The sequence below is a fragment of the Halichoerus grypus genome, chromosome 6 (genome assembly GCF_964656455.1).
Source record: "Halichoerus grypus chromosome 6, mHalGry1.hap1.1, whole genome shotgun sequence".
NCBI classification, from domain to species: Eukaryota; Metazoa; Chordata; class Mammalia; order Carnivora; family Phocidae; genus Halichoerus; species Halichoerus grypus.
Genome location: NC_135717.1, coordinates 61,508,016 through 61,652,194, shown reverse-complemented (window position 1 = coordinate 61,652,194; position 144,179 = coordinate 61,508,016). Strand labels below are relative to the sequence as shown.

Sequence of the window (144,179 nt, the reverse complement as noted above, 5' to 3'; positions counted from 1 at the left end):
GTCTCATTTCATATGACCTGAGCTGGCCCAGGGAGCTTTGGGTTGGCCTGTGATCTCCTGCACCATCTTGTCTCTATCCCCAGACTACGCTGATTTGTTTTTGTCTATTAAAATGTGAAGGCTTTCTTTGCCTTCTGTGCTCCTTTGAGTCCTTGGCTTTCTGAGCTTAATTTAAATTTGTTTCTATGTTCTTCAAGGGAGTTGGCCAGCATCTGACTCTCTAGAATGATCCAGAGAGCTGAATTCTGATTCAGAGTGATTTCCCCATTAGTCCCTCCTTTTACTCCCTTTCCTTTTCATGAGCCTTTCTGTTTATCTATATACATTACAGTTTCCACTGTGGGTTTTTGTTGTTGTTGTTGTTGTTGTTGTTGTAGCTTTACAAAGTACTCAAGCCCGTCCTTAAAACCCAAACATTGCCCTCCTGGGGCAGAGGAATATTTCAGCACGGAGGGAGGTCTAGATTTTCCTCCCGTTGCATTTTAATTTCACTGGGCCAACTGAACAAGGCTTTCATAAGAAACATCACTGCGCCTTTGAGCACCTTCAGCAACTCCTTCAAAATCATGGTGGCAAATCTCTGAACATATTTCCCAGTGATGGTGAATCTCCTCTCTCCAGATGGCTCACCACAACAAGCTAATCCCACTTCATGTTACTGGTAATTGAATTCTCCCCAGAGAAGGAAACTGTATGAGATCCATGAACATTTGATGTATGGATATTTCTAAACAGCCTGACTTGGAAAAGATTAAAACAGCCTTGTATTCCCAATCCCTCAGACCTCCTCACCGGCAGGACCCAGATTTTAATCTGCTCCAGGTGGCGAAAATCAGGAAGGCTTAGAGCTCTCAGCATTTTCAATTAATGCCAAGTGTAATCATAGTTGGCAGGGTGCAGGGTGTTCTGGCACATTCAAGGGATGGGCATAGAACCTCTCTGCCAAGTCCTCAGAGTACTATCTTTTGGATTGCACTTTTCATAATCAAAAGCTCCTGTGATTACTGAGCTACAGGCAATGGGTAATCCCCTACACTTAAAAAATCAGAACCATGGGGAAGAAAAAAACAAACTAAGAACAAATTATTCCACAGAGCCCTGGGTTTCTCAACCTCAGAAGCTTTGTGCGAAGGCTTTCTTTACGGACCTTTGCCATGCAGACAGCTGAGTCTGATTGAGTTGCGTTATGTCTGAGTGGGAGAGCGGTTGTCTGCCGCTCTGCATCAATGTGTGTATCTGTTTTAATTTTGCTCGTGAGCTCAGAGACGTCTGGATTTGGCCACATTTAAAAGTAAAACAAAAGCCTCAAAACACTGGATTTGGGAAGTAATCACGTAGCTGGACTTGCCTATGCCTGCTGATTGGCTTCTGGTCTGAGGCAATCTGAGTCGAGATGTCGCTAGAGCTCATTAGAGGGACAGCTCTGCAATGGAAATCGCAAACCCTTGGACACCACCTTCAGCAAGCCATAAAAGTCTGATTTATACTCCAGGACTGAAGTTCTACCCCAGGAAAGATTAGGAGTTGAGTCAATGTTTTTCCTTAATTTGATGGCTGCTGCGAGGTTTAAAAAAGCGAAGGTTTCTAAATTCCACTAGAAAAGCAAAGAAATCAGTCACCAAGCCGATGAAAGAGAGTCTAGTCCTTGCGCTCCATGCCTCTTTAGAAATACTACCAAGATCACGGAGTAAAAAACCACCTTTAGAAACTGTAATAGACTTACAACATTTTTGATGTGGGTACTATCTTGGCTTTTATGACTATGAAGAGGTCACGAAAGAACAAGAAAATAGTGTTCATATGTTTTGAATAAAGTAAAAAAAAAACAAAAACCTTAGTAAGTCTTGGCATTTCTTTCAATTTTATAAATTACTAAAGTTTGTATTTAAATTAGATTTTATTAGTCATTGTAAAATGGTGCATTGACTTCATTACACATTGCTTTTAAAAGCTGGAGAAATGGAATCCTAATTCTATTTTATCACACATGATATAAAAGTCTTTGTAATGACTTTGTCTCAGGAGACTCCCCACCAGTTGGGTGCATTGTAAATCTCCCGTTCCACCGTTTATAGATGGAGATAACCAAGTACACGGAGGTTAAGTTGCTTGTGTTCACATTACAACGGCAGTGGTAGAATTAAATCCGAGATGTTATCTGTAAAAGAAGGACTTGCCTTAATACGTGAAACCCAGAGCCCTCCATTGTGTTGGCAGAGAGGAGCTATAGAAGGGTATCTCCAAACTGTAGAGAGAGCATCCACACGTGGGTCTCAGTCCTTTCCCGTTGGACATTACCTGCCCCTTCAGAGCTGTCAGTGTCCAGTGTCCTGTGTTGCCAACAACAATAACAACGGAAGAATGTACTGGATTCCCCCTTAGCACAGCCCAGGCAAAACGGCAATTTCTAAAGAATGGGAGTCAACGCAAAAGGAAAATCAAAGGAAACAAACAGAATTAAGCCTCCTCCATTCGCTTCTTCTCCCCCTAAGCTGATTTCATTGTGCCCAAACTCTTCCTCCCCCGGCTTCCCTTCCAGTGTGCCCTCTGTAACTCCTTCTACCGTAAACAACCTCCTGCTTTGAGGCTCGGGTTACTTATGTCTACAATACCCATGACCTGTTCCTCAGTCCCGCCATATGTCAACCTTCAGGTCACTCTCCCCCATTCACTGAGGACATTTGCACCTGGCTCTTTGTCTTTCTCTGCAACCCAACTGCTGGGCGATCTAGAGGACTGACAATTCGACACCCTAAGGGCAGGTCTGTATGGCTCCAAGTTTAATATCTTCCACTTCCTCCTGTAGGCGAAGAGAGCATCAGAATCATTAAGCCAGGCAACTTAAATAAAAGGTGACAACCAGAGCTTTTTATCTCTAGCAGCCACAGTGGAACTCCCAGACACAGAATCAGAAATACCTCAATCACTGGGGAAATAGCTCTTAGTCTTAAGATGTATTTTATCTGAGGCAAGGCAGACTCCCAAGCTTCTTGTTCAAACTGCTTAGGAAAGAAGGTCCTAAAATTTTTTTGGCGTACAAGAGAGTCAGTGGGGATTATTAAAAACCCATTCATACTAATTTAATATTAGAATTAATTAATTAGAATTAATATGAGTATGTAAATTATCATAAGTATTACTAGTGATTTTGTGTGCTGCTATGTTTATGTGATTTCGTGACTATAACAATATTTGTAAGGGCTTTTCCCACAGGAACTGAGCTACCCCCAGGGCCATAACACTTGGCTGGGGGAGGGGAGTGTGTAGTTATTTGCTCTTTGTTTTCCAGTTGTCCAATTGTGTTTTTTGCTTCTTTTTATCTCATTCCCTGATTTTTTTTTGTTTCTTTGGTATCTCATTTTTCTCCCTAAGTGGGCTTTTTAGGTTATACCTCTCTGTTTTATTTTTTTGATGTTTATTTATTTAAGTAATCTTTACATCTAACATGGGGCTCGAACTCACAACCCCGAGATCAAGAGTCACCTACTCCTCTGACTGAGCCAGCCAGGCACCCAACCTCTGTTTTATTTTTTAATGGTTGCCCTAGAGATGACCATATACATCCTTATCTTATCACAGCGTATTATACACACCAGCTGACTTTAAGGTTCAATTTTCAGCATTTCAACTATGATGTGCCTGGATGTCATTATCACTATGTTTATTCTGTTTGAGGTTTGTTGAGATTCTTGAATCTTTGGGTTGAAATTTTTCCACAAGATCAGAAATGTTTCAGCCATTATATCTTCAAATGTTTTTTCCTGTCTCAATCTGTCTCTTTCCTCTTCTTCTGTTACTCTCATTATGGGTATATTAGATTACTTGATGCAATCCCCCAGGTCACTGAGGCTCTGTTAAAGTTAACTTAAAATCCTTTTCTCTCTCTGTGCTTCTGCCTTGAAAGTTTCTATTATCCTGTGTTCAAGGTCATGGGCCTTTTCTTGTTCAGGGTCTATTCTGCTATTAAACCAATATAGTAAAGTTTATATTATAAATCATATTATTATATATTATTATATTATATTTATTATATTATAATTATATTATATCTAGATTTAAATATTTTATTTTTTAGATCTCGAATTTCCATTTGGTTCTTTTTGTTATACTTTTCATTTCTAGGTTGAGAGTCTATATCTGTATCTCATATTCATCTTTTTCTTTAAATCCTTGAACAAACTTATCATATCTGTTCTAATAATTCCAGTATGTGTCATCTTTAGATCTATTCCTATTCACTTCTTATTCTTCCCTGTAATGGATCACCTTTCTCTGCTACATCACATCTAGTAATTTTTTTTTATTATATACTTTGAAAATGCTACTTCGTGCTGCATTTTGATGTCTTTCTTTAAAAAGTGTTGGGTTTACTTCTGGCTTTCAGTTGATTTACAGAGGGATCAGTTGGCCCCTGCTGAGACTTGTTTTAGGCTTTGCGAGAGTTGGGCTGTCCTTGTTCTAGATGTAGCCTTTCTAAGCTCTCAGCTCACTGCCTGAGGGGTTCCGCAGGTTCTCCTCCCCCTGGGCGGTTGGAACTCCAACATGATCCAGCCCTGCATGGCCAATGGTGACTCTGTCCTGCTCAGACAGGGTTTCAGCCCCACTGGGTCTCACCTTTCACGTGCACAGCTTAGACCACCGCCAAAGACTCAAGAGGACCTGTTGAAAATCCAAGGTTTCTGGAGCTCCTTCTTTGTGAATCCTTCCTCTATAGCATTTTATCCTCCTACCTCCACTTTAACATCCTTGAACCTGACCTCTGCTTCCTCAGCCCAGTGAGCCCACTCTTGTCTCTTGGGGCTCCATTTCCTGTGCCCTAATTTGGAAGGCACCATTAGGCAGATCGCAGGGTGAATGCGCAGTTTCCTTCCTTTGAAAGATCACAACCTTGTGGTGTCCATTGTCCACTGCCTGAAAAAACTGCCTCACATATTTTGTTCAGGTTTATAGTTTTTATGTTAGGAGGGTGACTCTGAAACTTGTTACTTCACCATGACCAGAACCAAAAGTCAGCTCAAGGGTTTTTAGAAATATAAACCTTCTTGTTTGGGGGGAAGGAGTACTATCTTTGCATTTGTTCATTCATCTTCTTTGTTCACTGCAAAGATTTCTACTGTTCTTTCTTTTTTCTCCTCTTTCCTCTTCTCTAGATCCTGTTCCTTCTTTTTCAAATTCTCTTTAACAGGACTGACTTGAGGTTTGCTTATATGCAAACAGGAATTTGGGCAGCTACAGAAAAGTTTTATCCAGCAGTAAATCTGCATCTACTAGAATCTTAAGAGAAATCAGAGAGGGATTGATGTATATGAAACTTATAAACATCTAGGTTTACAAAGCCCAGGTGAACAGAGCTGGCAGGAAACTTGCTTGCCTTATTTCCCTCCTATTTCCATGCTCACGTCCATATGAACACACTCTGATTTCTCACTATTCAAGAGTGGTCACTTTTCTCTTAGACAAGGCCAAGGGACACCAATTCAAGCTTCATGACTTCCCAAAGCCTTCCAATTCATTTTCTAGTCTAGGAAAGTGCCTTGATCCCAAGTGAATAACAAGACTTTTATGGTCTGTACTCTGAATTTAATCATGGTCAAAGTGAAAGTGAAACCCCACCCTCAAACCTATCCAATCCCCACCACCCAGCTAGAGAGTAGTCAGCCCATTACAATTCATGAAATAATGTTTTAAAGATGCAATAATCTTAACATTGGAAAGTAAAAACTTGAGCACATACTATGATCCCAACGTCGTGCAAGATTCGTGTTGAACGTGAGAGTAGAAGCGTTTTTAGAAGTCACCAGATTCAACCTCTTCATTTTCATTTTAGCCAAGTGAGGTCCAGAGAGGCTGATGTCCCTGATTTCACACATCTAAAGAATCAGAACCATTTCTAATCATTAGCGGAGATTCTTTATGCTTCACAACACAAATGCGAGATTCCCTTATCCTGATTCTCTTGTCTTATTAGATCTGCTTTTCAATACGTTCTATTCACTGGAGAACTCTGTAGGAGGGCCAGGATGAAGCAGAAATAGCTAAAACAATCCTATCTAGTTTATCTTGAATATAACGGTACATTCTAAATTTCTTAATTCTTGGTTCATTGCTCCTTTAGAACCCATGTTCTAATTAAACATACTCGTTTTTGTGATAACGAATGCATACATTTTATTTAAAATTATCCGTTCGACTGCATATCTTAACAGCTGAGTAAGCAGTCCATTGCAGCCTGTTTCGATGACATTTCACCTCTCTTTTCTTCACTTACCCAGATCTGCCTGGGCTTTTGGACCACTGGATTGCAAAATAAAAACCCAAACATCACACACCATTTATCTGAAAGCCAAGTTCACATAAATCCAATAATTCTCCACGCAGGGTATCATCTATTTTTATGCCTTTGTAAATAATCTTCCCTTGAATAAAAATCATTTGCTTCTTGGTTACCTATTATTTCTAATTTTATAGAACTTTAATGGGTTCAAATTATGATTTAAAGAGACATCATCTCGGGCGCCTGGGTGGCTCAGTTGGTTAAGCGACTGCCTTCGGCTCAGGTCATGATCCTGGAGTCCCTGGATCGAGTCCCGCATCGGGCTCCCTGCTCGGCAGGGTGTCTGCTTCTCCCTCTGACCCTCCCCCCTCTCATGCTCTCTCTCTCATTCTCTCTCTCTCAAATAAATAAATAAAATCTTAAAAAAAAAAAAAAAAGAGACATCATCTCTAAACTGTCAGCCTTTTAGCTGCTACCTCATGTAAGGACTTAATTCGACAAATATTTAGTCAGTGCTTGTAAAAAGCCATCAAATAAAGGACATGATATTATTACTGTCCTCATAATGCCTCTCAACGAGCTGGGCAGTCAAGATGTTGACCCGCAGGAATGGAAACATCATTGTGGATGAGCTGGGTAAGTTAGGGGTAGTGTTATAGAAGTTAGTACGTATGGAAAGAGAGAATTTGTATAGCTGGAAAAAGAAAAAAAAAAGCACTCAAAGCGAGAGTAGCCCAACAAACAGAAATAGAGAAGAGAGGGAGCAGGCTATTTGTGGGGACTACAGTGGTTGGGAGAGTAAATAAGAACCAATAATGTCTGACATTCCTCGAAATCCAGGCACTCCTTCTATCCCTGTGCACACGTGATTTTATCTAGCTCCCCCAACAACGAGGTATTGGTTGTTAGCTGACTTGGGTAGGAAATAGATACTACTGTTCCTGCCCCTCTCTCATAGACGAGGAAATTGACGTTCCCAGAGGGAACTACGCACCAGAGACTCCACAGCCCATAGTGGACTATTTCAGTTTCTACTCAAGTTGGACTTCCTTGGTTCAGCCTCACTGCAGGCTCTAGCTTCAGCCTGCCCTGTGACCTGCGTCCTTTTCAGATTACTCTTTCGTTGTAGGTAAATTCTTGTCATAGCCACGATTACTAGAGCTTCTCATTTTGAATTTCTAACTACGACGGCAGAGAAGAGGTGAGACGTGAAACTGGTCTTCAAGAAGTCAACTAGAAGGAGTGATGGGCATTGTAGGTCTGAAAGAAAACCTGCACCAAATCCCAGGGGGGCACCTGCTGAGTGAAAGGGACTTTCGTTGGTGTTACATTTCTAGTTTAATGTACAGATTTACATCTCGGGTAATATGTGCGGAAAACCATTTCTGCTGAAATGTCAGAACGCCTTGCCGCCCAAGTCTGATGTGCCTTTAGCAGGACTCTGCGGTTCAGCTGTATCCTGCTATGGTAAAGAATGACCCCTGACATGTGATCACATCTGAATGTCTACCTATGTTTTCGTGTGTGTGTGTGTGTGTGTGTATGTAAACACTGAACATTCAGAGGGATATCCGAAGATAATGAGATTCTTAACACATAATATCACCATAGAAACCAGTATTTAATTAGTCTCTGAACGACACTAGATTGGTTAATGCTTTAATTGGCCAAAATTGTGGATATTTACTCACAGAACTAAAATATTCCTAGTACTTATTATATGCAAGAGTAAGGAGGTTTTTTCTGTTGGAAAGTATAAGATAAGAGTATCCGCGGGACTAATAATAAGGCAACAACATTTTTGGGTGCCGAAGGCGCCGAGACTGATATTTACATGTAATAGCTGATAGAAAATGTTTGCATTAACTCTGATATGTTAGGTTATCTCTCCAATGGAAAGTTCTGTTATTTAATTTTCTAACTAGACTTCAGTCATTGACCAAACTATGTAAGTCAAAGTTTTTAACACACCACAGAGAGAGAGAGAGAGAGGGAGAGAGGGAGAGAGAGCCCTAATGAAAAGCTTTAGTCATGCATGCATATTCATTAATTTCTCCCTGAGGAACTCCATCAATCTTAACATACTAATGCCTGACAAGTCAAGCTGGCTGAAAGTTCTCTTTGAGCCATGAAGTAAGATTTTCCTGTGTTGTGAGACACGATGCATAAGGGACTCTTTTTTGTAAAGCTAAGAGATAGTGTGGCTCCCAAAAAGTGAAAGACAAAAACCACAGCACTTACACCCTCCTCAACAGTGGAAATTTGGAAGGTGACATGTGCCCGTGTGTTTCTTTTTCTTCTCCCGAGTGAACTTTTTAGGAGTTAACTTTGTCTGAGAGAAGTGAAACAACACTCTAGTTCTTTCCCTGAGGACTTTTATTCTACTACACTTCTGGCTGAGGTTCCAGATTTGGAACGAAGGAAACTCTGCCTTCCCCCCCGCCCTTTTCTTTACCTTAATTCTCTCCTTTTTTCTGAGATAATCACTTCTAGAAATTGCAATGCCTGCAGAATATTTGCCTCTGATCCCCTCACGGGAGCCTTAACAAGTAGGAACAAAGAGCCGTGAGAGAATTCTTAGCAACACTTGACATGGATCCTCTGCAGCCGGGCGTGCGCAAGCACATGGGGGCTGTTGCCAGTTTTTGGCCTAGTGTCCAGTGGAGTGCTCTGTACCAGTGAGTCTTGAACCATGAGAGTAGCCTCCGAAGACATGGGGTAGAGTCCCACCCCAACCAACTTCTCTGTGCTCCTTGAGAGATGGGAAAATTACCCTAATCATTCCCATGGCTCCATATGAAGGAGTATAGAGCCTAGAGAAAGGGTAAGAGCTGGGGGGCTTCCCAGGAGTTCACCAAGCCAAATGATGGGGTGCTCCATCCTGGGAGAAGGCTGGAAGTGTGGACTGCTGGAGAGGACAGATGAGATTATTGCTCTGAGGGGCCTTCGGTGACAGGAGACTGGGATAAAGCCAAACACCATTCAACCAAAGGGAACAAAGCACCTATGTGGAGTCTACCACCTCCGCCTAGGTCACCAACTATTAGATCACACCAAAGGCAAGCCAGAGAACTGTCATCCTGAGCTCTATAAAACAGCATGTCAAATCTATCTGTTCACTTGCACTTGAACATCCAGCTATATATAGTGTTACTGCAAGACATTCACATCGGTTCCTGAGAGGCATTTCATTATCACGGCAACTGCCACTTAGGAAGTACTGTGAGCACAGTACTGCGAGCACAGTACTGGCCTTATCCTTCCCCTACGTTCCCACCAAAGCAGAGCTCTAGCAGAGTGGGGTCCACAGCTCCCTCGAGCCCCCAGCCAAACCCAACATGCTGGGATGGGAGAAAGAATGAACATGCAAACCATGACCCAGACCCCACTCCAAGCCCTTGGCCCCCAAACCTAGCCTGTATCAGGGACAGAAGAAGCTTTGAATTTAGTTGACTATGTTTGTTTGTTTGTTTTTTAAGATTTATTTATTTATTTGACAGAGAGAGAGAGCACAAGCAGGGGGAATGGGAGAGAGAGAAGCAGGCTTCCCGCGGAGCAGGGAGCCCAATGTGGAGCTCGATCCCAGGACCCTGGGATCATGACCTGAGCCGAAGGCAGTGCTTAAGCAACTGAGCCACCCAGGCGCCCCTTGACTATGTTTTAATAATTGAAAGTAACCAGAAATTATGGATTCTGCCTGACCTATCATTAGGAGAGGGGAAAAACTCACTGGTAGCTGTGGTTGGGGGAAAATAATATCTATATCCTCAAAGAATTGAAATTCCTTGGTAAAGCATTTACCTATATAATTCATTGTAGAAAGATTGCCATCCAAGGTGGCTGGGTTTTTTTCTAAGTCTGAAACTTTAAAGAAGCAAGCTAACGCTATCCAGAAAATTAATTTATGAGTTGCAAGGTTTTTTTCAAATTATATATAAAGTGTTAGTATACTTCCTATTTCATCCCTTGTCTTCAAAAAAATGGAGGGAAATTACTGTAATCGGAGATGGACATTGTCCTAAGTGGAAGGAATTCTTTAAATAGAAGACATCTTATCTCTTTAAGTATGAAGAAAGTATCACTTATACTTGGAACAGCAGTTTTTCCAGATGGGGACCTCAGGATGAAATGCACTCATGTATCTTACAAACTTGAGCCACTGAGGACCTCTCACCTGGAGGACTTGTCCCCGTGTGTCATGAGAGTAGGAAGCAGAGCTAATGAAAAATTATAGAACAAGAGGGGCGCCTAGGTGGCTCAGCATCCAACTCTTGATCTCAGTTCAGCTCTCAATCTCAGGGACTTGAGTTCAAGAACCGCATTGTGGAGCCTACTTAAAAAAAAAAAAATTACACAACAAGAGACGGATAACCCATTCTTCTTTTTTTTTGTATGAGTTCCTTTGTTTTCGTTAAGAGATTTACTTAAGCAGCCCCGTCACCATCACCAAGACCAGAGTGAAAATAGACAAATTCCAATCATGTTAGCATATGAGTTACAAGTCTGAGCCTCTATTTTTGATGGTCATTTGGTAAAATTTTCACCTCGGCTTTGTGACACTTTTTTCATCATTTGTATTTTATCCTTAGTATTTGGTATTAGAAACAGTCTTTTATTATATGGAACCTTTTAAGATAAGCAACTGACATCATCTCTACTTGGCTGGGTGTGCAGAGCCTTCCTGGGATGTATGTCGGGCTGTACCATAGAGAAAGGACACTGAAGTGAGCTGGGCAAGAAGTAGAAATTGAGACAAATGAACACATGAATGGGTTTTTCAGATTAATCTCTGATTTGCTGATCAAGGCTGGAGAAAGCCTGGAATAAATTGGGTACTGTTCACAGTTACTGATTACTGAGAGCTAGCCCCCGAGGTAAATCAGCTCTCCAGGACATAGGCTGGTTTTGAATCCAGAGATGTCGAGTGCACCTGTGGACCCACAGACTCAAGAGGACGTGTGGGAGGGCATGCATGACCTTTACGGCAAGGAAGGCTAAAGCAATAATAAAGAAAACATGATTTTAAAATGCCCTACCTTTGAACAGCACTTCACAATCTTTGTTTCTCTCATCTTAATTTTCAAAAAAGCCAGCTGTGGAGTATGTTTTGCTACTTTTTAAAAAAGATTTTATTTATTTATTTTTAGAGAGAGAAAGAGAGAGAGCGCGAGAGCAGGGGGAGGAGCAGAGGGAGAGAGAGAATCTTAAGCAGACTCCATCCTGAGCACGGAGCCTGACACAAGGCTCGATCTCATGACCCTGAGATCATGACCTGGGCCAAAACCGGGAGTCAGACACTTGCCTGACTTAGCCACCCAGGCATCCCTGTTTTGTTACTTTTAAGAAGCAAGTGACTGACCCCAGATCATCTAACTGGAACCACCACTCAAACACAGGTCTTGTGACTCCAACTCCAGGATTCTTTCCCTGATGGGCTCGAGTGGAAGGATGAAGTGAATCCAACATGGCAGGCCATCTCCCAGAGGAATACATGTGCAGGAAAGTTCTTTCAACCTGAAAATTGGGGAAAGCCTTTCTTCTGATGAATTGGTATGTTTTCCTTTGCTAGACAACATGAATTTTGCATTTCTCTTATTTTTCTTTGGCTGCGAAAAGCCCAGGGCCCAATTTCTGGCCTAGTCTCTAATTTCGGAAATTGCATGGGACCTTCTGGTCCCATCTTCCCATTCCACCCATATAATCCCTCACCCTGACTTGTAATTCACATTTCCTTATTTTAAAGTGGCATGCATATTATATGCCTTTTCAAATTATTTGTAGAACAAGGTGGGATATAAATATGTAAACAAAAAAAAAGCAAATGTGTGACATTTGACAGCTTTCGGGTTCCAAAGGCAGAGTTAACATTCTACAAAACAACACCTTACTAGATCCATCTTTTTACCTCCCTTTGGGTGAATAAGCAGCTGTATATATAGGGATGTTGCAAAGCATTCAAGCATCAGTTCCTGACAAACATTTCATTATAACAACTGTTTTTTATGGAGGGCCGTGAGCACAGGGCTGCCGTACGTAGCTGCCAAGAGATGGATTCAGGTTCTTCAGGTTCAGATGGGAAACATGGTTCTTTGTCTTCAATACTGAGGAAATTCCCACTGGGAAGAGGTATAGGTTTGGACTTGCCAAATAACCAACCTATGTGGGCAAGGAACACCCCCCCCCCTCCCCCGGTCATGCAGCTGCTTTGTCTGCTGATTCCCTTGCCTTTCCATTCTTCTGCCCCCAGGTCCCACCCCAGGTCTCAATTCCCTCCCAGTCTGTGCTCCGTGAGAATGCCCAGCCCAGACCTCCCTCCTCCTTCCTGGAATCCTAAGATTCCTTTTTTCTTCTTCCTGCTCTCAACACTGAAGAGCAGCACTCCGTACTTCATAATCTCATCAGACCATGACACATACAGTCTTGAAATTCAAGGAAAACATGGCCATCACTCTCTAAAACCCCAGTCTCCCATCATGTATAAATAAAGCACATGGGAGTGCCTGGGTGGTTCAGTTAGTTGAGCCTCCAACTCTTGATTTCGGCTTGGGCCCTGATCTCAGGGTTGTGAGATCGAGTCCCGAGTCGGCGTCTGCACTGGGCATGGCGCCAGCTTAAGATTCTCTCTCTCCTTCTCCCTCTGCCCCTCCCTGCTCACACTCTCTCTCTCTCAAAACAAACAAACAAACAAACAAAAAATAAAGCACATGATGTAATTAAATATGCCGAACAGTGTAAAGTTTAATTGAGAAACCGTGTGACACAACTTTTAAAAGACACCAAAATTTATAACTGAAAATTTACAAGCCTACAATGGAATTTGGGTGTGTTCATTCTGTCATTTTTTTTTTTTTAACCAGTCTCATCACTAAGAGTCCTACCCAGGCAGTTACAGAGGTGGTCCTTGTTTTCTCATCGCCGTCATTAACTATGACAATGGAAAATAATCATTGAATGAACATGGACTGGGGCTAAGCTCTTTGCTGAGGATGTCAAACCTTCAAGACTGTGCTGCTCATGGTGGAGGGCATCTTTCTGGCACAAAGGATTTAGCTAAAACTGCATTCTGAGCATATAATTACACGTGAATTACACATACAATTACACATTAGCTCATTTGTATTATCAAGCTACAAATCTGCGGGGCTTGGGGCCAGTGAGTCAGTGGAGAGTCACTCTGATACAGATACGGGTGGAATTTGCTATCTCTTTGTCAATTTAAGAATCCTGTGCTATCAAGTGGGCAATTTAGAAAATAAAGCTATCGTGTGCTTCTAAATCTCCTTCCTTGCTTTTGAATTGTTGCATTTAGATCTTAACTCTTTGCTTTTCATTCTTTGTCCCAGATATCTTAGAGATTCTGCTGACTTGCAATATATTCAGCGTACAGAGTAAGAGAAAAAACAGTTGGGTGTAACTTTATTTGGCTCAAATACCCTCAATGTGGTAACAGCTCTTATTGGAGGTCGACCCATTTCTGAATGTAGTGTTTTCCTTATTTCCAGTGATAATCTCTCTAGGGCATGAAGAAGGCTAAAATGGAAATTCCATAGGTTATTAATGAAGAGACTTTAGACATTCTCAAAACTACCTATGACCTTCAGTTATAAACCAAGATGGTTGGTTACCTTTTCAGGAGGGAGTAGTATTTGCTATGTTTCTTGGTTCACAAACATTGGGAAAGGACAGCTCACCTAAGGGGGAGATTTCTTCAGATTCTAGGTTAGTGGTTCTCAAAGGGGGGGGGCCCAAACTAGCAGAGTCAGGATAATCTGGGAGCTTTCTGCAAATGCAGATTCTCAGGTCTCACCCCAGACCTACTGAATCAGGGCCTCTGAGAGTGGGGCCCAGTACTGAGCAGAATACAGGAGATTCTGATGCCCACAGAAGTTTGAGACCATTGCTGTATCGATCTATTGTGAGAACAAGGGCCTTGAGTAGAATCATGCTCTGAGAGCAGTGAACACATTTTAGCTTCTTGTATCAGAGTGTATACCCTGGTTTAGCTAATGCAAGGTAGTAGTTAATGAAGGGAACATTAAAGACTGCTTTTCTTTTAAAGTGGCTTGTGGCTTTGGGGTCATAACTCCTTAGCCTCAGTTAATGGTGTAATTACTTAACTGTTTACAATTAGACAATGATGTCAACAAATTGGGTCGTTAGTATCCAATCTTCTGGAGAGATGCTTGAACCTGGGCATAGCCCAGAGCTGATTACCCAAGCATGCATGACCGAGGGCATATTGGAGAGAAACAACCAGCTCTTGCGGGGTGCATTATTTCTTGAATGGCAATAAACGGATACTGCAGACAGAAGTGTTCTAGCACTTGAATCACCAATCCTCGTCTCCTCTCTCTTTTTCCATGTGCTTTAGACACAGCCTCTATCGATGGCCCTCGTTTTAAATGTATGTCCAGTTCCGTGTTTTACATTGGTTTCTATAAAACTGTGACAAGAACTTTATATCAGAATGTGCAATTAAAAGAGAACTGCTCCATCGGCATTCTTAATAGATCTTTCTGGACCTTAACCTCCAGGAATAGGCAGGAGACAGACTGACCAAGAGAGTCTTTCCCTTTCCTCAAGCTTTCTGTGATTCATGAGGTAGGCAGTTGCTAAGGAAAATGTTGGTGCCAGAATATAGCAGTCCCTGCCCACCTGTCCTCAGTTTCTCTCTGTGCCTCAAGCAGCCGTCACCGCTGTACCCTAGCCATGTCCCGTTCTTCCTCTGGGACATGTGTGGGAATTGTTCTTTCTGGGAAACGTCACTATTCCTCTTAGCTTCCGTCATCACTATGAGACCCAGAGACCTCAAATCAGACCCGACTGAACAAGGTAGGAATTAGCTTGCATCAAATAGGACCGAGGAGTCATCAGTGCCTGCATGAAGCCCGTTAAAAGAACAGTCACACCGGTCACATATTCATGTCCTGCCATTTGTCAGGGACTTCCAAGTCTCTAAATGTTACCTTAAAAATGCCTAAATGGAAGTACCATTCCCAGCCTAACGTGAGCTTGAGCCTGTAGCTGAGGAGCGGTCTCTCCAATCTCACAGAACAAGCAGACAGTTATTAATGGAACTGTTCTTCCTTCTTATAGATGTACTAACAGCTGTTAAAATTGCATTTGCATGGGATTGCACGAATGATTGATATAAGACCCTCTCACTTGGATAAACACAAGCTTTATGATTTCATGATGAGGTTTACCAGAGGTCTAGGTTAGGACAATCTGACTTGAAAAGTTACAAGTTAGAGCAATCTGCTTGCATCCTGGGTTGAGTGTACAGGAGAGATTTTCAGCTGGAACCATCCGCCATTTAAAGAGAATGGGGTCTTGGCCCCAGAGGGAAAAGAATCTGTGGCTGGGAGTCCTTCGGAGCCTCCCGAGGTGGTTGGGTAGCCTGGCACAGTGAGGCTCTTCCAAGGAAGCGTGTGAAGCTCAGAATAGAGAAATGTGCTCTATTAGTCCAGGGGTCCTCGCTTACTGCCTGCTGGGGAGGGCGACCGCAGGGAGGGAAGCGGGATGCGCAGCGAACACAGACCTTCTTGCTCACACATCGAGGCCAAGGGCATTCAGGCCCTTGAACTTAACTTAGGTTCGGGTATAAATCAGCAGGCTCCAAGTGCCCGTGGGTCAAGCCTCAGCTAGTGCCGGACCCACATGAGCGAGCCGAGAGGGTTTCCACGGTGCTGTTGTATTATTAGGACAGAATCATTCATTATTCTCTCAACCTTCTTTCTCCTGAGGGACAGGATCTTCGGCTCCGGACCAAGAGGTTATTGTGTCTGTGGAGTTGGCGTGACGAAGGGCCCACTAGGGGGCGCCCAGCACCTCGGAATGGCTCGCCTTTCTGCAACGAGGAGGCAGGCTGCCAGCCCTGGTCTTGGGATGCCTCCGACTCCCGGAGGCTCTGGAACTGTTCCTGGAAGGCCTTCATCTGTCTGTTAATGGGTTTGACAGAGAAGAGCTCTGCCAGCGCCCGGATGGAGGGGTGAGGAGGGGGATCAGGGAGAAGGGAGTGGTGAGCTGGTGAGGGAGGAAGGAGAGGAGGAAGAGGGGGAGGCAGGGGAGGGAAGAGAGGCTGCTTTTTGTGGGACTGGGGAGCTCCAGAGACATTGGGATATGGTGCTTTGTTGAGCAAATGGAGTGGCAGTGGCAGGGTTAGGGAAGGAGGCAGGTTTGGCCTTGATTAGGGGAGCAGGATGTCTCTAAGCGCAGAAGGCCGTGGGCATCCCGTGGGCCTGGCTGTCTGGGTCACTCAGGTCCCCCCAGGCCCCTGTGTCAACCACAGCCTCCATGATTTTTCTCTTGCTTTAGAGTCACACGTCTTTCTCACGTCCTCTTTCTGGAAAACAACAACGATCCATTTTGACTTCAGGGCCTGCCCAACGGAAGCGGGAGACAGAGATGGAGAAGGCCAGTTTTGTAATGGCCTCCAGCCTTTTAGAATTCCTACATGATTGTGACTAATGATTTTGAACCTCGAGATAATGAACCAAGAAGGAGCTTGTCCTATTTAAATTGTTCCAGGCTAAAAATGGTGACTGGAATTTACGGGGCTCTTACTATGCTCGAGGAACAGGTGTAAACACTTAGAAAGGACCCGTGCCATTTAATCCTCAGAGCCACCTGATGAAGGAGTATTTTAGTTGTCCCTCTTTACCAAGGTAAAATGACTCAGCCAAAGTCACACGGCCGGCACAAGGTGGGGCCACATTATAATCCCAGACAGTCTGACTTGTACTGCACTTAAGTGTCTTTCCTAAAAACAAATTCAGTGAAGTGACAAAACTGGGACTTGAATTTAGAACCTCCACCTTCAAATCCTGCTGTGTCCTTTACATCACTGTTCTCAAATGCTTCCGTCTCAGGACCCCTTCACATTCTAATTATTGAGGACCCTGAAGAATAATGTTTCTGTGGGATAGATCTATTATGATTGACTGTATTAGAAATTAAAACTGAGAAATTTAAATGTGTTAATTCATTAAAAATCACAGCAATAAACCCATTCCATGGTTACAAGCAACACATTTTTATGAAAAGAACTACTTTCCAAAATAATAAAAAAATTAATGAGGAGAAAAGGTTTCCATTTTCTGCTTAATGTAAATGTAATATTATTTGATACAGAAAAGCATGAAGAAAAGAAAAAACAAAAATCACCTGAGGGGTGCCTGGGTGGCTCAGTTGGTTAAGCATGCGACTCTTGATTTCAGCTTGGGTCATGACCTCGGGGTCGTGAGATCGAGTCCTGCACTGGGCTCTGCACTGAGCATGCAGCCTGCTTGAGATTCTCTCTCTCCCTCTCCATCTACCCATCCCCCAACTCATGTTCTCATTCTCTCTCTCTCTCTCTGAAAAAAAAAAAAAAATTACCTGAAAACCTACCACCTAAGAGAGAACCACTGTGAATATTTTTGTATATTGTTCTAGCCTCCTGGAAAAACTATATCTCCCAGACATTGTGCCTTCCAGAAACTAAAATAGTAACCTTAAGTTGTAGCAATTTAAAAATTCCCACAAAATCAGTGTAGGATACCTCAAGGTTGAGCCAAGACCTGGAGGGGAAAGGGAATGACTCTTGACCATATATTTCTAGATGGAATCAAGGCCCCACTATTCATTATCCAAGGAACCCTGGGCTTGGGCAAGTCATCCAAATTTCCAGCTGTAGGTTTTATCTCTCAAAGGGAAAATAATAATTGTACCTTCAAAGGATTATAGAGATAATTAAATGAGTAATGTGTGTAAACACTTTGAACAGTACCTGGAATGTAAGTATTCAAAATGTTATTATGCTTACCATTTAAAATGATTTCCTGGCACCCTTTATATTCCTTATTCAATCATATGCTCCCTTTGGCTTTAACATCTCTTGTATATTGTTACGTGTAATCTTAAATAATCGGGCAATTCTGGAGACGAAGGTAACACCCATCCTGGTACGGTGTTCAATCTCAGAAGATCGTGATTTCTATTCTTACTATTATCATTAGCAGTTTTCTTCCCACACCAAGAGATTCTGATAAAGATGTGGGTGCTGTGGATTGTTAGGTTGGGCAGAGAAAACTTCCGGCAATTAACCTGTTACATGTCAGTGAAAATATAATATATAAACTTTGTGTAAAGGAAAGAGCTTGGCAGTTGGTTGGCACTGAATGCATTGTGTATTAAATGGACAAGTTAATGGAGCTTGATCGGGCCCATAGCTCTCTGAGCTGCTTTCTTCAAAATCTGGAGGCCGGAAATCATCGAAGTGTGGGATGCAAGCAGTAGAGGCCAGGCGGTCTCTACTGTACAAAGAAGCCATCTTCTTTATAAGGTGTTCATTCCGTAGGGATGATTCCAGGGGAGTGGAGAACCTTCCATAAACAATCTGTATACCTTGGCAGGCTGGTAAAGATTCCTGCTCGTAACCTGCCAGTAAGATGAGGAAAGAGCAAACGGGTTTCCCAAAGGTCAGTTAATCTACCTATGAGAGCAAGGAACCATGCATTTTGGCACCAAGATAAGGACGAATATAATAGATCTACTATTTTTGGGTGAATTCCCAAATATTCCATCATAAGCAAGCCAATCTCTCTCTCTGCACACATACTGTGATAAGGCGTATCGTTGTCCCCAGACCTTTCTCACTCTCTATATTCACTCCTCTTGCCCTGTGACTTTGCAGTTTTTCCCCACCAAAGGGGCAGAGTATATTTCCCAACCCTTTGACCTTGTGTTTGGCCATGTGACTTGTCTTGGCCAAGAGAATGGGGTGCAAGTGAGTGTGCAAGTTCTGAACCTAGGTCTTAAGAGGCCTTGTGTGTTTTCACTTGCACTCTTGAGATTTAGCCATTTCCCTGAGAAGAACAGGCTTAGGCAGGCCCTCTGGTCTGAGGAGGGGGATGAGAGACATGGAGCAGAGTCACCCTGGTGAAGCCCCGCCTAGATCAGCCAACCTCTAGCATGCCCACAAACATGTAAGCTAAATAAATTGTTCAAAGTTATATGCCACTAGTTATAGTTGTTTGTTACACAGCAATAGCTAAGTCATCCATCAGCTCATCATCTGGCTGGAGTAAGGAAGAAGGCGGATACGATAATAAGAGAAAAGCCCTTTCCCTCTACTGGTGGAATGGGGAGAGTCAGAAAAGAAGTAAGCTGAGAAGGTCAGGGGCCAACCTTCTTATTCTTTCTTTGTTCTTGAGTATGACGGATGGGGAACACAAGAGACATTCTGTTGATTTTGGAAAAGCTGAGACCATCAGGAACCAATGGCCCATTTTCCTGGGTTAGCATGGGGGAGGCTGTGAGCCTCCAAAAGACACCTGCATTTTGCTTAACACTGCCAGGGAGCTATCGTAGAGCTTGGGCAGGTGTCTGGGCCGGTGGTCATGGCACTCAGTGCTTCCGGCTTTCCCCAGTCTTTAGAGAGTTCATGGGGGATCTAGAACTCACTGTGTGCTCCAGGAAAGGGGCTTAAAGGGGTCAATGGCCTGACAGAAGCCCGGCATTAGCCAGAGAACATGTGGAATTTGTGGTCAGAGACAAAAGGCTGGGGTCTTGGTGCCAGCATAATGGTCCCCCCTCCCTGAAAGACAGGTCAGGGGCCAGCAGTTCTCCATCAGTGGTCTTACCAACCCCGTGGCTCTGCAGACCGCTGACCACCCAGATGTCATCGTGGGGAGAAGTGGGATGGGAGGCGATGCGCAAGCGAAACGTGCCACATCAAGCGTCTACCTAAAAGATGCTGGGTCACCCCCCCCACAAAGCAGCATCAAATGGCAAGTGGCACATCTCAGTGGTTTCCTCGCCGCTCTGGGTATTGTGGTGAGTGCTCTTGCGAAGTTTAAACCTGTTCCTGAGTGTGGTTTATTCTTTCTTAGAACCTCATTCTTTATAATGTTGTTTTCTCCAAATGGTAACAAATGTTAAGTTTTTAGTTTACAAAGAGCCCCTAAAATCCACGACCCATCTGAGACTCCAGCACACAAACATCTGCTCGCCAGGACCAGTTAAAACGTCTTCCTTCAGCTGTTGGCTCTCAGCAGCTCTTTGCGGCCTGGGTTCAGTTGGACAGGAACAACTGTAAGGGAGGGCCGCGCGGAATTATCCAGATGCGATGTAACCAAAACTGCATTTTCACGGCAGAGAGAACAGAAGCAGGCCTCCAAGCAGATTTCAGAGCCCTTTTCCGATTCTCATGCCCATGTCCTATATCCAGTTTCCCACCTCGTTTTGCATTTCAACGAAAGAGCAGCGCCTTGCAGAGTTTATTTGGCCAATGTCATCTGAGACTGCAACGGGGTGATTTGTGGAGGTAGCGATGTGTTAACTGGGCCCCAACTGCTATCCAATACCCCACCCGTAAACCTCTTCCTGGGGGCTGAAAGAGGAGCTGAGCCCTTTGGCAAGTTTACCTTTCATTTTTTCTGAGGCCTTCCAATGTCTTGGCTGCAGCTGGGTGTGCTCTCAGAGCAGAGGAGATGCTCTGGGAAAGCAGAGGTTGTCCGTCATGCTGCCCAGCGGGGGAGCAGTGAGAGCTGGAACCTTCCAGGGGCAGCGCGTCCCTGCCTCTGTGTCCCAGGTCAGCCGCCCGCAGGGCCCCGGGGCTCAGCCCGACGTGGATGAATCCCGGGGCTGATTGGATTCTCCAGGAAGAGCCGCATACAACCAAATGACCTTTCAGCTCCTGTAGATTTTATTTTCCCCAGTCAAGCATCCTTCCCCGAGTCTTTATTAAGCAAGGGGCAGGCACCATGCTTGGAACTCAGGACCCATTTGCCAGTTATTCCTTTCGGAAATTGTTTTGCAGGCAAAATGAGATGTTTGATGATTAGCAGCAATCCTTACTTCTCTACGTACGCAGTGCTTCTGGACTTAGGATCAGCTCTAGTTTGAAAACACTTAGTTTTGTGACTTTCAAAGTGAAGCCCTGGGTTCAAGGGTCCTGGGTAGAATTCTTGTGATTTGTTCCAAAGACAGTTGAGGGCTGAAGGGATTTGTGGGAAACGTAGTTTCTACTTTTGATGCTTCCTTCCCCCTTGGTAATTGGGAAGGAGTTTTAACTGGCAAGCCGGAGTCTCCCCAAATGCAAAAGAGGTTGTTGGAGGTGGGGGTGTGAACAAGGCCTCGGTCCTGGTGCCTTGGCTCCCCGGGAGGCATTTGGATGACTTACAGTGAGGGATACTGAGCAGCCACGGCATGCCTGCAAATTCATCTCCCTGAACCACGGCCTCCCTGCTCTGTTCCAGCCTCTAAATACAAATGCAAAAAATAGCTAATTTGCAATGGCATCATAAAAAGGGAAAATATAAATGATTTAAGAGCTGCTCTGCGCTATGTTGTTCGTGTTTTACACACTCAGGCAGAGAGGAATTGCTCTTTCTCTGCATGTCGGGAGAGCTCCCTCACATCTGCCAGTTTCTGATTTGGCCAGACTGTGGGAGAATTCCCACAAAGTTGCAAAGAGGAGGAGGGGTCCCAGGACGGGCCAGTCGCTGGGGTTACTGCTCAAGGCCAGGAGTCTGCCATAATTTCTGATTGGAGCTCCTTGGGGAAATCTATAATGTGGACACAGTACCTGGAGTCAAACTATGATTGCTAGAAATTATTATTTTTTAACTGTGCTGGTGATGAAATAAGGAGGGTTTGTCATGGATCATCATGGATCATCATCCAAAAAAGACGTAGAAAGGTATGTGCACGCACAGAGCCATCGATCTGACTTCCTTTTCTTCCTCTCTTCCTCCTTGCCCTGCCCTTGGTCCTCCACCATCCGAGGGGCAGAGGCATGGGATAGAGGAAGGAGCAAGCAGTTTGGAGTCCGGGGCTGCCTCTAGATTCCTGGTGTGCTCCCCGAACCAGTGGTTACCCCACAAACAGGGCAGGCCACAACCTCCCCCAGCCTGGCTTCTCCTGGGTGTGGATGGGCATGAACAGCACCTGCTCTGCCTCCCAGGTCTCTGTGGCCATCCTGTGGCCTCCCATGTGACAGTTGCTTGGTCAACCAGAAAGCCCCAGTCCAGCTCTTTCATCCTCTACCCTGCTTACTGCAGAGCCTCACCCTTGCACTTGGCCCCAGCACTCACCTACACACTCATGATGCCTTCGACACTCCCTTGGCACCCAGGGCTGTGCTGACTCCTGGGGGAGGGGCCTGGGGGGTAGGGACAGGCTCTGGTGGAGGCCACAAAAAAAGACTCTTTGCTCTTGAGGAGCGAGTTGGTCCTGTTTTACACCTCCCTTCAGAATGGAAAGGCAACTTCCCTGCGAGTGCAGAGACCTATATTCAGAACTGGCATTGCCAGGAACTGATTAAGAACCCTGAGCAAATCAATTTGCTTCTCTGGGCCTCAGTATTTCCCTGCTGTAAAATAAGAAGGTTGAACAAGATGGTCTCTAGGAATTCTTCAAGCTTTAAATCTCTATTGTTAGAATATTATTGAGTCTAGGGCAGCCGCTTTTGTTCTATTTACTGTAGATTTGAAATACCCATTTTCTCCGGGATGCTTTGGTTGCCTTAAACACGGTATGACTCGTCATTTCCATCTTTAATGGTGGTATATGTGCAATAGGAAGATAATACATCAAAGTTCTTTCAGAAAAAGTAAAAACAGGGATACCTGGGTGGCTCAGTCAGTTCAGCAACTGCCTTGGGCTCAGGTTGAGATCCCAGGACCCTGGGATCGAGCCCTGTATCGGACTCCTTGCTCAGCGAGGAGTCTGCTTCTCCCTCTCCCTCTGTTGCTTGAGTTCTCCCTCTCTCAAATGATTAAATAAAATCTTAAAAAAAAAAAAAAAAGAAAGAAAAGGTAAAAAGAAAATATCAATGGACAATTCTTAGAGGTAAGCTTTAAATAAGCTTCAAATAGCAGATTTTTGGGGGTGCTAGGAAAAAATTATTCTGACATTTGTTAAAAGGACAAGGAAGGCTGTATTCAGGACTACTGCAATAGACATCAAGACTATTGCCGTAGGGGAGAGAAATCAGGCTTAATTCCAAATACAGTAAAGATAGCTAGGGACTGGGGCACCTGGGTGGCACAGTTGGTTAAGTGTCTGACCCTTGGTTTTGGCTCAGGTCCTGATCACAGGGTCATGAGATCGAGCCCCGGATCCGGCTCCATGCTCAGTGCGGAGTCTGCTGAGATTCTCTCTCCTCTAAATCTGCCCTTCCTGCTTGTGCTCTCTCTCTCTCTAAAATAAATAAAATCTTAAAAAAAAAAAAAGCTAGAAATTTATAGCCAAGGAGCAGAGTGGCACAGAGTTGTACTAGGCAAAAAAATCAAGTGGTTATTGCAGGGTCACTTTCCCTGCAGGGGATGACAAGGGTCTATCAGGCAGACTGCCCAACTGGTGCTGGTCAGGAAATTCCTGGTTGGTTTAAGATTCCATTTCTAGGAAAGCCAAAACTGTAATTAAGTCTTGGTTTGATGACCTGGGTCTTAGCACAAGCAAACTCCATTTTGGACCTGTTGTCTTGTTTTTAACAAGGGATTCTTGCTAAACCCATGTAACAGGATTCTCGTTGGAGGCAAGGTATTAAGGATGGGGGAATTCTTACCAAACTGACTTGGCAGGACTTTTGCTACGACTGGACAAGGCAGGTCAAAGACAAGGTCGGAGGATGAGACCTAGTTGAAAAGAAACCTCAGAGGAGCCTCTCTAAAGTTTGGTCAAGGAAAGAGTCTTTGTCAGTGGGAGCAAATAATCCATTTTCTAGGACAGTGAAACCCCTTTTAGGTGAATTTTTAGTATAATTATTATCAGATGATAGGTTCTTCATAGATTCTTTACAAATAAATTAAATGATGGAGGAGGGGAGGATGGTACAGGAGAAGGATAGATTCCACTTTGGTTAATGAGATGCAATCCTTAGATCGCCAGTGTGGTCGACACTCCTATTTGCAGGGGAGCTTTGTATCTTGGATTACATGATATGGGGAGAAACTACAGATCTGAGTCAACTATCTATGCCTCTGTGAAAAAGCTGCCATTACATTATGTTTACCAGGTGAAGACACCTGCTGGAATATTTCTTGGATTTTTCACAATCCCATCATTTTGCACAGAAAGAAGCTTTAATAACCCTGTGTACTATTGACTAGTGTTCGGAAGGTGCTAAGTAAATTTCACAGCGTAGACACATATCACATTGTCTACAATGCATGCTTCTATCCCCTCCCTCTTCGTTACTGCTCCATCCCCATGCACACTTAGGATCCTTGGTTCTGGGGGTTCAATGATTCTGTCTGTAGAACAGTTCAAAAAGGAGAACAAGTTTTCTGGGTCCTAATCCACTATTTTAATTCAAGATTTGAAAATGCAAACAATTTTGAGAGAGAGATTTTGAACTAAGAGGACAACAGAGTGGGTAACTTGCGCCCTCCATCCAGGCTGCCCTAGGGGCTTGGGTAGGGCTGGTCTGGACTCAAGGAGGATGAGAAGGTAGACACAATGGTTCTGTCTTTCAGGAGTTTTTGGTTAATGGGGGAGCGCTGCTAGGAGGTACACGGAACCACTGGTACCACTGGTGTGTTAGAGAACTCTCAGAACAGGAGAAAGGTTAGCACAGGTGGAAAAAGAACCCTGAGCATAAACCACCACCAAAGACTTAGAACAGTGGAGACTCAGAAAAATGTCCACTTCTATTTGGCCTTCTCAGGGTTTCAAAACCTTCCAGAAGCCAAAGAGAAAAATGGCAAAACAGAAGAAACAGACTATCTTTCTGCAAAGGGAAAAGGAAAAATGTTTCTCACTCACCTCAGATATGGAGAGTGGAGAACATTAAGAAAACCAAAAAGCTTTTTGCTTTTCATTTATATGTACGAATACTTTGTTGTTTTCCGTGGAAGAAAGCAGTTTTCAAATTGTATTCGCAGATTGATTTTGCTGAATAGATGTAGCTTCATTTTATTCAATCGGAAAATAATTCTTTTCAGTTATAACCCTATTTGCAAACAACGTATTTTTAGCCATTGAACGGAACTTTTAGAGCTGTGATTGAGTGCTTCTTTGCGGCAGTCTGGGAGTTGCGATGTTTGTATTTTCTCGTATTCAGGCACGCAGACTTTGGAACCTGCGTGAAAAGGCGTCCCTAAGCTATAAATGGCACAGAAAAAAAGGGAACGGTTTGCTCTTATCCACAGTCCGAGCGACTTCAAGAAAACATTCTCTGGTTAATCTGGACATGGCTGATCAGCTCAAGTGGATTCCAGAAAGGACTTTAAACATAAGTTATATTCCAATTGTTTCCATCTAAGTCACTCTCAGTTCCTGGGCTCCTGGAATTCTGATTTAGCATTTCCATAACACCTCAGTGAATTAGAGGAGCTTTCTGGGTAATTAGCATGCAAATGTGCATTTCAATGCAAGATCTAGACAAGCTTTCACTCTCCTGCTGAGGGATTGATTTTGTTAGAGGGCCCAAGAAGGTATGTTTTTCATTTAGACACGCTTATGGCAAATTCCATGTAGGCTGTAATGGATAAGGAGCCTTATGAGAAATGAGATATATCCCCACAGCAAGTAAAAAATATCTGTGCCCTGTCCTGGTCTGCATCTGCTGGCTGAAAGATGAGGAATCAAGGAATGTTCATTTAAAGCGATTCCTGGGGCGCCTGGGTGGCTCAGTCGTTAAGCGTCTGCCTTCGGCTCAGGTCATGATCCCAGGGTCCTGGGATCAAGCCCCGCATCGGGCTCCCTGCTCCGCGGGAAGCCGGCTTCCCCCTCTCCCACTCCCCCTGCTTGTGTTCCCTCTCTCGCTGTGTCTCTCTCTGTCAAATAAATAAAATCTTAAAAAAAATAAAAATAAAAAAAATAAAAATAAAAAAATAAAGTGATTCCTGCTTTGTATGAATTTAAATTGTCGTAAAGGGGCTTTAAAGAAAGCTTCAGTCATTATCTGCAAAATAACTGTGTTAGAGGACTTTATTAAGTCGCACAATCTGACTTCATTTATTATTTCTAAGAATGACTCCTGTAGGAATGAGGGAATCAAGCCTTTGTTCGGTCTCCTTTTCCTCCCAGGAAGGAGGCCCACTGGAGAGAAGTCTGTGAAGGTTTTCCCCGGTGACATTCAGGAGGACAGTAGCCGTGCTCTCCGGCAAACGGCTCGGCTTGGAGTGCCGAAAATGTGTACCAGATTTCCAAGGGGTTTTTTTTGTTTGTTTGTTTTCGTTACTGTTTTTTTGTAGTGGAATATTTTTCCTGTCTGGGTTGAGATTTTGTGGATGGGAGGACACCTCTTGTAGTATGTGAATTCAGACTGAGCAGAGAGGATTTAGAATGTCAGGGGGATGAGGGCAGCTCGAAGCTTCTGGAGCCATCTTTTGACAAGGAAGTGGTTGCCTGACATTTGAGCTCCCTGCCTTTTGAACAAGGGGAAGGGAAGATGAATTGGCCCCTCGGTGGTGGTGGTGGTGCGGAGAGCAGGGAAGCTGTCCTTGAATGGGTGGTGATGGGGGCAGAGAATGGAAATGCACCACTTTTTCGCACCCAGGATTATGGGTACGCCATTTTTTTAAGCCTGAAAGGGGACAAAATGTTAACAGCGGTTAGTCACCTCTGGTCATGGGGCTGTGAGTGACACTCTCTACAATGAGACTGTATTACCTTCAGAATCCTAAAGCACTATTTTAACCGTCCCCCCCCAACCCCCAGCAGGAGGAGGTCACGAGGTATCACGGAACTGATAATAGCAGGAAGGCACCAAGGCAAGAGCCCAGCCTCGTCTGGGCTGGAACCTCTCCTGAGGCTCCACGAACCCAGACACTGGCGGCCGCAGCATGGCTCCCCACTTAGGAAATCTCCCATTCTCTGCAAGGTGCTCCAAAGGGCCGCCTCTGCCTCCGTCCTCACCTTGCCTTCGCCGAGAGCTGCCCTTGACTGTGTACCAGCTTCTAGCACATTGATTTATGGAGCTATTTGGTGTCAGGTAATTGCCCATCAATATCCTATTTATCACCCAGCTTGTCACGGGTAGTGACTGCTATTCCACAAAGCCAAGGCCTCTGAGAAAGGCCCAGTGGCTCAAAGCACAGGAAGAGGAGGTAGGAAATGTACCATGGCCAAGTTCTTTTCTTCCCACTTCACTTATTGCTGGGCTTTCCCTTGAGCGAGGGGAGGGAAGGTGGCATGTGTCCAGAGCGGTCGCACGACTTCTGGACGCCAGGAGGATCCCTCGTGTTCCAGCCCTTCTCCCCCCAATATCCTTCTTAAATAAATGTGATCTACGTTGGATAGGCACAGCATCTGCCTATTCGGCAGGTCATTAAGTTTTTTAAAAAGTACATATGAATAGGCTGGAAAGAAATCTATCAAAACACAAATACTCTGTGGTTGATAGAAAACTTCTTCTTTGCTATATTTGCTGCGTTGTCTGCAATGAGCATGTATTTCTTAAAAACAAAATAATGCATTTGTGCCTATTCACTGGTAACTTGAAATTCCACAATTAAGTAGTCATTCATTCGGCTTCCAGTTTTTTATATCTTCAAAATGCAGATTCTGAAGAGTCCATCATTCTAGAAAGAAAGCTTTAGAATTGATGGGCCTCCAGAGAGGGGGCTCTGGTGAGCCTGAGGGTGTGTGGGGGCTGGTGGGGAGCGTGTTGGGAAAAGAGGGTGGAAAGTGGGCTGGGAAGCCACCCTTGCCCACTCCAGGGTTTGCCAGGGGGCGCACCTGCTGACCCAGCACGCTGGGAATCTCAAGTACAGATAGGAGGACGCTCCCCGCTTTGCAGCACTGAATTCCTGGAGAGCCCAGCCATTGTCTAGAGCCCTGGAGATCAGGAAACCCTGGACTTTCCCGGCCCTCCCTTGCCCTTGAGTTTCAAGGGCTCGGCCCAGACGCCCTTGTCTCCTCCGGCCTGGCTCTGCAAGGGGAGCAAAGGAAGCTGGAGCTCTGGTTGTTTCACAACAGAAAGTCCCGGCTCCTGACACTGAGTGATTAAAAGTGATTTTTCTTTTAAGAAAAAAGAAGGCTTTTATCATACTCCTAGGGCTGTCAGAAACCATTTGGACAGATTTTCCTAGTCTTGTTTTTTTAGATGCAAACGTGGGAGGGCGTAGCTGTCCTCACCCCAACTCACCCTTACAAACCACGGGGAGAAGAGAGAGGCTTTCCGGTGTGGTCAGGGAGGTGGTTGGCTCCACTGTTCTCCTCACATCCTGTGTGGCCCTCCCCGAATGGAAGGAGGCTGTGGATGGCTTCGATCCACAGATTCCCCCTTTATGTGGATTATGTCTGAAAATCTGGGTCCCAGGGCATGGTGTGAATGGGCTGAGGAGAGTGAACATTCACTGGATTCATTCTCTGTGCCAGGCACCGTTTTTAACAGCTTTGTGTTTATTCATCTATTCGATTCTCACAACAACCTGATGAGAGAGGAGTATTGTCATCGCCATTTTCTGGGCAAAGAAACTGAGAGCCAGAGTCACTCGCCCAAGACCTCGCGTTCGGTGAGTAGCAGAGCCAGGCTATGAACCTGGCCTTACCCGATAAACAGACTCAAATCTCCCACCATGGTGTTTGCCGATGGCCATTTCAAATTTTGCTTATAGCTGTGCATAAAAGTTTTAAAAATTATAATGAGATACCTTTCCAGGCATTATGCTAATTACAATGTGCTCACAATTTACATCCGTAATTAGGAGACTGGGGAGTGAGTGATTCTATTGCTTGAAAAGGGAGAGTACAAATATTACTCCCTGTGGAAACCACATACCCAAGTCCCAAGAATAAGAATAGCATACCAATGGGTACTGGTGCCCAATGGGAGCCCATCATCTAAATATTCTCAAGGCCCAAGGATTTTAGTGATTAAGTATCTCAATGGCATGAATCTAAAAAGACAAGGAGTTGGGCCAACCAGCTCAAGCCTGCGCCTCTTCAGTGCAGGGGAGGAGATAAGGTCTTTTTCCACCTACCCTCCTAGGTTCTCTGGCTGGAGCCTGTAGATTGAACGGACAAAATTCTCATAACAAGAGAAAAGCATACACATTTATTTAATATAAGTTTTACATGACACAGGAGCCTTCATAAGAAAATGAAGACCCCCAGAAAGGTGAAACCTTCGTGTTTGTATACTAGGTTTGATGAAAAGTGAAAGTCGTGGAAAACACGATAGGACAAAGGATACGAGCTAATTGTTGTAACGTTGGAGGAAACTTAGCAAAGCCTTTTATTTCAAATTCCTCTCAGAGCCCTTCAGTCTCAGAGATGAGGAGGTTCCTTTCCTCTGGGCATAGGGAGGGCATCTCTCACATGAGGATCTCATGACCTGTTTTGGGGGACACAGGGAAAGTCAGGGAGACCTTTCTGCACCTGGCATTTCTCAAATTCCTTCAGCTAAAAATTTTCATATGCCAAGTGACCATATTTTGGAGTAGTGTGTGAACCCTGTCATCAGCCAACAACAAAACTGGAATAACAAATTTTAAAGCCAATGGCATCTTGCAACCAAGGCATTCAGTGCAACACGGGTCTCAAGTTTCTTAGACAATTTATTTCATGTATTTTTAAATTGTCTTTTTATAGAAATTAATATACTCATTAAAAAAGTTGGGGTGGGAGGAGCCTGGCTGGCTCAGTTGGCAGACCATGCAACTCATGATCTTGGGGTTGTGAGCTCAAGCCCCATGTTGGCTATAGAGCCTACTCAAAAAAAAAAAAAAAAAGTTTGGTTCTATTTTTTTTAAAAAACTTTGAAGAAGAGTTACTTGCAAATCTCTGCTTGGATTAATGTCTTAATATCCACACTTAACCTGTGACATTGAAACCTGAGCTGAAAGAACACTTTGGAGCACTTGCTAAAGACCCACTCTGATCTTCTCTGTGGAAATTTCTAGTTCATAGCTGACCTCTGTAGGTTGTTGTGTCCTTTCTACATGGTGTCTTTGACAGAGATGCCAATGGTACATGAAAAATGATAATAGAACATGTCCTGGGAGAAGCTACTCTCTGAGCATCCTCTCCCAGGCTCTGAAGCTCGGCCAGCGACAGGCCAAAGGCAAGACTTGGTTTGTTTCCTGGAGTGATTGACTTTATGGCTCTGGACTAGATTCCCAGCCAGACACCATCCCCAATCTAGCCCAGGCCTTCGGGACTATGCCAATAATGTAATGGTGAACCTAAAACTAGGCCTAAATGGAATCAGATGGTTGGTATTTGAGAGATACTCCAAAGCCTTCCTCATTTCTTCATTTGCTTTCTATGGGATTTCATATTTGTGAGCATATTCTCTGAACGTGATGGTGTAGCGTGGCACATGGCAATCCTGAGTCCCAGGGCACTCATTTAGTAAAGAACATGAGTGAGAAGGGAGCATTTGACTGATCCCATAAATGTTTTTAACTCACCAATAAGGTCTGTGTAGCTAGTAATTGTGGCTCCCGGCATGGAGAGGGCTTTCCTGTTGCTAAATTTTGGGCTGATCCTTAAAGCCAGCTAAGGTGGGTTCCATATTATTACTTCTGAGTGGGGCAGTGACGACCACCTCTGGCAATTCTTAGCTCCCTTTTTATTTTTTATTTTATTATTGTCTTGTTTGGCTAGAGAAAATAACTGCATAACGAAAATCTCATCTCATTGAACACTTAAGTTTTCTCTCTCATCCTAATCCTTAAAGGAATAAATAATTGCATATAAGCCAAGCTTTCCATTCTGTAAGCATCTATCCTATTGATCTCTCTTTCTGCATGTCTCTCTTATATGTATTAATAAAGTTAAAATTAAATTTTTTTTTCCGGGAAGCAAATAAACGAAATCACACAGCTAGAAAATTGTGTATGCAGGATTGACTTTCAGTGATTTAGCAGATAAATGACTTGATAATATAAATATAAATGCATTCATCTGGGGTTTTCAAGGTTTTTTTCTTCTAAAAGTAAAGACCATGGAATCAAAGAGGAAAGATAGGCACTAAGATTTTTCAAAGAAAGGAACCTATAAATAACTAATTGGACTATCACTTGATTTGTATGTCAGATATGTGAGTACTTGGAGAGAACACTGTTTGTTTCAGCTGTTCTCATCAGTATGATTAATGACTACTTAAAAGTGCTTGATTCCATTTGTGTGCCGGCTGTTCTTGTGTAAAACAAACTGGGACTTTCTCAAGGTAATCAGAGTCGGACTGTCTGCAGGATTTGGGGGCTGATACCTATGAGCTGGAAAAGGAATTTGACGGCTCTCAGCTCATCATCTTGAGGTCAGACCCAGACGCTCGTGATTGAAATATCCCCAAAACAGATGCTGATTACTGGGGACTTGTAAGAACAAGGGCCTGCTCCTTTGCAGATTTTGGATGATGGCAAGATCTTAGGCAATATGGAGCTTTATGCGCTGTTAGCAAGTTAACAAGGACCTGAGAAGTCTTCACTACACAGATTACTTTAAAAGGTAAATATGAAAGAAGAATCATTCAAAATCACAGGCAAGCTGGGCCAAGCAGCAATACAAAATCATTAAACCATGGAAGCAATGCTCCACGCTTTCCTAATGAAGCACTCATGACAGGTTGCATCCTGTGGGTAGGCAAGGGGTTGGTTACATGGGAATGCACACATGCAGGATGAGGGTGATTTCAGCATAAGCTCCAAAGACAGTGAGCGTTTCTGAATTATCACTTCCCGTTGCACAAATTCAAAAGTGGCTGTGCAGTCATTATCTCCTCTACACGGAAAGGTAAAAGGAAACCAGTACCTAATCAGAGATGGCAGTGTTCTTCTTGAGCACACGGCTTCTTTCAAAAGTACTCAAATGAAAATGAAAATCCCATTTTAGTCTTTAAAGTCAGTTAGTTTAAGGCGTCAGGACAGTCAACAAATATCGTTCGAGTTATCCTTGTGCTAGCAAGTCTGCCAGTAAGGTAGTTGCCAGACCTGAAATAGCTTTCCGTCTCGTTGCAGGAGATCAAAGCATAATAGCTTGCAGTTGTCAGCTGCTTACTATGTTTAGCACCGTACTGAGCACATTACAAGCACTATCTTATTTATTCCTCAGAGCAACTTTATGAGGTCACTATTATTACACCCTCATTTTTTAAAATTTTTATTTATTTATTTTTATTTTTTTTAAAGATTTTATTTTATTTATTTGACAGAGAGAGAGAGACAGCTAGAGAGAGAACACAAGCAGGGGGAGTGGGAGAGGGAGAAGCAGGCTCCTGGCCGAGCAGGGAGCCCGATGCGGGGCTCGATCCCAGGACCCTGGGATCATGACCTGAGCCGAAGGCAGACGCTTAACGACTGAGCCACCCAGGTGCCCCTTACATCCTCATTTTAAAGACAAGAAAATGCTCAACATCCCACAGCTAAGAATGGTAGATGGAGGACTCAAACCCAAGTTTCTCTGACTCCAAGGACCATGTGTGCTCTGAACTAGTCCCCGATAGTTACGTGCATTAGGAAAATGGCAGTGCCGGGCAGTAAGCATAAGGGGAAAAGCCAAAATGTGTGCCAAAGATAGGGTTATAGAGGTCATCAGAAGAGCAAAAGGCATCTGGGGAAGCTTAGGGGAGAAAGTGAGGCTTATCTGAATCTGGATTTGAACTTGTAGACAAAAGATTAGTGGGATGGTATTGAGGATAATTACCATACTTTCTCACCAACACTCCTTTGTCAAGAAAGAAAATTTGGACTCATGAGTCATTGAGCTGATACATAAGTCATTGAACTGATATATAATAAACTTTTATGTATTTATATAAAATTTTATAAAAGTGTATATATATAATTATAGAGATAATGGCTAGGGTAGGTTTCCATAACCATGTGTCAATTATCTCTATTTTATAGATGAGAAATTCCATAAAGCCTTTTATACTGTAAGAATTGATCAAGCTCCTGGGAGACAATCCTCCATGAGTTTCCTTTGTTTCTGCATGTCTTTTAAACAGAGGCTTCCTAACTGCCCTTTGTTCCAGACTATCTTTTCATGGATGTTGGCACCCAGCCTGGGAAGATATAGTGTCTCCCTCTGGTGAAAGGGTAAGTATGTTTACTGCCCATTATAAAAGATTGGGCTCTCTAAGCCCAGGGTCCCCCTCCTGAAATGCAATCCACTGCACCTGTAGGCATCCTTCTGGGTCTATCCAGGTTGTCCCCATGATACTTGGGAGCAAGGAGAATTAACACACTGCACTGGCTCATGCTGCTTGCTGTGCTATGAGTAACAAAGTCCTTTGTCTCTGACCCAGGAGTATCATGTCTTATGCCAGCAACCACGAAACTGTGGCAGTTAGCTTGCCACTGGGGTAAAACCTCAGATACTTCACACTTCAGAAGACAGGAATATTTCTTTTCTTTTCTAGAGAGGTCAAATTTGTCCTCATCCTTATAGAAAAATAAGGCATCTGCTTTGGGCGTCCATTGGATTAATATCAAGTAGATCCATCTTAGAGCCTAAAGAAACGAAGGAAGACAAAATGGCAGTGTTGGGGGGGGCTCCCCTGAATGTTAGCCAGGTGCTCAGAGATGAGGCTAAGTAAAGTACAACTACTTCCATGTCCATACCCTCAAAATGCTCATTACTGAAAGCAAGGGTTGACAAACTGGCCCATGAGCCAAATCCGGCCCACACATTTTTCGGTAAGTACATTTCTATGGTTTAGGCATTATCGGTGGCTGTTTTTATGCTACAATAGCAGAACTGAATGGTTGCAACAGAGACTCCATGGCCTGCAAAGCCTAAAATATTTACTGTCTGGCCTTTTACAGAAAACACTTGGTGACCTCTGATCTAAAGAAATAAACAGATTCATGTAGAATAAAGAATTCCCCCAAAATGTGCTGAAGAGGTATGAACAGAACATTATGTGAGCATAGAAAAGAGAGCTGTAGGGCACCTGGGTGGCTCAGATGGTTAAGCGTCTGCCTTCGGCTCGGGACATGATCCCAGGGATCGAGTCCTGCATCGGGCTCCCTGCTCAGTGGGGAGCCTGCTTCTCCCTCTCCCTCTGCCGTTCCCTCTGCTTGTGCTCTCTGGCTCTGTCTATCTCTCTGTCAAATAAATACGTAAATCTTTAAAAAGAAAAAAAGAAAAGAGAGCTGTAAACGCAGGCACATACGCGCTTATACACACACAAGATATTACCATGTTATTCCTCTGCCAAAGGAGTAATCTGGAATATGACTTAGAGAGTTTTGGGAGATGGTGCATTTTCCTTTAGAATTCTTCACAGAAAGGCTGGAATACACATACTGGTGGTGATAGTTGCTTTTTTTCCCCCCTCTAACTCAGTACTACTAAGGGTTGGATCAACTGACTCTATGAAAATTACATGGAAAATATCACTGTTTGGGGGTAGATTCTTAAAGCAATGCAATAGTAACACATCATTTGTCTACAGTTTAATAGTTAAAGATACTATTCTTTCATTAAAATGACCTGAATATCATCATATAGATAACTGACAAAAGCTTTGCTTAGGCTTGTGCTCTTAAAATCATGAATATAATTATTTTAATGATAAAAGTGGACTTGACTTCAAAGGATCGCCATCAAAGCGTCAGGTGGGAATATATAATGAATTCAAATAAGGCTGTTGCAGAACTCAGGACAAGAGATCTGTAGGATCTGCCAATAAACAACCCACAAATCACAATTTTACAAATATTAAGTATTGTTGGACAGGGTAAATTCTATTATGATTTTATGTATGAATTCTATAGGCCTTTAATATTGAGAGGCAATATAATAGCAACGGTAGAGGCCCAGATTTTAGAGTCAGAGCTGAAATTAAGTTGTGCATCTACCTTTTTTTACCCGTATGACCTTAACAAAAGTACTTAACCTCTCTGTCCCTCAGTTTACTCTTCTGGAAAATAAGAAATATTTGCATATTGTATACTTTGTATAATCCTTCCATGGACACTATGTTGTTTAGGAATTTTACAAGTAACAAAACTGAGGCTCAGAGAAGTTAAATGACTTATCCAAAAATCACTCAGCTAGTAAGGAGCCAAGTTTTAAATTTGGACTGAATTTGTCACCAGAGGCTCTGCTCCCAAATCTATATGCCTAATAACTCTGCTGTGGAGATGAAATAAGACCATGATGCAAATGACAGACGGGTGTGTGATTAGGGGCAGGAAGGGATGTGTACATATGTGAGTATACACACTGAGGCCTTTGATTCTGACAGAGTAACAACAAGCTACTTTATAGAAATTGTTTTGAAACCTCACAACCACAACAGCTGCCAGAGTTTGCACACTATTTAGGTGACAGGGTAGGATTCTAACTCAGATCTTCTTGGTTCCAGACATTACCCCATATTTCCCGGGTCTAGTTCTGACCAAATCACATGCTATGTCAGCCCAAAGCACGTAATTCCTGAAGGAGATCCTCGGCATTTTCTCCTCCCACTGTAGTGGCTTAGAAGGTCCTGTATTCCAGATAGTGCTGCTACAAAACAGAGGGATTGCTGTCAGCCTGGGTCCTTGGGAGACTGTGTGAAGCAGAGCCCCTCTACCAACCTGGGTTTGACATGTAAAGTGACAAAAGACAAGCTACTGCGATCAGAAATCCGGGGTTTATTGCCACTGTATAGATGTCTTATTGAAATACTGCTGTCTTTTGACTATTCTCCAGGTGAATTATCTTTTCCTCATTGGTTTACAGAAACTCTTTATTTGTTAAGAATATTGACATGGTGTCTGTTACGTATGCTGCAAATGTTTTCCTCCCTATGATTTTGCTTACATTTTATTTTGCCGAACAGAAATATTTTTGCTGATGCTGTATTTTTCTGAACAGGAATTTAAAGTTTTACAGAGCCAAACTTGTCAGATATTTTCCTCTATGGCTTCTAGTTTATCTGTCAGAAATAGAGAGGATGTTCTTTTGCCAAGATAATAACTTTCCCATAGTCATTTACTGAATAGGCTATCATTGTGCCCTGCTCCTGGCAGAAAAGCTATTTTTATCAACACTAAATCCGTATATATATATATATATATATATACACACACATATATATAATCCATATATACATATATATAATGTATCTGTATCTGTACTCTTAATATTGTTCTATTTTTATGCCCATTCCATACTAATTTCTTACTTTTTAATATATGTTCTGATATATAATGGACCCAATTCCTCTTCATTTTTTTATTGCAAATATTATTGGCATACACATGTATTCATTCTTCCAGATAAAGTTTACTATTTGTCAGGTTTCAGAAAAGAAAATGCATTGGGATTCTAAATGAGATACTAAATGTCTATATTAATACGGGGAGCACTGAAATCTTTATATTGTTGAGTTTCCATCAAGGAAAATGATGTGCATCTTCATTTATTCAGATCTCATTAAAATTTTATAGTTTTTCCTGTGTATTTCTTATTGAATCTATTTCTAGGTACTTTATACTTTGTGTTGCTATTGTGAATGTGTTGTCTTTTGGTAACACAAAATAGATGAACTTCGAAGAACTGTCTAAAAATAGAATTGAAACTCAAACCTGTGCAATAATTACCTAGAAGCCAGTTGAGAGAGACATTATACATAAATGTTTCTAAGATGAGAAAAAGGGGAGGGGGATGGCCCTTGGCTTGGACCAGACTGAAGAATGTCACGTCTACATGAACCACAGCACAGTGGCTCTGAATGCAACTGCTGCTTCATTCCATTTTGCTGTTAGGCCATTGCCTACAAAAACCCTTTCCAGAACTTACTAGGAGGTTGTTTTTCAACAATGTTATTTTCTATATTACATTTGTCATCTGTATGAAGCTCCCAAAGAGGAATCCCCCTGGTCTTTATTCCTCCTGAGAAACTGCTTTGTGCTTTTAGCTAGCGGACCCTATTATAAATCATGTAACTGATAGCATTTCCCACTGCATTGTCTGCTAGAGAGCTTAGCGTCAACTTCTCACCCACTGCTAACATATGCATGGGATTTTCATGGATGCATTCAAATTCTAAGCTTATTCCTGGCCTCGTCGAACTTTCTTTCCAACATTTACGCCTGTTTTTCATTTATTTTTATCTTGTTACATCTTACATATCTTTGTAATCCACTTTAAATGTGTTCTGGATCAAAACAGACTTGAAAATGCTTAGACGGGTATAATCCACGCACCAGTTCACGAAATTGCATGATAAATATAATTACCACACCATTTGATATAAAGAACTTTAATTTGAAATAAGGAAATACAAATTCTTTGAAGTTACCATCGGTTTGTGTAGAATCATCTCAGCCTTAATTTCTAAAATCAATCTGACTTTTGAAAACCTTCTAGTAAAATGATTACAGTAAACTTTAGACTTAAAGTCAGGCGAGGATATATATACTTTATGAGAGTCATCATATTACTAGTTTTTATTTATCTTTTAAAATGTGTGTTTGCTCCCTGTTTCATTCTCAATACTGAAAACACAATTTCTCACAAAGATTTACTCTCTTTCTATATCTAAAATTTTCCAAAGAAGAATTTTTAGGCTACATAAATTCAAAACAACTATTTTTGTGACCCAGCATGAAAATGTGTAAAAGCAAATCAGAGTTGTTTTTAACTGAAGGTATATCTTCAAGTAAAACAAAGACAGGACCAAAGACAAACACAGTTTATGGGAATGGGTTTTAGAAAGATTTTTAGTTCAGTGAAGTATATTAGACGGTGTTCTTAATAATACGTTGTTTTTAAGTGTGAACAAAAAAATTTTAGAAAGGAATTTGTAATACTAAAATCGATCTATACATACTCGAACTATCAATAATCTGACTTTAAGAAAGTGGGACAAGGTGACAGAAGACATAAAACACTATTGAGTTTACGGGGCGCCTGGGTGACTCAATTGTTAAGCGTCTGCCTTCGGCTCAGGTCATGGTCCCAGGGTCCTGGGATCAAGTCCCATAGTGGGCTCCCTGCTCAGCGGGAAGCCTGCTTCTCCCTCTCCCGCTCCCCCTGCTTGTGTTCCCTCTCTCGCTGTCTCTCTCTCTGTCAAATAAATAAGTAAAATCTTTAAAAAAAAAAATACTACTGAGTTTATTTAACCAACTGTTCCTGAACCATTCTGGGCGTGAAGAATGACAGGCATGAGGCCACGGTATTGTCCCAGGAACAGCGGCCGGCAGCTGGGTGCTTTACCACATGATTCCCAAAGGGCAGAGAGGCTCCTCGGGAAAGAGTGGGGTGGATTAATTTTGACAATAATAATCTTTACATGAGGGACAGTGAGCATAATAGGATCTAATCAGACTGAACTCTTGCCAAGAACCTGAAATCAGAACCACCACCACCACCAAGTTCAATCCAAGTGTCCTCATTTCTACACAGAGAGAACATTTCTAATACTTTTATTTAAAGAAATAAAATCAATTGGTGAACTTCATAAGAAGTGTATATAATGCACTTCTTGTGTGAACCCCTTTTTGTTCATTTGGTAGCTTAGAGATATCTGTAAAGATCTGCCTCTTTACTTTTTAACTTCATCAACCCGCCTGGATGGAACATGAGGTCAACGATATACACCTCAGGAGGAGGGAGAGCCCCAATCAGTCCCTTACGAGATTCATTCATCAACTTAACTTCATTCCAGGCTCTGCCATACTCCCCACGAACCAGAGAGCAGCCGATGCCAATTTTATCAGCCAGCGCCTGTGGGAGAAAACACAAGATCAACCAAAAGTGAGGAGGGAGAGGGGCGGAGAAAAATCCTTAGCTGGAAGACCCACCTTGTTGAAGGGGAAATACACAACTCTTGCAGAGAAGTGCTTAGAAAGGAGGCTGGAAAAAAAATGTGGGATATTGTGATAGGAGCCAATAAAATGTGGTAAGTTCCCTTGTTCCCCAAGATCCTGTAGACTCAAAATCTCTGCGTAGGTCCTGCTGGGAAGTGACATTTTTCAGGCAGTTACACTGCATTGTATCAGCACAAGATTGATAACGTCATTGGAGAATAGCTATTCCACGGGCTTTCAGCACTACCGCATCTATCAATCTTTCCATGCTTCTAGGCTGCTCTGTGGGTGTGCTATGCAGCGGGATTGAATGGAGGGATCAAATTGGTGGGGACCTCTTTCTTGCCGATTTATTCTGTGTGATGGGGACGCTGCCGTGAGCAGGGGGTTGGCCCTTCTTGGGATGCCTGATGCCACTTCCTCCGGAGTGGCTTATGTTCCTTAGAAGCGCTCTCTTCAGTTTGTCCTGATTTTGAAGTTATTTAAAAAGTACCTTTAAAATAATCTGGAAACTTCTTAGCCACATCATAGTGGATTAAGAGACTGCTCAGACTGCCTGGATTTGAATTTTGGCTCAGCCACTTACTAGTTGTTGTCACCTCAGGCAAATGACTCAGCCTCTCTGTACTTCTATTTCTTCATCTGAGAAATGAGGATAACAACAGTCGAACCTCCTTCCTAGCAGGGTGGTTATGGAGATGAAGGGAATGAATACGTGTCAAGGGCCTAGAGCTATGAATGCTGCACAGAGTAGGTACTCAATAGGTGTTCCTAGTAGAAGACAAGAATTGTGTTGTTTTAAAAATCCATCTATATATTAATGTGATTTATTGATTACCTACTGTGTATTGACTTCACCAAGGTAGTCTTTCTTGGGTGGACCAAGATAATTAAGACATGGTTGTCACTTTTAGAGCCTTCCATCCTATCAAGTCTGAGCCTGCCTGGTAAACAGTCAACTAGAATACAACAGAATCCAAATGGATGGCATTCTGTGGTATTGTCATTTATAATAGGAAATACACGTTTGGTCTTTGTCCCGTTTCTGGCACGGAACTCCTAAACCCTTGGAATTTCCTAAGTGATGAGAACGATAAAAGTGTCTTTCCTTATGTTAATGAGGTGACTTCTGGACCGCACTTAAGGATGGGGGCTGTTTGGCAGGGGAACAAATCTTATGATTGGGTTACAACATTTAGTCCCACCCTGAACCTGGGGAGGGGAGAGGGGTTGCAGGTTGAATCAGCCCCCAGTGGCAATGATTTCATCAATCATGGCTATGAAATGAAGCTTCCCTGAAAACCCAAAAGGCGAGAATTCGGAAAGGTTCCGGATTGGTGACCCCGTGGAGATTCAGGGAGAGTGGGGCGCCTGGAGCAGGGCACAGAAGCTCCAAGCCTTCTCCCCCTACCTTTCTCTATGCATCTCTTCCATCTGGCTGTTCCTGAGTTATATCTTTTTATGATAAACTGGTGATCTAGTAAGTAAAATGTTTCTGAGTTCTGTGAGCCCCTCTGGCAAATTAATCAACCCTGAGGGGCTGTGTTCTTGGGAACCTCCAATCTATAGCTGGCTGGTCAGAAGCGCAGATGACAGCCGGGCTTGTGACTGGTTGGCTGAAGTTTGTGTGGCGGGGAGGGAGCAGTGTTGCAGGAGTGAGCCCGTAACCTGTGGGGTCTGACGCTGTCCCCAGGTGGGTAGTGTCAGAATTGAGTTGCATTGACCTAGCTGATGTCTGAGGATTGGGTGGATGTATAAAAGCTGCTCCCCCCACCCCGGGCCTGCCATCCCTCCCCCCACTGGAATTGGTACAAGAATCCTCTTATACTCATTGTCTAGTGGGGTAGAGAGTCAAAAATAAACATGTTCTCTGAAATAATATTTATTGCTCTCTTAACTCCATGTCAAGGCACTTTAAATCATCAAAATAATCCTGTGAAATAGATAACGATTGCGTTTCCCATTTTATGGAGAGTGAAACTGAGGCCAGATCATTTTCCTGAGGAAGGTCACCGTAAGTGGTGACCTAATGTGGAAGCCAGGGAATCTGTCCCCAGAGTCTGAGTTCCTAGCCTCAGGGTGATACTGCCTCCCACTGAGTTGAATGAGTTCCCAGCTGAAAGTCTCCATCTTCTCTGCAAAGTGCGAAACAAAGTCGTCTGCTTAGAGGAAGAGGCAGAGATGAAAGTGTTAGTAGGACAGACACGTGGGGCAGAGCTGCTGCGGGAAAAGGAAAAGCCTGTGACCAGGAGCTGGAAAAGAGTGGCCAGGCCAAATGACTGTCCACATGAGTTGGGCACGCTGACTCGGCTGTGGCACTCCCCACTGTCAAGTTCCATAGCCCGAGTGTCACAGTGGAAAGGGCAAGCAATCCGACTGGCCCCGGGGGGACTGGCAAGGCAGTAGGGAGGACGGATGGGGTCAAGAAAGTGGGGGAAGTTAGTGAGCCAATTATAAGGTCTAAGGATAATTCATCTAGGCTGCCAAGGGGTAAAAGTAAAGCCAAAAAGGAGGCAACAAACTGGAAGAAAATAGGGAAGATGAAGAGTATTTACAGGAGTGAACAATTTAGGAGGGTGGAAGGATAAAAGATTTTATCATTGGTATTAGCGGTCAGGCCGTCAGGGGTGGGCAAGACCCAGCTAATGAATTGTGTCACTCGATGCAGGTGTGAGGGTAATAGATTCAGTTCGGCATAATGAGATGGACTGAATGTTCGTGTCTCCCCCCACCCCCCACCCAGTTCATATGCTGAAACCTTGATCCCCAGTAGGGTGGTATTGGGAGATGGGTCTTTAGGTAGTTAGGTTCAGAGGAGGTCATGAACATGGAGCCCCCACTGCGGGATTAATGCTTCAGTAAGAGGAGGAAGAGATCAGAGCCTCCTGTCTGTCCGGGATGTGAGGACAGAGGCGGAAAGTGGCCACTGCAAACCAGGAAGAGGGTCCTCACCAGATGCTGACTCTGTTGGCACCTTGATCTTAGACTTCCCAGTCTCCACAATTGTGAGAAATAAATGTTTACTGTTTAAGCCCCCCAGTGTATGGTATTTTGAGACAGCAGCATGAGCACACTAATACAGTGCCTAGGAGATGCTCGGGTGCAGCCAGCTGGAGCGCAAACAGATCAGGAATCAGGAGAGGTCTGTGGGACAGAGGAGAGAATCTGGGTACCTTAGGCAGTTAGTGTTTAAGGTCACGTGACAGGAGGACCGCACCGTAGAAAGTACATAAAGTGAGAAAAGAGTCTGGGTTGGAACCGTGAGGGACCCCCACATTGAAGGGGCATGGAGGAAAAGAGGTCACCAAAGGCGACTGAGATGAGGTGGAAAGAGAGGATAGAAGTTACTAAAGAGAGTGATGTCAAGGGATGAGAAGGATCAGTGACAAATTCTTTGACATATCAAGTAAGACAGGGAGCTAAGGCCAGGCTGCAGTGGGCTGAGGAGAAAAATGAGGCATGCTAAGGAGGGACTGAGATGACTAAGGTGCTGAGATGACTTTGAATTTTGCCCTGGAATGAGAATTATCTACAGATAGAAGCAATGTGGTAGGTTTGATTCAGACAGGCATGGGTACGGGTTCCAGCTGGGCCTCTGGTTGACCTTGGGTAAATTCTCTCTTTGAGTTCGGTTTTCTTGTCTTTCAAACAAGGGTAGTAATTTCAACCTTTGGCATTTGTGAGACTCTTCACAATTGCATTTATCAGGTGCTTGACACGTAGCTCAAAATGATGGTGGTCATGGTAATAGGAGCTATAGGAGTAGTTGTAGCTATGATGAGAAAAGATTTCTATTTCCTTTTCAAAGAGTACAGACTTAACTTTAGATTTTAAAGGAAAAACAGCTAATAGAGAGAAAGAGATTTAAGGAGGAGAAAATTTGATAAAGCAAGAAATCCAAGAAAATATGGAAGGTTGGCATTTGGATTAGAGATAGAATTCGCTTAGAACTGGAAGCAAGATATACATGGATGTAAAGAGGTTTGTAGGTATTTGGGAGGGGATAGGAATCTTATACATTCAGACTAGAGTTCAGAAACCATTTTTGCAGCTCCTATTGTATTCCAGACACTTGACACAATGGAGAAAAAAATCACCCCCTCTTTCTCGTATCTGATCCTTCTTTAGTGTCCCCATCTCAGTGAATAATGCCATCATTACCAGTTGCCCTGCCCAGGACCTGAAAATTCACTTTGTTCTCATGCAGTCCCTCATACCACACCTAGGCAGACACCCAACTGTTTTAAATCTCCCTGTAAATTCACACCTTCTTCCACGTCTTCACAGCTATTGCTTTAGTAAAGGTCACCTGTATTTCTTGCTCCAATGACCTTCCAGTTGGTCTTCCTGTCTCCAGTCCTGCCCCTGCTCTAATTGATTCCCCATTCTGTTGCCTGAACGGTCTTCCAAAATCATGTTGCTGCTTTCCCCTTAACAACATTCAGTGGCTACTCACAGATTTTAGGATCAAGTGCAAACTCACATGGTGCTTTGTGATCTGGCCCTTAGCCTCATCCAACCCCTCCTCTTTCCTTCATCCAGACAAACTACTCTACACTCCTCAGATGGACCAGGGGCTCTCATTCCAGTTATTTTGTATAAAATATTGGTTTGTTTAGAATGCTCTTGTCTTCCTTCTTTACCTGCTGAAATCCTACTTAGCCTCTAATACTCAGGCTGCATATCACTTCATCCCCTGAAACTTTCCCTGACATCTCCTTAGAACCCACAAGTCGGGCTTAGGCACCTGGGGTAGGGGCTGCCACTTTAGTATCTCTATATTCCCAGACCTTAGGAGAGCCCTTGGCCTATAGTAGATGTATGATAAATGTTGAATGAATATGCTTCCGATAGTCTGGCAAATACACACGTTACATATATATCTCAAATAGAAGTAACTCTAAACGATAGGATTGATATTAGCCAGTTAAGTGTTAGCCGACGGCTCACACCATTATAATAACGACAAACATTTGTACCTACTGGCAAGTGAGGCAAAACATCTTAAGTACCTTGAAAAGCAAAGCTCGATGGTAGAAGATTCCTTTTTTGATCAGTCCAATTGGTATAACGTTGGATTTAAGTTGAAATTTTAGTTCACTTATATGAAGTTCCCAGCTGAAATCATGTAGTTTCTCTTTTGACACTTTACCGCCCATTTTTTCTGCCACATACCTGTGTCAATTACATTGAGATCAAATCAGTCAAGTTTAATATCTCGTTTTGGATGCTTTGAGTGTAACTGTATGTGTGAAAACTATATTTCCTCTGACTTTTATCATTGGCTTTACTTTTTAAACTTACTATAAGCGTGTTAACATTATGCCTACTGTCTTCAAACTCTCATGTATAAACTGAAATTCTAACAATTTCATTCAACACAAAGGAAGAAATGAATGCTAATTTCGATATTTATAACAAGATACAAATCAATATCACACTAAATTTGTATCAGTGCAGTCTTAAAGTTCTATCTTGCTCTTGAAAAGTATTTTCAAACGTTTCAATCTGAAATCCAAGGCATTGTACTAACATATGGTCCTTCTTTTAAGGAATTTGAACTCAGAGATAATGTGAACACATAGGAAATTTTCCCATTGGATTCCCAAATATTTTCAAGTTTTATAAGTTTTTTCCTTTTAAGTTGTCTTATTTTTATTTATTTTTTTTATTTAGAGGCATTTATGTAACCCTGAAGTGAGAGGAGAGAGGAAGGGGGCAGAAGGAAAACTAAGGAAGTTGGGTGGTATAGTTTGCCTAGGGGTTTCCTCCTCATTTGAGGCTCTCCCTGAAGAAGTCAATAAACACACCTGCAAAAATCTTCTGTCGACTGATGAAGCCTACTACATCTTGGAGTAAAGGCAGAATTGCAAATTTTAAGAAAGAATTTCCTCTTGCTGTATGTAGGATCAAGCAAAGAAGAACAACGTTGAAAAACAGAGAAAGGGGCGGGGAGAGAGCTGTCGCACGGACCCCCGCCAGGTATCCTGTAATGAATGTGGGAAACCAAAGGCACGGGGACAAATCTCTGGATCTCGCCTCGAAAAGGGCTCAGGTTAAAAAAACAATTATTTGGGAATGATGAAAAGTATTTCTGATAGGAACAAAGCATGAGGACATCTGACAAATGCTGAAATGAGCTAAATCAGAGTTCTGCTCGAGTCATCACTTCTCAAGGACATCAGGAAAACTTCAGTCGCCAAAAATGTTCTCTTCCAGTTCTGGCTGACAAGAAGTCAATGATCTGGCGGCTGTGTTTCTTGCAGTTGTCACATCCAGGTTTGATGAGTGCAATGCACTGCTACTTGGAATAGACACAAGCTCCCGTGGAGACTACAGCTGTTGCAGGATCCAGTAGCTCACTAACTGGTTGTCGGTGCCAGTTATGGAGGCCACCCTCCACTTCCTGCGATTCCTAACCCCTTACAGCTACCAAGTCAAGTTCTCAGATGTCTCTTAGTGGACTCACATTAAATGCTCTAATTAAGAAGGCAACATCACTGGCTCACACAGAGTGTCTAGCCTGCCCAAACAGCCACCTCTTAGAACGCTCACAACCACACTCGAGAGCAACGCGAAACGCAAAATATCAGACATCTGTCTGACCTAAAAATAGCGACGGTTATTTGTATCAGAAAAGAATTTGTGGGGATGGGGTAACCTGGTGATGGGCATTAAGGAGCACACGTGATGGAATGAGCACTGGGTGTTATAGAAGACTGATCAATCACTGAACTCTACCTCTGAAACTGATAATACACTATATGTTAATTCATTGAATTCAAATTGAAAAAATTAAAAAAAGAAAATAATTTGTGAGTTTACAAAGAATTCACAATACGCTTCGTTAAATTGTGAGCACCCCAGGTACCTAAGGAGTAATTTAATTTTCTTTCTTTCTTTTTTTATTTTTGGAGTAATTTAATTTTCAAACTTTTGATTCATTCCTAACTTCTTCAGGATCACGTTGAACGATGCCTTTAATGGTTTAGCTGGAGAAAATGACAAAAGTGTTTTTCTTTAAGCAATTTCCAGCTCCTAGCTCTGATTCTTGGCGGAAATAGGACCTAAAATAGAAATTGGGCATTTTTTCCAATTTATTATGTTTCTGCTTCAAGGTCAGAAGTGGGGGGGCAGTAATTACAATGTCGTTAGCTGAAAATGGGCTAAGAAATGCAAACCGCTAAAATCAAAAACTTTGCTTCAGAAACTTAAAATGCCGATGTATATAGAGACCACTTACTTTGCAAGAGCCTCAATCTGCTCCTTAATATTGGTTATGGGAAATACTGACTTGGTCACTTCATACACATAAACACAGAAGCCCGGGTCGGAGGGAGGGTACCATTCTTTATCAGGGCTCCCTTCTCCAGCCAATTTTGGGGCTGCCGCAAACTCCTCTTCCTCCTTCACTTTTTCCTCTTCTTTTTTCCCTCGGTCTTTCCTTTGAGAGGAAACGGCAGCAATCAAAGTCACAAAATGAATAGGCACTAACTGCACTCCGAGTTCATCTGAAGAGCACCCCAGAAAGAGAGTATTTTATACCTTAACGACCGTATCATGTGCAGTTTTCAAATTTTTGATGACAACAATAGAGTTTTATGGTTTCTATATTATGTAAGAGAAATTAACTGTCAAGAGAACACAACATGATTGATACATATTATGAAAATCATATACTGGTCTTGCATACAATTGCCTAGCCAGATGTCTGGTGCATAGTAGGTATGTAATAAACATTTATTGAATTGGGAAAAAATAGGTTGCCTCCTCAGGGAGTGTAAGCCAGTCTTACATCATCTCTTGCTTCAGGTGAGACCTTCTGCAAGAAGAGTTTGAATTACTGTTTTTAAGAAAAATGACCCAAAACTTGGAAAAAAGGCAAAACAAAATAAGGCTAGCATGGAATTTTCATGTCATGCAGGGGAAGACTTACCTAAAGTTTTTATAGGGAAATGTACTTAGTTCTGTACTTAGGAAAACTGGAATGTACTTTGTAAAGATATTGTTTAATTAAAATATTCGGTGAATTAATCGTTTCAAACTTAGAGAATTTGCTAGCTAACATGTGTTTGTTTAGTAGAGATGCACATTATTTCTGTCAATGGAGAAGATATGGCCAGAGGTTATAGTTTATTGTCCTGTAGGATGGTAACCAGTTTTTGGTTTATTTTTAATGTAACTCAGCCATCTTTTTCTAACATTCTTTAATTAAATTGGATATAAATCCCTAGCTCCTCAAATGTCCTTTGGACCAATATTAACATCTTACTGGTTCCCTCATTAATTTATGAGTTGAACAAAAGCAATGACATGTATTCTCATTCCAGGTAACATGGAGTAGGCACATTTAACCCTGTTTCTCCTACTGAATACAGTCCATCAAACCTGGACAGGATTCAACAGCTACTTGAAGACTCTGAAAAGCAAATGGTAACAGAAGATCCGAGAAGGTCTCTGGAATTACTGAACAGATGGTGAGTTTATCTTTTTATTTTTCTCCAGTATTCTCTAGACATAGCTCAAAATCCTGGAAGTGGGCATCAGCACAGAGAGAGTTCAAGGAGAAGCCCTCTTGAGAAACAGGAAAGACACAGAGTAGAGGAAAGCCATGTTTTGTTGTTTTCTTTTTTTCCCTTCACTCTCTTGTGTCCCAGCCCCCAAGGAATCCTGTGACTGTGGCAGCAGTGGTGACATCAGCATCTCATAAGAACCTAAAATAACTTTATACTCGCTCAGTCCTCATGTTGCTTGGCTGGAGATCATAGGGGCAGTCACGGCCAGAGTATAGCAGGGCAGGGTAAATAAAGTTTTCCGACTTGAGGACCAAAAAAACCCCCCAAGGAACCAACAAAGACAAGGGAGATCATGAAAAGGGAAAAGCTCAGGAAAAAAAATCAAGTTATTTATGAATTCTTAGGCTTACCCCCAAGCTGTGTACATATCGTTCTGACCCTAAACAGTACATCACAGATGTTGAGGATAGAACGATGGGAGTGACCACCACCCAAATCCTAAACTGGACACTAGTTGGCACACAGTCAGGGCTGCTCCAAATAGCACGGCAAAGCCTTTGGAAACTGGGCTGACAGTGGAATGACAACCCACAGAACACTGGCTGAAACTTGTTGAAGATTGAAAGCAGCTGGGTCTGGGCACCTGACGTCTCAGAGCGTGTGACTCTTGACCTTGGGGTGGTGAGTTCGAGTCCCACGTTGGGTGTAGAGATTACTTAAATAAACACAACTTAAAAAAAAAAAGAAGAAATCAACTTGGTCAACTGCTGGTTAAAACAGACACAAAAAAAGGGAAATTCTTCTTAGAATGCACATAAGACACATTTACCAATATTTTGATTACTGTAACTTTATCATAAATCATTAAATCGAGAGATTTTTTCAACTTTATTCTTTCTTTAAAATTATTTTATATACCCTTCCATAAAGGTTTTAGATTTAGCATGTCTATATCTAAAAAAATCCTGCTGGAATTTTGATAGAATTATACCAAATCTATAGATCAGTTTGGGGGAAAACTGACATTTTTACTATGTTGAGTTTTCCAATACATGAACATGGTATATCTCTTCACTTATTTAGTGATTCTTTGATTTCCTTTGTGTTTGATGGTTCTCAATATATGTTTTGAGATATTTCATATCTCATTTTTAAAGCTGTTAAAAATGGTATTCAACAAATTTTTGGTTTTCAATTTTTCATTGCCAGCATATAGAAATATGATTGATTTTTATGTTTTGACCTGATATACTGATCTGTTGCTAAAGTCACCTATTAGTCCTAAGAGGTTTTTTAAAAAATAGACTCCTTATGGATTTTCTATTCAGACTATCTTGTTGTCTGCAAATAGGAACTGTTTTTTCCCCCTCATTTTCCAGTCTTTATACTTTTAAAAATTGCCTTATTGCAATGTGTAGGTGATGAATAGGAGTGATAAGGATACAGTGATGAATAGGAGTGATAAGAATAGTTATCCTTGTTTTGTTCATGATTTTTTCAGAAAAGCATCCAGTCTTTCACCATTAAGTATGATATAATCAGTTGTTCCCCCCCCCCCCCAGCCCGTGGATGCCTTTCATCAGGTCGAGAAAGTTCCCTTATATTCCTACTTCACTGACAGTTGTATTTTTAATCATAAATGATGTTGAATTTCATCAAATTATTTTTCTGCATCAATTAATATGATCATGTGGGTTTTTTTCTGTATACTGTCAATATGGTGGATTACATTGATTGATTTTCAAATATTGAACGAGCCTTACATTCCTGGGATAAACTCCTCTTAGATGAATTATTCTTTCTATGTATCACTGGATTTGATTTGCTAATATTTCGTAGAGGACTTTTACATCTGTATTCATGATGGATACTGGGCCGTAATTTTCTTTTTGTACAACCACCTTGTCTGATATTGGCATTAGGATAATGCTGGTATCATACATTGGGAAACATTCTCCCTTATTTCCTGGAAAAGACTGTTTGGAGTTGGTATTGATTCTCGAAACATTTAGCAAAATTCACTAAATGAAACCATCGGGGTCAGGAGATTCTTTTTAGGAAGGGTTTTATGAATTCAGTTTCTTTCATAGTTCTGGACTATTTAGGTCATCTATTTCATCCTTGGTGAGTTTTGATAGTTGGCAGATTTTGATGAATTTGTTCATTTCATCTAAGTGGCTGAATTAAAGTGCTCATAGCATTATCCTTCAATGTGTGTAGGGTTTGTGATGATAATTCTCTCTTTCATTTCTAATATTGATAATTTACATATCCTCTTTTTTATGCTTTGTTAGTCTTGCTAGAAGTTTATCAATGTTACTGACATTTTTAAAGAACCAGCTTTTGATTTCATTGGCCTTCTCTATTGCTTTTCTGTTTTCAATTTCATTGATTTCTGCTCCTTACTATTTTCTTCCTTCTGCTTGTATTGGGTTTATTTTGCTTGTCTTTTTCTAATTTCTTGAGGTAAGAGCTTAGCTTACTGACTCAAGACCTCCCTTTTATTCTAATACATTTAGTAAAATAAATTTCCCTCTTAGAACTGCTTTGCCTGTATCCCACAAATTTTCATATGCTACATCTTCACTTTCATTTAGTTCTTTGTAGTTTTAAACTTCCTTTGAGACTTTTGTCCCATAGATTATTTAGAAATGTGTCATTCAATTTCTGCACATCTAGAGATTTTCTTGTCTTTCTGTTGTTAATTTCTAGTTTGTTTCTATAAGGGTCAGAGATCATATTCTGTATGATTTCAATTATTTTAAAGTTGCTGAGTTCTGTTTTATGACCCCAGGTATTTGTAAATGTTCCACATGAAGTTGAAAAAATGTGTTTTCTGTTGTTAGTGGTGGAATGTTCTATAATTCATTGATTAGATCCTATTTATTGCTGGTATTGTTCAAATCTTTTATATCTTTGCTGATTTCAGGTCAAGTAGTTCTATCAGTTGCTCAGAGGGGAGTGTTGAAGTCCTCAACAATAATTTTGGACTTGTCTATTTCTACTTTCTGCTCTATCAGTTTTTGTTTCATGTATTTGAGGCTCTGTTGTTTGGTGCTATATATTAGATCATTGTGTCTTCCTCACAGATTAATCCATTTTTCATATGTCTTTGTCTCTAGAAATTTTCTTTGCTCTGAAGTCTACTTTATTACGTATTAAAGAGCCACTCCTGCTTTTTAAAAAGTTAATGTTTACATGGTATCTTTTTCCATCTTTTCACTTTCAACCTACCTATATCAATGAATTTAAAGTGAATTTCTTTAAACAGCATATAGTTCCATATAACTTTTTTTTTTTAAGCTTTTATTTTTAAGTAATCTCTACACCCAACATGGGGCTCGAACTAACAACCCTGAGATCAAGAGTCGCATGCTCTACTGGCTGAGGCAGCCAGGTGCCCCTCCATTATAACTTTTTAATCCACTCTGTCAATCTCTGCCTTTTGATTGGTTCTTATTCCTCTGTTTTTCCTTTTTTGCCTTTCTGTTGGTTACCTGAACATTTTTTAGTTTTCCATCTTGATTTATTTACATCATTTTTGAGTGTAGCTCTTTGTATTGGTTTGTAGTGGTTACTATAGAATTTTAGTATACATACATGGCTTATCACAGTCTGCTGGTATCCACATTTTATCACTTTGAGGGAAGTGTGGAAACCTCACATCCATTTAGCTCTCTTTACCTCTCTTCATTTTTGTTTCAATCATCAAATATGATTTATAAAACTCATGAGGAAACAGATAGCCTATTGTATGTACCCATATTTCAATTCTTTTTGCTATTCCTTCTTCCTTCCTTGATGCTTCCAGATTCTTTCATCATTTTCTTCTTGTTTGAAGAACTTCTAGTAACTAGTCAATATGTAAAGGTAGAACTGCTGGCAATAAATTTTTTGTTTTCCTTCACTTGGGAATGTCTTTACTTTCCCCTCTTCATTACTAAAGGGTAGTTTCCCCAGAGAGAGAACACGTGGTTGACTCCTTTAGCAGTTGAGAAATGTTATGCCACCTGAGAGAAATGTACCGTCTAGCCTGAGAGAAATGTACCGTCATTCAAATTGGAGTTTCCCTATAGGAAACTGGAGCTTACACCTGTATGAATTCTGGATCCCATGACTCAGGTGGGCTTCCTTAGGCGGAGCTATCTCCCACAAGAAAATTGCATCCTATGCTATGCTAGCAGAAAGAGAGGGAAGACAAGGACACCTCTGTGTGACTTCTATAGCCTTTGCTTAAGTGTATCTTTTCCCTGCATCTCCTGTATTATATCTTTTGTTATAATAAATCTCGGCCATAATTATATATATATATATCCCCACCAGCCAAGAAAATGGGGCTAGTTCAGGTGAATTTCCTAAATTATGTCTTTGCAACTATTGAACATTCTGTTCCGCTAGCAGTAAATTAGGGGCAGGAATTATCTTTAAGTATTTCTTGAAGTATAGGGTGAAAGGTGGGGATCAGCTAAAGGTCATGTGAGTTTTCTCTTTATTTTGAGGAAAAAATACAAAAATAATTTTATTAAATGCTTTTGGATAATTACACAAAACTCTATAATCATAACAAATACAAAAGTTTTGTATATTTTTAAAAATTTATTATTTATTTGAGAGAGAGAGAGGGAGAAGCAGACTCCCCACTGAGCAGAGAGCCCGATGCAGGGCCTGATCCCAGGACCCTGGAATCATGACCCAAGTCGAAGGCAGATAGCTTAACTGACTGAGCCACCCAGGAGCCCCAAGTTTTATATTTTCTAATTCAATATTCTATTGACTGTAGCTAAGTAAAGGAGAGAGCTTAATCATGTATGAAATGTACTCACCACATATTACGGTAAAATCTCTAAGCAAAAATTAGTATTTCCCAGCTCTACCATCTAAAAACCTTTCTTCTTTTTTGTAAATGGAACATCTTCACACCCATAGTAAGATTTTCGTGAGCTGGGAACTACCACTGGAAAGGTCAATTAGAATGGCAGGAAGCATATTTAGGTTTACCTATTCCTAAAGTTACAGGGTAGCTTTATAATATTTGACAGTCTGACTCAGAGACACCTGTAAAACAAAGCAGGTGTATTTCTCACTGAGTGTGCTGCCAGGAGAAAGAATCATTTGGCACATAGAAGATGCCAGCCAGCACATAGGGCTAAGTGCATCGCGGAGGGCAATCTTATTGAGTGATTAAAAAGGGATAATTTACTGGAGCTCCTGAGCTGTAGTTTTCCGCTGTTGTATATAGAAGTATTTCATCTGGACCTCTTTCCCATGAAGTCTGCCCAGTTGTGTTAATAAGGGCTTTAATGCTTGAAGGAATTTCATCTCTAAGTAAATATTGGAACAAGTGCTCAGAAATTACAAAAATAACGCTCGTAAAATTAACCCTCAGAAAGAACATCAATTTGTGATTAAGGATAGCAGAACTTTTAACTTTCTTACAGAGGCTTGAACCAAACTACCTCAGAAAACAGAGACTTACTGTGGGAATCCAAAACAGTAAGGATATTTTCTATTGTTCATAGGTGGATGAGAAGGTAGGCAGCTAAGTAGAGAGATTTGTCTGGCTCCAAATTGTGTATTGACATTTTCAAAGTTTAATCACTTGCTCCTTTTTGACACCATCAACTATTTGAACAAATAAATTAGAAGGCAAGGCTGCTGGGAGCAATATAAGTCACGAATCTGGCCCACATGGGTTTTCAATTTAGGTGGGAAGATTTTGGTCTATGGAAAATAATCACCATGCCTGGTAGCATTCGATAAATTCCACATGAGTGATAAAAATAAGAAACTCAAGATGTTCCAGAAATCTATCCCAACTGGGCATCCTGTTCAACCTATTCTATTCCAAAAGAATGAGAAGAGAGTATCATACAGGGTGGACACACAATGTATTCTGGGCTTAGAAGGATGCATGTGCATGTGTGTGTGTGTGTGTGTGTGTGGTTTATTTTGTTATTTGTCAATGTCCCAGTAGGTAAGCTCTTTGAAAACAGAGGTTTTGTTCACTGCTATATCTCTAACACTAGAACAACTCCTAGCACCTAGTACAGTAAGTATTTGCTGAATGAATGAATAATTTCAAAAAAAGAAGGTGAGAAGGTATTTAAATGTGATTAAGATGTTAAGTGTGATTAAGAGACAATATCTATTTCTGAAAGACTTTTGCAGTCAGTAAAGATTTGGGGGGAAGGGAAAAAATGGCTAAGCTAAGGTTAAAAAGAAGAGCTTGAGGGAAATTATTTTAAAAATAAAAATGTTTTAGGAAGTCATTATGATGAAGATTAAGACTGAACAGCAGAAATGTTTAGGTACATGTGTAAATTTCTAAAAGACTCCAGAGATGAACAGACTGGAAGGAAACAAAATGGAGACAGGAAAGCAATAAACTTTTAAGTGTGTATAATAAACTCATGTGCAGTCAACTTAAATATTTATGAAAATTGGTCTGAATACAAAAATACAGTACACATAGAACTTACAATACATTTACAAATAGGTACAGTAAATGGTTATCATAAGGGAAATGGTCTTTATAAAGAAAAGCTTTAGAGGGCATATTAGATTTGTTGGTTTCAGTGAAGCCTAGGAAAGTATCAAGATAGTGGCTGGATAGAAAGGAAACTGATCACCTCTCCCATGAGTGTTTTCCCGCAAAGGAGAGCACAACTGAAACCTTCACACACAAAAATAATCTGATTACTGGTCACCCAGTGAGAGCCTGTTGCTTTAGGATTTTAATTCATGTAGCATATGGTGACAATATTCATGAGGAGAAAGAGAAAAATCATTCTTTCCTTGTCCATATTAGGCCACCCCACATGCATAATTGATTTGCTTGTTTCCCATCCTTTCTCTCCTCTTCTTTTCAAGAATTTAGCCACTTTGTGGTCCAAGATGGCTCATCATTCTTTGTCAGTATCTCTCAGTAACTTTTTGTTAACATTAAACATTCTCTATGACATTCTCAGATGAATAGAGTTAAAATGTTTTACTCTATCTCCAGGGATCCAAAGGACTAATAAGTCACAAGACAAGAAGGGTTTATCAAAAAACAGACAACAGGACAACAAGATTATGACCAATCTATCCCCCCAGTGGACCCAGGACTGAGGAGGGGAAAAGGACTGGACATACACTGATCACTTAAGTATGCAAGGCAATGGTGTAGGCACTGGGCAAACATTGTTTCACTTACTCTCACAGCATGTCTGTGAGGCAGGACTCATTTCCGTTTTAGAGATAAGAAAACCAAGTACCGGTTTTGTCTGGATGCAAAATGTGTGTTCTCCATCATGCTAACAATCTGTTTGAATGTTGGGAGTACATCAGGGTTTATCTTCAAGTGGGGGAGAAGATGCAGGGACAAGGAGGAGAATGGAAATGGTATGAGAAGAAATAATTATCTTCATTTGTTTACTTATTCTCCTGGGGCATATTGGGAGGGAGTCAAACCTCTATTCCTTTCAACAACAAGCATTCAGTATTTTAAATAATTTGTGAATACTTAAACGATAAATGTTTCTTTACTGTCTCTGGTGTTCATGATATTATTCTAGGCTCTATGACTATAAAAATGAAAAAGGCCTGGTCCTAGGTCTCAAGTAATCCGTTGCTTAGTAAGAAAGACAAATAGATCAACACCAAGCAGTTCAGGTTATATATAAGATTATTTGAATTCATGAAGCAGTGAACGCAAAGAGAATACCTAACCTGGGGTGACCAGGGAATGCCTCACAAAAACAAAATGTATAAAGAGAATGAAGAAGAGTAGGAATTTGCTGTGCATACAAGACTTGTAAGATTCTTACAGAGGATGCCATGGTTGCTGTTTGGACTTCATCTGGAGGAAGACAGGGAATCGTTGCTTTAGGCAGAGTAATATCATCAGCCTTTCATTTTGGGAAGGTAACTCAGGGGGGTAGCATGGAGGATGGGTTTGTGGAGGGCTATACAAAAGGGAGAAGAATCTTACAATAATGAGGTCAGTGTCTTGAGATATAATACAAAGGCCTGAACTGGGGAGGTAAAGCTGAAAATGGAGGGAAACCATGACTTAAGAGACATTGAAGACATCTAGTGCACGGGACTGAGACTCATTCAGTGTAGGGAGGAAAGAAGAAGGACTTTAAGACGATTCCTAGGCTTGAGCACTTGCATGGGAAGAGGGTAACATTCATCAGCTTAGGGAAGAGAGGAGGAAGTTTGGGAGTTGGGGGAACAATGAGTTTCATTTGGAACACATTGTTTACAGGGTAGCAGGAGAGAGCAGACTGGACTCCGGAGAGGTGTATCTAACTGTCAGCAGTAGCTAAAACCATGGAGAGTGAGAAAGGGAGTAAATGAAGAATCCTGGAGCATGTCAACATGTAAGGTAGTTGTGATGGGTAGATGAGGATATAGCAAAAAGGGCCAAAAAAGAGACTTATCTATAGAAGAAGAAGGTATGGATCAAATGAGATAAAGATGTGAGTGCTTCCAAGTAGTACAGAAAAATCAAACTATCAAATATTGTAATTAAAAGCCCATGGCTATCTGAAGATCAGCACTTTTAAAAATTTATTTAAATTCTAGTTAGTTGACATACAGTTCAATATTGGTTTCAGGAGTAGAGTTCAGTGCTCTGAACATTTACCTGTAACACCCAGTGTTTGTCATAACAAGTGCCCTCCTTCATCCCCATCCCCCATCTAGCCCATCCCCCACCCCCCTCCCTCCATCAACCCTCAGTTTGTTCTCTATAGTTAAGATCTTGTCTCTCATGATTTGTTTCCCCCTTTCTCTCTTTTTCTGCCTCCCTGAAGATCAGCATTTTGATATTTACAAGTACACAAAATAACTTTCAACCCAGTAGGACTGCCCATTCTCCCCCAAAAGATTTAGGATTAAGAACCAGACTAAGTTGTAAGAAAAATAGATGATATTCTGCCAAGAATAGCAGCATCACCAAAGATTAAAGCTGATGTGGTATCAGAGGTACCAGAGGGAAAAATACGCTTTGATTGATGATGGTAAGTACAATATGTATGTAATGGTCACCCATCAGACAAGTGGCCTACCCTCCCCTTATCAAGGGGGCAGAAGGTCGATTCTTCCCCAGGGCCATGGCTGGGTAGACCAAAGGGAGACACCTGCCTCAAAGCCAGCCAATACTTTGGCCTATGACGGTACGATGGTCTCTTTGACCAATATGCACTTGAATATGCACAAATATGCTTTAGAACTGAAAGTTTGCTTGGAATCGGAGCCAGATTTGTCCCCTGGCAAACCAAAGTCACATATAAGCCACGGTTATGGGTGAGGCGGTAATCAAAAGAAAGTCAAGGAGGATAACAAAGCATCTGTAAATAAGATACCCGCAGTGGAGAGAGAAAAAGAGAGGGAGAGAGACAGAGTCCCTACAGTTACTGACTTCATCCGAGCTCCTGTCCTTTAGGGGGTGGCTGCATTTCCCACGCTGGACTCTGGAGACTCCTCTATATCCCTGCAAGGGTTGAGTGGATTTGGGCTCCTTGCAACCGTTTCGTACAACAGCACTAACATTTGTTGAGCATCCACTTTGTGCCAGGCACTGCTCTATGCACTTTCTACGTGCTAATTTCTTTACTCCTCACCATACCCTATGTTCTGTTCATTTTACTGATGAGGGGACTCAGGCAAAGAGAAGGAAACCAACTTGCTCAGACACACAGTTTATAAGGGTGGACCTTGTCAAAAATAACCTTTTCCTGCAACCGTTCAGATTTCTATTCTCTTGAATACACATGAATGCCTCTGTATGCCCACCAAGCCCTGGGCTAAACACTAGGGATGGGAAGAGAAATTCCTCAAATCAGAACATGTTCTTGTCCTCAAGGAGCTCTCCATGCAGTAGAGGTGAAGCACAGAGAAGCCAAAGGAGGAAAGGAAAGACAGGAAGAGAAGGTGCGGGGTGGGGCGCAGGATAGGGAGGGGAGGGGAGGGGAGGGGAGGGGAGGGGAGGGGAAAGGTGGGGTAGGGAGGGGTGGGTGGGGACGAGACGGGTGAAAGGGAAGGGAGGGGAGGGAAGGGCAAAAAATATCATTCCTGGAACAATAGGAGCAGTTAAGAAGCTGCGATGAGAAGAGCGAGCAAAGGAGACTTACAACAGAGAAGGAAGTCAGAAATAGGGAAACAGCCGCTCTGAGGTCTGAGGAGAGCAAACCACCGCCCAGACCTCGGGAGGCCGTAGGGGGCGGTCTCAGTTTAGAGAGCGGATACTCGAAATGCCTGCCAAACAGCCTCCGATACCACAGTGGTTCGGAAGGGCTTAAGTCAACAATAATTAAAGGGTCACGGAGTGTGGCAAGAGGTCCAAGTGGGTTTTTGAGGAATCCACGAAAGTGCTCATTAGAGAAATAATGGGTTTAAAAATACGTAAACATACGGAAAGCATGTTTAAAACATGCCAGGCCTAAAAAGCATGAAACCACATTCTAATTGTTCCATCAAGTAAGAGCTGGGTCCTATTTCCCTTTCCTCCTCTCGCTGCCTCCTGAGGGGTCAGAGGTTTCTCTGGGCGAGCAGGGGGGGAGGCGGGGTAGAAGCACAAGGCGGAGAGGGACAGGACCGTGCTCCTGCGTGTGGGGCTCACCATCCGCAAGGGCAGCCGCCGGGGGAGGGCAGGGGGTCATTCTACCTTGATCATGACACAGGGTTGGACTTTTAAATGACTGGCTAGAGACTACTGTTGCTGTTTTCGAATTCAAGTGTCTGTAGGACTGTATAGTTGATCAAAGTGACCTGAGTTCTCACCCAGAGGCAGGAGAAGCAATTCACTCTGGTTAAGTTTTCAAGAGATTGCAAGAGGCAAAAATGAAGTGACTTGTTAATTACATTTCATGAGTCTCCCCTCCTACCCAACATCCTGATTCGGTAAGAAAAGCTTCCTATTTTAAAGGCCACTCCTTCCGTTCACCAACTTTGGTGCGGAATCAAAACCTCACATGACTATCCTTAGGAAAAGAAGACAGTCCTGCGTTTCCTACCTTGATCTTTTCTCCCTAGTGGTGCTTTTGCTAAGAGCAGTATTTCGTCCAGAAGTAGGTTCCGATTTGTCTTCTGTGGGAGATCCAAATCCAGTACTAAAATGAAAAATATTTGTTCTAAGGACAAGGAAAAATTCATCATCGATTTCAATCATATGAGAAATAATAAAATATTACATTTGCAAGGCATTTCGTCATTTAGAAGGCATGTTTCTTTGCCATGACATGCCTGGGCTCCCTTCCCCGACGTGAAGCCGGGCACCAGGCATGACTCCATCTACAGAAAATCGAACAAAGCCGGCTCACAGCTCCTAAGTCCTGTGCTCGAGGGCTCACTGGAGGTTCACAGCAAATAGCACAGAAAGCCTACTTTTCCCAGAGATCTTTTCCACAGCAATTTAAAAAGGCAATTATGAAATTATAGTACTAGAAGAATGAAAAGAATTAAGTTGCCCCAATCTAAAACCTAAATTTGTTCTTCCTCCCAGGTTGAGGGGAGAATTATTTGAGTACAGACAAAATACCATTTTCTTACTTCGTCTTTTCTTTGCTTGCTCTTCTTAAAGAAGATGAGGAAGAAATACTCCGTCCATAACCAATATCTGATGACTTATCTTCCATAGATGGAGGTGGAGAACTAAAATTTTATGTATTTGAATTATATACAAGTTAAAATACTTCATTTGTCAATATTGGATTTGTCCTACAAAACAGATTTTTTTTTCAGAAAATCATAATTGGAGATGACATTTAACAGTGATAGAATGAAAACATAAAGGAGAGGTGAAGGTAAGACAAAAAGAATATTGTTCATGAACTGGAACTGGAAATATTTTTATAAAATACATCACATAAAATAAATTATGACAGATATATAGGTATGCATGACCATTTTAAGGAAGCATTTTGAAGCTTTAATTTTTAGCTGTACTATTTACTTATTTTATAGTAAAAAAAAAACAAAAAACCTCTGGGCAGCAGTTAGAGTCCTGTAAACATAATTCGTTTTGGTTTGCTCCTATCTGCTTACACTTCCTTCAATTACTTCATGTTACCAGCATTGACTACAGAAATACATCTGGAATTGAGTGGTAAAAGGGAATCAAAGGAAAAACCACGTTGCCGGTGATTTCATGGCCTTTACTATGTCAGGCTATGAGTTTATGGACTGGTGTTCGTTTTCAGGGTGATGCCAAATACAGGGGGGCAAAAAGATACCGTCCTGGGAATCTTATATATTCATGTGATGATGTACAGACAAAAAGCATTATGCGCTTCCCTGCATCCCTCCTCCCCCAAGAGACTCACACGTCAGATTTACTGTTAACTAAGAGTACAGCACGTAGATCACTTGGTTCTTGTAAGCAGAGATCCTTCAAAGGCAAAAGTTTGGTGCCGGGATTTATCTACAGATAATTTAAGAAAGAAAAAGTAATATCCACATGGATTATATTGTTTTAAATGAATACTGATGTTCTCAGCTGTTTGAAGTAATATAATTTCGCACACACATATGCACAGTTAGAAAGAGGAACTTGAATTTGTGGGCATCTTGCCTCCAGTTCCCCACAATCTGTATTGCTTTATACTCTCAGCTGTTTCACACCATAATTATCAGTTTGGCCCCCAAAAGTAGTTGAGTTTGCAATGTAAACATAAGGGAATTTGCAATGTATGCAATGTATATATAAGGGAGAATTTGTTGTCTGTAAGAGTAACTGATTACTCAACAGATGACTAAAAATGTTGTGAGGATATGTAAAAATAGGTTAGTCCAGGTCCTATATTAGCAATTTTACCAGCCTGCTGAGGGGGGTTAGACCACACCACCTTCTGGGGTCTTTTCCCAGTCGTATTACAGTTAGATCCCTCTCTCATCCAAGATACTTTCCAGGATCCTTTAAAAATCAGACAGATCATGTTATTTTTCTGCCCACAACTCTGCCAAGTTTTCCTACTTCATTCAGAATAAAGGCCCAAATCCTTCCGATGGTCTACAAGACTTACATGATCTGGTCTCTACCTCTCTGATTTAGTCCTTACTGGTCTGCCCCTTGGTTCACTCAGCTACGGCTACACTGACCTTGCTGTTTTTTAAATATGCCAGGCATGCATATTCCTCTGCCTGGAAAGCTCTTCCCCCAGCCATCCCCACGCCTAAGTCCCCCAACCTTCTAGCTTTGGCTCACAGAGAGGGGAATCCCTCTCTGTGAGACCTCCCTGACCACAATTTCTAAAATCACGATGAACATCAACCCCAGTACCCACGCAGCACTATAGAACCCCCTTATCCTGCCTCTGCTCTACTTTTCCCCCCAAAGCTCCGATCATTTTGATCATGTGATATAAATTATTTATCTATTTGTCATGTTTACTGTTTATTGTCTATTTCTTCTCACTGGGGTGGTGAAAGTAGAGATCTAGGTCTTTTATTTACTGATATCTTCAAACCTACAATATTAGAAACTTAATATTTACTGAATGAAGGAATCAGAGAATTCTCTGAATTCACTGAATGAGACGGGCTTTCTTGGAGCAGTGATTTCTCAGTGGGGTGTGTGTGTGTGTGTGTGTGTGCGTGTATGTCTTATGATAGGTATGGTGGCGGCGGCAGCTGGGGAAAGCAGAAGGAAGAGCAGGAGTCAAGTTTTAGGCTAGTCATTTTTCATTATTCAGAATGTCTCGGGTCGCTTGGGTGGCTCAGTCAGTTAAGCGTCTGCCTTTGGCTCAGGTCATGATCCCAGGGACCTGGGATCGAGTCCCGCATCGGGCTCCCTGCTCAGTGGGGAGCCTGCTTCTCCCTCTCCCTGCCGCTCCCCCTGCTTGTGCTCTCTCTCTCTCTGACAAATAAATTAAAAAAATCTTTAAAAAAAATGTCTCTAAGGGCGCCTCGCTGGCTCCGCCGGTAGAGCATGTGACTCTTGATCTCGGAGTGGTGAGTTCGAGCCCCATGTGGTAGAGATTACTTAAAAAAAAATTAAAAAATTTAAAAATGTCTCCAATTCGATTACCATGATAGAGTGTTTCCTGCAAATACGGTTCAGCTATGTGATTCTTTCATGGCCCTATCTCCTCTGCTTTTTTGAATCAAACTGGTCCAAACTGGCTTTTGCTCCTAGCCTTGCCCATCCCAGGGCCTTGGGTCCTGCACCTGCCCGGCAAACAGAGCATTTGGCTTTTGCACTTCTGAGCTCTCCCTTCACCTGAGGCAGGGATGGCACTTTCTGAGACCTGTACCACTAGCTGCTTGTCCCACTCTGGGCTTATTTTTTTCCCCCTTTTCATTCCTCTTCCTGCACCCCTTCTGCCTGATCTCAGGGATTTTCAGTAACTCCTACATTTTTTTTAATGAAGTCTGTGGATCATATCTGTTTCCTAGATTTGCCTAAAGTGGCATTTGTAGATTTAAAAATTGTTTTCCTGTTCTCCTTATTGCTCTTGGTTTCCAGAAGAAAGGAAAATGCTGGCTTAAGCAGCAGTGCCAAAATGTCCTTAAGATTCTAATTTTTAGCTTCCCATTTCTCTTGACATTAACTCTGAATTCCACTGTATATTGTTTTTAAAATCAGAGTCAAAAATGCAGCTTAAATGACGTTCTTCTATATTACATTTAAAATTTGGTATTACAATTTGGCTCATTTCAATTAGATTATAATAAAATGAAACACTCATACTTCTATCCTTATCACTAAGGCTGGAATTAATAGAACAGAAAATGCTCCTTCTTTTCTATCTTCCCTGAAACTTGAGAGTAGCCTCAGCAAGCTGATTCTACTACAAGTAATCAGATTCTAGTTAAATTGTATTTCCCAGTCGTATTACAGTTAGATCCCTCTCACGCAAATGCAAGATCTTACAGCCAAAGTTAAGAATAAAGCTCTGATTCCCAAGTTTCTGCCTATAAAAATATACATTCTGTGAGGTGGTTAAAAAATTGCAATGTAATGGCACTGTGACTAAAGAAGAAATGATCATACATACTAAAATACAAATTAATGCTGTCACTTACCTGACCGTAATCATAGAATCCGTCACTAATTATGTTACTTGATGACAAATAGCCAGTCAGGCTATATTTCAGAGACAGGTAGTTGTTGAGCAATTTGTTATAAGCTGCCTCACTGAATTTATTTTTTCGACTTACTGATAGATTAACTTCTTCAAGGATATCTAAAGCCCTGTCAATAAGAGAAAAAAAGCATGATTTGCTTTAAACAAGCAATCCAATATTAAGTTCTCATTTATATACCCAGCCAAGACCCTGAATGAAGAATTGAGATGGAAAGGTTAAAGACATCTCACCCTTTCAGATAAAGTAATACTGACAGAATTGTGAAGATGAATCAGTCCTTTTTGAGAATATATATGCCATGTAGTGACTCATATTCAAACAGCTGAAAAGGACACTTTGATGGGGGGGGAAAGTTCTTCATTTAAAGCAAAATTAGTATTGGGTTCCAACTTTTTCAGCTAACCAGGCAATATGCAAACACAGAGATGGTTAGAAATAGGATGAGCCCATCAGTGGACCCTGGAAACCCTATTTGCCAGTACGCTAAGGCAACTCGCTCATCTGCTGCAGCTGGAGGACCTGCTTTGGTGGGTGGGTTAAATGCCTAATTCTGATGGAGAGGTTTGGGTGAAGGCAGGAGAAAAAGTAGATGCAGTCATGGCTCACCCATTTTATTTTCGCTTCAAAAGTGGAGAGACAGAGTTGCTGTCTAGCAATAGCAGAGGGGAGGGAAAGAGAGGCATTGATCAGGGTGAAAAGGTGGACAGGGAGATGGTAAAGATGGTTTTGTAAGGGTGCTGGGGAGATCTCCAGGTGGGGGGAATGGGAGGGGACCCCCCCCTCCCGCCCCGCCAGGCCGTCCCTTCCTAGGGAAGGTCCGCTGAGCCAGTCACAGGTCCCGAGGGCTCGGCCGCCTGTGAGCGGGAGTGTGGACTCTGCCTGACCTTCCTTGGGCCCAAAGAGTGCGCTCCTTCATCTTCTGCTCTTCATCTGAGCCGGAGACTCCAGGCAGCTCCACTCACCCAAGCCTGCATAATTCAACAGCCATCAGCTCATCGTTGGCGCAGACCATCACCGCCCAGCTGGCGTGCCTTCTCACTTCTGCATTCTTAGAGCGCAGGAGCTCCACCAGCGGCTCCAGGCCGCCTGAATTTCTTAACTGAACGTGGAAACCAAAAGTTTATGCATTGGGAGTACAGAATATAAACGCTGATGTTTTTTAAAAAAAAATCTCATTTGATTGTTAAACGATTTTAACTATGTAAGAACACTTTAGGATATTTAGATTTATTACATCTAGGGGGAAGCAGTCTATTACAAAACCTTAAAGACAGGAGCCCAGATTTCTGTTCAAGGTCAAGAGGAGGCCACAGGCAAATAACCGAGGGAGGTCACTGTGATTTTGCATGGAGGTCACTGTGATTTTGCATGGAGGTCACTGTGATTTTGCATGGAGGTCACTGTGATTTTGCATGGGAGGGAGACTGAGAACCTGTCCTCTTGCTCCCTGTGTTCATTCATTCTGCTCATCAATACTGACTGTTCATTTGGCCCTATGGTAGACAGAATGATGGTCCCCCAAAGGTGTCCTTTTCCCTGGAAGGGATTTTGCAGATGTGACATGTTAGTAAGTTTGAGATGGGGAGATTGTCCCAGGTAATCAGGTGGGCCCAATTTAGTTATAAGGGTCCTTATAAGATGGAGATATGGGTGCCTGGAGCTGAGAAAGGAGTCGTGTAGAAGCAGAGATTGGAGTAATACCCTTTGAAGATGGAGGAAGGGGCCACAGAAGGGATGGAGGTGGGTGGTAAAAGCTAGAAAGGGCAGATTTTCCCTCAAAGTCTCCCAAAGGAACATAGCTCTGCCAACACCTTGATTTTAACCCGTAAGACCTGTTTTCAGACTTCTGACCTCCTATACTATACGATAACAGATTTCTATTACTTTAAGCCACAATGTTGTGGTCATTTGTTACAGCAGTAATAGGGAATGAATCCGGTCCCCAAGGCTGGGCAGGAGGAATTGATACAGTGACATGCTACATGTCACTGGACACCGCCACCAAATCGTCAGTGTGGCCAAAGCAGTACCATAGCAATGCCCTAGAAGAAGACCAATTTTTGTTATCGCTGCACAGCGTCTTCTCTTCAATTCTCCAAGGAGTGAGGAAGAGATAAAAAAGAATAAGAAGAGAATTGGACAGAACTACATTAATTACATCGTTAAAGGAAATTCAAGTAATAAAGGTAATTATTCATGGATAAAATTATTCCAATCCGGAAAAAAAAAAAAAAAAAAGATTTGATAGAGCTCTTGTCATACTGCCTGAAATGCAATATTCTATCATCTGAACCTAGAGGACAAAAAAAGCATATTTTACCAGTTTCTATGTGTAGTATCTGAAGACAAGAGCCCTTATGGGGTATGATCCACTTGATTCAGATTCAGTGGTTTTCCATCAATGTCCAGTGACATTTTCTTCTCAGGGATCACACTTTAGTACATGTAACATTACAGCTTTAAAAAGTTTACTTGAAGCATCTTAGGCTTTAGCAAGTCAAATTTCTGAACATCTTTATTTCTGAGTATAATACAAGATAGTCTAACTCCATGTGTTCTTTTGGAAAAGATCTAATTCATTTATTAATTCCCTCACTCATTTACCCATTCATTTAATGACTGTTTATTAAGTATGCACTCTGTGCCAGGTATCTATTAATGGCATGGACACAGGGAAGAAAAACTCTCAGGTCATTTCCCTAAAGCCTCAAGGGGCTTATAGTCTTTCATACAAGAACCATATATGCAAAGCAGAAGACAAGGGAAGCATGCATAGGGTGTAAGGGAAGCATAGAAGAGGATGCTCCCTAGCTTGAGGGCTGAAGAAAGGTCTCATGGAAGACAGAATGGCTGACATGGGTTTTGAAGGAGAAGTGTGATTTTATCAGGTGGACAAAAGTGAGAATAGTTTTCCAACAGGAGAAATCAAAGACATATAAATAAGAGAACAGAGCATATGGACAGAATTACAAATGGTATCGTATTTCTGGAGAATGGAGTTAGGCCTGGGAAGAGGCTTCAGGCACAGGTGGGTAGGTGTGGGTCATTGGGAGCCCATGCGCATCACGCTAAGCAGCTCAACTTTTCCTCTGGGGCAATGGCGCGCCACTGGGGACTTGCAGTGACGTGATGAGGGTCATATATTTGAAAGATCAGTCTGGAGGCAGTGTGGGAAGCAGGGGTGGCAGGCGTAGGGAGAGCAGGAGACTCAGCTGCAATATTCCTGGAAAGAGACAGACTATTCTGCAGACTGCATTGAGGTAGGACCAAAACGCTTTGATCGCTGTGTTGCCGAAGCCTAGCATAGTCCCTGACACAGAGTAGATGGTAAATAAACATCTGGTAGTCTTGGGGCGCCTGGGCGGCTCAGCCAGTTGGGCGTCCAGCTCTTGGTTTCAGCTCAGGTCCTGATGTCTTGGGTGGTGGGATCGAGCCCCCTGTTGGGCTCCTCACTCAGCAGGGAGTGACGCTTAAAAGCTTGTCGAGTGCTTAGCACAGTGCTCACTGCCTAGTAAGTGCTCAGTAAGTGTTAGCTATTGTTATTTATACTGGAGGGAGAGGAACAAAGCCCTAGGCTGTTTGGAGAGTGCCGCCTGACAAGTAAATGTGACAAAAGCAAGAGAAAAAAGCATGTTTGTAGGTTTACATTACCTTTTTGAATAGAACCAAAGACACTTTTATATGATACACTTGTAAAAAAAAAGCAATTCTATGTTTTTAAAACTTTGAAATATACAAGGAACACAGGAGTATGTGGAACCCATGTGTATAATGTAACGCACTGTAGTAAAGGCACGCCTGTTTGTCTACCGCTCAGCTTAAGAAATGACGAATTTAAATGACCTTGAACCCCTGTTTTTTCCTCTCAGTTACATCCACTCCCTTGATCCCTCAAGAGGATTTCTTGAATTTGGGGTTAATCATTCTCTACCTTTGCCTTTATAGTTGCAACGTACATGTATGTTTATCTAAACAATATATTGCTTAGATTTGTATACTTTCGAGTGCTACATAAACAGAATCAGAAGTTGTATTCTTCTGCAATTTGATTTTGCTCAGCATGGCTTGAGATTCATCTCTGTTGATGTCTGTAGCTATAGTTCATTCATTTTCACGGATGTGAAACTCCATTTTATGAATATACCACAAATTTATTTACCCATTCTCTTAAAATACTAGGCAATTGGTGTGTTTCCAGTTGTTTAGATATTATAAACAATGCATCTGGTGCACAGAGGCAAGAGACTGTTTTAGCTGTATAACTTAGAAACAGAACTGCTGGATTATACCGGATTATAGGACATGCTCTTCTTTGCTAGGTAATGCCAATTTCTTTTCCAAATGTTGCACCAATTTAATAATTTAATTTTTTAGAGTAGTTTTAGGTTCACAGCAAAACTGAGCAGCAGGTACAGAGATTTCCCCTACTCCCTGCCCCTACACATGAGCAGCTTTCCCATTATCAACATCCGTTGCCGGATTGGTACATTTGTTACAACTGATGAACATACACTGACACATTATTATCACCCAGAGTCCATGGTTGAAGTGTTGCACCGATTTCGAAGGCTCTAAATGATGGGTAGGTTCAAACACTTGAAAATGTTTCAAATTAATCCACCCAGAGGTAGGGACCAGAAAAATGAGAGAACAGACGTTATTAAAGCTCTCACCTCTGTCCGGGCCTCAACATCGCATGCGGTTGCAGCCACCACGAGAGCCGCTTTGCTCTGCACGGTCGTGTTTGCAGACCGGAGAGGGCTGATGAGGGCGTGCATGACATCGTGGTTCTGTATGCTCACACGCAGGGGCTCCTGCATTGCCATGTTCGCTAATACTGTAGCAGCGTTGGAAATGGCTCCATCTCGTTTACTGGACAGCATGTTTATTAATGGATCAATACCATCAGCTTCAGCAGCAGCACTGGGTAAATGGAGGAGAAATGAATGTCATTCATCCGAGTTCAAGAAATTGTCTTTGTAGTATACAACGGAGCTTATTAAACAAATGAGTACATAAATACGGTTTTAGAAAGAAATTAATTTACAATGCAATGAACCCAGACTTGATGTGCTAGTGATGTAAGTGGAGTCTGGGAAAATGTCAGTTGAGAATGAATTTAAATAACCCTTTTCTTACTTCTACAGCTTGTAGTTATAGAAAAATGCATGACTTCTTAGAAACTCTCCTACAGCTGTTCATTTTTTTTAACTCAGTGGTACTTACAAGACAGGAATTCTATTCAAAGAAAGCAGATTAAGATATTCTCAACCAGTAGGAAAACAGAGCTTTATTTTTATTTTATTTTAGCTTATTTATTTATTTTTTAAGAGAGGAAGAGAGAGAGAACCTTAATCTTAATCTGGGCATGGAGCCTGACCTGGGGCTCGATCTCACAACCCTGAGCTCAGGCCCTGAGCCAAAATCAAAAGTCAGATGTTTAACCCAACTGAGCCACCCAAGTGGCCCTAGGAAAACAAGACTTTAAATAGGGGAAATGAGTGAGTGGGAGATGCTCCTGGTTTAAGTTAAAACTCTTTAGCTCATCCTCCCCATCTTTAAAGGAGGTTGTTAATTGTAGGCAGAGGTTAACACATTTGAAGCCAGCAAAACATTTTGGAGATAAATGCTGCTTTTACAAATTAAACATCAAAGATCAAAGTCCTAATATTGACATAATAACTAGTTTTAGTAATGTAGGCATATTCAGTTGTTAAATTTCCTATTTCTGCTATAAAAAGACCACGATTATCCATAAAATATATTAATAGTCTCACAAGTAATAAGCCTACACCTCTTTTTAAGAACGCCATACTGGGGCGCCTGGGTGGCTCAGTCGTTAAGCGTCTGCCTTCGGCTCAGGTCATGATCCCGGGGTCCTGGGAACGGGCCCCACATTGGGCTCCCTGCTCTGTGGGAAGCCTGCTTCTCCCTCCCCCCCCCACCCCGCTTGTGTTCCCTCTCTCGCTGTATCTGTCTCTGTCAAATAAATAAATAAAATCTTAAAAAAAAAAAAAAAAGAACGCCATACTTTCTATAGTCCTTGCTTTCTAATCACTTAAAAAGCTCATAAAGTAGTGAAAATAAAAAAGGGTATCATTTTAACAAGAGGAAGATGATTTAATTATGTTCTTTAATATTTGGAATTCTTTCAAATAAGAGATGTTCCAAGCCATAAGATTATACAGAGCATCTTAGTTTCAAAGGAAGACCCCAAACTCTGTGTTAAAAACCCATTTATATCATCATGGGAATAGAGGTAATCAAGACAATAAAAAAACATACCTGAGACTCCAATAATATGAACATCCCTTTAAGGTTTATATCTGACACATTTTTTTCCACTTAAGATCATATTAAGAACCAAAACTGAAAACAACAAGTGAGACTATATGATTCAGCCCATCACCCTGTATTCTGATGAATATTCTGATAATTAAATTTAATTTGGTAGTCACTTAAATTTGCTGATTGTGAAGAAGTGACAATCTCAAAAACAGAGGTTATCACAACTGTCCGAGAGAGGGCACAATGTAAATGAAGCGTCCCGGAGGAGAAAGGAAGCTGTGATTGTCACTCAGAGTAGCTCTGAAGTGGACTGAACAACAGCAGCTGGGAAGGAATGAAATGACGAAGGCGGCCACTCTGGGGAATGCTGGGCTCCGTTGGTGTTAACCCTGAAGGCACCTCCCACCCTGTTTTGAATAAATCCGTCCAGAAAACACACTGTATTGATATGAAGGCAAAATCAGAGTTTGGTTCCATATCTTCCCATACCCTAGTCCTTGGTATATATTTAATCCTTCTTGTGGTGTCTCCCATTCCTTTCCTAGGAAGGCATCCCTTTAAAATTTGGTTAGATGACACGTAAGCAGAATTTGTTTCTATAAAAATATTGGTAAGAAGGGCCTGCATCTCACTATGATAGCTGGAGGGCCAGAACTTGCTCTCCTTTCCTAGAGGACAAAATAAACACTCTTAAGATAATCTTACTTTTACTTTTAATTCTCTCCTACCATTAATCAAACGGTGGTCATTTGACTGTATGAGTAAGGAAAAATTTGGAGGCTCTAGTGTATTAGTTTCTCAGAAACTTCTCGTATTTTTACTTAGAGTGGAAATATTGAATTTTTTAAAACTGCCAGCAAGGATTTTAAATTATGCATATTTTCTAATTAATATGAGACGTAAACCTGCTCAAAAATAATTTTATTTCTTTGACTTATTTTTCAGGCACTGAACGCAATTGGTCCCTTCAACCAAAATACTCTGTAGTTTGTAATCATTGCAAACATTCCTCAGTTAGAAGGCACGATGCCTTTTGTCACTTAGTGATTTTTCCTTTGACAAGGTTCACCTTTCAAAACATCCTGGAGAATCAGGGAGGAGAACACAGTGGAGGTGTTTCATTGTAACCGTGACAGAAACTACAAGTATTATAGGTAAGTGCATACTAGTACATTCTCCAGGTCTGTGTCTTTTGTATGTTTCAGGGGTTTTCTGGAAAATTTAAGTGAATACATAGGATCCCACTTTGTCATTTCAGTTTATCTTATTTATTAAAAAAAAAAAAAAAGGGCTGCGAGATACCGAATTTTCATCAGATGCGCCTCTGCTCACAGCTTTGGTGCTTGGGTTTGCTTCCTCCTCTCTCCTGGACAAAGGCATATTTTGCCTTGATTCATTTCTATCTCTGCCTTCTGCTCTTTTCTGTGCTTTTTATGAACCAGTAAAGAGAAGTACATAAAATCCTAGCTGGTTAAGGAACCGAAGATTCTAGTACACAGTGGAATACAGCTTTTACTAAATTGAACATAACCGCCAGCACCAAAAGACAAATCGTACGTGTGCAGCTGGGAGAACAATTTGCATTGTGTGTACATACCTGCCCATAATGTGCTGTGTGCAGTCTAGTTAGGTGTGAAAAGCATAACCAAGATTAAGTTATTATGGTGGAAAAAAATCAAGCTATTATTCTTACCTAAGAAAACCTAATTTCATTCTAGAAATAGAGCACAGAATTTACATTTTTTTTAAAAAAAAGAACTGCATTAATTTTGTGTTTCAAACCCAAGACATTCTGTTTTATTTTTCCCTGTATCTGATATGTACACAGGCTGGAGCCTGTCATATTTTAAAAACACATTTCCGTTTCCTAGATAGTATGGCATTATCCAAATGAACGGGACAGAAGTCAAACTGCTTTGTTACAAAATCCAGAATTATAGGGCCATATGTCATCATGATAATCTGAAAATATTTTGATTCTTACTATCGTGAACCTCCATCAGTTGGAGTTTAATCAAGTAAGAGTTCAAAAAACTAACTAAAACCCAAATATGGTAAAGTATAAAAACATCTGTTTATATCATTTGATATATGTAAACAGAAGTGAAGTTCGGCACGTCATGTGTATCCAATTTATTACCAAGTCCTAACTCTTTTCCGCTTCCCTATTTCTCCAATCTCTCTCTTGTCTCCAGCTCCATCTCTCCTATCTAATCCAGTTCATTAATCCCTTGTGAATTGATGTGCTCTTCTAACAGGTCTCTCCTCCCCCCCCCCCCCCACCGATTCTTTCTCCAACTTTTAGCTAACGTGATCTTTTAAAATAATAATCAGATTATTATATACATCATACACATCATCAGATTTCTCCCCTCCTTAAAATGTTTCTGGTTTCCCATTGCTCAGGGTGAAGCCCTAAATTTACCACATGGCCTCCAAGGCCCTGCACGAGCCCACCTGCCTCCCCCACCAGCACACGCCCCCTCACCTCTCCCTGTGGCTTTGTGCTCTGGGCCTCTCTGCGACCTGCAACAGGCCAGGCTCTGGCTTACCTCTGGGTATTCCCATATGCCTGCCGTTCTTACTTCCTGAGGAACTCTTCCCCCGGATAATTCCCATTCACCTTGCCAAGCTCAGCACAAATGCCTCTTCCTCAAGGAAGCATATCTTGACCCTCAAACTAGATACCAGGTCTCTTTTCCCCATGAGCTCAAGATCATTTGTTTGCTAAACATATATACATTTTTTAAAATGATGTTTTGGCACAAATGGTCACACAGAACGGCAACAATCTTGAAATACTATGTTATAGAAGCTTGTTGTGGAAAGGAGTTTACCACAAAGCTTTTTGGTTAAATCCCTGAGACCCACAATGAAAAAGCACTTACAGCAGGGGCACTAAGAACGTGGTTAAGGAAAAATACAATGACTGTGCACACATAGTGTCTGTTTACAGCTCGCTGAAAATACTATGTGATTTCATGTGAGTGTGTCTTTGCATTCACGTTTTCTCTGCCCAAAAGTCCCGGCCCTACCTGTCCACACCCCTTTCCCCAGGGAACTGTAGCTCACCCTTCAAAAGCCGCTCAACTGCCCCTTCCTGTGCGGTCATTCTTGTCCATCCCCACCTCTCCTTTTTACTCACACCTTCCTTTTGCTATGTCTACACCTGGTCCCCACTTCTTAGAGGCAGGGCTTGAGTCTCATTCATATCCCCGGTGCTGAGAAGATCAATATATTTAAATTGACTTGACTCCACTCAAGGGGAGCGATGAAGAAAACCTCAGTAGGAGTCGAGAGAGGGTGAGGGAAAAATACCCAGTTCAGCTTTACATTTGCAAGAAGGCATAGGGCCCAACACAATTGAGATCTCTGCTTGTAGCACTTACAGCTGCTCTCCCCATCCCCAACACTTCCCTATTTATTTAGTGAAGCAATTTTTATACAGAGTTTAGGGAATGACATCTTGCACTTTAGACCACGTCTTAGGGATATGTCCTTTATATACCAAAGGATGTCCCTATTTTGTCTTTGCAGACACGGTCGACTCTATTTGGGTCGCGTCATCAGATGACACTTATTTGGTACTTCTCAGAAAACCTTTGTTGCACTTCGGAGGTTCACATTTACCCCATCTGCAAAGGCTGGTTACATGAATCAAGGGTGACCTTGGGCAGTACAGAAATCTGTTTAACAGAGCCCACATACAGGGTAATATGTGGAACCCGATGGAACAGATGGTAATATTGGCAATCAGAACCTTGTTTGTTAACAGTGATTACAACCATTCCCACCAGCATGACTTTTCATATGTCTCGGCGAGGTTTGTCACACCAAGGAAGACATACTGGCAGCAGACTCGCTGCAAGTGGTCAGGAGAGGTGCTCAGGCAGCGGGCGCGGGGGGCGCACGTGTGAGCCTTGTCAGCTGCCCGTGAGCCTACACAGGTGCGTGGGGCTGGGGCGCTGGCCGGGATGATAAACGGGTCTACTGGTTGTCACAGCCAGATTTGGAATGCTGTGACAGGATTCCTGACTCTCGTTCCAGCCAATTTTTCAACAAAAGTAATGATCCAAGAAGTCGAGTGTGTTCGTTAAATTGATCAATTTCTGACTACATCCAAAACAACCATGACCCTGCCGCCAGCCCCACAGTGGCAGAAGAATGGGATGTTGGCCCCCAACTCTGGCCGAACTCCACGGCTGACAAAAGTAGCCAAGAGAATTTTCTCCTTTGAAAGAAATATTATTTAAAGAAGCTGATCAGTAGTTAAGGGAGAGGATCACAATTAACTGTAGGCAAATGCTTAAAATGAAGGGTTTTTTAAGTAGCATGTAATTATTAAAGGAAAACCCAGCCAGGAAAACAAATGCATGCAGTTTTACATCCTATTGCAAAATAGGGAGAATGCAAAAAAAAAAAATGTTTTTTTAAAGTATGTGACCTAATTGTTTCCCTCATATTGATGTATCTCAGTGGCATAATTTTGAGACTTTCAGAGTGTGCTCTTCTGCTACGGTTGCTATGACGTCATGGTTTCTAAAGAGAGCGCGGCCAGTTGCGAAGAGACTAACTAGTCCGTGCTAACCCAGCACCTCCACAAACAGCGTGCAGGTTTTTGTTACCAATTATGAGGCAGTCAGTCAAAGTCTAGGGAGATCAAATGTAATTTTCTTACAAGTGACATGGAATCCTTATTGACCTATCTGCTCAATCACAATCCTTCACTTCCATACATACCACCTTCTGTTTTGAGAGCTGGAATGCCTGCCAATAATTAACTAGCTGCCATCAGGAAAGAACAACCGTCTTCATGTTACATGGCTGATTTGTCTCCCGATAAAATAGGAATATTGGTCAAGGTGTTGGAATACTCATAATAAATGGCTTTTGCAGTTACTGAATGTTTCTGTTTAGCCTGGAAATCAGCCTATTTACGTATCTGCATGTGACAAGTGACGCAATCCCAAAGTAATTAGAGGTACCATTGTTTATTTTCTTCACTAAATAATAAGGACGCTGCATGCTTTCTTGCAACAGCACATCAAAACCCCTGGCACTTGCCCGGCTGCCTTATTCTCGTCAGCTCTAATGTCCCCTCTTTGGAGAGGCTGTCTTGGACGAGCTTTATGTCATCCTCCCTGACCCCTTTCACAACCCGGTGTCATGCATGCTCCTCTCTAGGACATTGTGCTGCTTTATTTAATTGATACTGTTATCTCTTCTCAAATTACCTTCTTAAAATTACTCCCTATGGTCCGACTCCCTGTGCGAAATGTAGGTTTCATGACAGCAGTCTGATGGAACCTTCGATGTGCTCCCCACAGTATCCCTGCAGCCTAGAACAGTGCCTAGACATAAAGAACCCCCAAGAAATGGAGAAAGAGTTACAAAAGAAACCTAAACTCTTAACTGCCTTCACCTCTGAGATAAAATGATAAAAGTGGTAAAGAGTGATCCCAACTAGTTCCTAGTGGAAGTTGTGCTCAAGACTCCCTATGATACTGGATAGAGGTAGTTACTCAGATGCACAAAATGTAACAGATAATCTAGGCTCGCTTTTCTTTGTTCTGTAGTTAAGAAAGATAACATTTAGAGAGACTAAGACTTGCTCGTGAGGCAAGTCAATCAACCAACACAGGATTAAAACACTGGTGATCTGACTTTTAGTCTATAACCTTTTTTCAATCATCCCTCTCTGAAGCTTTAAAAAGTGTGGTGTTTTCTAGAAAAAAAAAAAAATCCAGGGAATGAGAAATGAGGCAGGCCAGTTTGATATATAGCATAGTGGGAAATTCTTACTAACCAATGGATATATTTTTTCCCTTTTCCTTATTCTCCTTACAGAAGGAGGGGGAAGGAGAGGAAGGATAACGGAAAGGAAGCTGGGAGGAATGGAGTGGTCCTTATTATTTAGGAAGGAAAGGAGGAAATGAAGATTCACCCCTCGGGAGGGGCCGACTGGAGTTCCAGGAGCCCTGGGCAGGCCAGTCTGGATTCAGAGATCAGGAAAGCAAAGAAAAGCATTTTGGTGAAGATCTGGAGAAGTTCAGACTCAGATACTAAGCAGGAGGCAGAGAGAGAGAAAAGTTGCAGGAGTGGAGACTAGGAGTTTCAACTCCCACAAACTCCCTATGGTTGTGCATAGCGGACTACCTTGGGGTGTGTCCACCCCGCTGCCATGACCCTGGGCAAAGACTGTTCCTCTGTTTCCTCATCCGCAAAGTGGACCTAACAATTATCCCTGCTTCATGGGACTGCTTCGAGGATTTAATAATATATTCCATTTCAAGTATCTAGCTCAAAGCCTGGCCCACACACCCCAGTTCTCACCATCACCACTGTCTGCTATATTCAGTGAGCCACAAGGCAGAGATTTTCCTATATCCTATCTCGAATTTTTGGACCATGGAAAAATATCGTATTTCCAAATTTGCATGTGTGTATGAAATTTTCATTTTCAGACAACTTTTCAGCGAAGTGGTCAAACCTCCAACACCTGCAGGGCTAGAGCTGTGACAGTTTCCTCGGGAGTCCCACCCAAGTCTTTCCCATTTAGGTGCAGCCAGTGAGTAATAAAGGCCATTTCCAGAGAGAAAAAAAAAATCACAGAAAATGACTAATATAAAAAGTCAAGGATGAGTAAAAATGGAATTTATGTAGGTTTTAAGTACTGCTTCAAAGTGAGAATGTGAGAGAAAAAAATCACACAATAATTTGAAAATTTTCTATGAAAATCAATAATGTTAGAAATCAAACCTGAGGGCGCCTGGGTGGCTCAGTCGTGAAGCGTCTGCCTTCAGCTCAGGTCATGATCTCAGGGTCCTGGGATCGAGCCCCACATCGGGCTCCCTGCTCCGCGGGAAGCCTGCTTCTCCCTCTCCCACTCCCCCTGCTTGTGTTCCCTCTCTCGCTGTCTCTCTTTCTGTCAAATAAATAAATAAAATCTTAAAAAAAAAAAAGAAATCAAACCTGAAAGGGGTACCAGAAACTTTAAGATAAGAATATGCAAATGTCAGTCTCTGCTCTCTGGGTAATAAAAGCAGCACAGACAATTTTCTAATTGAACATTTCATGGGATCCCCACAGCCTCACGAAACTAGTAGCCAATAAATTTTAAACTGTGAAGGTCGACTAGGCAACAACTAACACAAAATGGAGATATGGAATCAACCTGTTTTATTGTAATATCCAGCTTTTCACTGTATATCTTTCTTCAAATCCAGTATGATTTTTCCAACCTACTACAGCCTGTGTTACAACAACATTCTCTCAGGCAGAGAAGGAATCAAGGCGCTAACAGGTAGAAATGAAAAATATCCATTCAGTAAACTTGGATGGAAATAATACAAGAATAAATTTTAAGTTTACCACAAAGACTCTTCCCATTTATTTGATCTATTAACTTCAGAAGCCTTTTAAAATAGTAAATAAACACTTTAAATTCTTTGAGATATCATCCTTAATACAAAAGTTTAAAACATCCTTATACAAAACTGAATTTCCTAAAAGGTTATGAAACTAACTCAGTTATCTTGTAGGATGCTCACATTGTGAGCATTCTAATTCAAAGGAGGTAGCATCTTACAGCAAAGTGATACTAATAAGAATTTTAAAACAAAATAATCTTTTCTATTATACAAAGTCAAGAGCAAAAAATCAGCTCTAGAGAGACTACAATAACCATGAGATTAACTAATGCTGTCCAAGCATATGCTATTAATCCTATATGGTTATATAGCACAGCAGATATTCAGTCACCAGAACAATGAATGTGTCAAAACATTTTAAAGTGACTGCACCTTAAAAGGGACCAAAGACAAATGTAAGCATCTATTAACACATTTAGCAGGAGAATATTCTTTCTTCAAAAGCAACACAATGAAATGCTTACGAGATGACAATATTTTAATAATGTTTTAAAATATTATTTTAGATGCACCAGAGAGTGTTTCAAATTAAATTATTGTGCCTTTCATTAAAATTCAGAGCAATCTTTCCATTGCCTTTTTTGCCCCTCCCCCAACTTCCTTCTTAATGACCACTAGGGGTCAGTATGAAGACACAGTTCCCTTCACAGCAGTGAAAACAGAGCTCTGGAAACATTTTCCTGGTGAAAAACCCTTACGCAACAAAGACAATAACTGTACAGCTTTGGCATTCTGAAGTCCAACCGATACATCAAGCCTGTAACATGAGTTTGCATTTTTCATGAGACTGCATTTTAATTTTGTAAATCACAGTGGATTAGTTCTACAGTCGATGTTTCTTTAATAGCAAAGTATTCAAAGTGACAAGATTACTTACTCTAAGTGTATATGTGTGAACTGGCCAAGAAGTATGTTCTAGAACAGACGGTAAAATTTATTTTCAAAGGGTGAGATTACACGACTCTTGGCCATCTCAAAGCCATACATCCCATCTCTTCCCATAGAGGAACAGAGATGGAAGTGAAGCTTGTGGTGTTTTGCCAACTTTAGGGGAGACTGTTTTTTTTCTCCTTCAAAGTGACTGTCCTCGTTGGGTGCACAATAGCTTCGAGTGCATAATATAGCCAATTCTAAGACATTGCATTAGTCTATATATTTAAGTCTACAAATTAAAAGAAATACTTGTAGAAATAAATATACAAATATATTACCTTCCCCCAACTCTATTTAATGGGGTGAGAATGGAAAAAAAAAAAAAAAGCTTTGAGAAGTGCTTTCTATACAATACTAGAGAGACTTAACATTCCAAGAAATGACTTATGGTCAGGCTCTCCCCGGACAATGCCCAGTGACCGATAGGGAGTTGGGTCATGGTGAACAGATGAAGTCCTGCCTTTTCTTGAAGTGCTGTATAAAGTTCTGTACATGGCACACCTTTCAAATGGTTTCTCTACGCCTTACGTGGCTTTCTTAGGCATGGTACGCCATGAATAATTCTACTATTCAGTCAATGCTTTATTTCTACGTTAGTGAAGAGAAATATTAATACTGATAATACAAAATGACAGGTTATCCACAAATAATAAAGAACATTCAAAAGTTTCCAAAGTACTCAAACACACATCCATATAATTTGGGGGCATTGTGTCTCTTTCTGGAATCCCTTTGAGGTATACTCCTTACTCATCTCCTCATTTCCTTTTTTGTGGTCCTGACCATAGGTCACACAATAGCAGATGGGTCCCTACAAAAGAGCTTTGTCTCTAGGGGCCCCTAGGTGGCTCAGTCAGTTAAGTGTCTGCCCTCGGCTCAGGTCATGGTCCCGGGGTCCTGGGATCGAGCCCCATGTTGGGCTCACTGCTCAGCGGGGAACCTGCTTCCCCCTCTCCTCCCCACTTGTGTTCTCTCTCTCTCTAAGTAAATGAATAAAATCTTGAAGAAGAAGAAGAAGAAGAAAGAAGAAAGAAGAAAGAAGAAGAGCAGCTTTGTCTCTGGTATTATGAAGGCCTGCAGTGGCCCAGCAATCAACTTTTTGTTTGTTTAAGTAACCACTATATGTGCTGTCATTTAGAACTTACTTAACTCACTGCTGTTGCGGAAAGCGAAGAAGGGGTATAAGAAATAAAAAATAAAAAACAAAGAAATGGAGATTAGAAGGTCTCTAAGCTTGGGCAAAATCACCCAGTTGTTCATGGAGAGAACATGGAATAAGTATGAAGAATCAGGAGTTAGTATGATCTATGAATAAACAATAGAGACTTGATTATGTATTTTCTACAGCAAAACCACAGTTTGTATTTACTTATCTATGGGTATTAATTGTATTATTACTTTTTATGTTTTTATTTTATTCATTGTCTTATTTCCTAAAATAACTATCTTTTGAGAACTATGTAGTCACCAACCATACTATTTTCTAATCTTTTCATAGTTTACTAATAGCCAAAATTTACTTAGTGTTGGCAAGGAAAATGAAAACCACAGAACTCTTTTTATTCTTAGGACAACTCAGAAACTCTAATTCTGATCAGATCCAACAGATGGCAGTGATGTTATAAATTAACAGTTTAAAATACTCCTATAATATGTAGAATCTGCCCCTCAGAAGAATGTCAACCAAGAATATTTCTCTCGGTATTTGCATAAATAATGTACAGCTTTGATATGAATAATTGGATAGAAGAGTACAAGGTAAATATCACATGAAATTTCGCTGAAATGGTATTTCCTGTATCAAAAATCAACAACTTTCTCCTTTCTAAAAAGTATTATAAATTGAGAATTGTCAGAAAGATTAGCAGTGAACCAAGAAAGGGTAACAGTGTCCAGAGTAACTAAGGGGGTTACATTTTTTTTAAGATTATTTATTTTTAGGGAGAAAGAGGGCACATGCATGTGAGCCCCGGCGGGGGGTGGGGTGGGGGGTGGGGGGCGGGTAGGAGCAGAGAGAGAGGGAGAGACTCTTTAAGCAGGCTCCTTGCTGAGAGCAGAGCCTGACGCAGGGCTCGATCCCACCACCCTGAGATCATGACCCGAGCCAAAACCAAGATTTGGACGCTTAACTGACAGAGTCACCCAGCCACCCCAATGGGTTACATTTTTATATAAAAATTCATTATTGCTCTTTGGTTTCTATTTTCACTTATTTTTTCCTATGGGGTTGTCTTAGCCTTCTCACTTTTTATTTATTCACTTAAAAAATAATTTTACTTTTCTTTCTCCTCTATCACTTTAAATAAGTGAATCTGGTTGGGACACCTGCGTGGCTCAGTTGGTTAAGCGTCTGCCTTCGGCTCAGGTCATGATCCCAGGGTCCTGGGATTGAGTCCCACTTCTGGCTCCTTGCTCAGCGGGGAGCCTGCTTCTCCCTCTGCCCACTGCTTCCCCTGCTTATGCTTGTTCTCTCTCTCTGACAAATAAATAAATAAAATCTTAAAATAAATGAATGAATGAATGAATCAATCTGGCTGTTCTTGTCCTTTTTTCCTACACCTCCAAACTGTTATTTTTATTTGTGTTTGTGGCCTTACCATGTTTTTATCCACTTTAAGTGATTTTTACCCTGAAGATAATAAAGAATGAGAAGTATGACTAGAAAACTCTTAGAGGTGTGTTTCCACGGCTGCTTCTGTGATTCCAATTATGTAAAAGTGAACACACAAAACAATAGAGATGATCGCTTTCTGTTTGAAGTTACGGGCATTGGTTGATGTCAGACAGACCTGTTTTTTCACTGTCCTGTTGCTTTCCATTGTATTTTGGGTAAGTCCACTTCCCCCAAATGCCTACTCTGCAGTGGGCACTATTCTAGATGCTTGGTAGGCATCAGCGAATTAAACAGACAAAGGCACTTCCTTCATGGGTGCTGGTCAGAGGAGGGTTGGGGACAGAAAATAAATAACAAACATAATGAGTGAGTTACACAGTATGTTAGAAAATCATAAGTGCGATGGAAAAGGGGCAGCAGGGAAAGAGGTTTGAGAAAAAGTGTGTGTGGGTGCAACAGTAAACAATGTGGTCATGGTGGGTCTCTTTAAGAAGGTGACATTTGGGGGCACCTGGGTGGCTCAGTCGTTAAGCGTCTGCCTTCGGCTCAGGTCATGATCCCAGGGTCCTGGGATCGAGCCCCACATCGGGCTCCCTGCTCGGCGGGAAGCCTGCTCCTCCCTCTCCCACTACCCCTGCTTGTGTTCCCTCTCTCGCTGTCTCTCTCTCTGTGTCAAATAAATAAATAAAATCTTAAAAAAAAAAAAAAAAAGGTGACATTTGAACAGACTTGAAGGACGAGTGAGCCATGGGCATTCTGGGGTTAGAAGAACATTCCATGCAGAGACTGGTCCATCCATAAGGCCTGAGGCAAAATACTACTGGAAGTTGTACGTATTTCCAGAACAGATTTTGTGATCTACTTTACTTTTCATCATTTTACTCCCCAACACCTGCTTATTTGTGAGCAAAGGAATGTGTGTCTGTCAGATTTATTGTTTTTTAAGTACAGTCTCAATTGTCTATAACTCAAATACCTGGAAACTTCATATATCCATAATATACATGAGCACTATCAGAAAGAAAGAAAGAAAAAAGAAGGAAGGAAGGAAGGGAGGAAAGGAAGGAAAGAAGGAAGGAAAAAAGGGAGGGAGGGAGGGAGGAAGAGAGAAAGGAAGGAAGAGAGAAAGGAAGGAAGGAAGAAATGGTCTCTGAGGACCCAAACCACTTAGAGAAGAGGTCTCAGGCCTTCACTTATGGCTTTATATAAAATTTGATAAAGCTTGGTTACCTGATATCCAAGCTTTTAACTGACCGAAAGGAAGGCATTTGAAGAGAATTTTGGCAGGATCAGTCCTGCCAATCAGATCTACAGACAGCAGTGAAAATTGATACTGACAGCTTGCCAATGAGGAGTCGACAAGATGCATCAACATCCAAGAGGCACTGAAGCCGGGAGGTCACCCTCATGGTGCAGCAGCCGTCCACCCTCCCTGCAGGGCGCTGATACCACCACGGAGCACACGGTGGCCATCAACTCAAAATGGTGACCATAACCCTCCCCCAAAAGTCTAATAACAGTATGATCAGCTTCAAAAGTTGGAGGGAAGGATTTTAGAGTATTTTAATTCACATGCATTACAAACTTTAAAAAGCTTTGTTGATTATAAAGAATTTTCAAATATACGGAAAACTTGAGCATCCAGGAAGCCTCATTCCCAGAGAATACCAGTGAGGCAAAATCTTTTGGCACCAATTAAGGTGATATTTATAATTAAAGTTGAAACGGGTATGGGTGGTCTGGCTATTTATTTATCACTGCTACCAAAATTGCTCATCATCTTACCATTCTATTGCATATGAGTGTGTTTTCTCTCTTAAGAAAGCAAGATGTGTGAACATCTGAATATAGGTATTTTAGATTACAAATTTGTATAAAATTCTATTTTTAGACTGTAAAAATATTTTGTTTTTTAAAACCATTTATCAATTTCACAAAAAGAGTCACCACAAAGTATATTTTTCCTTCCTTTGGTTGATTTTTTTTCCTTCAACTTATTTTTTTTTTAAGATTTTATTTCCTTATTTGACAGAGAGAGACACAGCGAGAGAGGGAACACAAGCAGGGGGAGTGGGAGAGGGAGAAGCAGGCTTCCCGCTGAGCAGGGAGCCTGATGCGGGCCTTGATCGCAGGACCCTGGGACTATGACCTGAGCCGAAGGCAGACGTTTAACGACTGAGCCACCCAGGTGCCCCGTTTTTGTTCTTTTTTTCAACTTAGAAAATTTTAATTTACCCACAACTTGCCAGGCAAAAATCTGTTGTTACATAAAGGAAATTATATCAGCATTAAATGTAATCATAACACACCAGAGAACATTCATTTCATGAAATGGGCCTCCAACTCCAGAAGGTGCCCTGGCTTTAAGAATTAAAAATCCAGGGCGCCTTGGTGACTCAGTCGGTTAAGCATCTGCCTTCGGCTGGGGCCATGATCCCAGGGTCCTGGGATCGAGCCTCACATCAGGCTCCCTGCTCCGCGGGAAGACTGCTTCTCCCTCTCCCACTCCCCCTGCTTGCGTTCCCTCTCTCTCACTCTATCTCTGTCAAATAAATAAATAAAATCTTAAAAAAAAAAAGAATTAGAAATCCATTTTAGGCATATAGGGATATGAATGTCGGAGGGTTGTCTTCTAACAAACAAAATTAGTATTCACAGTGCTTAGCTGCAATTTTTTTTTTTAAATTAGGCTAGCAATTATCAGGTACCTCAACAGCTACCCAGTGCACCTGGAAGACATTAACTCTGGTTTTTTGCCTTCTTTTACCACTTAGGTGTGGCAGAAAAGCAACATTCTTTCTATCCCCTAGTCCCACCACCCCAGCAGCAGAGCCGTGACTCAGCCCCCCAACCCCTATCCCACAGCTAGGAAAGGTGATCTAAGGTCACACTTCTAAAATGTAATGCTAGAAATACTCACCAATGCTGAGTTTAAGCTAATATGTTTTTAAAGATGATCTGAGTAGAAAACACTTCTTATTAAAAATAATCAGTCATGGTTGCTGTCTCTTCTGTTGTGGTTCTAATTAATACTCTAAGAGGCTTGCTAGAAGGATAGACAATGTGGCTTACTTGTTTTCATTCCTTTTGATTGACTATAGAATCTTTGTCAACTCCAGTCTTCAGCATTTGGTGCAAACATGTCAAATCTGACTCCATCTCCTCCTCAGAAATATTTATTTTCAATATCTTTTAGCTCAAAAGTCCAAAGTAAAAACTATACAGGCCTCAAAAGACATCCATAAAACCGCTTTTATTCATGTCCCATTTTCCATACCAAACACAAATTGAAAAACAAAAAAATCAGAAAGGACAATATATAATAGATTAAATAACTGCAATTGAAAATTTATAAAAAAATAAATTACAAAAATAGAGATGTGTGGCATCATTTAGTGTTAATTGACCTTTCTATGTTCACAAAATGGAACCTAGAGTCAGATGACAAAATTCTGTGAAATAGATGATTAAATTGCAAGAGAAAATCTGGAGGCAGCCTCTTTTAGAAGCTACTTAACATCCTAATTTTCTATGATTTTATATAAAACTGTGAGATGATATAAGCCAGGCAAACTCACATCAAATTACGATGTCTATACACTCTGGAGGCCTGTTAAAGTGTTTTAGGTAATATATAAATCTAAATGCACCTGAGATAGAAGAGTTTTAGTGTCACTGATAAGACTTTAGCACCGGCCCGACGATACTGGAACAATCACTAAATAAGCTATTTTCAAATTGCTACTTACTATGACTCAATATTCTAGAAATTTGTGTGCTTTCATATAGATGATGATGACCCTGAATTTTGGAAATTACCGTGTCAAAGATTGTAGCTTTTAAAGGAACACAATTTTGTTCTGATGCTTATACATTTTGGCTGAATTTGAATCAGGCATTGTTAGATTTTTAGTCATTGCATTAAGGACTTGTAAAATATTTGTGTGGGAGGAGTGAAAGGGAAGGAAAGGGTAAGAAATAGATTAAGTATATGAGGGAGGTGGAGGAAGATTTATTTCAAGTTAAAAAAGAGTAATTTTAGCCACAATGCCACAAAGGAATAATACATGAAAGTTAATAACTTACATATTGTGATGGTGGACTTTATGTGTCAACTTGACTGGGCAAAACAATATCCAGGTAGCTGGTAAAACATTATTTTTGAGTGTGTCTGTGAAGGTGTTTCTGGAAGAGGTTAGCATTTGAATCAGTAGACTGAGTAAAGGTTGCTCTCACCAAAGTGGGTGGGCATCACCTAATCCATTGAGGGTCCAAATAGAACAAAGAAAGTGGAAAGGTAAACTTGCTCTCTGCCTAAGCTGAGACATTCATCTTTTCCTGCCCTGGGACACTGGCTCCCCTGGCTCTCAGGCCGTCAAACTCGGACTAAATTATACCACCATCTTTCCTGGTTCCCCAGTTTGCAGATGGCAGATCATGAAACTTCTTGGCCTTCATAATCACATAAGCCAATTCCTATAATAAACCTCCATGTCTATGTATATTATGTCCTATCGGTTCTGTTTCTCTAGAGAATCCTGACTAATAAGCATACCAAATGAGATATAGGGAGGGGAAATAATTATTTTATTTACGAAAGTTGCCTTCAAGAAATTCTCACTCTTTTATAAGGTGGTCTTCTGTAGAGAAAAGAACATAGATTCTGGAGGCCAGCAGACCTGGGTTTAATTTCCAGCTCAGATATTTTAATAAATTTGTATACCCAGGAAAATTAGGTAAATTGCAGAGCCTCGGTTTTCTCATTTGTTGACAGATTATCTAGATAATTAAAATTTATAACGAATACAGATCATGTACCACAGTGTTTGGAATGCAGAGGGCATTCCTTTCCAATCTTTCCTCATAGTATTTACCCATAATATGTTGTTTCAGATTGACTTTTTAAAATGTTTCTAGATTTGCCTAATGTTCATGTTTTAAAATGGATCTTTTAAATTTTTTCTAGATGTATCAAAGGTTTATATAAAGTTGTCTTTAATATTTCCAGCACTCTCCAGTTCTGTTTGTTCTGGAATCTTCCACACGAGAGGGTTTCTGAGGAATAATCCAAGATAGAACAGCTGACAGAATATGTACACTGCCTTGAAAGCCAAAATATTACAGTCAGAACATGTTGGACTGTTGGGTGGCCCCAAACGAGGCAGTGTTGCGTTGTCTGGTACTCACTTTGCATTCGCCGTGTTGCATGTGGTCAGATTAGCTAGGGCGAGGGCCGCGGCTTCCCTTACTTCTTCACTGTCACTCCTGAGCAACTGAATTAACTGTGGAATCCCTGCAGAAACCGAAAGGGAAGATGTGGGTCTATAAACATCCAGGTAAACGACAGTTTGGTGGCCTAAAAATGGGTCTGTCTGGTCTGCTTACCCTGATTATTGAAAAATTCTTTGCTGCCTGAATTCTCACACATCACTGAAATAGCTTGGGAGGCAGCAATTTTCGTTCCGTCATTTTCAGAACCCAAAAGGGCCACAAGGCATTTTTCGACCTCTTGTTCGTGAAAGAGTTTTCTATTTTCAGCTTGCATAAACCAAAAGGAAAAAAAATCAGAATGTTGCGGCAAAAACTGTGCAAGGGTAACTACTTCCTCATCTAAAATATAACAGGAATTCAAACTATTTCTTAGCTTTAAAACTAAACAAAATATATACCTGTTTAACCTTTAGAACACAGTGATTATGCAAAATGACTTATGGATATTGGAATTTTTTCCCTAATACGATATGAATAACGCAGCAAAGAAAATTCTAGGGGTGCCTGGGTGTTAAGCCTCGTCAGTTAAGCCTCTGACTCTTGGTTTCAGCTCAGGTCATGATCTCAGGGTTGTGAGATTGAGCCCCGCATCAGGCTCTGCGCTCAGCGCGGAATTTGCTTGAGATTCTCTCTCCCTCTCCCTCTGTTCCTCCTGCTCATGCTCTCTGTCTCTCTAAAATAAATAAATAAATCTTTAAAAAAATGACAATTCTATAATAAGAAAAAGGCAAGTTTCAGATTTAGAGAGAACTTATTTAACGCCAATCATGGGGCCTGGCATGGTGCCGTGTTCACAATGCTTTCTTCGCACTAAGGACAAAACCCTGTTGATTTGATGTTCACTTTAAATACAAAACTCAATATTTGAAGAATGCCTAAGGTGTACAAACTGGCATGCTGGATGCTTGAGAGAAAAAGAGAGGAGAGGAGAAAGTGAAAAAGGAGTAATAGAGTATGATCCCAAGTCTTAAGTATTTATAATCTTATATCAAAAAATCATATTCATTTTTTACCTCGTTATAATACATGCTGTTGTAGCAAAAATTAAATATTTAATTGCTAAATTACCATCAATATAATCTAAACATACATTAGCATGATTTTCTTTATTTGAAAACAAATAAAATTATGACTCTAAGTACGTACCATATTCACTCCATCATAGAACACTAAATGAAAAACCCAAGTATTTTTAATGTTCTCTTTGTTCCCTAATGTTTTTCTCTTGATTTTGTTTCATTTTTTAAATAAATGACAACCTCATTACTATACTAAGCAAACACTACATTAAACTAAATTAGAACATTAAAACCTAATTTTTGTTCTGTGTTCTATAGTTAATTCTAAATAAGTTACTATTTATTAAAGACATGGTCTCGAAAAAAGGTACATTAACCAAACTCAATTTTAATGCCATAAGAGGTACCAGAGACTAGTTTGAAAAGCAACAGCTTACAAATAATTCTTTGCTAATTTATTTACAGTTCCTTCAAAAAACTTTGTCTTAGGGTTGATTCTCCATGAATTGACCTTCATAAACTCAATTTACTTGATTAAAACAGAAGAATGTATGATACAGGCTCTTAGGATGTTGATATACATAAGAGACTATTCTGTTAGAATAAAAATCTCTGCAAAAACTGCTGATACTAATTTAGGTCATACATAACATCCGCATGTGGAAGTAATTCATTACTTACATATACTGTAATTAACTTGTTTTTCCAGGAATATTCTGAGAAGTTATCGAAACTGGTTTTCCACTTTAAAGTTAATACACGATTTCTATCTTCTTCCAACAATGAGTTTCTTAAATTGCCCCACTCACAGAAGCAGAATCACATTGAGATGCCACCACCTTTGCAAACATTTTTGGCCTTTGTTCATCGGATACACTGCAATCTGATCATAACTGGCACCAGCTAAATTACTACCACTTCTGTTCATTTGTCTTAAACCAATTATGAACCATGTCCTGTAATCCTATCATTTTAATCCCTTGCTCCTTTCATTTAAAATTAGGATTCAGTCAGGTCAGAACTGTTCTATAAAAATGTTGCGATTAATAGTTAAATCTCAACTATGTGGCTTCTGAAATGTTTTAAAATATATGTAGTCCTGATTAGTAATCCCTGAATAAACAAGATCTGAAAGTTTTCTAGAGTCTCTGACCTAAATTGCTTAGATTTATAATTAAGACTTCCCTGAATCTCAAGCTCTAAATTAACTTCACTAAACAGAACAGTCTGAGAGTAAGTTCTACCAGGGAAATCGGCCAAAAGAATTAATTTGTAAAGACTAACTTTGGAGTATGCAGTTGTAATGCAGTTTTTGCATTCAAAAAACAGTATATATGCCATTATTGGAAAGATTTTTCAAAATAATCTAAATACTGTGGGCAATTAGTTTCTCAACCCTGCTGGGAGTGTTCTCAAAATCCAGCTGTGTTCACCAAACCTCAAAAGTGCTGACTGCAGTGTGGCTATAATGGATTTAAAAGATGAATTAACATATTAACCAAGTACCTTCATTGAATTGCTATACCAAGAAGTATTTATGTTTTAATTACACAGATAATAAAGATGGCAAGGTAATTATGCAACTAATAGAGTAATGTCCTTTAAAAATAACATTTGTGCAGTATCACTAAAATAAAAAGCATGAGGTTTTGTAACTGGAAATAAATCTGCTTGTAATGATGCTTTCTTCACCCACTCTCAGAAGTTGCTATTGTACCACCTTTGCTCCTGCTGAGATGTTAATGCCAGTTCATAAACCTCATGGCAACGTGGTAATTAACACCTTCCTCCTCCTGGTGCCAGGTCAAAGGCATACTGGTCTGGGCTTTCTATGGTGGGGTGGGGACGCAGGTTAAAAAGTACTCAACAAACAAAACTTCAAGGTTGTGTGTTATGTGTTTGTGTGTTTCAACTGTGTTTTTGACATGCAATGACAATGCATTACCTAATCTACAAAAAATGTTTGATGATGATGGAAAGTAAAAAAAAAATGTTATAAATGAATACTGATGGTTACATTATTCTTAATAACAGGATAAAGAGCAGTATTTGTTAAAATCTGCTTATGAATGGAGTTTTCTAACAGGGCAAATAGCTTCTCTCATTTGGTAGGTTGTCTCTTAGTCTTGCTGATTGCTTCCTTCCCTGTGCAGAAGCTTTCTATTTTGAGGTAGTCCCAATAGTTTATTTTTGCTTTTGTTTTCCTTGCCTCAGGAGACATATCCAGAAAAATGTTGCTACGGCCTATGTCAGAGAAATTACTGCCTGTGCTCTCTGCTAGGATTTTCTAACTGTGGAAAATTATTTTGAAAATTCACAACTATGTATTTTCAATACAGAAATATTAGGAGATAACTTTGTGAATCCTTGTTAAGTTTTTAGAGTTTACCATTGTTACTAATTAATATAAAATAAAGCATGATAGATCTGGCTAGGTCTGGCAGAGAGAAGTCAAGGCAGGCAAGAGTTGATATAAGAAGGGGTAGACAAGAAATATTTAGGGGTTGAAAATAAAGCACAGTATAGAATGGAGGCAGGGAAGAGGAGGTGGTTATTGTTGATCTGGCTATGTAAACAGCATAAGGAGGTAAATAAATAAATAGAAGAGAATAATCAGCTAAATGACATGTCTGTAAGATTTAGGAGCTGGGAAGTTAATGCCAAATTCTACAAGGACTATTTTGGCAGAATGGTAGAAGCAGAAGTCACATGCTTAAGGTTAAGGGATGGAGATAAGATATTGCTAATCTGTGGGGATCTCACCATCCATTGTTTGTTCCCTTAACCGTAACTGTACTTTGGAAAGTAGTCCCTTCATTTGTCTCTTTATTTAAACTATCTGGAGATTACAGAGCTGGTTTTTGCCAAGACCATATCTGATGATAAATGGCAATCTTAATATCAAATTAGAATTTAAAGCTAAAAATCAATTAAATGAGTTTTTTTAAAAAAATCAATAATGGATATAAAATAACATTAAATAAAGCAGTTAGTTAAAATAAAATTACAAGAAAAAATCAACAGAAATAACATAGTGAGAAACTTCTAACATACCACTCTTCTTCTGTGATAGATCAAAGAATAGATAAAAAATAAGGATGACAAAAACTGTACAATGTAATTTAGAAAGCTGAGCTAAAAGGCAAATATCAAACTCTACATTCCACTGGAAATACATCTTTTTTCTATTCAACAAATATTTATCCACTTATTTTATTCATTGCTTACCTTTATCTTCTAGAATAGTGCCTTGCATATAGCATGCATAGAATAAATATTTGTTAAGTAGTAAGCAAAGAACATACCTTTTCAAGATTTCATAGAAGACTAGTATACACTGATTATTTCTTAGACCTCAGTGAAAATGCAATATTATTTCCAAAGCAAAATTTGCATTTTTTTAACTACAAATCAAAAAATGTTAGAATTTAAAATGGAAGACTTTGAACTCTGGGTCCTGATGGAGAAATGGGATCTGGGGTTCACTGTAGGTCTTTCCCTCGAAGTGTTGGCTCAGTTTGCTGACATGGTCAAAAGGCTGATTAAGATACTTGCTTCATAAAACTGAAATTGAAAATAATCATAAGATAACCAAATCTTTATATTACATAAAATGACGGTGCATGTTTTTAAAATGCTGTTCATAATACATATCACCCTACTTCAAAGAGGGTATTGTGAACAAGAGAAAGTCCAGAAAAAGTAAGAGGATGATTATAGGATAGCCTACAGACGTGACATATGGGGAAAGACTAAGTAAAATATAGATTCTTCAGTCTGGAGAAACGGTGGTTAAAGGGAACATGAAAAAAAATCACAAATGACATAGATGTAATAAATACAGATTTAGTCATTTGATTCTAAAATAGTGAGGAGACACAATTTGGAACTGGAATATAGTCATTTTAGAACTAACATAAGGAAGTAGATTCATAAAACATAAAGTGCCAGATGGAATTTAAAGACTATCTGGTTGAGTTTCTTTGTATTACAAATAAAGAATGGATTTCAACAAATGGTGCTAGGAAACTGGATTTCCACTTGCAAAAGAAGGAAGTTGGATCCTTAACTTACACCATATACAAAAACAACTCAAAATGGATCAAAGACCTAAACATTAGAGATAAAACTATAAAATGCTTAGACAAAAACGGGAAAATTTTCCTGATGTCAGATTTGTTAATGATTTTTTGGATATAACACCAAAAGTACAGGAAACAAAAGAAAAAATAAATTGGATTACATCAGAATTAAAAACTGCATCAAAGGACACAATCAATAGAGTGAAAAGGCAACCCATGGAATGGGGGAAAATATTTGCAAATCATACATCTGATAAGGAGTTACTACCCACAGTATAAAGAACTCCTACAACTCAATAACAACAACAACAACAACAACAACAAACAAACAAAAAAAACCAACCTGGTTAAAAAATGGGCAAAGGATTTAAGTAGATATTTTTTCCAAAGAAGAGAAACAAATGGACAATAGATCATGGAAAAAATGCTCAACATCACTAATCATTAGAGAAGTACAAACCAAAACACAATGAAATACCACCTCATACTCATTAGCATGGCTATTGACTAACTAACTAAATAAACAAATAGCAAGTATTGGTGAGAATGTAGAGAAATTGGAACCCTTGTGTCCTGTTGATGGGAATGTAAAATGGTGCAGCTGCTAGGAAAACGTTATGTCAGCTCCTCAACATATTTAACACAGAATTACCATATGATCCAACAAGTCCAGTCAGTATAACCAAAGAACTGAATGCAGGGTCTTGAAAAGCTATTTGTATATGCATGTTCATAGCAGCATTATTCACAGTAGCCAAAAAGTGGAAGCAACCCAAGTGTCCATTAATAGACAAATAGATCAACAAAATGTGATATATACGATACTATGGAACACTAGTCAGCCTTAAAAAGGAAGGAAATTCTGAGGTACGCTAGAACATGGATGGACCTGAGAATAAGTCACGCAAAGTGAAACAAGCTAGTCACAAAAGGACAAATATTGTATGGTTCCACCTATATAAGGACTTAAAATAGTCAAAATCATAGAGACAGAGAGGATGGTGGCTGTCAGGGACTGCAAGGAGGGAGAAATGGGGAGTTCGTTGTTCCACAGGTACAGGGTGTCTCTTTGGCAAGATGAAAAGAGTTCTGGAGACGGATGTTGGCGATGGTAGCACAAAAACGTGAATGTACTTCAATGCCACTGAGCTTAAAATTGGTTAAGACGGTAAACTTAATACTATGTGTGTTTTACCATAATTTCTATTAATTAATTAATTAATGTATTTATTTATTTTAAAGTTTATTTATAATCTCTACACCCAACATGGGGCTCAAACTCATGACCCTGAGGATCAAGAGTTGCAATGCTCCACCAACTGAGCCAGCCAGGCACCCCTTTTACCACCATTTTTGAAAGAATAGAACTCATTTCCTTTCCTTTCATCAAAACCAGCTCCTCTTCTTGAGTTCCCCATTTCAGTGAATGGCACCATTCTACCTCCAGCCGTCCCAGCCAGAAACCTGGCCTTATCCTTGACATCGCCTTCTTCCTCCTCCAACCCATGTAGTCAGTCAACAAACACTTATGGGCCCTCCCAATGTGCCAAGCACTGTGCTGGTGGTCCTCCTTGCAAATGTCTGTTTCTGGATACTTCCACCTTCCACCTAGATTACCACAGCAATCCCCTTCCTGGTCTTTTCTGGGTCTGGTCCTGCACACTTCTAATCTCTCCTCCACTTTGCAGCAAGAGGCTTCTTTCTTTAAAAAATATCTGTAATAGTCCCTCATCTTTCTAAGCCACTTCAGTGGCTCTTTGTTGCCATCAAAATAAGGTCCAAAGTCCTTAACTTGGCCTCTATCACCCATTAGCATCTGGCTCCTCATTACTTCTATAGCCTTCATTTTCAGTTTTCTGCTGCATTATATTCATGAGCCATTCTGAAAATTTTCAGTTCTGGAATTTACCATGCTCTGTCTCTCCTCTGGCCTTTATACACCGTTCCTTCTCCTTTGAGCTCTGGTGATCCTTCCCCATCCCACCACGACCTTCTTTGCCCAGCCAATTTCTATTATTTACTTCAGGTCCTAGCTTGTAAATCACCTATGTCAGGAAGATCTATCTGATCCAAGTTGACATTAGGTGGCCCCCCCAAGTGATCCTGTTCTTCTATCATCAAGCTCATTTAACATTACAGTGTGATCACCTGTTTCCTTGCCTGTTCTGGGTTTATTGACACAGAGTGGGGGCTCAATAAATCATTAATAAATAGGTCCAGAGAGGCTGTGGTTCACTCATAGTCACAACCTAGGTCATCTCAGTGCCAGTAGTGGGACTAGCAGTAGAACTGGACCACCAGGGACTCTCCACCCAGTGCTCTTCCCACTGCTACGTCACATGATGAGTAATGAAACTCACTATCCCAAGAGGGGCTGCGACCATCTTGAAATGGTCCAGCCACACTAGACAAAAGAGAAATTGCAAAAATTTTAGGTCTGATATTGTCCGTGTCTTGCCATTGCCCTTTCTTTTGGTCTCAAATAGCTAAGAAGTCCTGAGAAAGTTGGAAAACAGAACTGATCAGGTTTGATAAGGTCTAAATTCCATATGACAGAATACTGAATCAAGCAACTTTTTCCAGTATTAAAAACTTAAATTTTATAGCCTGTCTAGATTTGGCAAGTTCCCTCTATGTTAACTATGTGCTGGATGGTGAAACTCGACTTACTGCAATAAAACTCTGCCTTGAAGAAATCAGTATGGATTGAGAAGGAAATGTTTCCCATAATATATACACAGACATATATACAGATGTGAGTATATATGTTTAGAATATAAATCACTTAAACTAGTCAAAACTGTCATCATTTATAAGAGGAGTGATGTGGAAGGGGGAAAATAAAATCACTTCTTTTATTAAATAAAATACTCCAAATATACATAAATTAGAACTATAATTTCATCTTCAGTGCTTGTGATATAATTAATCTCTCATATTTTACAGATTTATGTCAACATAGCTTGCCACTGAAATGAAAATTGTATTATGTATATAGTATGAGCATATTATTTTTCACAGCTATATCACATGGCACTGCTAGTCTCCGGCTGAAGTTGAAATTACTGTATAGATATCATTCCATATTGAAACAACATTTTCAGGATCACAAACAATGTATGGATTCTGTAAAATTTCAAAATCAAGAGAAATAAAGGCTTAAAAACTTAATTTATGAATGAATTGCTTAAAAAAACACAATTAAATCATAGAGTTTATTATATCCCTGACAAAGCAATCTCTACTTTTACTCATTGGCATTAGGATGAATGTTGGCCCCAAATAGCAAATATGGCACTATTCTCAGATGACCATTTAAAAGCAGACAAATACTCCAGTGCTTGTTAGTACTAATCAAAATCAAGAATAAAAGAGGAAGTATGTGTGCTTAGTTTATATAAAATGAGACATACGATCATAAGCTGCTTTAGTTATTGCTTTTGCTGCGTTCTTCTGAATATCAGGAATTGCAGAGTTTTCTGCAAATGAGAGGAGCTTCTTAAGACCCCCTGTCTGCTGAAAGAGCACCAAAGTATCCATATCTTCAAGGCAATTTGCTATCACGGAAAGTGTTTCTATATGAAGGTCATTCAATTCCTAATAATAAAAGCAAACACAACTTTAGAAAATTGTACTAAAAGAGATTGATACTTCCCAAATTTTACTATAAGACAAAGGTCAGTCAGAATGTACTGCTGTTAACTTTGTTGTGACAGATGTCCAAGGAAACAGTTTTGTTTATGATCATAACATCGCTCTCCCTCACAATTTGCCCCATCTCTTCTTGTTTCGCCTACTCCAAAATGTTCCACAGATAAAAGATAATTACTGGACATTTCCAGTAATGGTAGCCAAGTGAAGTTGCTCATACAACCTCCTACCAATAACAATTTTAAAATCTGAAGAAAATATTCTTTGAAAAAGCAGACAGAAGCTGAAGGAAAGTGTATTCCTTAAAATCTCCTACTGGTAGAGGAAGTATTATAAGTTTGTGGCCCTCTTGCCTGAGGAATCTCCCGAATCCCCATCGCTGTGGAAAACTGCAGCCTTACCCGAAGAGCGAGATATTTAAAGTGGGAATCCTTAAAGTGAGAGGAACACAGGCAGGATGCTCATGGAATTCCCTGTCTTACCATGATGCCCGCCATCCTGAAGCAGCTGGCTTGACAGAATGGCCTTTTGAAGACTTAGTTACCGTGTCAGCAAAGTGGCAATACCTTGCAGGGGCCTGGGCAAGGTTCTCCACGAGGTTATTATGTTCTGAATCAGCATCCAATATATGGTGCCGTTTCTCCCATAGCCAGTGATGGCGAGTCCCGGAATCAAGGGGTGGAAATGTGTGTGGCAGCACTCATGATTACCCCTAGGGACCCATTAGCAACATTTTTGCTTCCTGCCTCCCAGACCTTATGCTCTGCTGGCCTAGAGGTCTTAGTTCCAAAGGGGAGAATGCTTCCACCAAAAGACACAACAATGTTTCCACTGTACTGGAAGTTAAAACTGCCACCCAGCCACTTTGGCCTCCCCATGCCTCTAAGGCAGGCAAAGAAGGGAGTTACAGTCCTGCTGGGGTGACTGATCCCAGTTACCAATGGGAAATTGGACTGCTACTCCACAGTAGAGGTAAGAAGACTATATCTAGAATATAGGAAGTCCTTAGGGTGTCTGTTAGTATTACTACGCCTTGTGATTAAGGTCAATGGAAAACTACAATTACCGAATCCAGGCAGGACTACTAATGGCCCAGACCCTCAGGAATGAAGACATGGATCACCCTACCAGGTAAAGAATCACATCCAGCTAAAGTACTTGCTGAGGGCAAAGGGAATATGGAATGTGTATTGGAGGAAAGTTAGTTATAAATACCAACTACCACCATGTGGCCACCTATAGACAAAAGGGTTGTAACTGCCATGAGTATTTCTTCCTTATTTTGTTATAAATAAGTGTGTATGTGTGTATTATGAAATATCGTTGTTTTTTCCCCCTCTCTTATCCCCTTAGGTAACATAAGATGTACTAACTTTAAAAATTAGCATTAATTTTATATCATAGTATTTAAGTTACAGGATATCAAGGAGAAGAGTAAATATCATTACATCCTTTTCTGGAGAAAGGGTTAGTATGTTTTGGTTGTACACAGGATAGTTATATCATTCCAGGCAGAAGTAGGACCTTGCTACTGCCTTTATTTGGAGACTGGGTATGATTTAAGGAGATGTGTATGAGTGCCAAATTTATAAGTGATGGACTTATGATGATTAATTTTCATGTTTTAACTTGGCTAGGCCATGGTATCCAGATATTTGGTCAAACATTATTCTAGATGTTTCTGTGAAAGTATTTCTTTGGATGAAAATAATATTTAAGTCAATAGACTGAGTAAAGCAGATTACTCTCCACAATGAGGAGTAAATCACTCTTCTTATTTTTCCTTTGAGAAAACTATGGCCGATAAAGCTTAAAAGACTAATTCTAGGTATTTCGGGAAATCATAAACAAGATCCTAAACAAGAATTTAAAAATCTTAAAATTCTAAACCAGAAGATTAAAAAAATTATTTTATAATGGCTCTATCATTAATCTGATTTAATCATGCTGATAAACAATGTAGCAATAAGCAAATTAGTCCATTATACTTAGTACTATGCCTAAATATATTAAAATTTCATTTTTTAAAATATTCTTTAATTCATATTTTATAACAACATTTAGAAGAGATACATTTCCTTGTAGAGAGTTGAATGAAAGTTATAAATACCTTAGTTTCTAGGATTTTAATAAGGTGGTCCATTCCTTGGTTGTCCCTTAGCATTGCCCGTGCCTCCTTATCATTTGTAATAACACCTAAGGTTTTGAGAGCCAACAACTGAATAATTGGATATTCTGACTTCAAGAGATCTAATAAAGGGGGGACTGCATTTAGTTCTTGAATTGTAGCTCGACACTGAAAATCCTGCCATGAAATACAAATGATCAAATAAGTAACTTTTAAAGCAAAATACAGTTAGTCTCAAGAATGGAAAACTCTATCTTCTAACAAAGGACATTATAAGTTATAAATTTCCCATCTTTTATTCCAGATTCCCTTCCAAAATACCTCACACAAAAAATAAGCAAACCTTCAACTGACAACACCTAAATATTCATTTTAACTCTGCAGACATTGTCAATAACAGGAAATAGATGTGATCTATGACTTCTGCAGTTTCTACTGTTTCTTTATTATCTGGCAAATTCCTTTTATTACAAATAGCATTGCAATAAATCTGTGCATAATCAAATTCTTTTCACACTCTGTACCTTGTTTCAAATAGTATTTGATAAAATGAAATGATGGCATCAATTCCTTATTATCTTTATTCGAATGGAATGTTTATGAAATGCTTACATGCACTCAATGCTGTTGGCAGACCCTGTGCACACAAATTTTTATCAGGTTTAGTTCAGACACATGACCTTTATTTAAGACATTTAGAATATCAAGGGGTCATTAGAGTCTAGATGAGTTGCTCCACAGTGTGTGTCTATAATTTTGTGTGTGTGAGTGGTGGGGAGAGGGCTAGTTGGGGGTCGGCAATGGACAAAACAGAGCAAAAAGTCATGAAAAGCCCCTGAACTCTGACTGCTAAATCATGACACTTAAAATCAAAACATCATAAATATAAAATAGTATTAAAGGTGGAAAAACCCTACTAACAACTTAGGTTTCTCTATCCATTCTTCAATGAATGCTTCCTACAGATATAAAAATTGTGGGTTGCTATTTGTTATAGGTTGAATTGTGTCCCTTCCAAAATATAAGTTGGAAGTCCTAACCCTCAAAATGTGACCTTATTTGGACATTGGTTAGGTCAATAAATAACTGCCTGAGTCAAACTTGGTTCAATATATTAGATATCCTCTTGCAGAAGAAATACATTCATCTAGTATAATCCTGCTTTAATTTGCAAGCCATTCTATTCTTTCAAAATTTAAATACACTTCTAAAATGCCCTTTCATAGACCTGTACTCTGGAAAGTATAAAACACTGAAAGAAATTGAAGAGGACATAAAGAAAAGGAAAGACATCCCATACTCATGGATTGGAAGAACAAAGTCTATACTACCCAAAACAATCTACACATTTAATACAATCCCTATCAAAAGACCAACAGCATTTTTCACAGAGGTAGAACAAACAATCCTAAAATTTGTATGGAACCACAAAAGACCCTAAATAGCAAAGCAATCCTGAAATAAATTCTATAAATAGCTATGATCAAAATACACTTTTAGAAATTACCCTCACCTGGACCAAGTTGTAAATGCACTCAGTAGAGTTCTTCTTCACGTCAGGGTCTGGGCTGGCCAGCAGTCTGATGAGTGGCTCTAAGCCACCATGCTCAAATATTTGCACTTTGCCGGTATACTCTGCAGACATGTTTGCCAGGCAAAGACTGGCAAACTCATGGATAACCACTTCCTCTGCGCATCAGAGATAAACAACACAAGTATGCAAAAGGCTTACTCAAACATTACTTTAAAACATGTTTTGAAAACCAAAGCTTCACAAATCTTACTTGGTTGGAGCCCATCTTGGTTTGAGAGATTTTAATGACAATTCACAACTGATACTACATAAACTATTTTCGATGAGTAGTTTAACCCAATGTGAAAAATAAACCAGCCCCGCTTTTGAAACAGATGTACGATGGAAAGTTACCTTCTGGAGCAAGCTGAGCAATGACAGAATTCATGACATCTAACTCCCTTAACAATTTTTTTATGTCATCTACAAAAGGAGACACAGAATATTAATGTTTATTAATAATAATAATAATGGTGATGTTGTTGAAATAGTCCCTTATGAGGTAGGCTTTATTATTACCTAATTTTACAGATAAAGAAATTGAGGCTCGGGGCACCTGGGTGGCTCAGTTGGTTAAACGACTGCCTTCGGCTCAGGTCATGATCCCGGAGCCCCGGGATCGAGTTCCGCATAGGGCTCCCTGCTCAGCAGGGAGTTTGCTTCTCCCTCTGACCCTCCCCCCTCTTGTGCTCTCTCTCTCTCTCTCACATAAATAAAATCTAAAAAAAAAAAAAACATTAAAAAAAGGAAACTGAAGCTCAAAATCACACAGCAAGTGAACGGTGGGACCAGGTGGCTTGCCCAGGTCTATCTGCCCCTAGACAGACTCTGGCTTCTGCTCCTTGATCACTGAGCTATACTACCTTCCAAAACACCAGAAAAATGCAAAATATGCCTAGAACATAATCAGTAAATTCAAGTTACTGTGCCCTACATTTGTTTATTATATAGTAGAAACTCTTTGTTGTGTTGCTTTGTTGGGAAGGGTATTTTTAAATTTTGATTTTAATAAAACTTGTACAGAATGCACATGAGAATTATCCCCAGGCTTTTCGATGAATATAACTTGTTTGCATTCCATTTTCTTATCAGAGATGCCAAAAATGATAAAAGATAAGTATACTGATTTTTTTTAAAGTTCACTTTTATATTATTTATGTGAGACTAAGTCCAGGCAGGTTTGCCCCTACTTCTCTCCTGCCGTCCTTAACCCCTGTTTTCTGAGAAATAAGGCATAGGTATGAATTTAGTTTTTGTAGTTTCTCTTCTTGGTCAATTATTTTTACTTGTAAGCCAAAATTAGCATTACCAGAATTTTGGAAAATTTCGCTCTGCAGCAGCTAAGGCGGATGGTCTCTGGATGAATTTTTCCTCATTAACCACTGGGTATACTTGACTTTCAAGCCACCAAAACTTCTGCTCTCTGTTTCTGTTCAAAATGGCTAAAGAGGGCCAGCAACTTTACAGCTAGCTCTATGTATGTGAGTAAGCTTGAAGTACAAAAGAATAGTAGAGCTTCTGGAAAGTATAGTGTCCCAAAGTGGAGGACATTAGTTTTCAGTCAACATTTGTTCAAAAAACAGCAGTATCACCTTGACAGGGAATTAACCAAGTTAAGGCATAATACTCAGATCCTTCCAGGTGTTTTGGCGAACTATATGAATGGGTACCCTCTGGAAGAGCTGTTTCTATTCTCTTCTCACTGTGAGGAGTCCAGGCTCTATTTTTCAAAATGAGAAGGCCATACCAGTCTATTTTTACATGCTTGACGCAAAATATTTCTGGCCTTTTCGATATCTAAGTTCATTCTCCATTCGATATACAAAATAATATGTCGGGAACATTCATGCTCCATGTGCTCTCTGCTCCTCTTCTCTGCAGGAAGGACCTGCTCCTACAGGGAGAAGCCAGCTTGTTGCATCTGTATGTGCCATCACCCCTTGGTCTGTCCTGACAAGTCCAAAGTTCTCATCAGAGGATTTTCTGTGCCGTGAAAGGCCCTTCTTGATATGAATTTAGCCAAATGTGATACATCTAGTAGATCTATCCACTAAACCATTTTCTCTTGGCTCACTGGATGATTCAGCTTCACTGACAGTTCTTATAAATCGGTGGCATACCTGATCAATTTGTTATTCTGCTTTTTGACACCAAATTGCCCCCCCACAGTTAAATCAGTAAAAATAATAAAAATAAGGGATAAGCAGCTATTTTCAACACTTTAAAAACAATATTGCTCTCTGTCCCCTTCTCTCTCAACAGACTCCCATATATGGCAGCTGAGTAGAAACTGACTTGTGGTTGGTCCACATAAACCCATTCTCGCTAAACAGTGTGACACCTACAATTTTAGATTGTTCCAGAACTGCCGGCACCTTCACTTCCTGGGGCACCTTCAAGTGATCTGTTTTCATTGCATTCTTATTTACAGGTTTTGGTTGCATAGTATTGACCATCTAATTTATTTTTGACCCGGTATACTCTTTTACATCAACCATTTCTTAAGATGGCAAGCTCTTCAGATTGCCATAAGTAATGTAAAGTCTGAGCTTCGAGGATCATGATGAACGCTCTCTTTAGCTGACTTCATTAAATGAGTCTCTGTTATATGGCCTCATCAAACTAAATACAAACTGGCAGGTAAAAGGAGACAGCAGCTCCATTTTGATAAAAAGGTTTAACAAAGTAATTTAAGTGCCTGTCTTGAAGGACCCAGGCTTGGCAAGGGCATGTAACTCAGTAACTTCAGAAAAAAAGACAAGGAAGAAAAAGTAAGATTTGTTTGCTCTCATAGCAATCCTTTTAGCACCTGGCATTCTACTGGAACATTCTGTTGGATCATCCTCTATGAACATAGTGACATCACTGGATACATGAAAGTCATGTAAAGATACAAATTTCTAAAGAAAAATCAGTTATTTAAAAACAGCCCAAAGATGATTTAACCATGCAGCAGCAGAGGTACATTTATTTACATATGCGTCCGGAAACATGCCTTTTGATTTAGGCAAATAACTACGTGCTCATATTTTATCCCATGTCACCTTGGACATGTATGCAAAGTGAACCACTAGCTATTAATGTATTGGCTGTATTAACAAAAAAGGAACTCCACAAGCAGTTGGGGATGCCATGTGTTTATCCATGTCATCAGGTAGTTCAAATAGACAAGGAGTTCAGTCCAATAATGGCTTAATTTTTTCCACCCAATTCATGGAATCAAAAGAAAGCTCTTGGAGGTTCATTCATCACATGTAAGACCCAAACGCTCACTGGAAACCACCAAGACAGCAAAACTCTTTCCAGTGTTATGGTTCGTCGTTGCAGACCGCACTCTCGTCTAGCACTGGTCACAGCCTGGCCAGCCTGTAGGTGTGGCTCGACAGGTCTGAGCGCCACTGCATTTAGCCTCAAACACAACAGTAATTCTCAATATTTTGGGGTCACAGACTCCTTTAGAAACTCATGAAATTCAATATAGAAATCCTGCTCAGGAAAATTCTGCAAACAATTTGGAGGGCTTCACAGGTTATAAACTCCTCACATATTGGAAGATGGAAATACTCAATTAAAATGAGTAACAGAAATTAAGAACAAAAGTAAACAGGAAAGAAAGTCAGAGAAACCTAGACCTTAAATTAGAAAATATAAGTATACGCAGGCAATTATAACTCTCCTTTCCAAACGAGCTGCATTCTCCCCCAAAATCACTTAGAAGGAGAACCTTAGTATGTGCACTAATGTTAAGGATCGGAGAAGATCTGATGAATAGAAAGCCCCCTACGCAGGAGCCACAGGCTACAGTTCTAATTCTAGCTCTGATCTCATCTCTTCCACCAACCACCTGCGTGACTGCGCCAGGAACCTAATCCCTTCAGAGCTTGTTCCTATTTTTAAAATGAGGAATTGCAGGAATTGCAAAAGACGTGTTACAAAGCACCACTGGTTCTCAAATTCTGTGGTGTATAAACAGAATAAAACATAAGAAAATTTTTAATTTTCTCTTTTTTTGGTTATAAATACATTCAATAAGGCTCATTCAATATGGCAGAATTAGTATACAGGCAGCCCCTGAGATAAATTCATGAGGGTTCCACAAGACAAATGATTACTACCTCATTTAACTGCTCTGTACCTCAGTTGCCTGATGTGTAAAGGGAACGATAATAGCACCAACCTCATTAAATGACAATATACAAATAGCATATAGAACAGTGCCTGGCACATTGTAAATGCTGTGTGAGTGTTGACTACTGGTATCATATTCTGGGTTGGTGGAACATCCTCTGTCCACAACCGTCTTCATCCTGCGGCCATCCGCCGAGCCCCTGCCTTACAGAACAGCCACCGTTCGAGCTGGGGCAGTTGCTGCCTGACGGAGCCCCATCTGTCCCCCAACACTGCAGGTGCTGTTCATGCAATCTCTGCAGCTGAGGCTGAAATCGCACAGATGCCACAGAAAACTCTCCTTGCCCTTCTCTTCCCATCTTCCTGTCTCTGACTAATGCCACAGTCCCTGATGGTCGCCATGGAATAAGGAGTACGCCGCCACCCCCCCCCCCCCCGCCCCCGGCCCACCCTGTCTCACACAGGATTCAGGAAAGTGAAGTGGGGGGGCCGGAAGCTGAGGGAGGAAACTGCTTGTGTTTTTGCTGAGACTGGTGAGAGGGAAAATATGATAATTTTAGCCCCATGCCATGAGAGAGAGAGAGAGAGACATGTTTATTCCTAGCTGCCTGAGTTTCATGTTAGAATTCAGTCTCTACCAAGAATGTCATTTTTTATTATAAAGTCAGAAGGCTTTTGTTGGCTAACTCAAAAAACCTACCATTATAACATGAAAATGACTTTCAAATGGAAAACACATCCTGTTCATTAGTCAGGGACTGCCTTTATTGCCATGGTTTTGGTCAAACTGATATTCTAACAGACATAATAGCACGTTTTAACTAATGCTATTATTCTGCCATATTAAATATATGAAAATATTCAAGCAAGTAATGGGTCTGATTTAAGAAATAAAAACATGTCTAAAATTATTTTTGGCAAAATATATTTTTTGCAGTTTCAAAAAAAAAATAAATGTATCAAACCTCTTTACCCTGGGCTACTTTCACTGTGACATACATATGAAGTGTAGCTTACATATAAGCAGACAAATTATATTATGCTAACTCAAGAAAAATATCTATTTTAATTTTAAGAGACAATGATTGCCCTTCAACTTGTTAGACTGGAACATACTACATCACCAACTTTGACAGTTTTTGCATGGATAAATTTCCACATATTTTTATATTTTAAAAATATCTCTTGGGGTGCCTGGTGGCTCAGCTGGTTAGCCTCTGACTCTTGGTTTTGGCTTAGGTCATGATCTCAGGATCCTGGGATGGAGCCCTGCATCTGGCTCTGTGCTTAGCAGGGAGTCTGCCTCTCTGCCTCTTTCTCCTTCTCCCTCTGCCCCTCCCCGCCCCCGACCAGCTGGCGCTCTCTCTCTAAAATAAATAAATAAAACTTAAAAAAAACTCCTAAAATATGAAATCATACATCTGTTGTATTATACACATTTAACTTTTTGTTAACATTAAAGTGAGTTCAAATAAAATTCAAACAAATCCCTTAAAATTAAATTTTAAAAAGATAATGTATTATGTGAGATTATTAGATAATTTTAAAAAGTTGACACTTACTGTTAGAAGTCAGGATTCCAAATATCATAGTAGCATTTCTCCTTACAATTTTGTTTTCATGGGTGAGCAGTTTAGTTAAGGGTTCCACAGCTCCAAGTTCAAGGAGGGTAGCTTTATTTTCTTCACCTGATGTCATAGGTAAAATAAAATCATGCATGGATAGCATCAATCTCATCAAAACTCTTCCTCGTGTCATTTTAATTTCTTATTTGCCATTTGCCTTTCACATTCCTCTTTGCTTCCACATATATTTCTCTCGGAATAAACTTTAGAGCACAGGTAGCCTGGACAACAGCCGTTCTCCTTCCTCCTGCTGTCGACAAAGCTGGCTTCCTCTTGTCATTCAGTTCTTAGCTCACCCTGCACCTGCTCAGAGGGGTCTCCCCTGACCACCCTATGTAATGTTAATGTTATCACTACATCCAAGCCTTTCTTATCCTTCTTTAGTCTACGTTCTTCATACCACTTGGCGATCTCCTTGAACACTTTGCCTGTTCCACTCTAACTTTTAATTTTTCATGAGGACAGACACCCTTTCCGTTCTATTCTCTCATATCCTCAGTGCCTAGCATAGTGCTAGTCATGGATTGGCATAATTAATCACAAGACTTAATTAACATACACAGTCTCCACTTTGAGTTAAAGTGGGATGGTGGGGTGAGTTCAGGGGGTTCATTTTTCACCCAACGGGGTTACAGTTCCTATTTTGTCAGGCAAGATATGCCTGCAGCTAGCATGAAGGTATGCGCACAGAGGGGAGGGCTGGGGTCACTGGGGACTCCTTAGCTGTGGCAAGAAGCCCCAGAACCAGAAGGCCAGATAAGGCCAGAGTCCTGCTTAACTGTAGAAGCAGTTTGTCCATATCTCGATGAGCAGGATAGCATTCTACGAAGTCAGGAATAATGCTTAGGTCCTGATTAATTTCAGCTTTTCAATTTCACAGGCAATGAAAATACAGATTTCACTTTCAAAATTAATTTGAGAGTATAATAAAGTCATTCTAACTTTTCTTGCCTTAGTTTTCTCATAAAATCAGAGTATTTTATATTTTAAGTTATAGGTCCACATTCTGATAAGACACGGACTATAGCTTCGTGGAGCGCATGGAATTGCCCTGGATCTAAATGGTCAAATCTGTCGCCTGGTAAGAATATGTTGAAATACGCATTGTTGACTCTTACAAACTTCTTTTCAAATCTTCCAATATTTGCATTTTATGGAAATTTAAAACTTAATTTCTTAGATGAAAACATTTTGTCAAATGAATCTTAATTTAAGACAAATTTTAAGATACTAATGCTTAAGTAAAAACATTTTATATATCAGATTGTTATAAAAATTGAAAGTTCCTTTAAATTTTCATTCTGAGACTTTTATTACTTTTATTTACTTTTATTAACTTGAATTATTTCTTCATTAAAACATATTTCTTCTTCTTCTTTTTTAAATAATGCTATATATTATAACTTTATGATCAGAAGAGGATTTGCAAAATTAACAACCTGTGTCATCTTTTACATCTATTTTTATTCTTTTTTAACAGCTTTAATGAGATGACATACAATAGACTGTACATATTTAAAGAAAACGACTTGATAAGTTTTGACATGTGTTTAACACCCATGAAACCAAGTGCCACCATGAAGAACATATCTAATACCCCCCAAAGTGCCCTCTTGACACCTTGTGATCTCTTCCTCCTATTACTATACGTTATTTTGCATTTCCCAGAACTTTATATAATCACGCAGTATGAATTCGTTATTGCCTGGTTTTCTCACTCAGTCTAATTATTTTGAGATTAATCCACGTTGTAGCATGTATCAGAGTTCATCCTATTTATTGTTATTTACTATTCAATTATATGGATATACCATGATTTGGCTGGATCATATATGGTTGGTGTACATTTAACTTTTCGAGAAACTGCCGAACTGTTCCAAAGTGGATGCAAAAATTCCAGAAGTTCCCCATCCTAACCAACACATCTGTCCATCTTTCTGATGATAGTAATCTTAGAGGGTGTGAAGTAGTATTTCATCATGGTTTTAATGTGCATTTCCCTCACAACTAATGATGGTGAGCAAAAGGTACACTTATGCCATCCATATATCTCTTTGGTGAAGTGTGTGTTCAAATCTCTTGCTCGTATGTATTTTTAAATTTTGTTTTATTATTGAGTTCTGAGAGTTATTTATATATTCTGGACACAAATCTTTTATCAGATATATGATTAACAAAAATTTTCTTGTTGTCTATAGTGTATCTTTTAAAAAAATTACTAGACTTTTTTTGAGCAGTTTCAAGTTTATTAAAAAATAAACAGGGGTGCCTGGGTGGCTCAGTCCGTTAAGCAGCTGACTCTGGATTTCAGCTCAGGTCATAATCTCAGGGTCCTGGGATCGAGTATTGCGTTGGGCTCTGGGCTCTCTCCCTCTGCCTTTCCCCCTGCCTCTGCTCATGCTCTCTCTCTCTCTCAAATAAATAAATCTTTTAAAAAAATGAACAAACAATACAGAGTTTTCATATACTCCATCTCCCTTCCCTCCCCCATTTCTCTTACTATTAACATCATGCATTAGTGTGGTACATTTGTTACAATTGATGAACCAATATTGACACATTACTATTAACTAGAGTTGATAATCTACATTATGGTTCACTATATGTGCTGTACAATTCTACAGGTTTTGAGAAATGTGTAAGATTATGTTTAGCTTTCTAAGAAACTAGCAAATCATCTTCCAAAGTACCTGTACTATTTTGGACTCCCACCAGCGATGAATCAGAGTCCCTGTTGTTCCACATCTTCACCAGCATTTTATGTTGTCAGTGTTTAGAATTTTAGCCATTCTAATAGGTGTGTAGTGATATTTCATTATTGCTTTAATTTGCAATTTCCTGATAACATATAATGTCTTTTCACGTGCTTATTTGCCATCTGTGTATCTTTTTTGGTGAGGTGTGTGTTTAGGGTAAATTTGATAAAATCCAATCAATTGTCCTCTTATGGATTATGTTTTAGTGTCATATCTAAGAAACTTTTGGCTAACCCAAATACTCTTTTGGTAGCATCCCACAAATTTTTATATGTTATGTTTTCATTTTCAATTTTGATTTTCCTTTTGAATTCTTTCACTGACAGATTATTTAGAAGTGTGTAGTTACTTTCTATTTAATGATTGTCCAGAGTCCTTTGTGTTAAGTGATTTTCAATTTAATTCTATTGTGGTATGACGTATATTTTATATGATTGGAATTCTTTTAAAATAAATTTATTAAGGCTTGTATTATGGCTCAGAATATCACCTATTTTGATAAATGTCCTGTTTGTATTTGAAAAGAATGCTATTCTGCTTGGAGTGTTCTTTTAAATATCAATTAGGTTAAATTCATTTATATTGCTGTTCAAATCTTTTATATTCTTACAGATTTGCTATTCATTTGTTCTTTCATTTATTAATAGAAGGTTATTAAAGTCCTCAGCTATAATTGTGGATGTTTATTTCTCCCTGCATTTCTAACTTCATGTATTTTGAAGCTCTGACATTATAGGTTTTTTCATAGCTTTTTTTCTTTTATTTAAATTCAATTTAGTTAACACATACTGTAATATTAGTTTCAGGGGTAGAATTCATGATTCATCAGTTGCATATAACACCCAGTGCTCATTACATCAAGTGTCCTCCTTAATGCCCATCACCCAATTACCCCATCCCTCCACCCACCTCCCCTCCAGCAACCCTCAGTTTGTTTCCTATAGTTAAGAATCTCTTATGGTTTGCCTCCCTCTCTGTTTTCATCTTATTTTATTTTTCATAGCTTCTTGATTAATTGACTCTTTTATTATTACAAAATGAGCTTTTTTATCTGATACTACTCCTTCATTATTCTGATATTAGTATAGCCACTCCAGCTTTTTTTTTTTTTTTAAGATTTTATTTATTCATTTGAGACACAGAGATACAGAGAGAGAGAGAGAGAGCATGAGGGACAGGGAGAGGGAGAAGCAGGCTCCCCACTGAGCCAGGAGCCTGACATGGGGCATGATCCCAGCATCCTGGGATCATGACCTGAGCCGAAGGCAGACGCTTAACCATCAGAGCCACCCATGGCGCCCCTCCAGCTTTCTTTTGATTAGTGCTAATATATCTTTTTTTTATCCTTTTACTTTCAAGTTATTTGTGTCATTATATTCTAAGTTCATTTCTTGGATGCAGCATGTAGTTTGGTCTTGCTTTTTATAGACTATAAAACTATCTCCTTGTTAATTGAGTACTCGGCCCATTTACATTTAGTTGGATTATTGATAACATTAGGTTTGAGTCTACCATCTTGTTATTTGTTTTTTGTGTGTCTCATTATTCTTTTTTTCCTTTTTTTCATTTCTGCCTTCTTTGTATGAATTGAATATTATTTTTATGATTCCATTTCATTTCCTTTGGTGGCTTATTTGATATTACTCTTTGTTATTTTAGTGGTTGTATTAAAGTCTGTAGTATACATCCTTATCACAGTTACTTTCAAGTCGGGATAGAGCACTTCACATATAGTGCAAGAACCTTACAATAGTATATACTTCCATTTTTCTGCTTTCTACCTTGGTTCAGTTGTTGTCATATATCTTATTTTTACAAGTGTTTCTGCACAGTAAATGATTACTATTTTTGTTTAAGATAACCAATTTGATTTTTAAGTGATTTAAATAATGAGAAAAAACTTTCTGTGTTACCATTTCTAGTGTTCTATCTTTATTATTTTGTGTAGATCCACATTTCCATCTGGTATCATTTTCCTTCTTCCTGAAGGACCTACTTTACTATAATTAGTAGTGTGGGTCTGCTTGCAATAAACTACTTCAGCTTTTGAATGTCTGAAAGAGACATTATCTCACTTATGTTGTTGAAAGATATTTTTGCTGGGAATAAAATTCTAGGTTTAAAGTTTTTATTTTTCTTTCAGTATTTTAAAGATGCTGCTCCACTGACTTCTTGCTTGCATCATTTGTGATGATAAATCTACGGTCATCCTTATTTTTGTTCCTCTGAATGTAATGTGCTTTTCCCCCTGGCTTCTTTTTAAGATCTTCTCTTTATCACTCTTTTCAAACAATTTGATTCTGTTATACCTTGGTGTAATTTTCTTCATATTCATTGTGCTTGGGTTTTTATGAGCCTCTTAGATCTGGAAGCTTAGAGTTTTTGTCAAATTGGGGAAATTCAGAGCCATCATTTCTCCTAATACCTTTTCTGTCCCTCTCTCTTCTTCTTCAAAGACTCCAGTTACACATATATTCTGTCAGTTTTTATTTACTGATGATTTTATATCCTCATTAGGAGTTATATTTTCCTGCTTCTTTTCATGCCTGGTAATTTTTTATTGGATGCCAGACATTGTGAATTTTACCTAGTTGGTAAATGGTTATTTTTGTATTCTTCAAATTTGTTTTGGGACACAATTATCTGGAAACAATTTGATCACTTTAGGTCTTGCTTTTTAAATATTTATTAGGTAGTACTAGAACAGAGCTCGATCTAGGGCTAATTATTTCTAACTATTGAAGCAAGACCCTTCTGTGTATTCTATACAATTCTCCATGAATCTTGAGATTTTCAAGTTTGGCTGATGGAAACAGGCACCACTTGTGGCCCTGTGTGAGCATCAGGCACTGTTAACTCTGATCATGTTAAGTGCTTTGTCTGACTTCAAGTAGTTCCCATATATATACCTCCTTATCAGTACTCAGCTGAACACTTGAGTCGGACCCTTTGCCTATCTCCTGAGTTCTCTTTCTGTGAAACTCTTTCCTCTCTGTTACTGAAAACTCTTGCTGCCTTTGTCTCCCTGAACTCTTAGATCTGTCTTCTCAACTCAGAGTCCACCAAGCTCTGTACAAGTTACCCCTTCCTGTGATGTGGCTGCAAATTCTCTGAAATTGATAAGCTGGGGTAATCATAGAGTTTATTTCCTTCATTTCCTATCTCTCAATGGTCACTGTCCTTAATTGCCTAATATCAAGTGTTTTGCCCACTGTTATTTCATAGATTTTTGTTTTCTTAGTTGTTTCAATCAGGAAAGTAAATTTGACCCCTTGGTCCATCATGGCCAAAAGGCAACGTCCTATCATTTATCTTAAAAACACAGTCAGAAAATACTGCTAGTATAAAACACCAGACTTACAGTAATTTCTGTATTGACTTCACATAAAATATATGCCCACCTATTTCTTTACCTCATGTCATTTAAAAAAGATGGCATTTGATGACTCTGTATGGCTGAGTGAGACTCATGTTGCCATAACTGCATGATCCAGTGTCTCCCTGATATCTGGCCCAGAATTCTACACAATTACTCATGAACCATACCTGCCAGAAGCAATGATTCTGGTTTTTATCTGGATTCCCAATGATGACTAGAGTGATATAGCAAGGTGAGTATTTCACCATTTGCTACTTGAGTGATTTGTTGTTTTCTCATACAAGTCCCAAAACAATGTTTAAAGTATCATTTCCTTAAAAATCAAATTGCCCCCTTCTTAGTTTAAAAGGTTTTGTTAAAAATACCAAGTTATACTAAACTCTTCCAGTATTCTCAATTAAAATGTTATACAGTATAATAAAAGTCTACTTTTATCACCACTTGGAATGAACTAAAATATAATTGTCATTTATGTTTGTAAACCCTCTATGAATAAACCTTGCAAGAGAACCTAACTTGTACCATGTATAGTGTTTTAATAAACTTTATTTTTTATAACAGTTTTAGTTTTACAGAAAAATTGCAAGGATAGTACAGAGTTACCATATATCCCATACCCATTTTCCCCTGTTATTAACGTTTTACATTAGTGGTACATTTGTTACAATTAATAAACCAATATTAATATGTTACTATTAATTAAAGTCCATGTTTATTCAGATTTCCTTACTTTTAGCCTAATGTTCCTTCTCTGTTCCAGGATCCTATCCAGGGTCCCCTATGACATTTAGTCATATATCCTCAACTCCTCTTGGCTGAGAGTTTCTCAGACTCCTCCTGTTTTTGATAGCTGTGACAGTTTTGAGGAGTACTGGTTAGACGTATTTGTAGAATGTCCCTGACTTGGAACTTGTCTGATTTCAGGGTTATAAGTTTTGGGGAAAAATAACAGAAGTGCCATTTTCATTACAGCATGTCAAGTTCACATATTATCACTATGACTTATCACTGTTGATGCTGATTTTGAGCACCTGACTGAATAGTGTTTGTCAGGTTTCTCCACTATAAACCTACTCTTTTTTCCCTGTTTCCATATTGTAATCTTTGAAAAGAAGTCACTATGCAAAGCCCATACCTAAAGAGTGAAAAGTTATATTCCGCCTCCTTCAGGTCAGAGTACATAAATTATTTGGAATTCTTCTGCATGGGAGATTTGTATTTTCTCTCCCATTTATTTATTTATTCAAGTATTTATTTATATCAGTATAGGCTCATAAATATTTATTTATACTTTGGGTTATAATCCAATACTACTTTATTTTCTTGCTCAAATTGTTCCGGCTTTGACCACTGGGAGCTCTTGCAGCTCCTGTGACTTAAAATTTTTTAAACAACAATAAAACCTTCAACATGACTATTCTATGCAGTGACTAAATTACTCCTCAAGATTAAGATAGGCACTTAGGGAGATATATTAGTTTCAGGTAATGCATTACATGATATTCTGGTTGTCTGAAAGAATTCATCTGACAAGAAGTGAATTAAAGACTAGGGAGAAAGGGCCTATTACATAGTAAATATTTTAAGAAACTAATGAAATAGAAAAATAAACTGAAAAAACCAAACCTTTTAAAGCAAATCTATAAATGGCTTCACATGCTTTAGCCAAAATTTCTTCTTCCGGAGAATTAAGCATTAACACCACAGTTGCTGCTTCTTTGCTTTCAATCATTAATGGATCAAACTGAAATGTAGAGAGAAAAAAACGTCAAGTTCACATATGAGCTTTAAAAAACACGTAAAAAATGAATGGTGTCTAGAAACTTGAAGAGAACATAATCATACTAAAAGGATGTGGTCACTGCCCATGAAGTGCATTATAAAGTTTTTATTTAAAAAACATCACTGATAGATAGTTGCCAGTATTGGTGGCTTTGGAATTCCTGGGGTAATGGCAGGAAGAGCAAAGCATTTTGAATCTGACAGACCTAGTCTCTCAACTTAGCCATGTGGAATCAAACAAGTTACTTAAGCTGCTAGAATTTCAGTTTTCCTTTCCTGTATAATGTGTATAATGATACCTATTCTTCCCAAAGGATCAAGGAGAGGATTAGAAATCATATATGTAATGCACTTAGCACACTGTCTGGCACATAATAGATGATCATTAAATAACATATACTGGCATAATTCTTAGTTGATACACAAGAATCCTTGAGTACCTGTATATATTAGATGCCCTGACAGTCCTAATAATCAGTACTTGCTTCTAATAACTATTCTTTCTGAGAAAGCAGAAATTACATATGTGAAATAACTAAAAAGCAAGAGAAAACCACATATAACAAAATGTAAAATTGGATAAAACCTGAAACAGATTTTATGGTAATGGTAAAATGGTAATACAGTGTAAATAAAAAGTATAGAGCTCTAGGAAGATCTCTATTGTGTTATGAGATCTTGAGAATTCATGGGTAGGCAAAATGCACAATAACAAATTCATGGCTCCTATGGGTTTTCTTCGGTCAAGGTGAAAACAAATTATTACACCATTTTTCTTCCATTTCCAGAGACTGGTGAAGGAGGGTGTTCTGCTATGTTAAAGGAAAAAAATGAATTTCAAAGTTTTAGCTGGCTCTTTATGTTGGCCCTTCCTAAATGGACATCTTATTGTGTCTGGGGATATAATTAAAATTGGTGTTCAGTTTCAGGCTGAGAATGGAGGGACAGATTACTCTAAGTAAGGAAGCATAATTGTGTGAGGTTGGGAGAGTGAAGAAGACAAAGAGAGCAGTAAGCAATGACCTAAAAGGGCACAGCTGGGATAAAAATCCCCCTTGCAGGGGAAATGGCTGTTGGATTTCAGGACAGCATTATTTAACATCCAAATTAAAGCTGTTGTTTGTGTATGTCTTACTCTATACTAGAAACTCTAAGAGTTAAAAAAGTCATAGTGTTTGTTCTCAAGCCTCTTGGACTCTTTCTGGGGAGATAAAACTTCATTAACATTCTGCCAGGGGTGCCTGGTGGCTCAGTCGGTTAAGTATCTGCCTTCGACAGGTCATGATCTCAGGGTTTGGGGATCGAGCCCTGCATCAGGCTCCCTGATCAACGGGAGTCTGCTTCTCCCTCTCCTTCAGCCACTCCCCCTGCTTGTGCTCTCTCTCTTTCTCATAAATAAATTAAAAAATCTTAAAAAAAAAAAAAAAGTCTGCCACATGCACCAAGCTTGTGGCACTTGTGGTTTTCCAGTGACATGAACCAGTGAGAAAAGATGGCCCCTGTAGCGGAGCCCAGAGCAATGGCAAAGACACTGGCTTCAACACTGATCAGAAGAGCACAATGGCCCAGAAATCCACAGAAATTTTAAGGGAGGACTTCTGAAACTATTTGGGGATTGAGGCTTGAAAACCATCAGGCACTCCTAAAGTCAACAAGTATATTAACTATATATTTAAACAAATTACTTGGCAAATGCTCCAGTCAAAACTGAGGAAGACAAAATATAAAAACAATAGTAGTAGATCAATAAATACAATAAAATATATAGTTAAGCTGAATGATAGTGATGTTGTGAATCACAATGTAATTCTTAAGGATTTCTGAAGATGACACATTATGAGAAAAAAATTAAAAATGACTTGGAATTAAAATTCTAGAAATTTTTCAACAAAGCTCATGTAAAGGAAACAGGATTGTTCTGGTAAAGAGAATGAGATTATTGCCCAGTTATAACTTATTTTTTACATTGATATAAAAAGCAGACTTAAATATGTGTTTAATAGACTACAGATAAGTAGAAGTTCCAAATTATCAAAAGGAAAGGGTAACAAATGAAAGTTGTTCAATTTAGAAAAAGGGAAGAAAGTACAAAAGAGACACAACATGAAAATATAGCAAAGAGACATCTTAAACTTAAAATAAACCTTAAACTTAAAATGATAGGAATAAAATCAAATATATCAATGACCAAAATAAACATCTATAGGGCCAATAGATTTCATTAATTAAGATTGTCAGATTGGGTTAAAAAGCAAAATCTACTCTGTTTTTTGTATATTGGTGCATATTTCTTCCACTTGATCTTACAGAATACAAATTCAGATCTAAGATATAGAACATTTCTATCTCCACCTCACACTCCTTCCCCCTCCAAAAAATCCTCAGAAAGATCATCGTTATGTGACTTTTAAAATCATCAATTAGTTTTTCCTGTTCTTAAACTTTATATAAAGAGAATATATATGTATATTTATATATATAATATATATTCTATAACATAATTTATATAGAGAGAGAATCATAGAACATGACTTCTTTCACCTCTGCCTTGTTTAGCATAGCACGTCTCTGAGATTCATTCACATTTTTGTACTACTAAGTCATACTTTCTATAGCTGTATATTATTCCGTTGTATGAAGGTTTGGGTTCTTTCCTTTCAGTTGGAGGCGATCATGAACAAAGCTGCAATGACTATTCTTGCACATGTCTTTTTGTGGATATGTGTCTTCATTTCCCTTGGGCACATACCGAGGCATGGATTTGATGAGTCATAGGCTAGATACGTATTTACCTTTCACGGATACTGTTGAACAGTTTTCTAAAGTGGTTTTATCAATTTATATTCCCACTAGTTATAAATAAGAGTTCCAGTTGTCCCACATCCTCACCAATCCTTGGTATTTTCAGTCTTTTTTAATTTGCCTTTCTATAGCTCTTAGATTATATTTTTAAGTCAATCTGCTTTTCATGGTTGTTGCAGTGGAAGAAATGTTCTACTGCTCTATATTACTACTACTGCATCCTGCGCAGAAACAGAAGCATTCTCATCACTTTTTAAAATTCTCTTATGTCCCTTCTACTGACTCTGACTCAATACATCGTCTATCTCTCAGCTTTGTCTTCTGCCATCATGCTTGATACTCCCATCGATTTTTCTTGCTTCCTCACAGAGAGGTTTCCTGTAGCGCCCACAGTGTTCAGTCTTTGAGGATTTCTTGGTAGCCAACAAGCAAATGGTGTAAGATAAAGCTTCACTGTTCAGCTACTCCCACTACACCTATTCCTCCTCCTCACTGGAGTCCCCACCCCATTCACTCCCTCTATTTCCACTTCAGCTTTCTCGTTTCTTCACTTTACTTTTTATCCTGCTTAGATTTCATGATCTATTATCTTAGTAACACTCCTGCCAAACCCTAAATAAACCTTTGTGTCCTTCTGTCTTCTCATCAAATCAATTTATTTTTTTTTTAAGATTTATTTATTTGACAGAGATAGAAAGAGAACACAAGTAGGCAGAGCAGCAGGCAGAGTGAGAGGGAGAAGCAGCTCCCCGCGGAGGAAGGAGCCCGATGTGGGGCTCGATCCCAGGACTCTGGGATCATGACCTGAGCCGAAGGCAGCCGCTTAACCAACTGAGCCACCCAGGCACCCCTCATCAAATCAATTTAAAATATCCAAACCATGAACAGACACTAGAAATTTCTTTCTTTGCATTTGTGCTCAAGCATCCGAGCATTCTAAGAGAATGTTAAACTACAGGGAAAATTAGTATTACTGTAAATTCATGATCAACAAATTCACAAGAGCCTCACGTATTCACAAGAGCCTCTGCACATATTCTTCTATTGTGTTAAAGAAAATGTGTCTCTTACTATCTCAGGAAAATATCTAATGTGTGCTTTGGATTTTTAACCCATTCATCTTTAATTCACTCATTCATTCAATAAACACTCATTCAACCCCTAATAAGTGCATTATACTGAGAAGAGTGCATTAAACAGGATAACCAAGTCCCCCATTCTCATAGAACATACATATTCCCAGTTATGTCATACCATTAATCATCCCTTTTTTTCTCTTGAGTAGTCACCTTCCTCCTAACAATTAAATTATTCCCATTACTTCGTTTGAGTCCACTTTACAGAGGGCCAATTTAGATTCAGTAAAATGCACCTAACTATGATGAGTTTTAATAAATGTATATGTATGTATAACCAATGATATGTGGAACTTTCCATTACCCCAAAATATTTGCTCCCACCTCTCTGCAGTTGATTCCCTTTCCCACATCCACTCTAGGCAACCACTGATCTGCCTTTCACTATAGATTAACTTTGCTTAATACAAAATTATTACATCGGTACCCTCTATGTATGGCTCCTTTCATTTGGCAGAATGCTTATGAGATTCATTCAGATTGTTCCATGTATCAGTGATTCATTCCTTTTACTGATGAGTGATATCTCATTGTATGAATACAACACAATTTGTTTATCCATTCAATTAGCTGATGGACCTTTGGGTTGTTTCCATTTGGGACCATTATGAATAAAGCTGCAATGGGCATTTTCATATAAGTCTTCTTGTAGATATATGCTTTCATTTCTCTTGAGTGAATACCTAGGAGTAGAATTTCTGGCTTGTCTGGTAGTGAATGTTTAACTTTACAAAAAAAATAATTTTTTTTCCAAAGTAGTTTTACTATCTTGTGTTCCCACCAGCAATGTATCTGTATCCAACAATAGATATCTCTTCACTTATTTGTCTTGTCTCAGCAATGTTTTATAGTTTTCAGCATATAACATTGCATTTATTTTGTTAAACTTATCTCTAAATATTTCATTATTTTTGATGCTAATGGCAAATGATATCTTTTTTTCTTCATGTATTTTAAACAAGTGTTATTAGGTGAACAACATTTAGGACCATTTTTTCTCTTACAAATGAACCTTTTCATTAAGATGATATGTATCTCTTTTTCTCTGGTAATATTATTTGCCCTGTAATATAATTCATCTAGTATTAATATAGGCACTCCATCTTTCTTATGATTATTTCAGTGTATCTTTTACCATATTTTTACTTTTAACCTATCCATATCTTTATATTGAAAGATTTCTTGTAGACAGCTTATAGTTTGGATCTTGTTTTTTTATTCAGTTTGACAATCTCTCACTTTTAATTGGAGTATTAAATCATTTACATTTAATATAGTTACAGATATGATTGGGTTTTAATGGACCATCCTCTTAGTTGTTTTCTCTCTTTCTGTTGGTCCCTGGTTCCTCTTTTCCTGTCTCTTTTTAGTATCCAATTTTATCTCCTCTATTGGCTTATGAACTGAGTTTTCTTCTGATTATGGGTCACATATTTCTTTGCATACATAATAATTTTTATTGGCAACTAAACATTGTGAAAATTATGTTGTTGAGTGTCTGGATTCTTTTGGGGGGTTTCTCTTAAAGGATGTTGAATTTTGTTCTGCTAGACAGTTGTTTTATTTATGCTTCAGCTTGATCTATTTAAGGCCTGTTTTAAAGCCTTATTACAGCAGGTCTGGGGAAGCCTTTGCTCTAGGGCTGGATTAGCCATACTACTACTAAGGCATGACCTTGCTGGGGGCTCTATTTAATACCCCAGATGTTCAATAAGATCTCTCCAATCTTTTGGATCAAAACCAGAATGTCTTCCAGACCTGTATGAGTCTAAAAATTATGCAGCTTACATCTCCCTGAGAGTTGTTCATGCCTGTTCTTTGTCATGAGCATGAGTTTCACCCTGTGCAGCTTAGACTTCAAAGAATCAAGGGGACCATTAACAAAATTTCTGGAGCTATTTTTCTATGTATTTCCCTCCTCTCTGGCACTCTGCCCTGCAAATTCTAGCCACCTTAGCCTCTCTAAACTCTGGCTTCTCAAAACTTCCTTATTTTAAAATGAAAATAATCTTTCCCTGGATGTTAATCACCTTCCAGATGCTATCCTATGCCTCCTTCCCTTTCAGTCAGAAATTTTATGAACTATTGATTTTTCTCCATTTTCTCCCTCTCACACTTCCTGCTGAACATCTCTAAACTGACTTTTTTTTTTTTTAAGATTTTATTTATTTGACAGAGAGAGACACAGTGAGAGAAGGAACACAAGCAAGGGGAGTGAAAGAGGGAGAAGCAGGATTCCTGCTGAGCAGGGAGCCCGATGCGGGACTCGATCCCAGGACCCTGGGATCATGACCTGAGCCGAAGGCAGACACTTAATGACTGAGCCACCCAGGCGCCACTAAACTGACTTTCATCCTCATCAGTTCACCAAAATAGTTCTAAGACCATCATCAGTGATCACCATGTCACCCATCACTTCTTGACATTTTTATTTCATTTCTAGAGAATTAAAATAATAAACAATACTTGAAACTGTAGAAGCTTAGGGTTTACTTTAATTATCAGGCCTCCAGCTTTCTGGATAAATTTTTTATTGCTTTTTATTCATGGTAGTTTGGGTATTGAAAATCCTTGTTTTTTGTTGTTGTTTGGGGGGTTGTTTTGTTTTTTTTTCACAGCTATATTCCTCTGAACTTCCCTATAATAGCACTTAATACATTGCATTGTTTCTTTAGTGTATGTGTCTTCTTCAGTATGTTTACCATCACTTACTCAGTTGTTCAAGCCAAAAACTTTGAAACATCTCCCAACTCCTCTTCTTCTCACACCCCACGTGCAATCCATCAGCAAATCCTGTCAACTCTACCCTCAACATGGATCCCCATTTGGCCACTTCTTGCCTTCTCCATAGTTACCATCTGGGCCTAGCTGCATAGTTTATGGCTCCTCTGTAATAGCCTCCAAATTGGTCTTCCAGTTTTCACTTTTCTTTCACATTGTAGCTAGAGTGATCTTATGCGTTTTGTTTTAAACATAAATGAGATGTCGCTAATCCTCTACTTGTAACCTTCCACTGGATTCCCCTTTTGGCACATTAGAAAAAAAAAATCAAACCTCCTTAATACAGCCAAAAAGGCCCTACATAATCACCACCATCCCACTACCTTTGACACCTACCTCCTATTCCCTTGCTTTCTAATTTCCAGCCATACCAACTTTCTTGGCATTCCTCACACACACGAAGTAAGGCCTTAGTTATTATTCTCTGGCTGGGGTGCTCTCTCCAGATATTTGCATAGCATACTTCCTCATTCCATTTGTCTTTCTTAAGTGTGACCCACTGGGAAAGCTTGCCCTGACATGGATTTTATTTAAAGTAGCCTGATCACTCTCCATCCTTACAACCTACTTTATTTTTCCTCATTGATCTTATTACTATCTGAATTATATTATTATTTGTTAAGTGACTGTTTCCCCCAAATATTCTATATTTGCTATTCTGGTACTTCAATATTTTTAAAGCTGACTTTATAAGCATGTGAATAAATATGCCATGTTAAAACAAGGAATGTCATGACACAATGACTACAATTGTCAAAGGAGTACATGAAAATATATTTAAACTAAAACTATCATAAACATCTTTAATCCTTCTTTAATCGTTGAGAAAACACTTCAGTATTTTGCCATGTCTTCTGGTCATCATTAAGAAAAAGGTGATATGGGGTACAAGAAGCTTAAAAGGAAGATTCAAACTGGAAGAGTTACAATCTAAAGAGTTGTTAAAGGCGGAGAAATACCAATATTTGGGAGATAGCGGAGAAACTTGGCATGACATTTGTTTCTCCTACAGAGCCTACAGCATTATAGTAATTTTTTATTAAAAAAGGTGCTGAGAATAAAATGATAGCTATAACAGAATGCCACACAACTAAATAAATAATACTGTGCTGTAATTACATAACCCATCTGCTTTCCTGTGAGGAATTCACAGTCACCAACAAGCTGGTTGTGAAATTATAATTTCACACCCTATACAAAATAAATGATGAGCAAAAGTTATTTATAGAAAGAGTGAAATAAAGGGGAAGGATTTTGGCTAAACTTTAAATTTTAAGCTCAGTCAATTAGAGAAGCATAGACTTTATATCTCTGTTAAGGAAACAGATTGTCTAGAATAGTGCTGCCCAGTAGAATTTCAACGATGGAAATGTTCTGATTCTTCATCATCCGATGCAGCAGTCACAAGCCATGTGGGGCATTTGAGCACTTGAAGTGTAATGTGACAGGAACTGAATTTTTCATTTAATTTTTAGTTGTTGATTTTGATTGATTTTACTTTAATTATTATAAATTTAAATTTAAATAACCACATGTGGCTAGTGACTACTGCATTAGCACAGGTCTAAAAGAATACAAAATTATAAAGTTGAACTCAGTGAAAGTATATAAATCATGACAGTTTAGTGATTTTTATGGTACCAATAAGGGCAAATAAAAGGCTTGTTTGATGTCGATTGGAATGTGTTTACTATATCAGTGGTCTCAGATCACAAGGAACCAATTACACAGGAAAAGAGAGACATAAACAGAAGGAAGCAGACTACCACTCTAATACAAACTTTTAGTAGAGAACATCTAGACATCAGTTAAAATCCGCTAAAAAGTGTAAAAATTAAAATGAAAACAGCTAAAATGGTCTCTAGTCTTCTTTACGACCTGAATTAAAGTAAAGGTTTAGAGCCAGGTAAGCAAGCTGATAATTGTTTATACAGTTTTGTATATGTTTATTAATTTATACTAATTTTTATTAAGTCATTACATTTTGTTTATCTGTGATGAGGGCGAAAGACAGAAAAATAAATTCCCATAAACCTTCATTTCTGAAATAAGTCCGTTTTGGCAGTAGGTGACAGAGCGTCAAGGGTTGCATTCTGCGGTTGATGAAAGTGTCCTGGAGAAACAAGACCCTGGAGACATCCCACTCCTTCAAGGAACTGGGTTTGATTGCCCAGGTGAGGGAGCAGGTTCTGCTAGTGCCTGTCACTCTGACTCAATACTCATGGAGCTCAGCTCCCCCAGATGCACTGAACTACGAAGAGAAGGTGCTGACCCATTAACATAAATCTTCGGGTAACTTGATACTTACTGAGATTGCAGAACCATAGTCCCTTATGAGTTTAGATGCTGTGGATTTATCCACTTAAATGCGATTTCCTCTGAAATATTAAGAAAATAAACATTCCATGCTCATAAACTTGAAGACCTGACCGTGAATCATGTCGACCACACCCCAGGCCACCAGGAACTTCAGTGGCCATCTGGTCTTCCACAGTTGATCTCCCTGCCTCGTTTGACAATTCATAAAAATTCTAAAGTTTTACAGAGTGATGAAGAGCACCCTCAACTACATCATTCAAAATAACAACTTCTACTAAGTTCTTATCTAGTGCCAAGCACTGTTCTAAGCATCTTATATTTATCTAACCTTGCCTCATTGCTGTGAGTAGTTACAAAGTGGGTATCAGTTCATCCTCCCTGAGGTGTACAGAGGTTGGGAACTTTGCCCCAGATCATAAATGGTGGATGATGTAGTAAAGATTCAGTTTCTGGTAGTATAACTCGGAGCCTATATTCTTAGTCACTGAATATCTTGCCTTATATTAAATATTGTCTATTAAGGTCATTTGCTAGTAACTCTCTTATGTAATCACTCCACAGAAAGTTTGCCTTTTATTTAAAGCATCACAAACAACCTTTCAGCCAGACTTAGAAATGATGTGGGGAGGCAGAATATAGTTGCACTGCTCGTTCAAGCTATATCTTCCCCACATCCAAGCTAGTGGTCACTTTCATGAGAAGGAATGGAGGTCAATACAGCATATAGGCATATATTAAATGTATGCTTTGACAATGAGAAAATTAAGAAAAGCAAAGGGAGCTTTATTTTGACCATATGACTGAACATTCTTCTTTCTGTCCCCATAACCCATTTTAAATAGTAGATGAAAGACTAATAAAAATACAAATCTTTGGAAATAATGTTTTTAGGAACTCTATAAGGAAGTTATTATTTGACACAGGAAAGTTTATTTTCTTAAGCAGTTATATATCCATCTTTTAAATTTGGTCTTCCTTTAAAATCTGTACAAGAAAACTTTTGTAGACTTTGAAGAGGTACACCTTGGAAAAAATTTCAAGTTCAGATAGTTTAAATTGTGGCATACTGTTTTGAAGTATTTGAATTTGTAAGATAGAAAGTGGTTACATACTTTCACACTAATCTATCAGCTTTATTAACATAAAGTCAGAGTAGGGGGAGAATGGAAGGACCTTGAGGAAAGGTAATAGTCAAGGACCACTGGTAACTGTTGCATGCCTTTTTTTTCCCCCCTTGGTCTCACTCCATATTTTTTAAAGTATAATTAACATACAGTGTTATATTAGTTTCAGGTGTACAATATAATGATTCAACAATTCTATACATTTCTCAGTTCTCAAGATAAGTGTACTCTTTAATCCCCTTTATCTCATCCATCCCCCACTTACCTCCCCTCTGGCAACCACCAGTTTGTTCTCTGAATTTAAAGTATGTTTTTTTTGTTTGTCTCTTGTTTTGTTTGTTCATTTGGTTTTTTCTTAAATTCCATGTATGACTGAAATCATTAGGTATTTGTCTTTCTTTGTCTGACTTACTTCATTTAGCATTATACCCCCTAGATCCTTCCATGTTGTTGCAAACAGCAAGATCACATTCTTTTTATAGCTGAGTAATATTCCATTGCACATATATATATGCCACATCTTCCTTATCCATTCATCTATGGAGGGATACTTGATGCAATCCCTATCAAAATACCAACAACATTTTTCACAGAACTAGAACAAATAATACTAAAATGTGTATGGAACCACAAAATATCCCAAATAGCCAAAGCAATCTTGAGAAAGAAGAACACAGCTGGAGTTATAACAATCCCAGATTTCAAGATGTACTACAAAGCTATAGTCATCAAAACAGTATGGTACTGGCACAAAAATAAGACACATAGATCAATGGAACAAAATAGGAGGCAAGAATATAGAACGGGGAAAAGGCAGTCTCTTCAACAAATGGTGTAGGGAAAACTGGACAGCTACATGGAAAAGAATGAAACTGGACCACTATCTTACACCATACACAAAAATAAACTCAAGTGGATTAAAGACCTAAATACGAGACCTGAAACCATAAAACTCCCAGAAGAAAACACAGGCAGTAATTTTTTTAAAACTGGCCATTACACATGCTTTGGCTGTCCCTAAGGCTGTTGTGAACTGCTAGATTTCTGGCAACACTAGGATTAAAACCGTTTCTCAAGTCCTTGATTGTGCCCCACAAGGTCTAGAGTACAGAGGACAATGCAAGCAAGATGTTGCAAAATTATAGAAAGTGTATTAGACAAATATATCTATTGCTTAATAGTCCCTTCATTCCAATTGTAATTGGACAGTCTTTGTCGGCAAGCTCTGTGTTCCTTAGTCCACTTTCCGGTAATAAGATGTCAATAACGTTATTGTGCGGGGCACCTGGCTGGCTCAGTCCATGGAGCATGTAACTCTTGATCTTGGGGTTGTGAGCTTGAGCCCCATGTTGGGTGTAGAGATTACTTAAAAATAAAATCTTGGGGGGCGCCTGGGTGGCTCAGATGGTTAAGCATCTGCCTTCGGCTCAGGTCATGATCTCAGGGTCCTGGGATCGAGTCCCGCATCGGGTTCCCTGCTCAGTGCAGAGCCTGCTTCTCCCTCTCCCTCTGCCACTCCCTCTGCTTGTGCTCTTCTGTCTATCTCTCTGTCAAATAAATAAACAAAATCTTTAAAAAAAATAAAAAATAAAAAATAAAATAAAAATAAAATCTTGGGGCACCTGGGTGGCTCAGTCGGTTAAGTGTCCAACTCTTGATTTAGGCTCAGTTCATGATCTCAGGGTCCTGGGATGGAGCCCCTGTTGGGATCCTCATTTAGCAGGGAGTCTGCTTGAGATTCTTTCCTTCCCCCTGCATGCTCACTCTCTCTCTCCCCCTCAGATAGACAGATAGATAAATAAAATCTTTAATAAACTAAAATAAAATCTTTAAAAAATGCTACTTTGCAATAAAAAGTAGTAATGCAAACTTAGAATGCAATGAAAAAAAAAACAAGAGAATTTGGAATGTTGTAGGAGTATGTCCAAAGGGAAAGCAACTAGAATGATGAAAATGCATCATGAACCACAATGACCATCTATCTCTGCAAAGCTTTCCTAGACCTGGGCAGACAGATGTTTCTGCAGCCTTTATTCCCAACTGTACTGAAGGATCATACATAAGAAGTTACATAAGGGTGTGTGTGTGTGTGTGTGTCAGAGTCTAAAGGAGTCCCATAATAATAAGCCTTATATACTAGTGTTAACTGTGTGCCAGGTACTGAAAACTTGATGTGCTTTATTTCATTTTAATTCATACAACAACCAAAATGAATTGGACATTACAATTTGCATTGAAGATTTTTTTTTTTGAACTGAAATAACTCAGCCGCATTTGGCAACTGTGCCAAACAACACAGCTCATGAGAGGCAGAGCTGAGACATAGCTCACATCCGTAACCACACAGCTCCAGTGCTGTTGGGAAGATACTGCACTAAGCTCAGCCTCCCTCAAACTATAAAATCCTACGAGTCTATTGACTGACTATAAGCATTTTTTTTCATTCGCATTTTATTTGAAGAAAATTACACCAAATGTCTGTTTCAAAATAAGTTTCTAAACTGAAAACTGTCCAAGTTCATTTTCTATTTTTAACACAATCTTTTGGTAATTCATAAACTTTAAAGAAATAAGATAAAACCATGCTTTTAAAAGAGAGACAGGGTTTTGTGCTGTAGGCAATGCGTTACTCAAATATTTGGAATAGAAAAAGAAGATGAACCCACACTTTTCTCTCCATAGAACTGGAAAATACAAGACTTCTGATGTCCAAGTGGTCGTCTTCAGACAACCTTATTATACCTATCTAGTAGCTATAGCATAAACTCTAGTTAATTTTGAAAATTCACTTGGATGATTAACATTAATGACAGGCAGGCAAATATAAATTTAAAATATTTAAAAGAACAAACCAAAACTATTTGTTCATTAACTAGGCTTATAAACATGCCATCCACATACTGGAAAAGCTAATAATTACTCTCTAATTGTGCTAATTATGTAATGACAACATTATAAATGTTGTTTATATAATGTTAGATTTCTCTAACTAATCTTATCATTAGTCAGACTTTGGACTTCTGCCACTGTGTACTCATGCATATACTGGTATGTGCCAAACTGTTTGAACAATTTATTTTTAAAACTGGTTGTTAATGTGCTACTATAATATTCAAATCAGAAACTTACCACATCCTTAGGAGGAGGTTCTGCTTCCTTCTTTATCTTTTTACCCATTCTGGAAAAATAAATAGTTAAAAGTGTCATTTGTAAAGGGGCACCTGGGCAGGTCAGTCGATTAAGCATCTGACTCGATCTCAGCTCAGGTCTTGATCTCAGGGTTGTGAGTTCAGACCCCGCGGAGAGCCCACTTAAAAAAAAAAATTGTCATTTGTACATCGTGTATACGATGTACAAACCTCTCAGTTGCCTATGCCCTTAGAAGGAGATTCATTTCCTTATTTTGATTTTACCTAAAAAGAGACTATGCAGTACTTGTAGAAATTATCGTACACGTACAAATATGTTACCTACATTCCTATTTCAGATCCTCAAATTTTAAGGAACTTATTGATAAGATTGTTGAGCATTAGTCTGGCTTCCAGTTCGTAAGAAAGAGAATACATTAGTGACATAACTTTTACTTACATAACAGGAAACAGTTTCCCATGCTTACAGCTCACTTATGGAGGGCTTGGGAGACTAAATCCAAGTTACTTTTGAGATCTGCAAGAATGTTTTGCCACAAAGGGATTGGTCTGCTTTCTGCACTGATCTAACCCAACAGTGTCTGGTACATAATAGGCATTTGATATTTATAAAAATCATTAACTGTTTTTCCTGGGAGTATGATTTTATAAATGATACCCAAGACATAACCAACTGCAAACTAACATTTGTGTCATTTTCCCAGATAACCAAAAGTTTTTTCTAATATAATCCATAGCTCATTAAAACAAGTAATTGAGAATCTGAAGAGATGTATTCTGGGGAAATTGGAGTTATTGCTTGCAAGACCCTTTTCCACCTGCCTTTGTATGGAAAAATGTGCAGGAAAAATGCCTGTGCAGGAAAAATGTCAAAGCGTTGGTACTCAAAGTTGATACACCACGGAGGAGTAACTCCACCTGGGTACAGAGATCTTTCCAACATGTTGGTGACTGTTAGACTGTTAGAATAACCCCAGAAATCTTTTGAATTTTCTCCAATGAGAGTTTATGCTTGGTATTTGCGCAATCTCAAACGGTATAAACTAGTCTCAAGGAAATTACTATAGTTTCCAGAGAAATTCTGGGAAGTCGAAAATCCTTGGAGAGAATCTACATCAGGGTTAATTCAGATAGTTTGTCAAGGCACAAATGTAACTCCTAGCATTAGAGACACTGACCAGAATTTATCACATATTTTAAAAAGCCACATGTTCATAGAAACTCCTAGGGACTTCTGACAGACATCCAGGTCCCTAATTTCAGGTCACATACATTTCAAGATCTTTGAGGGCCTGGGCAAGTTTATGCTGTGATGCACTACCTCACATTATATCCAACACATTCAACATTAAAATGTACCCACACTCTCCATTAAATACAATTTTCATCATAAAAAGTTTTGAAATTAAGCATTTGAAATTATTCAGCAGTTTGTACACCTGGAAATTCTTACAAAATGAGAAAATTGTTTTCAAATGTAATTTAATATTAATAAAAAACATTTAACATTAATTTTTCAATTTTCTTTTCAGATTTTAGAGGCAATATTTTTTTCAAAATTCAAACATCTTTCATAGATGCTTAAAAAGCACAGACCGTAGACTTTGTGTCTATAATATTCCAAGCAGATGCATAGAAACTATTCTAAACAAATGAAAATCTATCCTACAACTAATCTCTAGGAAAAAGAAATTTCATAGCTCTTTGCAACCAATTCCAAGATACAGCAGCCTTTGACTTACATAAGAACTGCTTATGAATAATGTTTGAGAAGGAACTGAATTACACCTACACAAAGTTACTGTAGGTCATCTGATTTTCACTCAGGAACTTATTTTTCCCATTTCAGGATAGTGGCTTTGAATAATTGCATATTGAAGAGTATAGAGGTTGGAACAGCCTTAACACAAGATTAGAGCAATGAAGCTGATCTTAGGCAATACCGTGAAGTAGGAAGCATTTGGTTTGTGTTTTTATTGCCAAATTGAACATAATACTTAATGGGGGAGAAAGTATACAACTGACAAAGAACCAGGGCAATGAGCCTCAAAGATAACCCTAAGGTGTTTTTTTTTTAACTTTGTAAATTCAACATTTCACTTAAAAGCAACATGATACAACCAAATTACCTCATATTGTTTTATTCTTTAAAAATGTGTTTTCTTTTAAAGCTTCAGAGGTGTCAAATTAAGAAAATAAATACCTTTGACTGTTGGAAGCAAACCTGCTTTCCTTGACTCTTTTACCACCTGCCCATTGATGTTTTTTTATTGTGCTAAAATAAACATACCATAAAATTTACCATTTTAATCATATTTAAGTGTATAGCTCTGTGTCTACTGTCCACTTATAGAGGTAATACATTTCATTACAGAAAATTTGGAAGACAAGGAAGGGCACATAGGATAAAAAAAAAATCACTCAGGAAAGACTCAGGGAGATCAGCACTATTTCAATATAGTTCCTTTTTTGTGTGTTTTCTATAGTGATTTTACCATCCTACCTGGATTTCTAGCCCCTATTCTCAACTTCCCTTCCTGGAACCATTTTCCTACTATATTCTTAGACTAATGGACAAGTTCATGGAAGCTCAGTCTCCATACATTGCTCCAATCATCTCCAATGAATCAGGATATCATGTCATTTAAAATCATACTGTAAAGTGCACTATTTATCTAGACAGTCCCCTATTGTTGAGCATTTATTTCCAATTTCCTGAAATTATGGATAAGGCTGCAATGAACATCCTTAGCCATAAAATGTTCATCCACATTCCGCAACTGCTTCTTTAAGATAAAGTAAAATAATTGGATGAAAACGCATGAACTTCACGGCATTGAGTACGAAAACAAATCTGCTTTAAATGTGCATCTTCTCGATTATTAGAGAGGAGCCACATTTTTCCCCCACAAATGTATCACTCATTTGTACTTCTTGGTGAACTTTCAGACTACACGACCTTAAATGTTTGCCAGTGGGGAGATCTTTTTTGAGAAAACTTGAAGGGGGAGGGGGAAGGCTAGAACAAGTGGGGACTCGCTTCTTGAGTTGCTGAGAGTCAAGTAACGGAATCTTAGACCCTCAGATCCCCTCTACGGGCCTCAGTTTTGTCACCTGTTAAATGGAAGGCGGCCGGGATGCTCATGAAACCCACCCCGACCCCCGTCTAATATTGCGGGCATAGGGCAGGGACCAACAACCCCTACAAGGTGTTCGTCCTTTCCCTCAGTAGCCCCAGATGTCGCCACCCGCGGGGCACCTTCTCCTTGCCCAAGTTCTGCTGGGACCTCGGCCCTGGGCCTCTCCTAACCGCGGGCGTAGCTGCGTAGCCGCACGCCTGCCTTTACCTGCCAGGAGATCCCTCAGAGCAGCGCTTCCTCAGACCTGGAGAACTGTACCCGCTGCGGCCGGCGCGCGCCTCTGGGCCACTGTTGTTCTTGGTTGCTAGGCGACACCGGGCCGCGCCTGCGCGCGCAGGGAAGCGCGCGCCTCCGCCCAGGAAGCTCGCGCTCGGCAGCCCTATGGCGCTCATTGTCCCGCCTTAGGAAAGCCGTCGGTAGGGAAAGAGCTCGGGCGTCCTCCGCTCCCTGAGTGCAGTGCTTTGAGGCAGGATAGACGTGAGAATCCTCCTCTCCCTAGTTGTTGCAGGCGAGCCCGGGTGAAAACTGTAAATCAGCAGGCAGTGCAGCCTCAGCTTCTAGCCAGCGGACCGGCTCTGGGCTCACATACTCTGAGATGCTATTGCTTTCTCCCAAAGACAGGCCTCAGCCAGAATCGTGCAGATGACTTCCAAGTCGCCACTTCCTGTCCGGACTCCACGAAGCCACAGACCTGCAGGGCCGACACCTTGCATGCACTAGGGTGTCTAGTCGGCCCTCACAGAACTTATCTTGTCCCTTCAAAATCTCCTCTTCCACCTTTCTTTCCTCTTTATGCCATTCTTCCCAATGGCCTAGATCTCCATTTCCCTTCTTTGTCCTCCACCCTCCCCTCCAATCAGCGGTTAAGTCAATTGGCCCTCTTCATTTTGCCTCGTATCTATTCCCTCTCTTCAATCCTTACTGTCACCCCAACCCACGTCATCCTTTTTGGCTTCTGATGACTTCCGTTCCTCTCTCCTTTCTATTTATTCACCATACCAGAGACAAATCAACCTTCCAGAAACTATTGTTTTAGACATGTCACTCCCCTACTCAAACTTCAGTTGGCTTCCTAAAATAAAGTCTGAACTCCTTAGCCTGGTATTCAAAACTGTCTGCCCCATCCCTATTCTATTTGTGCCGCCCACCATTCTCCCACAACACAAGTCCCAGTCAAACGTACGTTCCCCCAATTTTTCCATACTTTAACCCTCTGGATTTTACTCACTGTGCTTCATAATTTCATCTATTCAACAAATATTTATTAAGCATCTACCATTTGCCGGGTCATGTGCAACTTGTGTAACTCCTGGAATATTCTTTCATTTCTACTTAATTAAACCCAGCTCAAACGCCATCTTCATAAAATACTCTTTGATTGGACTTTAGCAAAAAAAAAAAAAAAAAAAAAAAAAATCTCTCCCTCTCCTGAATTCCTCTCACACTTATAAAACTCCATCTCTTGCCTGCCTCTGCTGGTCCCCCAGCCCTAAGAATGTTAGATGTTTCTTACAGTTTCTTCTTTCATATCCCTTTATGTCCTTATATCACCTTTTAAATTACCTGATAAACAGCTTTATACATATTTAAGAATTCTTTATATTAAATTTTCTATCAAATGACTTGCAATTTCTGTCTCCTGACTGGACCTTGAGTAATACACTCCTAGATCTTCAGCCTCTCCCTCTCTTCCAGCCCTTTCCCCTTCAATATAGGAATACTGTGAAGTCTCTCCCTTGCCTCATTAAAAAAAAAAACAACCAGAAACAAACAAACAAAAAACCTCCTTTCAACCTGTATTTCCTTGTAGCTATCATTCTGTTTTTCTCTTTCTCTTCTTGACCATGAGTTTCCAAAACAGTAGCCTGCATTTGATATTTCCACATGTGTTAACCTCCACTCACTCTTCAAACCACAGTGATCTAATTTGCTCCCACTACTAAAACTACTCCAATCCATTGGCTGTTTCTTAGTCTTCATTTTCCTTGACATCTCCACTGCATTTAACACTCCTGATGATACCTCATTCTTGAAACACCTTCCTTGGTTTCCTTGATACTACTTGCTCTTGATCCTCCTACTTTTATGACCACTATTTAAGGTCTTTTCTATACAGACTTAAGTGTTGATATTTCCCAGGGTTCTGTCCCTGGTTCCCTTATCATACTTTATGCTTTTCCAGGGTGATCTTCTTTATTTCTGTGACTTCAACTGCCATACATATAGCTCCCCAGCTGACTTCAATACTGAGCTTTAAGTTCATATATCCTTCCTTTTATTGGAAAGCTCTATGTGGATGTCCACAGGCACCTCAAACATCAATACTACTCACCTAAACGCATCATTTCCCTTTAGGAACATGCTTTTCTATTTATCAAGACATACCACTACCCGGGGCACCTGGGTGGCTCGGTCATTAAGTGTCTGCCTTCGGCTCAGGTCATGATCCCAGGATTCTGGGATCGAGCCCCACATCGGGCTCCCTGCTCGGCGGGAAGCCTGCTTCCCCCTCTCCCACTCCCCCTGCTTGTGTTCCCTCTCTCGCTGTCTCTCTCTGTCAAATAAATAAATAAAATCTTTAAAAAAAAAAAAAAAAGACATACCACTACCCACCTAGATACCCAAGCATGAATTCTAAATGTCATTTTAGAGCCATTCTCCTTCATATCAGTTATGTGGATTCCCCTAAAACTCTCTTGAATTTATTCTCACCTTTCCATTCCCATAGTCCAAGTGCTGAATGTCACCATTCTTTACCTGATTTCATCTAACAAGACTTCTGACAGGTTTGTCACACTCTAGCTTCATCCTGGCTTCAATCCACCTTCTCCAAGATGACAAAAGTAATCTTTGTAATTTGTTTCCCTCTTTGTTGGCTCCCGATCACTCCACCATATGCATGATGAAATACAACAAGATTCCTAAGTTAGCATTCAAGAGCTTATTCTGGCTTCTCTAATCATGAAAGAAGGAAAGAAAGAAAGAAAGAAAGAAAGAAAGAAAGAAAGAAAGAAAGAAAGAAAGAAAGAAAGAAAGAAAGAAAGAAAGACAAAGGAAAGGAATAGCAAACTGCTCATAATTTTCCAAGTACACTATGACATTTTATGCCCTTCACTCTCCTAATCAGGCTGAAAACCATCTATTTGTCTTTCAGAATTTATCTTAGTTATGATTTCCTCCAGAAAGTCTTCATTGGCTTCTTCAAACATGGTGAAACATTTCTCATTTTTTGCCATCACTGTGCCTTACACTTGCTCTATTTCTGCTATTTTCACAAGATATTGTAATTTATTTGTTTATATGTGTGTCTCCCCACATAGGCTCTTTCTAAATGTTCTTAAATAACTAACGTTTGTTGAATGCCCAAATGAGCCAAGCAGTGACAAAGTGGTTAAGTGCATCATTAAATCCCCACCATAAGGCTTTCAGGTACGAATGATGTAATTAGCATAAGGTCACTCTACTAATAAATGGCAGACCCAGAACTTGAACTGAAGTCAGCTTGAATTTTATAACCATGTTCTGAACCAATGAATCATACCAGCCCATTCTGAAAATGCACTGCTATGACAAACTGTAGAGTTTTCATAAAGTAGTTTAAAGCTACTGTTTTAATTTTTTCCCCACGATTAGTCTGTACTGCACATGTCTATATTTTGGGGTTCCTTTTTATTTTAACATATATGGCTGGATGATTTTTGACAAATGTTTACAGTCGTGTACCTGTTACTACAATGAAGATATAGAGCATTTCCATCATCCGAAATTTCCTTCATGCCCCTTTGAGGTCAGACCTTTCCCTCCAACCCTCTTCTCCAGCAAAAACTGATCGTTTTCTCTCCCTATAATTTTGGATTTTTAGAATATCTTATAAATTGCACTGTGCAATATGCTGCCTCTTGTGTCTGGCTTCTTAATTTAGCATAATGCTTTGGAGATTTGTTCATAGTTTGCATGTATCAGTAGCTTGTCTCTTTCTGTTGCTGAGTAGTATTGCACTACATGGATATACAACATCCAATCACTGGTTGATGGACATTTGGGTTCTTTCCAGTTTTGGACTGTTATAAATAAATCTGCTCTAAACATTTATACACAGGTTTTTGTGTGAACATATGTTTCTCCTTCCTTGGGAAAATACCCAAAAATGGAATTTCTGGGTCTTATGCCATGTGTATGCTTGATGTTATGAGAACTTGCCAAACTGTTTTTCCAAAGGATCTATACTATATTCGCATACCCACCACCAATGAGTGAGTGATCCAATTGCTTCCTATGCTCTACAACACTTGATATTGTCAGGCCTTTAAATTTTAGCCATTCTATTGGGTGTGTAGTGGTGCCTCCTTCTGGTTTTAATTTGCTTTCCCTTCATGACTAATGATGAGCTCATTCTATTTTTTGCTAACCATGTCTATATCTTCTTTTGTGAAGTATCTGTTCAAATATTTGTCCTACTTTTAACTGAGTTGTTTGTCTTATTACTATTGACTCATAATAGTTCTCTATATATTTTGGATACATGTCATTTATCACATATCATTTGGAAATATTTTCTACCCAGGTTCATCATAGTGGAAAATTAAATTTAGAGACCATAATTTAAACACTAAGGTTGCTCATTGCTACTGGGTTGGTCATTGCTTCTAAGTCTTTTCAGAAACCTGGTGAAGCTATGAATTCAGCACACACTATAAATCAGAAATCTACAGATCCAGACTGTGGCTGTAAGAGACAAGATATTGTGTGGCAGTCATCGATATTCTCTGGTTCTCTAGTCATGGCTTAAACTTAAAACTCTAAGCCTGTCATTTTCTGTCTCAGAACTACTAAATATAATTAGAAGTAATTTGCCCATTCTGCATCCCTTATGGTGCTTTCCTCCACCACACTGTACTCTAGCAGTAGCCACCTGGTCCTGTCAAAACTGTCTCCAAAAGGTACTTCTTTCTGGGAGACCACAGGTGACTCCCATCAGACATCCTCTCAAAGTAAACAGATCTCTTCACTGTTTTCAAATTCACTCAGGTTAAACAACAGTTCCAGATTTACATCTTGGGATTTCTTTTTTTTTTTTTTTTAAGATTTTATTTATTTATTTGAGATAGAGAGAGGGAGAGATAGCGCAAACGAACGGGGTGAAGGGCAGAGGGAGAAGCAGACCCCCCACTGAGCAGGACCTTGGGATCATGACCTGAGCCGAAGGCAGATGCTTAACCAACTGAGCCACCCAGGCACCCCATATCTTTGGGTTTCTAAGGTCAGCAGCCATTTCTGGTACCAATTATTGTATCATTTAAAGTTCCACTTTGGACAAAAATCTATTCTAGTTGACAGGGAATTAGAGATTTAGAGCATAGTTGCAAGGCCTGGAGGAACAGGTGCTAAGCTTTCAGAGATGATTTTCAAAACAGTACTGCAAAGCATTATTCACAACAGACAACACATGGAAACAAACTAAATGTCCATTGACAGATGACTGGATAAAGAAAATGTGTATCTATATACAACGGAATACTATTCAGCCATAAAGAAGAAGGAAATCCTGCCATTTGTGACAACATGGATGGACCTTGACGGCATTATGCTACGGGAGATAAATCAGATGGAGAAAGACAAATACTGTATGATTTCACTTATATTTGGAATCTAAAAACATTGAACTCATAGAAAAAGAGTAGAATGATGGTTGCCAGGGATCAAGGAGCCAGGACAAATGGAGAGATGTTGGTCAAAGGGTACAGACGTTCAGTTATAAGATGAATAAGCTCCAGAGATCTAAAACAGAGCGTGGTGACTGTAGTTGACAATAACTGTACTGTATACTTGAAAGTTGTTATGAGGGTAAAGCTTTAATATTCTCACCACCACCACAACAACAATAAAATGGTAATTATGTGAGGTGAAGGATATGTTAACTACCCTTGTTGCAGTAATCATTTTACAATAAGTATGTGTATCAAATCATCACATTGTACACCTTAAACTTATACAATGTCGTCTGTCAATTACATCTCAATAAATCTGGGAGCAAAATAAATATATTAATATATATTAATAAGTACATGAGTATATATTAATATTTAAATATTTATATATAAATAAATATATCTCAATAAATGTGGGGCAAAAGTGGGCAACCAAGAAAGCCAAGGAATCATGGGGCGCCTGGGTGGCTCAGTCGTTAAGCGTCTGCCTTCGGCTCAGGTCATGGTCCCAGGGTCCTGGGATCGAGCCCCACATCGGGCTCCCCGCTCAGCGGGAAGCCTGCTTCTCTCTCTCCCACTCCCCCTGATTGTGTTCCCTCTCTCGCTGTGTCTCCATCAAATAAATAAATAAAATCTTTAAAAAAAAAAAAAAAAAAAGAAAGCCAAGGAATCAGGAAGCTTAAATCATGCAGAATAATGAGGATTATCTCAAATTCACTTGTATGTTCTCCAGTAATTCTTTTAATCCTCAGCCTTTTTTTTTTGGTCATGGAAAAGTTATCAAGTGAAGCAACAGTGCCTAGCACTTTCTCAGATAAATAAATAAATCTTTTTTAAAAAATAAAAAACTAATATTTTGAACATCTTAAAGAACTTGATCCAAGATTGGTAGGACCCCATCAGATATATGAATGTGCAGTGTCAATATTAATGGATTTAAAGAAAAAAATCACTACTAATGTTTAGTAACTGTTAGAATTTGAACATTAAAGTATTAGTAAGACCAGTGGAGCAATGTGTTTATGCTGGAAGAAAAACTTCACAAAAACTTTGAAATAGTATGAAACATTTTAAAGGATTCAAAATCTGTTCATTATCACAAAACATTTCAATGTTGCATTTGTCAAAGATAAGGAGGCTTTTATGCTTAAAAGTGGTAAGTCTATGAAGTAAGATTTTAAAAGATCAAAGATCAAATTATCTGATAAAGGGCAAGAAAACAGTTTTCAGTCATTGAAGAAAAAGTGCTAATCTGCTCTTTGCCACCTCTGCTTGTGGAAACATAATCTCTGACCAAGGGGACTATGAAGAATATGAAAGGTCTGATTAGGAATTACATGGAGCAGTTTTGAGCTGCAAATCAGGTTGGTGTGTGTGTGTGTGTGTGTAAAATATTCACAGAAGCAAACTCAACTTTTCATTTTAAAATGTGCAGCAAAAAATAAATAAAAATAAATAAAAATGTGAGTCCATTTTATTTGTAAATTTTTTATAAACTCTATATTCAATGTATCTCTCCTTTTATTTTCTTTATCATAAATATATAATATAAAGATATAAAGGAAATACAGTATTTTTTTTTTCATGAAACCCCATATTGACTCCCTCAAATCCTCTCCAGTTCACCTGGAGGACTTACAAATATCATCATTTTCTGTATGTGCCATGATGTGGAAAAGTTTGAGAAACACTAATCTAAAGTCGTGCTGGACAAGGACTTTGTTTTCAACGGTCCTGGTCTAGTAATTTGCCATTGTCCATACATGCAGAGATCATTAAATGTGTTTATTAGACAATTTATAATGAAAGCTATTCCCACTTCCTCCAAATCAGTGTACTTCCTTTCATGGTCTTAAGGTACTTGAGCAACAAATTAGCTATCAGAACATTGAGGGTGACTGTGAACTAGGGCTAGAGGAGATGAGAAATCTAATGGATTTTCCTACCCTACCACAGACAACACTTCTTTTGCATCTGGATTATTACTCACCTCAGATCCAGGCAGCATCTTTCTTCCCTGGACTCTGTTACAGTCTACATAGTTATTTCCATGGCTAGAAGACATTTTGCCCCTTCATATTATATATGTTTAAAAATCAGTGTCCTGGGGCAACTGGGTGGCTGTCATTAAGCGTCTGCCTTTGGCTCAGGTCATGATCCCAGATTCCTGGGATGGAGCCCCGCATCTGGCTCCCTGCTCAGTGTAAGCCTTCTTCTCCCTCTCCCACTCCCCCTGCTTGTGTTCCTGCTCTCGCTATCTCTCTTTCTGTCAAATAAATAAATAAAATCTTAAAAAAAAAATCAGTGTCCTTAGGGGGCACCTGGGTGGCTCAGGCAGTTGAGCGTCCGACTCTTGATTTCGGCTCAGGTCCTGATCTAGGGGTTGTGGAATCGAGCCCAGCATTGGGCTCACCCGCTGGGGGTGGAGCCTGCTTGGGATTCTCTCTCTCCCTTTCCCTCTGCCCCTACCCCTTCCCCAACCCCACCCCACGTGCACGCATGCGTGTGTGCTCTCTCTCTCTCTCTTTCTCACTCAAAAAAAAAAAAAAAATCAGTGTCCTTAGGTATTATCACCTTCATGCACTACCCATTAGTACCATGGTGTTGGATGCTAATCAAAGGACATGATACTATCAACTCTCCCACGTTAACAGCTTGAGAGTCTTAGCATAATAACCTTCATCTGATGCAGTAGTTGTATTCCAGAAAACATGTTTTTGAAAAGGATTTTTGGAATCTAATTATACTTTAAGAACATTAAGAGAGTTCACTATTTAGAGAAATCTAGAGATGAATCACCTTATACTGAAAAAGAAGAGAGCCCTTCAATAAAAGAAAGCAATTATATATTATTTATCTACTTCAGAAATCTAAATTTGTTAAAGTGAGGGGGTACATTTGTATAATTTAGATAATTTATCATCGTATGTTTCTTTTAATGTATTCTTTGAACTCATTTCCATTCAAATTGAATTAGTCATATGGCTGATTGTTGTAAATCAATTGAACTTGGTTGAAGATAAGTAATAAAAATGTCACTTCTGTCTGTAACATTCAATTCAGTGTTAGCCATGTAAGAAAAACCATAAACAGTATGGTAACCTTCCACCTTCCCTAGAGCTTAAGCATACGCAGTTTGCCAACATGTACTGTCAATAGTTGCTATTTTTCTCAAAAGTAGATTGCCACAAGGCAGTTTCTTCCACCACACTGTGTTATTTAAAAGTTATCTGCTTTTTTGGCCGCTGTTCAAGAGAGTTCTTTGCCTGTAAATCCTCTTTATCTCATGCTATGGTTGAAGCAAAGCCTTGGCACAGTTTCAGTGCATTTGTCTTGTACCAAGGGGAAAAAAAATGAAGGGCCCCAGAGACTGACATTGTTCTACAAATGGTCATGAATCAGTGGGGAGTCCTGTGGGCTATTCAAAAGGGTAATATCACTGAGTACCCACTGCGAAAGTGAGATCCCCTCACACGGAAGGCAGCCACACCATTAAAAAAGGTCATTTAAAAGCCTGAGAGATAGAGTTTCTAAATAAGCATTACTCATTGTATACTTGACTCCAGGCCTTTAGAATCAGCCTAACTTAGACTGGGTCCATAAGTAGCATTCATTTAGCTCTTAGTCTTGGTTTTACATTCTTTCAATCCTGAACTCAGTTTCTGTAATTTGCACTATGGAAATACCAGCTTGTTTGCTAGAGGTGGTGGGGTTGAGGAGAAAGTAGGATGCGCCCCACTTAAAGAAATTGATAACAGGTGTCTCAAGCAATATATCCCTTTGAGATGACGTCTCATGCTGTGAAGGATGGCTTAGAATGACTTCTTCTACCACTAGCCAGCTATCTACATGAAATGTGGAACCTATGCTTGTGGATGAACAGCAGAAACTGTGGTCTCAGCAACCCCTTGATATGAAGATTCCCCTAGTTTGGCTTCTGGCATTCAGCTTGTTTTAAAAAAAAAAAAAGAAGCTGAACAACTGTGTCTATTTAGCAATCCCAGTTTAAGGACCCCTTGCACTGAAAATAAATGGGTTGATCAAAAATACAACACAGATGAGAAGCACCAAAATAAAGTCTATTGAATAAAATGGGACTCCCCAAGAAAACCAGTGTGTTGGTGGTAGAAAGAATGGTTCTCTGAGCTCTTCTCTTTGCCTGTTATGGTGAGTGGTAAGGTAATCCAATAGCACATGATATTATTGAGGCCAGGATCCCAGGTCAGATCTCACATTGGCTTTCTTAACCAAAATGGGCCAAAGATTTTGGTTGGATCATGACTGACAAATGATTACTGCTAGAAAAGGAGTCTGAGCACAAGCCTTTCCAGTGGCAGGTCATGAATATCATCCTGTCATCCTGACTATGGAGGATCTTTGGGCCCTCCTTGTTTGAAGGGCTGGGCCACCCACATGGATCTGGTTCCAAGGCAACATCATTTAGGTACAGTTAGTTTAGTTTCTACAAATTATTGGAGAGTTTTGTCTAATTTAGGACAGAATTATCAATCTTTCATTTCCAAATTATTTTATATTCCATCACTTATTTCAAGAAATGCCAAGTAACATATAATGTATTATTTGTTTCAGAGGTACAGGTCTGTGATTCAACAGTCTTACACAATTCACAGCGCTCACCATAGCACAATGAAGGGGGGCGGAAATCAGAGGGGGAGACGAACCATGAGAGACTATGGACTCTGAAAAACAAACTGAGGGTTCTAGAGGGGAGGAGCGTGGGGTGATGGGTTAGCCTGGTGATGGGTATTAAAGAGGGCATGTACTGAATGGAGCACTGGGTATTATACGCAATCAATGAATCATGGAACACGACATCAAAAACAAAGGATGTAATGTATGATTAACATAACATAATAAAATAAAATAAAATAAATGCCAAGTAAAACAGGCTTTAAAAACAAATGAAAATTGGAATACCTGGGTGGTTCAGTCAGTTAAGTTGTCTGCCTTTGGCTCAGGTCATGATCCCAGGGTCCTGGGATCAAGCCCCGCTTCTCCCTCTCCCTCTGTCCCTGTTTGTGTTCCCTCTCTCACTGTGTCTCTCTCTGTCAAATAAATAAATAAAATCTTTTAAAAAATGAAAAATCTTACTTAAAATTAACTAAAATTTACCTAAATTCTTGAACAATAGAAAAAATAAGCAAAAGATAATAATAACCAACTATAATATGTTTTGAAATAAGTAGAGGGGAAAGATCCCCATTGTTTGTTTGTATTTTTAAAAATTATAATGGATAGATATATCTACCTGTGAACATCTTAATTATTAAATATGTAAAGAAATAATTTTTAGTTTCAAACAGAGTATAATCTATAAGTGAAATTTTATAAATTTAAGAAAATTATAATTCTCAAAAGATCAGCATTACCTAAAGTATATCTTTAATTTTGACTAAACCTCCAACTTCAGGACACCTTGAAGCAGTTAATGATTTTTTTGAACAGTTGATTGCAAGGGTATAGGGCTTATTTTAAATATGGCTCTTCTGTAAGAATCAAAAAATTAAAGAGGGATAAAATATTCTGAAATCTTTATTTAATGGAAGACTGAGACCAAGCTCACACAAAGATTAAGCAACAAAACAAACTCATAAATACAAATGATTTTCTCTATAACATTAATCTAATTTAATTTTTCACCATGGAGCTGATATATATTAAAAGAAGGGGAAAATCCAAAAAGAAAATATCAAAATAAAGAAATTTAGTTTCCTTCCATCCAAAATAGGATGAATTCTTTATTTCAAGTTTAGTCTCTATCTCTTGTAAGCACATTCCTATGGATTATATGTAGTTCTACATATAATCCACTTATTATGCAATTTGTTTTCATTGCAGTCATAACACACTACTTGGTCCTTTTACTTTAGAAACTAAGCATAAACCAATGTTACTCTACTGCTCTTACTTAGCATTCAAATTGTAACAGGAATTAAACACTAGTGACTTTTTTCTTTTAATCCATTAATGTCGACCACATACTTTATATTTCATGTAGATCTTGCAATTTTGGATTATGTTCATTACATTTTTGAACATCTTAAATATAATCCAAGTCCAAAGCTATCATTCTAAGCTTGGCATTACTAATTGGAAATTAATTAATTCAAATAGAAAGTTGCTATGCTTGGGGTGCCTGGGTGGCTCAACTGGTTGAGCATCTGACTCTTGGTTTTGGCTAAGGTCATGATCTCAGGGTCATGGGATTGAGCCCTGCATCCGGCTCTGCACTCAACAAGGAGTCTGCTTGGGATTCTCTCTCTCCCCCTCCCTTTGCCCCTCTCCCCATGCACTCTCTCTCCCTTTCTCTCTCTCAAATAAATAAATAAATCTTAAAAAAAAAGAAAGTTAGTATGCTTTATACTTATTCAGAAGAATGTTGTTATAGAATGTTACAGTTTTTGTAATGAGAAATATTTGCAATTTCTATTCTCTAACTATAAAATTTTTAATTAATTGGTTCACTAGAATAAAAAATAGCAGATCATACCAGAAGTTCTACCATCCAATAGTTCTGAATACTACATTTTATGATTTAAAGGTTCTAAGGTTGTCCTTCAAATAGCTTCAATCAAGATAAAACTCATCTTATATTTGCAAATGACATATCAGATAAAGGGCTAGTATCCAAAATCTATAAAGAACTTATCAAACTCAACATCCAAAGAACAAATGATCCAATCAAGGAATGGGCAGAAGACATGAACAGATATTTTTCCAAAGAAGACATCCAAATGGCCAACAGACACATGAAAAAGTGCTCAGCATCACTCGGCATCAGGGAAATCCAAAACAAAACCTCAATGAGATATCACCTCACACCAGTCAGAATGGCTAAAATTAACAAGTCAGGAAACGACAGATGTTGGCAGGGATGCGGAGAAAGGCGAACCCTCCTACACTGCTGGTGGGAATGCAAGCTGGTGCAGCCACTCTAGAAAACAGTATGGAGGTTCCTCAAAAAGTTGAAAATAGAGCTACCATACGATCCAGCAATTGCACTACTGGGTATTTACCCCAAAGATACAAATGTAGGGATCCGAAGGGGTACGTGCACCCCGATGTTTACAGCAGCAATGTCCACAATAGCCAAACTGTAGAAAGAGCCAAGATGTCCATCGACAGATGAATGGATAAAGAAGAGGTGGTATATATATACAATGGAATATTATGCAGCCATCAAAAGGAATGAAATCTTGCCATTTGCAACAATATGGATGGAACTGGAGGGTATTATGCTGAGCGAAATAAGTCAATCAGAGAAAGACATGTATCATATAACCTCACTAATATGAGGAATTCTTAATCTCAGGAAACAAACTGAGGGTTGCTGGAGTGGTGGGGGGTGGGAGGGATGGGGTGGCTGGGTGATAGACATTGGGGAGGGTATGTGTTATGGTGAGTGCTGTGAATTGTGTAAGACTGCTGAATCACAGACTTGTACCTCTGAAACAAATAATACATTATATGTTAAAAAAAAAAAAAGAAGATAGCAGGAGGGGAAGAATGAAGGGGGGGATTCGGAGGGGGAGATGAACCATGAGAGACTATGGACTCTGAAAAACAAACTGAGGGTTCTAGAGGGGAGGGGGTGGGGGGATGGGTTAGCCTGGTGATGGGTATTAAAGAGGGCACGTTCTGCATGGAGCACTGGGTGTTATACGCAAACAATGAATCATGGAACCCTACATCAAAAACTAATGATGTATGGTGACTAACATAACATAATAAAATTTTTAAAAAAAGGTAAAACTCATCTTAAAAGCCAAAATCAAGAAAATGATCTATATCTGCTAAAATAATCAGCTGTCATTTGTTACTTTGGCCTTAAAAGCAAAGCTACTGGATTCCATTTCCATCACAATTTGCCCCATGACTTAAGTAAATTGTGTAGTGTTTTGGAGATATGTAACTGATTCAAATATTTAGATACATATTTAAGTATGAATATGGATTTTCCAGTATTGTGACTATTGATAAAATGATTTGATGGCCAAAACTATTTTATAGAGCACTATTGTGCAGTACCAGCAACATTACTAGACAGAACAATTAAGCCAAGATAGAAAGAAGGAAAGGGCATACAGATTAGAAAGGAAGAAGTAAAATTGTCTCTGTTCACAGATGATGTGTTATACATAGAAAACTCTAAAGACTCCACTAAAAACTATTAAAACAAATAAATTCAGTAAAGTTCAGGGTACAAAATCAATATACAAAAATTAGGTGTGTTTCTATACACTAACAATGAACTATCAGAAAAAGAAATTAAGAAAATAATCCCATTTACAATAGTTTCAAAAAGAATAAAATACTTAGAAATAAATTTAATCAAGGAAGTGAAAGATGTGTACACTGGAAACTATAAAACAATGATGAAAGGAATTGAAAAAGACACAAATAAATGTAAAGATATTCCATGTTCATGAATTGGAAAAATTAATATTATTAAAGTATCAATACTACCCAAAGCAATCCACAGATTCAATGCAATCCCTATTAAAATTCCAATGACATTTTTCACATAAATAGAATAACCAATCCTAAAATTCTTATGGAACTGCAAAAGACCCCAAATAGCCAAAGCAATTTTGAGAAAGAAGAATAAAGCTGGAGGCATCACAATTCCTGACTTCAAACTATATTATAAAGTTATAGTAATCAAAACAGTATAGAATTGGCATAAAAACAAAAAGATCAACCAAACAGAATGAAGAGCCCAGAAATAAACTCATGCATACATATATGGTCAATTAATTTTTGACAACGGTGCCAGGAACATACAATGGGTTAAGGACAATCTCTTTAATAAATGGTGTTGGGAAAACTAGATATACAATGCACCATACACAAAAATCAACTCAAAATGGATTAAGACTTGAATGTATGACCTGAAACTCTCAGAAGAAAACACAGGGAGTAAGCTTTTTGACATTGGTCTTGGCAATGATTTTTTAGATTTGACACCAAAAGCAAACATAATAAAAGCAAAAAATAAAGAAGTGAAACCACATCAAACTAAAAAGCTTCTGCACAGCAAAAGAAACCATCAACAAACTGGAAAAGCAACCTACAGAATGGGAGAAAATATAGGCAGATCAAATATCCATTAAGGGGTCAATACCCAAAATATACAAGGAATTCATACACCTCAATAGCAATCAATCAATCAATCAATAAAAATAACCCAATTGAAAAAATGGGCAAAATACCTGAATAGACATTTTTGCAAAGAAGACACACAAATGGCCAACAGGTACATAAAAAGGTGCTCAACATCACTCATCATCAGGGAAATGCAAGTCAAAACCACAATGAGATATCACCTCATACCTGTTAGGACATCTATTATCAATAAAACAAGAGATAACAAATGCTGGAGAGGATTTGGAGAAATGGGAACCCTTGCACACTTGGTGAGAATATAAACTGGTACAGCCACTATGGAAAACAGTATGGAGGTTCATCAAAAGATGAAAAATATAGCTACCATATGACCCAGCAATCCAACTTCTGGGTATTTATCCAAAGGAAATGAAAGTTGATTTACCAATGAAATTACCAATGAAATAATATGCTGTTGTTAAAAAAGAGAATGATATATATGTATTGACTTGGAATAATCTCAAAAAGACATTAAGTGAATAAGTAGAGTGCAGACCATTGTGAATATCATTCTACTGTTTGTGGAGAAAAAACTCTGAAAGACATACAAGCTGGTGATAATTGTCACATCTGGGGCAAAACTGAATGGCTAGAGAGCCAGGGTAGGAAAGAGACTTATTCTCGGTGGGATAACATTTGATATCTTTTGTGTAACATGGGATTACATTTGCTCGTTTAAAGATAAACAAGATCATTTATAAATAGAAAATTAAAGCAAAAGGAAGGAGAGGAGGAAGAGGAAGAAGAAGAAATTTGGATCTGGGCAGCCTATACCAAGAATGCCAGACTTAACAAAAGCACGGGTGTATCCAGTTGGCTCCTTTTTTTTTTTTTTAAGATTTTATTGTTAAGTAATCTCTACACCCAACATGGGGCTTGAACTCACAACCCCAAGATCAAGAGTCACATGCTCTTCCAACAGAGCCAGCCAGGTGCCCCCAGTAAGCTCCTTAAGCCAGAGATCATGGTCCCCAACTATTGGACAGTCTGAGGTGACAAGATGAACAGCCAGCCCCTTCCACTGCTGCTGAGACAACCAAAGCCAGTGTTCTCCTGCTCCAACCAGTGGAAAAAGAATTTAGTTCCTTAGAAACCCATGCATTTCAGAAACAAACCTGTCACCACCTCTCTTCTGACAGGGGGCGCTCACCCTATCTGAAATGGTAAGAAACTCAAACACCAAACTCCCAAGCCAACAAAGATCTTTCTTGTTTTTCTCTCTGCATCTCAGGAGGTTGGGAGAGGGCAACAAAACTCACTTGTGTTTTACTCAGTCTCCATCTCTGGAACTAGAAAATTAGTCCTTAATTAGACTACTAGTTTCAGAAGCAAGATGGTGGTAATACCAAGAAGAATCTATTGAAAAATTACATTTGATAAATTTCTACCTCACTCCTCTATCCAGAATTTGACTTATCGTGTATTTCACAAACTAAATATTAGACCCTCTTCTTCAGGACAATATGGTAAAGAATATAGTAATTAGAATATTTATACTAGTGCTTTATTTTAGTAAGGTTTTTTACTTAAAAACTATTGTTGTTTCTTTCTACCATTTATGATATATAGTCCTATTTTCTGCAAATATATTTAGAGTATCCCTGGAGAAATACACAATAA

General features: G+C 39.6%; 1 protein-coding gene across 2 annotated transcripts; it reads right to left on the bottom strand.

Moving 5' to 3' along the window:
• Positions 1 to 38,564: 38,564 nt before the first annotated feature.
• ARMC3 (armadillo repeat containing 3) lies at positions 38,565 to 127,999 on the bottom strand. 2 transcript variants are annotated; one of them, XM_036092619.2, is made up of 19 exons: positions 127,873 to 127,999; positions 124,506 to 124,554; positions 111,059 to 111,176; positions 103,235 to 103,360; positions 97,899 to 97,967; positions 97,485 to 97,660; positions 95,954 to 96,148; positions 93,606 to 93,789; positions 85,206 to 85,358; positions 85,008 to 85,113; positions 67,229 to 67,478; positions 63,518 to 63,654; positions 62,493 to 62,661; positions 59,792 to 59,889; positions 59,019 to 59,120; positions 58,484 to 58,579; positions 46,208 to 46,408; positions 43,977 to 44,139; positions 38,565 to 38,881 (listed from the first exon to the last, which is right to left on the bottom strand). In XM_036092619.2, the coding sequence occupies exons 2-19, from the start codon at positions 124,551 to 124,553 to the stop codon at positions 38,672 to 38,674; spliced, it is 2,601 nt and encodes an 866-aa protein (XP_035948512.2). In that variant the 5' UTR covers position 124,554; positions 127,873 to 127,999; the 3' UTR covers positions 38,565 to 38,671. The 2 variants fall into 2 exon arrangements, with proteins under 2 accessions (XP_035948512.2, XP_077931347.1); XM_078075221.1 differs by lacking the exon at positions 97,899 to 97,967.
• Positions 128,000 to 144,179: the final 16,180 nt, after the last annotated feature.

What these genes read in the sequence shown, in the direction of transcription:
- ARMC3 (XM_036092619.2), bottom strand. Translation starts at nt 124,553, where the DNA reads ATGGGTAAAAAGATAAAGAAGGAAGCAGAACCTCCTCCTAAGGATGTG. An exon ending in AACTAAAGCAGCTTATGATC is followed by an intron (nt 85,359 to 93,605) that starts GTATGTCTCATT and finishes GGTTTATGCAAG; the next exon opens with CTGAAAATAGAAAACTCTTT. An exon ending in CAGATTGAGGCTCTTGCAAA is followed by an intron (nt 44,140 to 46,207) that starts GTAAGTGGTCTC and finishes TAATTGACACAG; the next exon opens with GTATGTGGCAGAAAAAATGG.